The sequence below is a fragment of the Bos javanicus genome, chromosome 21 (genome assembly GCF_032452875.1).
Source record: "Bos javanicus breed banteng chromosome 21, ARS-OSU_banteng_1.0, whole genome shotgun sequence".
Classification (NCBI taxonomy): domain Eukaryota; kingdom Metazoa; phylum Chordata; class Mammalia; order Artiodactyla; family Bovidae; genus Bos; species Bos javanicus.
Genome location: NC_083888.1, coordinates 23,303,869 through 23,448,047, shown reverse-complemented (window position 1 = coordinate 23,448,047; position 144,179 = coordinate 23,303,869). Strand labels below are relative to the sequence as shown.

Sequence of the window (144,179 nt, the reverse complement as noted above, 5' to 3'; positions counted from 1 at the left end):
CACAGAGTGTATTCACCTTCCTGGGGAGGACTCAGGGACTTGGAAGCATTCAGATCTCCAGACCAGTTTCTGAACTGACCATCTGAAAGCTTCATACTGCTTTCAGTGTGAAGGGGAGGATGTATGACAAGACTGTTGCCTAGGAAACAGGTTGGGGGGAGTCTTCATTTACCTGGGCACAGGCCTCATCAGCCATGGAAGTCCAGCAAAAATTTGACCTTCATCAAGTCTGTTATTTGACAAAAGAAACCTCAGTTGGCCTGATCAGGAGTGTATGAAACTCCTAGAAACTGAGTTGAGAGGCCAAACGGAGATTCTGTTGGCAAGATGCAAATGCTGAGGCCTTTGACAGGAGGGCTTCTCCTGTCTGTTTTGGTGTTTACAGACCTTTAGTGAGGGGCTCCAGGCTGAGCCTTCTCTGTGCCACGCCCCTACCCCTAGCCAGGACCCTTTGTTCTCAGCCCTCAGGAATCCTCAAGGACACTCCTTCCTGGTTCTCAAATTGGTACGGCTTGAGTACAAAAACTAGGTTAAAAAATAGAAGAATTCTCTACTGGGGGTCTAGGTGGTGGCTCTCTGGGAAGGCTCAGCACTCCCATCCCGATCCCCACCCCCTCACCAAGCTTCCCCTTTGAAGAAACACACACACCAGGAAGCTGATGTAAACATCCTGCGGAAATAACCACTGCAAGTGGCTTCCAAGTCTCATTTCCCTAAGGAAATAATCAGCACCTCTTCGCCAAGACAGCTCCAGGTGAGCGAGGTAGGAAAAACACCTTCGCGTTCTCAGAAGTCTAGGCGTGTGCCTGACTGCCTACTAGTCGCGCTCCCGCCTGTTGTCACATCTAATTTCCAGAACCCACAAGGTAGGGAGGACTGTCTGATTTCCCCTATTTTATGGATTAAAAAGATTCGAGGCCCACCCAGGGCGCTCCCTCACTCGTCCCTGGGTCACGCAGGGGGCACTTTGGGGAGCCTCTGCCTTCGAGCCCCGAGATCGCCCCGCGGCACCGCGAGGACTCCAGAGTAAACCCGTCTGTGGGTTCGGCCACATGGCCTCATTGTCTTCATCAGGAGCCCCGCTGCGCGGACGCTGGCCATCCTCGCGATTCGCGGCCCCCACCGCTCTGCGGAACGGCCGGGGTCAGGCGCAAGGGGCCGGACGAGCCAGGCGGAGCCCAGAACAAAAGAGGGGAGCGCGCGCGCCAAGATCCGGGGGCACCCGCTCCGGCCGGCGGCGGAGGGGAGACTTGGGCGGAGAGGGACCGAGCAGCGGGGCAGCCGGGCATCGCGCCCCGTTCCGGCCCGCCCCTCAAAGCCTCCTTTCTTCTCCCTTGCGCTCGGAGGCGGCCCCTGGGAGATCCGGGAGGGGGCGCAGCTCGCCGTCCCCGCCGGCCGGTCCCATCGCACCCTCCCTCCGCCGCCACCCCCACCAAGAGAAGCGCACAAAGAGCCGCCGGGCCGCAAGCACACACCTCCCGTTGGGGCGGGGCCGCGGGAGGGGCGGGGGAGCTCCGCCGCGCTCGCCTTAAAGGGCCCGCCCGCTCGTCGCGCGCACTGCGCATGCCCGACCGTGGGGCTGGGAGGGATCAGAGAGCGGTGGGCGCGCACGCCCGCGCCCGCGCCCGCTGGAGGTATGACTGGCGTCCCCGCTGTGGCGGCGCGGCTCTCGTGCGCGTGTCAGCGCCCGCGGGGTCTCTGCCCGCGCGCCGGGCACGGGCAGGACCTCTGCGCGGTGCATTCCAGAAGTCGCCGGAGGCCGGGAGGGCCAGGTCGGCACTGCAGCCTGTTTCTTGCTTTCTGATCCGCAGTTTCGGGGCCAGTTGGGCGAATTGCCGCCCAAGGGGACAGAATTGCGGGCGCGCGCGCGCACGAGTGGGATGCGAGCGGGCGTATGCCTTTGTGTCTCCTGCGCTCGCGTGCAGGTGGGCAGCCCCGGCCGGGGGCCACTTGACCAGTGCACACAAGGATCTCGAGACCTGTCTTTCGTGTCCGAGGGATCGGTCTGTCTTTTGGGGGGCAGACAATAGACCTTTCTCCCGGAGGCATCGTTGGCTCTAGGGGTGCTTTATTTGGGGACGCTAACGGGACTTTCTAAGGACCGCTCTCTTGGAGCTGGGGCCCTGGCATCAGAGTTGGGCGCGTTTCCTTTTCTCAGTCTGGCGAGGGAGGAGACCTGGGGATAGTGACTGTCCTCGGCTGAGAGGTGCAGGCAAGTGTCCCGGGCCGGTCGGTCCCGCATTAGACAACAAAGAGAGGCGTTAGCGGCGGCGGGGGAGGGGAGCGGGCGGGAGGAGGACGGGGCGGGCTGCGGCTAGCGCGGGGGTGGGGGGCGCTAGCTCTCAGCTCGCTCAGCCTGCGGCCTCCGCCCGCCCCCGGCCGGCGCGCGCCAATCGCCTCCCCCAGCGATAGTGTCAGTAGCATTGTAGTGTCAGCTCCCGCCGGTGACGTTGCGCCTCCCTCGTCCCCCTCCGGAGCCGTCTGGCTGCAGAGGCTCAGTCAAGAGGCGGGGAGGAGAGGAGGAAAAAGCGCTGAGTGAGGGCGGGCGGGCGGGCGGGAGGGAGGGAGTGGAGGAGCCGGGGAGGGGCTCCTTAAAGAAACGCTGCTGTCGCTCGCCTGCTCGCTTCTCGCTCGGCATTGTGGCCAGCCAGCCGGGCACTCGGGGGGCACGCGCGGCTGCCGCTCGAGCTCTGCCCCCACCCCACCCGCCAGCAGATCTGGGGTGGGGACCCAGGCGGCGGCTCCCGCAGCCACTGCCCGGCGCGGACCGCCAGGAACGATCCACTCCTCCCGGAGCCGAGGAAAGAGCCACGGAGCTGTCTGCAGCCGGCCGGCCTCCCCGCCCCTGACCACTCGCTTCCCGGCTGCCTTTGTGGCCGAAGCTTCTCGCCGCCGAGCCCAGGGCCGGCGGGGGCGCGGTGCGCACGGCCGAGAGATGCCCAGCTCGCTGTTTGCAGACCTGGAGCGCAACGGCAGCGGCGGCGGAGGGGGCGGCGGCGGCGGCGGCGGAGGAGGAGGCGGCGGCGGAGAGACCCTGGATGACCAAAGAGCCCTGCAGCTCGCACTCGACCAGCTCTCCCTGCTAGGGCTGGACAGTGACGAGGGCGCGTCTCTGTACGACAGCGAGCCGCGAAAGAAGAGCGTGAACATGACCGAGTGCGTGCCGGTGCCCAGTTCCGAGCATGTCGCCGAGATCGTGGGGCGGCAAGGTGGGTCCGGCCGGGGATGGGCGGATGCAGGAGAGAGGGTCTCGGGCCACCGCCCCTCGGGGAGGGCGGGAGAGGGAGGTGGGAGACCCGCGGTGCCGGGGAGCCTTGAGGAGGAAGGCAGAGCCGCGCGATGGGCCGGCGCCCCAGACAAAGAAAGTGCAGGCAGGCTGTCTCCCAGAGCTGCGCCGCGGCCACGGCGGGAGACACTCTCTCATGAGAAAATCACCGCCTTCTCCCCTGGCGCCCCCCACCCAACCCACTCCGGGGAAACAAAATTTAAATAGATGCTTGGGGGAGGGGGCCTCCGAGCGGTCCTTGGGGAGGGGGGAGGAGGAGGAGTGAGCATCGGATGGGAGGAGGGTTCTGGATTTCTGCAAAGCGGAATGGAGCCCCGAGGAGGAACAATGGGTCCCGGGACTGCTCCCCACCCCCCCCCCCGACTTCCCACCAAGGCCCCCGCGCCGGAGGATCCCGGCTTTTGGTCGTCTTCCCCGAACCCCTCTGCCTTGTCTTCGGGGCGGACGGCGCGTCCCGCTGGGTCCCAGCGGCATCTCCCCAGCTGACTTTTTTCTGGGATTCTCGGATTTGACTGCAGTCACTGGGGGAGGGCTAGGCAGCCAGTGGGCTGGTCCTCTAGCGCCTCGCGGGTGGAACCGGCTTCCCAGCCCGGTGGCGCGGCCCGGGGGTCTCTGAGGGAGCCGCCCCCTTTCCGCCCGTCGCGCGTTCTGTCTTCCAGCTACCCGGTGCGGGCAGTCCCTGGTCTCCGCGGTTAATGGGCGTGTCTGTCTCTCTCTCCCACTCCCTCCCCTGCACCCGGACTCCCAGGTTGTAAAATCAAAGCTCTGCGGGCAAAGACCAACACTTATATCAAGACCCCGGTTCGCGGGGAGGAGCCTGTCTTTGTTGTGACGGGCAGGAAGGAGGATGTGGCCATGGCCCGGAGGGAGATCATCTCTGCCGCCGAGCACTTCTCCATGATCCGCGCCTCGCGCAATAAGAACACGGCGCTAAACGGCGCAGTGCCTGGGCCGCCTAACCTGCCAGGGCAGACCACCATCCAGGTGCGCGTGCCCTATCGCGTGGTGGGGCTCGTGGTGGGGCCCAAAGGCGCCACGATCAAGCGCATCCAGCAGCAGACGCACACATACATCGTGACGCCCAGCCGCGACAAGGAGCCGGTGTTCGAGGTGACGGGCATGCCGGAGAACGTGGACCGCGCCCGCGAGGAGATTGAGGCCCACATCGCCCTGCGCACCGGTGGCATCATTGAGCTCACCGACGAGAACGATTTCCACGCCAACGGCACGGATGTGGGCTTCGATCTGCATCATGGGTCCGGCGGGTCCGGCCCAGGCAGCCTCTGGAGCAAGCCCACCCCCAGCATCACGCCCACTCCGGGCCGCAAGCCCTTCTCCAGCTACCGCAACGACAGCTCCAGCTCGCTCGGCAGCGCCTCCACAGACTCTTACTTCGGCGCGGGCACCAGCGGCAGCGCAGCCGCCACCCCGCGCCTGGCGGACTACAGCCCCCCAAGCCCAGCGCTCAGCTTTGCTCACAACGGAAACAACAACAACAACGGCAATGGATACACCTACGCGGCGGCGGCGGCGGCGGCGGGGGAGGCTTCGGTGCCTTCCCCTGACGGCTGCCCAGAGCTTCCGCCCGCCTTTGACCCGGCTCCCGCTCCGCCGCCCGGGGCGCCCCTTCTCTGGGCCCAGTTCGAGCGGTCCCCGGGAGGCGGACCTGCAGCTCCCGCGTCCTCTTCCTGCTCCTCCTCCGCATCTTCGTCCGCTGCTTCGTCCTCCTCGGTGGTCTTTCCCGGGGGCGGAGCCAGCGCGCCCTCCAGCGCCAACCTGGGGCTGCCGGTGCACCGCCGGCTGCACCCAGGCGCCAGCTGCCCGCGCCTGTCCCCGCCCTTGCACATGGCCCCGGGGGCGGGCGAGCACCACCTGGCTCGTCGTGTGCGCAGCGACCCAGGCGGAGGGGGCCTGGCCTACGCCGCCTATGCCAATGGGCTGGGGGCGCAGCTGCCGGCGGGCCTTCAGCCTTCGTCGTCGGACGCGTCCGGCTCCTCGTCCTCGTCCAGCTCGTCCTCCAGCTCGTCCTCTTCCTCCTCCTCCTCCTCCGGGTTGCGGCGTAAGGGCAGCCGCGATTGCTCCGTGTGCTTTGAGAGCGAAGTCATCGCCGCACTGGTGCCCTGCGGCCACAACCTCTTCTGCATGGAGTGCGCTAACCGCATCTGCGAGAAGAGCGAGCCCGAGTGCCCGGTCTGCCACACCGCGGTCACTCAGGCCATCCGCATCTTTTCCTGAAGGCAGCGCGCGCTTGCGCGCACCACAGGGCGAAGGAGGACCCCCCCCCCGCCCCCTTTCCTTCTGTCCTCACTCCCTGGCGACGCCTCTCTGCCTAACTCGAGGTGTCCCACCTTCTCCTCTCCGCCCTCCTGCTCACACTCTGAGATCCGAAGAGGAACTTGGAAAGCTGTAGTATCCGCTCATTTTTTTTTAATTTTAATTTTTAAACAAAGGAACTTGCCAGGATATCAGCATCCGAGTACTGTAGCCTGGGAAACCTCCGAACCACCTGAAATGCATGCTCTATAAATAATAGGAACGGCGACATTCTAGTAATGATAGTTTTTACACTGTACTTAATAGGAAGCTTCCAAAAGAAGAAAACCCCACAAGTTTTCCATTTTCTTAAAAGTAGGGAAAAAAATGAACAATAATTATTATGATGAAGAGGATAATAATAGTGCTATGGGATGTGTGTGGACTGTTTCTGTGTGTTCCCCTTTGTGGCTGGGTTCCTACCATTATAGAACACAGTGGATCCTTTTTGAATGTTCGTAGAAGGGCCAGGAGTTCCTGTAATACCAGGATACTGCAGCTTTATTAAAGTTAAAGAAACTGTAACATATCTCTTATATATTAAAAAAAAAACGTTTAAAAGTTTTAAAGAGAAATTGAATTAATACAGATTGAAGTATTTTATTCTTTTTTGACTTGAAAAATTATATTTCATATTGCAAAGATGTTTACAAGTATTTTAATTTAAGTTCAGTGAACTTTTTTGTAGCTGGGTTAAATCTTTTTATTTTAGTATGGCCTTATGGCAAAGAACACTGTATTATTTTTTAATAATCACACAATTGTGACAGAATTACAAACCATAAAATGTGTAATGTTTTGAACAGTATTCTGTTGGGATGGAGATTTTATAGGTTCAGACAAATCTTCTAGAACTGCTTCACCCAGCATATTTTCTATTCAGTGATATAAAGCATATTTTATTCTATATTATTACAAAAAACGGAAATGTATAAACATGTCAAAAGGAACTGTTGATGCTTTCTAACATTTGTATAAATAGAATTCAGTGCAAGTTACAAAAATTCTGTTGCACCACTATAGTTTTAGTATTTCTATTTTAATACATTTGTTTACCACTTGTTTATGTATATGTAGGTGACGTTACTTGAGCTTAAATGTACTTTACTGAGCAAAGTTTAAAAAAACAAAGTATATTTTATTTTATGATAAAGGGCCTTTAACCTCATGGTCAAATACTAATATTATATTTGCTGAGACAAGATTTGAAATTGTATCAAGAGTTTTATTTTTCTGACATTTAAAGTTCTACATAATAAAGGTAAAACTTAAGTAATGGTGCTACTTCATTTTTTAAGTATTTCTATATAAATAAAATATTGAAGAAAAGCTGTCTTGTGTGGTGAGTTGATTTTTTTTTTAAGCTTCTCGGCATTTCCCTTTGTAAGGAATCATTCTTAAGTGATGAATTGAAACAACTTCCAGGTGTATTATGTTGGTATTTTATCAATAGAATGGACTTTAGAAAGGCTAAGGTTGTACCTAGTTAGATGGTTAGGCTGTGGGTAACGGTATTTTTTAATTGCAAGTTATCTACTGAATCAGAGCTGACTTCATTAGACACTGTGGGCACAGTGCCAAGGATCTGAGAAACTTTTAGGGGCGCAGGAAAATGTTTAATTTCTCTTCAAAGGAAAAAAAACTGAAATGAAAATATCGAAAAGTATCTTCAGGCCCTCGAAAATCTATTCAATTTTGCCTGAAACATTAAAAAAACAGGTATCAAAGTATTCAAAGTTGTATCACAAATTTTAATATTATTATGGAGGAAGGAATCAAAGTGCCTAGAGCCCAGGAAAGTCATAATTGCACCCAGCAAGACCCCCTAAAAGTACAGGGGACCTGAGGGCTGTGCGGGCTGTGGTGGGTTTCCACTGAAGGTCACTTCCTTGAGGGAAGCTGGGAGATGACAGTTTCTGCTTGCAGGGAACCTTGGCTGGGTTGGAGTACTGGTCTTAATAGGCTTCTTGTCGGGCAGGCTAATTGGTGTTGACAGGCTGCGGGTGTTAACTGTGTGTTGTTGTTTGGGAGAAGTTTTTGTTTGTTTTTGGCAGGCTACACCTGCTCCCTGGCTGTGGGGCTTTGTCAAGGGCTGGAGCCAGCATGCTTTCACTTGACCCACAACTCTGCCTTCTAGAGAGTACTTAGGAATGACCAGACCATGCCGCTGAATTGCCAGCAAACTTCCAGGCTGAGCTGCTCCGGGAGAACCGTGTCTGCCTGGAATGTGGCAGGCTTTTATTTTAATCTTTGCTGATGGGTAACATTTAGCAGGTGAGTCTAAAGAGCAGACTATAACCTCTGTTGACAGTTCCTCTTTTCCCCTTTGTATTCATCTGTATTTGTCCAAAAGTGTAGTCACTGCCTACTTCATAGCTCCTGATATGTTTGGTTTGAATGATTCTGTACAAAGGCAAGAGACAGCCTTTGGGGTGGGAGGAGAAAAAGGAGAGGCCCTGCTTGGGAATTTTCTGGCATCATCTTCAGCTCTGGAAAGTTCCCAGGCAGTGTTTACCCCCGTTTTTCACTCCCTCAAGGACTGGAGGTTAGCTGAGGCCTGGCAAGGAGCAACATGACGGTCCAATTTCCCCTTTCTTTGAGCTGTTCCGAAGTGCCTAGAACAGAACCAAGAGTCTTTTTTGCACTTACATCTTTAATAATGCAGCTTTGCTTTGCTGTTTTAGCAGAGTGATTCCACAGAAGGCGAGGAAAAATCAAAGCCTCCATTGGTTGAATTTCTCATGGGCTCTTGCTCACTGAGATTTTGTGTGGTCCATAAAAATGAAAAAAAAAATCAGATTTTGAAAAGCTTTAGCAAATGAGAAAGAAAAAAAAATATCAGATTTGGAGGCTACTGACACACCCTTGGATGGCTTATATTTCTTTGAGGTGTGAGGTCCCCTTGGCTGACATAAAGTTTGGGGATGTATTAGTAAAACCAGGATTCTTGAGAAAGAGAGGGAGCTTTCCATCATTGGTTTCCTCTGTGGGGCAGGTCCTTGTCACTGGCGGAGGATGTGGACACATGAATCCCAACCCTGGGATTGAACCCAGGTCTCCTGCACTGCAGGTGGATTCTTTATCGTCAGAGCCACCAGGGAAGTCCTGCTAGTGCGGCTAGATAATATTGACTTCTGATCCAAGGGAGGCCTTTTGTTCCATTCCCCAGGTCCCCCCAGATGACAACTGGAGGTGGTCAGTGGCTACGGAGGTGACAGTTCACCTGGGAGCATGAGAGGAGCCATCAGATATCCTCTGTTCTTCCTGCTCTCATGCTCATGCTCAGTGGCTCAGGCAAGTCTGACTCTTTGCAACCCTGTGAACTGTAGCACGCCAGACTCCTCTGTCTGTGGAATCCTCCAGGCAAGAATACTGGAGTGGGTTGCCATTTCCTTCTCCAGGGGATCTACCCACCTGACATCTTACTGCAGCAACAAAATATCAGCCAGCGGACATCTCTGCCCCAAATTACCAGTGCACGTGTCCTGTGTTTATGTGATCTACTGGTTCTCAACTGGGGGTGATGTTGTAACCCCCACCTCACCCCTCCTCCCAATTTGGCATTCTCTGGAGACTCTTTGGGTTATGACCACGTGGGGTAGTGCTGCCGGTGTCTAGTGGGTAGCAGCTGGGGATGCTGCTGAACAGCCTACAAAGCCCAACAAAGAATTATCCAGCCCAGGTTGAGAAACCCTGATGTAGACAAAGAAAATGGGTCTTCCCTCTTGTCTTTTCACTGCCTTGAAATTGGTGACATTGTCCTGACATTTAAAGGCATAAAGGTTGGGGCTTCCCTGGAGGTCCAGTGGTTAAGACTCTGTGCTCCCAACACAGGGGAGCCTGGGTTGCACCCCTAGTCAGGGAACTAAATCCAGCTTGCCACAACTAAGACTCAGTACAGCCAGATGAAAATAAATAATTTAAAAGTTTAGAAAATGCATAAAGGTTGACCCTCAGTAGTGTTTTGGGATTGCCCATGACCCAGGGTGGAGAAGGCAATGGCACCCCACTCCAGTACTCTTGCCTAGAAAATCCCATGGACGGAGGAGTCTAGTAGGCTACAGTCCATGGAGTCGCTAAGAGTCGGACACGACTGAAGTGACTTAGCAGCAGCAGCATGACCCAGGGTATCTGTAGTGATATGAGGAATACTTTGTGGTTTATGTTGTTTAGTGGCTCAGTTGTGTCCAATTCTTTGTGACACCATGGACTGTAGGCCGCCAGGCTCCTCTGCCCATGGAATTTCCCAGACAAGAAGACTGGAGTGGATGGCCATTTCCTCCTACAGGGAATCTTCCTGACCCAGGGATCGGACCCGGGTCTCCTGTGTTGCAAGTGAATTCTTTACTAACTGAGCCACCAGGGATATTATCAGGGAATATTATAGTGAAGTGAAGTTGCTCAGTCGTGTCCGACTCTTTGCGACCCCATGGCCTGTAGCTTACCAGGCTTCTTGGTCCATGGGATTTTCCAGGCAAGAATACTGGAGTGGGTTACCATTTCCTTCTCCAAGGGAATATTACAGGGAAATTCAAAAGCAGATGTGTGAGCACAGGGGCTCCAAAGGAAGGAAATCACTTTTAATCACCAAACAGAGGTAGCTTGCACTCAGTGAATAATGATTTTTTTATTTTTTAATAAAAATTAAAATGTTTGCATGGCGTATTCAAAATGTTTTCATTCCCATTCTCTCCGGTGGTCCTTCCTACATCCTAAGGGAAAAACCATTGATTCTCTGGTGCTTGTTTGTAGTAAAACATGAATACTCAAACTATAGCCCTTGCAGACTCAAACCTGGGTTTTCTAGCCTCTGTTTGCACTCTTTCTGTCATATCAGGCTGCCTGTAGCTATGAGGCAGATTTATGGGTAAACTCTAGAAGTGGGTCTGGGCCAGCCACTCTTCTTCCTTCTTCCCTTATTGCATGGGGCCCCCTTATCCTACCAACATTGGCTCTGTTATTGTCAGTGAATAACAGGCACAAAGTGATGCACAACTTTTGTCTCTTAAGCCTTATCTTTCCAAGAAATATGAACAAATTTGCTCCATGTCAAGGGGGTTTTGAGCCTGCTGGCCAGTGCAATGCTCGTAGTAACTATCCTTAAAGCTTTATAGAGCCAAGGCAGCTTGGGAGGAGATGTGTTTGTACAGGAGATGCAGGTTCGATCCCCGGGTCGGTAAGATCCCCTGGAGAAGAAAGTGGCACCCCACTCCAGTATTCTTGCCTGGGAAATCCCATGGACAGAGGAGCCTGGTGGGTTACAGTCCATGGACCAAGAAGCCTGGTAAGCTACAGGCCATGGGGTCGCAAAGAGTCGGACACGACTGAGCAACTTCACTTCACTATAATATTCCCTGATAATATCCCTGGTGGCTCAGTTGGTAAAGAATTCACTTGCAACACAGGAAATCCCATGGACAGAGGAGCCTGGTGGGTTACAGTCCATGGGGTCACAAAATAGTCAGGCACAACTTATGCAACAAAACAACAACAAGCAAATGAGTTCTCTCACTCCTTCTCACCTGAAGAGAATCCCTCCCTCCCTGGCTTAGGCAGCAAGGGCCCTTCTAGGGCTGAATCCTGCCCTCTTTTGCCTTCCTTTCCCCTGACCCAGTCAAAACATGACCAGTGATACTTAAAGAGCTAATGTCTCTTTCCTGCCTCTGTTAAGAACCATCTGTTTTCCAGGGAGCGGAATGTGAGAGAGAATTGCTTACACATCTCTTACACTGGTCTAGTGGACATCAGTGGTGATTGCTATAGTTCAATAAGCCCTCACTCTGAATCAGGCACTTTGCTAAGGGTTTTACAGTAATCCAACCCAGTGGGGTAGGTGTGACTAAGCACATTTCAAACATAAGGAAACTAAGTTGGAGGGAAGTTAAATGACTTAACCTCGGATCAAACAATCCTAAGCAATAGACCTAGGATTCCTACTTGGGTACCTAAATCCAAAGCCCCTATTATTACCACTTGAGAAAAAAAAATTTTATATATTTATTTCTTTATTTGGCTGCTCCAGGTTTTATTTGCAGTACGTGGAATCTAGTTCTCTGACCAGGAATGGAACCAGACCCCCTGCATTGCGAGCACGAAGTCTTAACCATTGGACCACCAGGGAATTCCTGAGAAAAGTGTTTTTTTAATGAGATATTTTCAGAAAAAGCCAGCACTCATTTGTTACAAAATGGTCAACCATGGGAATGATGTTCCCTTCTTACTGATAAGTGTTGTTGTTCAGTCGCTAAGTCAGATGTCTGACTCTTTGCGACCCCATGGACTATAGTACGCCAGGCTCCCCTGTCCTTCACTGTCTCCCAGAGTTTGCTCAAACCCATGTCCATTGAGTCCGTGATGCCGTCCAACTCATTTCATCCTCAGTCATCCCCTTTTCCTCCTGCCTTCAATCTTTCCCTGCATCAATGTCTTTTCCAATGAGTCAGCTCTTTGTATCAGGTGGTCAAAGTACTGGAGCTTCAGCATCAGTCCTTCTGATGAATATTCAGGATTGATTTCCTTTAGGATGGACTGGTTTGATCTCCTTGCTGTCCTAGGGACTCTCAAGAGTCTTCTCCAGTACTACAGTTGGAAAGCATCAATTCCTCGGTGCTCAGTCTTCTTTATGGTCCAATTCTCACATCCATACATGACTACTGGAAAAATCATTGATTTGACTCTATGGACCTTTAACTGATCTGAAAGATGGAGCAGGACCCAGTTTCTATAATGACTTCAGGACACACAGCAATGCTGCTGAGAACGCAAAGCATGATTAATACCTTACACACACAGGAGTATTTCTTCAACATGTATTCTAAAGTGACTGTTTTGTGACCAACTGAACAATGAACAATAAGCTAATTCTGTACTATAGTCTTTCCAGGTAGACAAAATAAATTAGCATTTAATGAGGGTAAAGTGAATACGGAATTCTCTTTCTCTAAAAAAAAATAATCCATAAAAATGTCACATGAACTAATTTAGACAGTGACTAAAAGATGCCAAAACCGTCCTGACTAAAAAGTGAAATATAGTCACTTGTTTGATTTCCAGAATGCCAAGCTCTGTGTTTTGTTTTGTTTTTTCTCTTTCACACTGACATCATTTTTTCAGAGCGTTTCTTAGACCTTATAGGATCTGGACATGGTCTAGACATGGCATTATGGAGGCCAATGCAGGAGACATAAGAGACACAGTTTTGATCCCTGGGTCAGGAAGATCCCCTGGAGGAGGGCATGGGAACCCACTCCAGTATTCTTGCCTGGAGAATCCTGTGAACAGAGGAGCCTGGCGGCTACAGTCCATGGGGTCAGACACGACTGAAGTGACTTAGCACACACGCATGCATGCTGCTCACCCCAGGAGTCTGTTATACTGTTTCCAACAAGAGCATGTATTTTCAGGGAAGGTGTGGGTGAGAAAAATGGCAGGTTTGTGATTTAGTTTGCTTATCTGTGGGAAGGGAAAGGGTTTACTTCCTCCTGGAATTATCAGACGTGCTTAGTCCCTCTTTGGGGCTTACAGGACACCTTGAACCTCCTGCCACAGTCATGTCTGCTGGGGCCTTCACAATTGTCCATCTCTTTGTCTTTTCTCCCTACTAGGCTGAGGATGCCTTGAGGTCAGGGGTCTTATCTTTCCATCTCTGTGTTCCCCACATCCAGCATAGAGCCTTGCCCACAGGGGTGCTTAATACACACCAGGAAAACTAGTAAAAAGGGTATTTTACCTGAAAAAGCCTGCATGCCCATCAATCGCGGACTTAAGTTATGCAACTGCCACTCGGTGGAATTCTTTGTGTTATAATAAATGGGAGGATCCTCTTGATGTTTGTAAAGGCATATGCCAAGGATATTATTTTGGGAAAGAAGTTTTGTATGCATTGGGCTTCCCTGGTGGCTCAAATAGAGAATCTGCCTGCAATGCAGGAGACCCGGGTTCAATCCCTGGGTCAGGAAGATCACCTGGAGAAGGAAATGGCAACCCACTCCAGTATTCTTGCCTGGAGAATCCCATGGACAGAGGAGCCTGGTGGGCTACAGTACATGGGGTCGAAAAGACTCAGACACAGCTGAAGGACTAACACTTTCACTCTGCACGCACAAACAATTTTTAGAAAGCTATCTAAAAGATATCTAAAGCTATCTATAGCTAGCTAGCTAGCTAGCTATCATGATAGGCAGTCTTGTTAAAATTTTTTTAAAAATTTCTTTAGTTGGCTGTGTTGGGTCTTTGTTGTAGCATGAAGTATCTTCATTGGGTCATATGAGATCCTTCATTGCTGTGCACAGGCTGTCTAGTTGTGACTGGACCGAGTGCTCAGGCTTCAGTGGTTGTAGTGCACAGGCTTAGTTGCTCTGCAGCATGTGGGATCTGACCAGGGCCTGAACTCATAGCCCCTGCATTGCAAGATGGACTCTTAACCACTGGACCACCAGGCAAGTCCCACGATAGACAGTCTTTAAGATGGCCATTAAAGATACCCTACCCTCCTGGTGTTCATACTCTTGTGTAACCTCCACCCCTCGAGAGCAGGTTGGCCTTTGTGACTTGCTTCTAGTGAACGGAATACGGCACAAGTGATGGGATATCACTTATGAAATTAGCTTATAAAGTGACGGGCTTCTTGGGTGTGATCTCAGCTCTCTCACACTGGATGGAGCTAGCTGCCATGTCCTGAGGCAATCCAGCGAGGAAGTCCATATGCTGAGAAATTGAGGGGGGCCCTTGGCCATGAGAAACTGAGATGCTCAGTCCAATAGTCTGTGAGGCACTGAGACCCACCAATCACCATGTGAATAAACTTGGAGACACACCCTCTCCAAGTCCAGTGTTCAGTTGAGACTGCAGCTCTGGGCAACATCTTGACTGCCTCCTAAGAACCCCTGAGTCAGAGAGACACCCAGCTAAGCCAAACCCTGATTCTAGATCCACAGAAACAGTGAGATAATAAATGTCTGTTCTTTTAAGCCACTGGGTTTTAGGGCTATTTGTTATGTAGAAACAGAAAATGAATACAGTGGTCACCCTTGGAGAAGAAGGCTGACATTTGGGGGTGAAGACAGAAAAGTAGCACTGCCACTTCCTAGCTGTGTATCTTGGGAAAGTTACTCAACTTCTCTGTGCCTCACTTTTTTAAAATTAATTTTTATTGGAGTGTAGTTGCTTCATAATGTTGTGTTATGTGCCACACTTATGAAATGAAGATAATAATGGTAACGTACCTCAAAGGGTTACTCTGAAAAGCGTAGAGGATAATGCATGGCTTGTGATATGTACCCTCTATCTATCTATCAGTCCTTATGCTATCATTATTTTTTCATTTAATATCCTCATGACCTTTGAATTTTTTTTACTGTGTGATTATGTCACTTTCATAGGTTGAAAATAATTTGAAGAATTTAGACTTGGATGCATTGAGTGATGTTAGTCAATTTTGTCTGGGCCTGATCTTCTACATCTGAACATTTTAGTGAAAGAAAGCGTTAGTTGTACAGTTACGTCCGACTCTTTTCGACCCCATGGACTGTAGCCTGCCAGACTCCTCTGGCCATGGGATTTCCCAGGCAAGTATTCTGGAGTGGGTAGCCACTCCCTTCTCTAGGGGATCTTCCCAACCCAGGAACTGAATCTGGGTATCCTGCATTGCAGGCAGATTCTCCACCATCTGAGCCACCAGGGAAGCCCCTGAACATTTTGATGCACAACATATCTTTAAAGTGATACAATGCTATTATTTTATTTCATAGAGGAGACATTACACTTTTCAAAATGCTTTCATATGAATCAACTCATAGCCACCCCGTGAAGTAGTGAATAATATGGCTTTCATTATTATCCTCATTTTACACCCTGAGAAACTGAGCTTAAATGCGTTGCCCAACAGGGTGTCTTTGGTGAAGTGGAGACTAGAGATTTCTGGAAAGCTAGTTCTCTCTAAACATGCCCTGTGCAGATACACAGAAGACTCTTGATTTTACAGAACAGTCCAGAGTGACTCCAATGAGTTATGAGTAAATTTAATAGACTGCTTGCTGAAAATATCCAAACCTACCACCCATGGATTTAGAGGCCAGTAAAACATACTTCTCATTAAAAGTCATGATGATATTGCCTTAATATTCCTTCGATGACTCAGAAAGCACTTCAACACCAGTGAATTGTACAGCAAGAAAATAATCACTTAAAATCTCTTGATAAAATGGACCATGATATTTGGGGTTACTTATCACAGTCACACTTTTATGGTGTGCCTCCTAGATCCGATCAGTCATCCACACTTCCTATTCAGGAAATCCCGTGGTTCTCTTACCTCTCCCTTTGTTCTGAGCCTTCGGGAAAATCACTATACACCCTCCATATCCAGTTTTCTCAGCATATTAATCCCTGTATGAAAGGAACCTAGAAAACATATATGAGATAGATATTTCAGGGTCTATCCCTTTGGAATTCTTATTCAGTACAATTGGGATGAGGTCTGGAAAACTGCAATTTAAAAAGTTCCTTCTATAAAAAAAAAAAAAAAAAAGTTCCTTCTATTCTTTCTCTTCTCTGGTGGCTCAGTGGTAAAGAATATGTTTATCGATGCAGGAGACTTAGGTTCGATCCCTGGGTCAGGTAGATCCCCTGGAGAAGGGAATGGCAACCCACTCCAGTATTCTTGCCTGGGAAATCCCACGGACAGAGGAGCCTGGCAGGCTATAGCCTGTGGGGATCACAAAAGAGTCGGACATGACTTAGCGACTAAACAACAATTCCTTCAATAGGGTGTGGTTAGTTAAAGATAAAAATACTAGACCTTAGACAACCCTGCAGAGTGCTATTATAAAGAATTAAGCAGATTGATTTGTGTTGATATTGACAATATGTATTCTTCAGAGGAAATCATTAAGGTACATTAGAGTGTATATAGTATGCCATGCTATTCATTTGTATTAAAATTGTATATGGAGACTTAGTACAAGTATAATTGTATATTCATAAAATTGACCTCTGGGGAGGGAGACTGGCAGTCAGGAGTCTGGGGCTGGAGAGAGACTTTTATCTTTTTGTAGCATTTGGATCTTTTAGAAAAAAAGTGTGTGTTACCTATTCAAACACATTTTCTGTAGTTGTTAATGATGTGTCCCTGTTGGTTCATTGAGTGTAACATATGTATTGTGTTGATGGTGGAGGAGGCTGTGTGTGTGTGCCATGTGTGGCGGGGTGGGCGGGGGGTGTGGGGAGAGATGGGAACTCAACTTTCTTCCCAATGTTGGTGTGAACATAACAATTCTCTAAAAATAAGGTCTATTAATGAAAACAAATTTTTTAAAAGTGCTAGGCATGGTAGACCCATGTATGAATGAATGTAAGGCTAGCTTGATTGACGGATTGATGGGCTGACAGAGTAAAAGCTCCCTTTGACATTCTGATGTGTAGCTAGGTTTGGGAATCACTGGACCGGTTGAGTATAAGGCCCCTTCCACCAATGGTTCCAGGTGAACCGGAAAGTAGAAGGTAAGTTTGCAAAAGCAGGTTGGATACGGGCTGTGGAGAGCCTGGAAAGCACGAATGGGGTTTTGGTGTGTCTTGCAGGTATCAGGGGACGTGGTTTCCATAGTGTCCTCTTCCTTTTTTTAAAGTATGCATTTATTTACCTATCTATTTATTTTGGCTGTGACACAGCGACTTTCTTAAACTGCAGGGAGCAGGAGCTGCTCTCGAGTTGTGGTGCACAGGCTTCTCAGTGTGGTGGCTTCTGTTGTTGCAGAGCACGAGCTCTAGAATCTGTGGGCTTCAGTAGCTGTGGCTCATGGGCTTTAGTTGCTCCATGGCATATGGAATCTTTCCAGCCCAGGAATTGAACCTGTGTGCCCTGCATTGGCAGGCAGATTTTTTAACCACTGGACGAGCAGGGAAATCCTATAGTGTTTTCTGAGAACCGTGAGCCATACGGGCTGGGAAAACTCCAGGACAGGCTGGAGTGGGGAGTCCAGTGGGAAGCCAGGAGGTGGATGGTGAGGTGCTAAGTAGCAGAGCATCCGGGATGATGAGAGAAGAGGAGAGAGCCGTGATAAAGTATTAGGCTGAGTCATGTGAAATTGCTGATATTGGACCATTATTTCATGCATTCAACCCAATAGAATCAACAGTGCGACAGGGCAGAGGACATTTCTGGTGAGGTTGGGCAGGGTGATTTGGGGACTTAAGCCTCAGTGGCTAGAAAACTGTTATTAAAAATAGAGGAATGAGGATGTTTGAGGTGATGACTAAATGGAGTGTCATGGAATTTTAGTGCAAGCTTAGAGTAAGCTTTTGCTTACTATTTCCTGACTATATCTTGTGCTTTTACATATTTATGCCTTTGTCTGAACCATTCCTTCTGCCTAGGAAAGGTGCTGAGATATATATATATATATTCCAAGCAGCAGCCTGCTAAAAAAAGAAACATGAAAGATCTAAGATCTAAGATCTACCTGGAGCATAGTTTATGAACTCATTGGGGTGGAGGAAGATTATGGAAAATTTGGAAGGCAGAGAGAAGCATGTACATTTGACAGGGGTGGGAAGGAAACTTGGAATGGAGCAGCACCTGAAGGAACATGATATTTTAAGAAGATGAGGTTGCTGGTGGTAGACAGGGTTGAGTACCCACAAAAAAAATCAGTGACCCAAGATGAGGTGTGAGCTCCCCACCCCAGGGAGATAGCAGCTGGACTCAGAGGGAGAGAGGGAATGAAATGAGGTGATTAGAGAATCTTGGCACAAGAAGGGAGTTTAAATCATGTATATACACTATTAATGGGCTTCCCAGGTGGCTCAGTGGTAAGGAGTCCACCTGCCAATGCAGGAGACACAGGAGACCTGGGTTCGATCCCTGGGTTGGGAAGATCTCTGGAGTAGGAAATGGCAACCCACTCCAGTATTCTTGCCTGGGAAATCCCAAGGACAGGGAAGCCTGGCGGGCTGCAGTCCACAGGGCTGCAAAGAGTTTGGCACGACTGAGTGACTAAACAATAGGATAGCTAGCTAGTGAGAACCTCCTGTATCGCACGGGTAGCTCTACTCAATGTTAGGTGGTGACCAGAATGGGAAGGGGGTTCAGAAAGAGAGGGTGTATGTGTATGTATAGCTGATCCACTTCGGTGTTCGGCAGAAACTAGCACAACATTGTAAAGCAATTATACTCCAATAAGAAAATTTTTTTAGTTGAAAAAAGGAATTAAATAAGTTAATCAATTCCACAGTTTTATGCTACATGATAGTGATATAATTTTTTTTTTTTTTTGCTAAAAATAAATAATTGTAATCTAATTCAAACAGCACCTCCACCAATGCTGGAGCCACCATTTTCTTGAAGAGTTTTGAGAAGTCATCATTTTTTCCCCTTCCAATTGTACTAAGATATAATTGGTCTACAGCTCTGTATAAATTTAAGGTGTATGGCACAGTGATTTGACATATATATCATGAAATGATTATCACGATAGGTTTATGAACATGTATCATCTCACAGAGATACAGCCTTAAAGAAATAGACCTATTTTCCTTGTTATGCAAACTCATGATTTAGTCTCTTAACAACTTCTATATATAGCATAGAGCAGTGTTAATTATCTTTATCATGTTGTATTTATCTCCTTAGTACTTACTTATTTTATAACTTCTTTATCCAATTTCCACTCCCCCAACCTGCCTTGTCTGGTAATCATAGGTATGATCTCTTTTTCTAGGAGTTTGTTTTTGGAGTTAATTGACCTATAAAACCATGTTAGCTCCTGGTATACAGCATAGTGTTGCAGTATTTCTATGTGTTTCAAAATAATAAGTCTAGTTTCATCTGTCACCATACAAAGATGTTACACAATTATTGACTGTATTCCCCACACTGTACATTTCATACTGTAACTCATTTATTTTGTAACTGAAAGTTGATACCTTTTTATTTTAATAATTTCATTTATTTTTTTATTTGGCCGTGCTGGGTCTTCATGGCTGTGTGGGCTTTTTCTCTACTTGCAGTGAGCAGGGGCTACTCTCTAATTGTGGTGTGCAGGCTTCTCAATGTGGGGCTTCTCTCTTGTTGCTGACCATGGGCTCTAGAGCTCGTGAGCTTCAGTAATTGTTGCCTACAGGGTTAGGTGCTCTGTGGCATGTGGGATCTTCCTGGGCCAGGGATTGAACCCATGTCTCCTACATTGGCATATGGATTCTATATCACTGAGCCACCAGGAAGCCCTGAAAGTTTATACCTCTTAATCCGCCTCCCCTATTTCTCTGCTCCCCCCACCCTGTCCCCTCTGGCAACTACCTGTTTGTTCTCTGAATCTATGACTCTGTTTTGTTATCTTCACTCTTTTTTTTTTTTTTAGAGACCACACATAAGTAAAATCACACGGTATTTGTCATTCTCTGTCTGGAATCTCATCACCCTTTTGCCTTTGGGCCAGTCTAACTGTGAGAAAGCTGGTCTTTGTCCAGAATCTAAAGCTGAAACTCCACCCAGCAACCTTCATACGTTAACCTTTTTCCTGACGGATCACCAGTGACTTGAAAGACACTATGAGACTTGAATCTTCTCTCTTCCATTCCGTGTAGCTACAAGGCTTTCACTTTTCTGTAAATGATGTGCTTTTGTTCACCCTGAGGCCCGGTAGCGCCTGACTAGACGCTCGTACTCAGGCGTGCTCACACAGCAGCAGAGCTGGGGCACCTGTCTCCATTCATGTTGGTGTGGGAAGCATTCACCTTCTTGGTGGTTTAGTCACACTGGCCCATGCCGAGTGGTCTTGACACAAACCATGGAGGGTGCACCACACTTGCTGCCAGGTGTATGACAAGATTTGGTGAGTGACTGGACGTGGAGGTTAGTGAGGACCGGACCTGCTCTCCAAGCAGGGACTCTGCCATGAGCGCTGGCTGTGGGCCAGCTGAAGAAGTCATCTGTAGGGTCCACATCTTTTTCCAAATTCCTAAGGGGACTCATTGGAGAGAAGTAGTAAAGGGTTTCCCAGGTGGCGTTAGTGGTAAAGAACCCGCCTCCCAATGCAGGAGACATAAGAGATGCAGGTTCAATCCCTGGGTCAGGAAGATCCCCTCGAAGAGGGCATGGCAACCCACTCCAGTATTCTTGCCTGGAGAATCCCATGGACAGAGGAGCCTGGTGGGCTACAGCCCATGGTGTGTCAAAGAGTCAGACATGACAAGTCTAGATGTTGTTTGACCAACATGCCCTTCTTTGTTTATGTTTAACTTTAAAACGATGGAGCAGGAAATGGCAACCCACTCCAGTATTCTTGCCTAGAGAATTCCATGGACAGAGGAACCTGATGGGCTACAGTCCAGGGAGTCACAGAGTCGGACACGACTGAGTGACTAACACACTTTAAAAAGAAACAGTGGTGAAAATATACTTAACACAAACTTAGCATTTTAACCACTTTTTTTTTTTTTAATAGCAGCATAGCCCCAAATTTGACAACCCAAAATATGTCTGAACATTGCCCAGTACCACTGGGGGAAATATCATCTGTGCTGGAGAAGCCCTGTCTTCACCTTATCCTTTAGATCATACTCTAAAGGTAGAGAAAATTAACTCCATCTGGGAGTTTAAGCTGACTGCCTTGGGCTTCTATTGGCCTGATAGGGTCTTTCTCAAAGTTTACTGTGTATAAGAATCACCTGGGGGAATGTCTAAAATACAGATGCTTGATGTTTTCTCCAACAAATACATGGTGCAATAGGTCTGGGGTAGAAGAAGCTAAGAATCTGACTTTTAAAATGACAACATATTTTTGTATCGATAGCTTATTTATGTTATCTATAGGACATTGTATCTCAATCCCCTCCTCCATCTTGCCTCTCCCTACTCCTCTCTCCACTGGTAACCATGAGTTTGTTCTTAGTATCTGTGAGTCTGTCTCTGCTTTGTCATATGTATTTATCTGTTTTTATTTTTATTTTTTTAATTCCAAGTTTAAGTGATAACATCCTTGTCATTCTCTGTCTGACTTACTTCACTAAACATAATACCCTCTTGGTCCATATGTTGTTGCAAATGGCAAAATTTCAGTCTTTTTTATGGAGGAATAATATTCCATTGTGTATGTATATAAACATACACACACATATCGTATCTTCTTTTGAAGTGCACAATTCAGTGGCATTAAGTACATTTACCTCATTGTGCTAGCCTCTCAGGCTCCTCTGTCCTTGGGATTCTCCAGGCAAGAATACTGGAGTGGGGAGCCAATTCCTTCTCCAGGCGATCTTCCTGACCCAGAGATTGAACGCAGGTCTCCTGCTCAGCAGGCAGATTATTTACTGGTGAGCCACTAGGGAAGCCCCCAGAACCTTTCCATCATCTCAAACTGAAACTCTGTACTCAAGAAACAATAAATGACTCCTCATTACTTCCCCCTCCCCAGGTCCTGGCAACCACCATTCTACCTTCTGCCTCTGTGAATTTGACTGTGTATTCTAAGTCACAGCCCTCTTTTTATATTCCTGTTTATCACAGACTTCCTTCCCACCAGGGAAGATGGATAGGAAAAAAGCTGGTCCAGGGAAAAGGAGGCTGTATACATGAGTCTAGTAATATTCTGACTGTGTTAAGAAGTCAGACCTTCCTCCCCTCTACCCACAGGCTCACCTGAGAGTCAGGTAAGGACTTGGTGTGGTCTCCACCTGTTGAGGATGATTTCAAATATGAAAAAAACTGCTCTTCAATAGGAAGATTGGGGACCAGGGTTTGTATACAACTTGGAACAATTTGTGCTAGATTTATCTTGATTATGTATATTAAAGAGTCTGTTTCCATATCCTTAGGCAAATGATGCATTTGGAAGCAAAGACATGACAGGCATATAAAGGAGAAGTGAGTATCTAGAGAGAGCTCAGTGTACTTGTTTATTTCAAAATGATGGGTGGGTGTGTGTGTGTGTGTGTGTGTAGCTTAAGAAAGTTTTCCAGCCTTCTCATGGGTGTGTTTTTTTAAAAATATTTAATTTATTTTAAAAATATTTATTTTAGTTTCAAGAAGGAGGGGACATATGTCTACCTATGGCTGATTCATGTTGTTGTAAGGCAGAAACTAACACAACAATATAAAGCAATTATCCTCCAATTAAAAATAAATTTAAAAAATATTTATTTTCATGAGATCATACTACACGTGATAAAATTGAAATCTACCTTTTTCCTTAAAAATATGCCATAGACATTATTCTATACCAATTAATGCTGATATGCATCATCATTTTATCATCATTCATAATTCTTTTTATGAATCGTCATCATTCATAATACTTTTTAAAGTTAAACTTTTTATTTTATGTTGAGGTATAGCTGATTAACAATGTTGTGATAGTTTTAGGTACATAGCAAAGGGACCCAGCCATACATGCACCCATTCTCTCATGGCTGTGGTTTTTATGTAATTGTTTTAACCAATGAATATACCATTTTCAGAGATTATCTGAAAATCCCCATTGCTGCTTTATATACACATTGATACTAATAGGTGACAGGGATATGATTTCTGTTTATAGGGTTGATTACATTTCTGAGAGCTTATTTATTTAATCTTTTTTGAAATTGTTTAGAAATTCTACAACAATTAAAGTTAAATATCTGTCATTGGTTTTGAATTTACTGCAGTAACTAAAAGGGTTTTTAGAAGAATCTTGTGTTTCCAAGGCTTCATGACACAAAAGTTGAAGATTTTTAAAAAGTAGAGAAATATAGCTTTCAAAACTTACGCTCTGTCTGAGGCACTTTATTGTAAGAATCACAGTGTAATCTGTAAGCAGGTTTACAAACAATACTACATATATGATAGCAAAGTAAGCAGTAAGGCACATAAAGGGAATATATTTGACCCCCAGACTCACTAAATGTTCAATCTGAGAAGAAGAAACAAAATGCTAACTGTATTTAAAATGACATGTCGAAATAAAGAATCACAATAGTTTAGCGGCAATGGCACCCCACTCCAGTACTCTTGCCTGGAGAATCCCACGGATGGAGGAGCCTGGTGGGCTGCAGTCCATGGGGTCGCTGAGAGTCGGACACGACTGAGCGACTTCACTTTCACTTTTCACTTTCATGCATTGGAGAAGGAAATGGCAACCCACTCCAGTGTTCTTGCCTGGAGAATCCCAGGGACGGGGGAGCCTGGTGGGCTGCCATCTATGGGGTTGAACAGAGTCAGACACGCCTGAAGCAACTTAGTAGCAGCAGCAGCAACAGCAACAGCAGTCACCATTAGAATTTGCTGAACAGTGTATCTTACACAGGATTCAGCTGATGTGTAATTAAATATCTAAGACCAACATTTGTTCCTAGGAAGCTTTTAAGAACCATTTGTCATTAGTAGCAGTTTTTCAAATCTTTTGTTTGTATGAGCGTGTACATCAATGTGTTATTGTCATTAAAGTTTAATTTCAAGAGCTCAGTCTTCATTCATACACATTTAGAACTAAGTGCCAGCTAGATTCCAGCACTTTCACTCCAAAGAAGAGATCAAAATGAATGAAAGCCTCCAATCTATATTTTCCATTTGGGGGAGAAAGAACACCTCAAATTTCACTCAAGCATTTATGAAAAGTTTGGGACTGAGTACCTCATGGACGGGGTGGGAATTTGAATTTACTGTCTAAGTATCTTGCCCCTTGCTTCATAAAGTTGGGGCTGCCAGGTAACTCACTATAATAGAGTGAAGAATAATCCAGGCTGCCACATTCTTGGTGGAACCAGGCTATATATTAAATTTGGAAACCTGAATGAAGTTCTTTCTGGGGCAAACCATTTGCGGCTGCTGCTGCTAAGTTGCTTCAGTCGTGTCCTACTCTGTGCAACTCCATAGACGGCAGCCCACCAGGCTCCCCCATCCCTGGGATTCTCCAGGCAAGAACACTGGAGTGGGTTGCCATTTCCTTCTCCAATGCATGAAAGTGAAAAGCGAAAGTGAAGTCGCTCAGTCGTGTCCGACTCTCAGCGACCCCATGGACTGCAGCCTACCAGGCTCCTCCGTCCATGGGATTTTCCAGGCAAGAGTACTGGAGTGCGGTGCCATTGCCTTCTCCGGCAAACCATTTAATCCTCCCTTAATGGTTAGATGGAGAAGACGATGGCACCCCACTCCAGTACTCTTGACTGGAAAATCCCATGGACGGAGGAGCCTGGTAGGCTGCAGTCCATAGGGTCACTGAGAGTCCGACACAACTGAGCGACTTCACTTTCGCTTTCCACTTTCATGCATTGGAGGAGGAAATGGCAACCCACTCCAGGGTTCTTGTCTGGAGAATCCCAGGGATGGGGAGCCTGGTGGCTGCCGTCTATGGGGTTGCACAGAGTCGGACATGACTGAAGTGACTTAGCAGTAGCAGTAATGGTTAGAAGGACTGATGCTGAAGCTGAAGCTCTAAAACTTTGGCCACCTGATGCAAAGAGCTCACTTGTTAGAAAAGACCCTGATGCTAATGTTGGGAAAAATTGAGGACAGGAGGAGAAGGGGATGACAGAGGATGAAATGGTTGGATGGTATCACCGACTCAATGGACATGAGTTTGGGTGAACTCCGGGAGTTGGTGATGGACAGGGAGGCCTGGCATGCTGTGGTTCATGGGGTCGCAAGGAGTTGGACACAACTGAGCGAGTGAACTGAACTGAACTGAAGAGGAAAAGTGGGCGACATAGAATGAGATGGTTGGATGGCATCATCGACTCAATGGACATGAGTTTGAGCAAACTCAGGGAGGTGGTGAAGGACAGGGAAGCCTGGCGTGTTGCAGTTCATAGGGTCACAAAGAGTCGGGCATGACTTAGTAACTGAGCAGCAACAAATGGTTAGAATATTGAAACTCCTGCTTCCAAATGAATCTCCAAAATGAATCCATCAATCTTAGAAAGCTTCTCAAGATAGAGACAGACACAGGCAGGATTTAGAGCCCAGGACAGTCAGAATGCGAAACCATGTTATTGTCTGGCTCTATCTTATTGACACAAGACTGTGATAGGACTGTGGCCACAGGCAGTCTGTACACAAGTTGATGCTTTTCCAAAAGCAATGGGCTCCCCCATGAGTGGGAGGAACTCAACTCTTGGCTTTTGTTAAGAGCTCTGAAAAATCTCTCTGGTGGTTCAGTTCTTAATGGCTCATTAAGTTTAAATACAATTTACTGATATCCCCACAGCTCACTGAACAGTCATCTTATGTCAGAGAGGTTTTTTTTTTTCCCCAAATGTTGGATTAGATCAGATGATGGTTGAGGTCATAGGTAGGGTGAGTGTGGGGGAGGCAGCGGAGATGGGGGGTTGTGTGGCCGTATCATACAGGCAGGCATCCTGTTTCAAATAACAGAAAACCCTCCTGTAGTTGTTTGTTGGGGCTGACTAAACACCACATTGAGGGGCTGAAGCAACAGGAGTTTATTGTCTTACAGTTCTGGGAGGTGTGAAGTCAGAGAGCAAGGTGTCAGAGGAGTCGGTTTCTTCTGAGGACTCTGAGCAAAGCCTCTCCTGTTGGTCCCTTTGATTTGTAGCCAGCAGGGAGAAATATCAACCACTTTAGAGATGCAGATGATGCCACCTAATGACAGATAGTGAAGAGGAACTAAAGAGCCTCTTGATGGAGGTGAAAGAGGAGAGTGAAAAGGCTAGCTTAAAACTCAACATTCAAAAAATTAACATCATGGCATCCAGCCCCATCACTTCATGGCAAATTGTTGTTCAGTCGCTCAGTTGTGTCGAACTCTTTTCAACCCCATGGACTGCAACACGCCAGGCTTCCCTCTCCTTTACCATCTCCTGGACTTTGCTCAAACTCATGTCTATTAAGTCAGTAATGCCGTCCAACCATCTAATCCTCTTTTGCCCCCTTCTACTCCTGCCCTTGATCCTTCCCAGCATCAGGGTCTTTCCCAATGAATCAGTTATTTGCATCAGATGGCCAAAGTACTGGAGTTTCAGCTTCAGCATCAGTCCTTCCAATGAATAGTCAGGGTTAATTTCCTTTAGGATTGACTGGTTTGATGAAACCAGTATCTGTATACACTCTATGTATCTGTATCTATTTCCAAATCTCATTTGAAAATGAGGACCTCAGTCATGCTGGATTCAGGTCCACCTTCATGACCTCATTTTTACTTGATTTCTTCTGTAAGGACCCTATCTCCACATTAGGTCACATTCTGAGCTCCTGGAGACCAGGACCACAAAATACTGTTTTCCAGGGGATATAAATCAATCCATAACACTTTCTATAGTGGCTTAAGCAGGATTTGAGTGGGTTTACATATAGGCAGTCTCAGAGTAAGCAGTTCAGCACTCATTTGGTGGCTCAGAGCCACAACCAGAATCGCAGCTCTTTCTATCTTTCTGCTTTGTCATCTGTTTTGCGCTTAACGCCTCAGGGTCAAAAAATGGCTGCTCCAGCCCCAGGTCTCTTATCTGTGGTTCCAACATGAAAAAGCTGGGTGAAAGAGCAAAGGAGACCATAACGAGGCATGTTCCTGCTACACCTTGGCCTTTTCATTCAGGGTCTACCTCTCACTGGCCAGAACTGTTCATGTGGTTGGGAAATCAAATATTTCAACTGGACATAACGTTACCTTGAATGGAATCTACATTTTGCTGGTAAAGATAAAGGATAAAATTGAGGGCATGCATGCTCAGTTGTGTTCAACTCTTTGTGACCACGTGGACTCCTCTGTCCTCTTCCACCAGGCTCTGTCCGTGGGACTCTCCAGGCAAGAATACTGGAATGGTTTACCATTTCTTCCTCCAGGAGATCTTCCCGACTCAGGGATCAAACCTGAGTCTCCTGCTTGGTATGCAGATTCTTTACCACTGAGCCACCTGTGAAGCCCACATCTCAGGTTACCAGCTGTGAAATCTATAGCAATCAGGTAGCCATGTTGTGCCAGGGGATGTGCCCACACTCCAGTGGAGATGAGTTCCTCCTTGCTGATCTCACAGTGAGTCATCCAGTTCCAAGAGGAATTCCAGGATGAAGGAAGTCATCAGGGATGACAGAACTGCCTGGGGTTTACTGGGGTTTAGGATTCTCTTCTTGGGCTTCACAGGTGGCATTAGTTGTTAAAAAAAATCTGCCAATGCAGGAGACATAAGAGACCCACATTCGATTCCTGGGTCAGGAAGATCCCCTGGAGGAGTGCATGGCAACCCATGCCAGTATTCTTGCCTGGAGAATTCCATGGACAGAGGAGCCTGGCAGGCCATGGTCCATGGGGTCACAAAGAGTCAGACGCAACTGAAACAACGTAGGAACCTCTTTGGAGGGGTTTACTCTGACATGAGTCCTGTGGCTCACAAGGAATCCTCAAAAGGTGATGCGACAAGAAGAATCAGAAATTTATCAGTGAGTAAAGGCCTTGTGGACCTTATTTCTCACCATTCTAAGAGGGAAAGGGAGCTCTTGATGGGCAGTGTTTAGGGAAGCAGAGATGGAGCATCTCAGAGAAAGTGATTGGACTAAGCAAAAGAAGTGTTGAGAGTCAGTGTATACATTGAGGGGTGGGCAAGATGGCAGCATCGGATCCCTGTATTAAGAAATGCTCAGGGACTGAATGGTCTTCCCAGGTGGCGCAGTGGTAAAGAATCCTTCTGCCCATGCAGGAGACACAGGAAACATTTGATTTGATCCCTGGGTCAGGATGATCACCTGGAGGAGGGCATGGCAACCCACTCCAGTATTCTTGCCTGGGAAATCCCATGGACAGAGGAGCCTGGTGGGCTACAGTCTATGGGGTCACAAAGAGTCAGACATGGCTAAAGCAACTTCACATGTATGCATGTCAATCCCAATCTCCCAATTCATCCCACCCCTCCTTCCCTTCTTGGTATCCATACATTTGTTCTCTATGTCTGTGTTTCTATTCCTGTTTTGCAAAGATCATTTGTACCATTTTTCTAGATTCCACCTATGTGCTAATACACAACATTTTTTTTCTGACTTATTTGACTCTGTATGACAATCTCTAGGTCCATCCTTGTCTCTGCAAATGACACAATTTCATTCCTTTTCTATGGTTGAGTAATATAGTATGTATGTACCACATCTTCTTTATCCAGTCACATTTTTCTTATTGAAAAAAGTTTGCCTAATTTGAGAACATGGAGTTTCTTGTTCCACGCTGGAGTCCTGCCATGGTTCACTCTTTGTACATCTTTCCTGGCCCCACATCCCTGTTGCCCTGTGTTGTCCCCCTTCCCTTTCTCCATCCTCTCCTTTTTCTGTGGCTTCTCCCAACGCTCCTCTTTGACCCTTGTTTCTCTCTTTTCCTTTCAGTCTTCTGGTTGCTTCCCTTCCCTCTTCCTTTGCCCTTCCTGACAGACACCCCGCACTTTCTGCAGCAGCCCTGCCACCTAACATACCACAGTCACACACACAAACTTTCACAAACTCGTCTTCCCTTTGAGTTCCCTGAGCCCTGCTTTGGACTGAGGAATTGGCTTCTGACTTCAAAGATTTCAGACCCAGCAGATGTCAATTATTTGACTCCCTTCTAGGGGTTAATCTGGATGCAAGAACTTTGACTTGAGAGGCAAATATGTGGAGAAAGGCAATTTCATTACTTTCAAGTCTATAGATAACCTACTGGAACATGATCAAGAGGGAAAAGCGAAATCTCTGTATCAGGAAATCTTGTGAAAGCCTTAACAGAAAGAAAAGATCCACCCTCCTTCCTTAAATATATTTGCTGATGTAAAATGTCTTACCTTCAAAGAGGTCAATATTTCTTCTACTTAAACTAGAACGTGACTAAGGAAAATCACATTCTCCTCTATTGAGATAAAACTGCATTTTGAAAGTTTAGTTAAAAAAAAAAAAAATTCCAGGTCCCAGTGGATAGCTTTATCCAACAGTCAATAAACAAATATTGGGGTTGGGATGAACTAGGAGATTGGGATTGACATATATATACTATCTGATGTGTGTGTGTGTGAAGTCACTGAGTCGAGTCCGACTCTTTGTAACCCTATTGACTGTAGCCAGCCAGGCTCTTCTGTCCATGGGATTCTCCAAGCAAGAATACTGAAGTGGGTTGCCATGCCCTCCTCCAAGAGATCTTCCTAACCTAGGGATCAAACCCACGTCTCTTACATCTCCTGCATTGGCAGGCAGGTTCTTTACCACTAGTGCCCCCTAAGTGTGTTAGTCACTCAGTCGTGCTGGACTCTTTGCGACCCCATGGACTGTAGCCCACCAGGCTCCTCTGTTCATGGGATTTTCCAGACAAGGACACTGGAGTGGGTTGCCATTTCCTTCTCCTTGCCCCCTGGGAAACCCGTATACTCTTAATACTATGTATAAAACAGGTAACTAGTGAGAACCTAATGTATAGTACAGAGAACTCTACCCCAAACTGTGTGTGACCTAAATGGGAAGGAAACCCAGAAAAGAGGGGATATGTGTAAATGTATAGCTGGTTCACTTTACTGTACAACAGAAACTAACAGAACATTGTAACGCAGCTATATGCCAATAGAAACTACTTTTAAAAAAGAAGGGAATGACAAATATTTGCACTTCTGCTTGATTAAAAAAGCCAAATGTTGGAATTAAAAACAAACTGATAAGTACTCTACAAACACAAAATGCACAAAATGGGCCACAACATCTACAAACAAGGTATGTTTTAAGTTGAATACAATTTTGTCATTAGGTATTACTATTATTAGTCTGTTTGAAATCACACACTAACTGAATATTCCCCAAGTAATATGCTCTCAGAACTTGAAATGAAGAAAGAGTTAGCCCCTGGGGTGGGAGTGGGACAAAGTTGTTGGGATTTCATAGACTGCCAGGCTGGAGAGAACCTCACAGATCCCTTGAGACCAAAACCCGTAGGGCAAAGTTTCTCAACCTCCCCACACTGACATTTTAGTGCAGGTAACCTTTGTTGAGGGAGCAGCCCTGTGCTTCTTAGCTGTTTACTGGAGTGCTTGACCTGTGCCCTTCACCACCTCTACCAGCAGCATCCCTCCACCGTCAAGTGACAATCTTTTTTGGATATTAGTTCTAAAAGATCTCTCCACCATGACCCGCCCATCTTGGGTTGCCCTATGGGCATGGCTTAGTTTCATTGAGTTAGACAAGGCTGTGGTCCTAGTGTGATTAGATTGACTAGTTTCCTGTGAGTATGGTTTCAGTGTGTCTGCCCTCTGATGCCCTCTTGCAACACCTACCATCTTACTTGGGTTTCTCTTACCTTGGGCATGGGGTATCTCTTCACGGCTGCTCCAGCAAAGTGCAGCCGCTGCTCCTTACCTTGGACAAGGGTTATCTCCTCACTGCCACCCTTCCTGACCTTCAACGTGGGATAGCTCTTCTAGGCCCTCCTGTGCCCGCGCAGCCACTGCTTCTTGAATGTGGGGTTGGTCCTCCCGGCTGCCGCCCCTGACCTCGGACTTGGGTAGCTCTTCTCAGCCGTTCCTGTGCTGTCGCAGCCTGGCACTCTTGGCCACTGCCCCTGACCTCGGACGTGGGGTAACTCCTCTTGGCTGCCGCATCTATATCTGCTTTATTGACTATGCCAAAGCCTTTGACTGTGTGGATCACAATCAACTGTGGAAAATTCTGAAGAAGATGGGAATACCAGACCACCTGACCTGCCTCTTGAGAAATCTGTATGCAGGTCAGGAAGCAACAGTTAGAACTGGACATGGAACAATAGACTGGTTCCAAATAGGAAAAGGAGTACGTCAAGGCTGTATATTGTCACCCTGCTTATTTAACTTCTATGCAAAGTACATCATGAGAAACGCTGGACTGGAAGAAACACAAGGTGGAATCAAGATTGCTGGGAGAAATATCAGTAACCTCAGATATGCAGATGACACCACCCTTATGGCAGAAAGTGAAGAGGAACTAAAAAGCCTCTTGATGAAGGTGAAAGTGGAGAGTGAAAAAGTTGGCTTAAAGCTCAACATTCAGAAAATGAAGATCATGGCATCCGGTCCCATCACTTCATGGGGAAACAGTGGAAACAGTGTCAGACTTTATTTTTGGGGGCTCCAAAATCACTGCAGATGGTGACTGCAGCCATGAAATTAAAAGACACTTACTCCTTGGAAGGAAAATTATGACCAACCCAGATAGCATATTCAAAAGCAGAGACATTACTTTGCCAACAAAGTCCGTCTAGTCAAGGCTATGGTTTTTCCTGTGGTCATGTATGGATGTGAGAGTTGGACTGTGAAGAAGGCTGAGCGCCAAAGAATTGGTGCTTTTGAACCGTGGTGTTGGAGAAGACTCTTGAGAGTCCCTTGGACTGCAAGGAGATCCAACCAGTCCATTCTGAAGGAGATCAGCCCTGGGATTTCGTTGGAAGGAATGATGCTAAAGCTGAAACTCCAGAACTTTGGCCACCTCATTTGAAGAGTTGACTCATTGGAAAAGACTCTGATGCTGGGAGGGATTGGGGGCAGGAGGAGAAGGGGACGACAGAGGATGAGATGGCTGGATGGCATCACTGACTCAATGGACGTGAGTCTGAGTGAACTCCAGGAGTTGGTGATGGACAGGGAGGCCTGGCGTGCTGCGATTCATGGGGTCGCAAAGAGTCGGACACGACTGAGTGACTGAACTGAACTGATAGACAAGCAAGGGGGTCCAGAGACCTCACGGGGATTTCCACTATGGAAGAGAAAGAATATTCTTGGCTGGATCCTCCAAATGAAGAATCTACCCAGGAAAAGAGCAGTGGGCAGCAAAGGAGAAGTCTTTCCCGAGGTTAACACACTGGACTGTGGGGCATCAGAGAATCAGTGGAGGACCCTAAAGAAGGGGGCATTGAATGGGAGGCAGGGACCATGTCTTTAACCCCTTGAGGGTCCCCTTCCTCCATGCCGAGTCTTTGAGCTTACAGGAGAAGGCAGTGTCCTCCAATAGGCAAAACTAACTCCGGACCCCTGGACAGTTCCATGGGGATCCTTGGAGACAAGATAGAATCTGAACTAGCAGAGCTTGTTCCTGAGATGGAGGAGAAAGAAAGGCCCCAGGCGGTGGGTGACCTCAGCTGGAGTAGCTGGTTACTATTAGTGGCTTCTGCTGCTTGGCTTACTGCCAAGAGATAAGAGAAGGCAAAGAAAGAAACATGTCCAGTCCTGTAAGAGCAGTTGGGTGAGCACAGACAGCAGCTGCACAGGCTGGAAAAACAGCTGGACAGGCTGCAAAAAAACAGGAGCCTTGGCAGAAGGACAAGGAACCCCCTGCTCCTAGATGAGACTGAGGATAAAAAGACCTTCAACTTAGGAAGAGAAATCAACCAAGTGGGATGTTTTGGCCTCTTTTTCCAAGGCTCCACAGCAGGGACCTTTGAAATGGCCACACATCCCCCCTCCCACTCTGGTGGCCCAGCAGGACCAGCCCCGGGAGCAGGTGTTCTGGGAAGAGTCTCAGAATAGCTGACCTTAGAGAGACACCCAAGCCCAAGAGAAGAGGGTGGAAGCAGGCCCTAATCAGGAAAGGGGAGTTCAGCACCCAAGCAGGAGCCTCACTATTAACGTGAGAGAAATTTCTGTGGGTAATGGGTGGATGGAAGAGGTTCTAGGAATGTCAGCTGTTGAGTGTAGGGGGCTGACCTTTGACCCAGGGAAACAGTTCTTCGAAATGTGAAGAAACCAGAGCAGCTGCCAGGCTGTGAGGAAATTTCATGGGCAGGAGATATGAGTTTACTTCTCTTCTAAGGAACACCATTATCCCCCACCAAAGCAGAGAGAAAACGTGTATCCCGAGATCCTCGGAAAGAACTGAGGAGAGCCCGTGATTCAGGAAGACACGCATATTCAGAATCCAAGGCTATTTGGCCTGAAGGGGACTGTTTTGTTTTTTTTAAATTAAAATCCCTCACCCATACCTCCAGGGGGAGAAAATCCATTACCTTTCTAATCTCTGACTGTTGCCCAATGTGCTGAGAAGGGGCCCTCCCTGACTCTGTTTTCGAAAGGGATTGTGCTAGAAGGGACCAAGACGCTCCTGGGAGGAAAATTCCCCGGGATGAAGTCTGGGCAGAGAGGCTGTGTGAGTCATCGTGTCCTCACGGCCCAGCAGCAGGCCTGGCAGAGAGAAAGCATCAGCATATGTCTGTAGATTGATCAGATGAATTAGATAATGAATGGGAGGAGGTGAATGCCTCTTGGCTGGGCTGTGTCTGTGTACTCTCTGCTGGCCTCCAGCGGCTGTGGGCTCCTCCCTCACAGGGAAACCAAAGGCCAGGAGGTAGGCTGACGGCCACAATGCTTTGCTACTAGCTCCAATTCTGATCCTTCTCTGGACACCGAGGCAAAGATAGACCCAGGGTGTGCTGTGCGCTTAGTCGCTCAGTCGTGTCCGACTCTGGGGAGGAGCGTAAAGACGAATGCCAGGACCAGAGGTGTGTGGGTGTTGGGTTCAGTCTGTCTTTGGAAAAATCAGGGGAAAGGGTGTTGAGCAGGAGCAGAGCGGGAGTCTCTTCACGTGGATGTTGGCTATATGACATCATCCCTTCTGGGTTCTGCTCTCAGGGGTCTTCCCTGGATTGCCCCACTGGGAATCCCCAGGAGCCCTATGGACTGAGAGCACTTCTATTGGCTTGGGGCCTTGAATCAGTCATATTCAGGCTTCTGTTTTCATTTGGGATGGCTTGATCAGTTTTGAGATGTGATGTCTAGAACAAAACAAGCAGACTTGTTTCCAAGGTCGGGGGAAAGTCGCTCAGCTGAGTCCTACTCTTAGTGACCATCGCAGATTATAGCCCACCAGGCTCCTCGTTTCATGGAATTCTCCAGGTAAGAATACTGGAGTGGGTTGCCATTCCCTTCTCTAGAGAATCTTCCCAGAGATCAAACTTGGGTCTTCCGCATTGCAGGCAGATTCTTTACCATCTGAGCCACCAGGAAAGCCCAAGGTGGGGGTGAGGGAGGAACGTACATTAGGAATTTGGGAGTAACTATATAGATAAATACACCACCCTTATGGCAGAAAGTGAAGAGGAACTAAAAAGCCTCTTGATGAAAGTGAAAGTGGAGAGTGAAAAAGTTGGCTTAAAGCTCAACATTCAGAAAATGAAGATCATGGCATCTGGTCCCATCACTTCATGGGAAATAGATGGGGAAACAGTGGAAACAGTGTCAGACTTTATTTTTCTGGACTCCAAAATCACTGCAGATGGTGGCTGCAGCCATGAAATTAAAAGACGCTTACTCCTTGGAAGGAAAGTTATGACCAACCTAGATAGCATATTCAAAAGCAGAGACGTTACTTTGCCAACAAAGGTCTGTCTAGTCAAGGCTATGGTTTTTCCTGTGGTCATGTATGGATGTGAGAGTTGGACTGTGAAGAAGGCTGAGCACCGAAGAATTGGTGCTTTTGAACTGTGGTGTTGGAGAAGACTCTTGAGAGTCCCTTGGACTGCAAGGAGATCCAACCAGTTCATTCTGAAGGAGATCAGCCCTGGGATTTCATTGGAAGGAATGATGCTAAAGCTGAAACTCCAGAACTTTGGCCACCTCATGCAAAGAGTTGACTCATTGGAAAAGACTCTGATGCTGGGAGGGATTGGGGGCAAGAGGAGAAGGGGACGACAGAGGATGAGATGGCTGGATGGCATCACTGACTCGATGGACGTGAGTCTGAGTGAACTCCGGGAGTTGGAGATGGACAGGGAGGCCTGGCGTGCTGTGATTCATGCGGTCGCAGAGTTGGACACGACTGAGCAACTGATCTGATCTCATCTGATCTGATATAGATAAACAAAGACTTGCTGTATAGTACAGGGAACAATACTCAATATTTTGGAATAATCTATATGGGAAAAGAATCTGAAAAAGAATATAAATATATATGACATGTGTGCTAAGTCACTTCAGTCATGTCTGACTCTTTGCAACCCTATGGACTGTAGCCCACCAGGCTCCTCTGTCCAGATGTAGGCAACTGAATCAGTTATACTTTTCTGTATACCTGAAACTAACACACACTGTAAATAAACTATACTTCAATTAAAAAATATTTTTAAAAAGAGAGATTATGTGTTTGCAAAAAAAAAAAAAAAGCAAAAACCCCACCTCTCCCCTCACATACACCCCCCAAACAAGCTGTCTGTGAAGGACCAGGGGAGAGGGGAGGTTGGTGGGTCCTGGGGCATGGGGACCTTCAGAAAACCTAGAGGAAGGAAGAAGGACATGTGTCCCTTTCAGGAAGCTCCAGCCTAGGGGCGTGGGCAAAGGATGCCCAGGTTACAGTTGGCAGATGTGCTAGGATGCTCCGGAGCTTGCAGTATCCATTGTCCGTGACACAGGCCCGGGGAATTGAATCTGTAGAAGCTCAGGAAAACCATGTTGGGTGATACAGGGTTTCTAGTGAGGTTGGAAGGGGTGGGAGGAGGGAAACTGTAGTTCAGGCATCTGCCTGTAGCCGAGTCTGAACCTGTCATGACAGTGCTGCCTGGGTGAGAGAAGAGAGCTGGGAGACACCTGGGTATCCCTGAGGATCAGGCAGGAGCATCCTGATACCCAGAAGTACAGGGAGGGTCCCTGGTGTTTCTAGGATGGGCAGAGGTTGGAAACCAGAACCCTCTGGTGAGCATTTAGCCAGAGCATTATTTTCTCCCAGTGAAAACTGGCCCCCATCAAAACGATTGCTTCCATCTTCCCTCCTGGTAAAAGGCCTAGGACATAGCACGATTTTCCTTCCTTCTTTTGGAAAGAAGGCAGTTAGCAAATAACACAATGGATATTACGGAGAAGCTTTCACTGACATCCATGGTTCCAAGCAGATTTCATATCCTGTCTAGTCCACTCATTTCCATACAGTATATGCTCAGTATATATTTGAGGCATCATTATTTTGGCTCTTTCTATATCTGGAAACCAGAAAAGTGAAAGTGAAAGTGAAGTAGCTCAGTTGTGTCCGACTCTTTGCAACCCCGTGGACTGTATAGCCAACCAGGCTCCTCCGTCCATGGGATTCTCCAAGCAAGAATACTGGAGTGGGTTGCCATTTCCTTCTCCAGGGGATCTTCCCCACCCAGGGATTGAACCCAGGTCTCCCACATTGCAGGCAGACGTTTTAACCTCTGACCCACCAGGGAACCAGAAGAGAATGCTAAATTAAAATTTGAGAACTGGGTGTATGTGGCAGGGGTAGCCGATAACCATATATTAATAGATTTTCTCTTCTTTCTGGATTTCTCTTCTTTCTAGATTATAATTCCCAGCCTCCTTCACAATTAATGTGGTCATGTGTTTGAGTTCTAGCCAATGAAATGTGAGCTCAGGAGACTTGCCCAACACTCAGGCCTCCCACACATTCTTCTTGACCTTCTGCATCAACCTTGGAGATGGTAGCTGTTGATACAAGATGGGAGGATCCTGGGTTCCTGAATTTTCGCTGAGAGAGCAGAGCTTGCTAATCAGAAATGCCTATTTTGGATTAATATGAGTCAGAAATATGCTAATATTCTCTTATGCCCTGAGATTTTGTGGTTTATCTGCTGTGTTGCAGCTGGGTGGCTTATTTAGTTCAGAAATTGGTATCCAGTATCTTGGAGTGAGGTGATGCTGTAACAAAAACCTAAAATATATGTCCTTGGCTTACTTTTTTTTAGTAAAATATTTCTTTCTTTCTTTTTTTTTTTAATTGGAGTATATTTCTAGTTCCTTTACACTGCAGTGTCAGTTTCTGCTCCACAGCAAACTGAATCAGTTACACATATATCCCATCTTTTTTGGATTTCCTTCCCATTTAGATTGCCACAGAGCACCAAGTAGAATTCCCTGTGCTATACAGTAGGTTCTCATTAGTTATGTTTTTTACACATAGTACCATATCAATAGTGTGTATATGTCAATCCTAGTCCCCGAATTCATCCCACCCCTTCTTTCCCCCTTGGTGTTCATATGTTTGTTCTCAATGTCTGTGTCTCGTTTCTGCTTTGCAAATAAGATCATCTATATCACTTTTCTTAGGTCTTAATCACATAGCAAGAAAATGGCTATCAGATGATGGAAAGACAGAGGCCCACATGATGCAGTGACAAACATTCAGTAAAGCTGTTTAACACTGTTAATTTTTGTGTGATTTATTTTATTTCTTTTAATTTTAAAAATTTTATTTACTTATTTTTGGCTACACATGTGGAATCTTAGTTCCTCCACCAGGGATCAAACCTGTGCCCCCTGCATTGGAAGCTCAGACATGCAGCCTCTGCACCACCAGGGAAGTTCCACCACTGATCATTTTAAAAGCAAGGTCTCTGTCTGATGAAACTGTGGCTTTAAGGACAATGTGTTTCTCTGACTTTTTGCTTTGAAAGCATGTTAGGTCTTCTTGTTCAGGATAAGGATTTTTTAAACACACACAAACATCACTCAAGGTCCAACCATGAGGAGAATTATTTAACTCCCTTCAGATTAATTTCCCCTACCCTTAACAAGAGGATAAACACTCTATCACAGGCTACTTATGAGGATTAAATGAAATAACAATATGCAATGTGCCTGGGTGGAGGGCAAGACCCATAACAGCTGCTCAATAAATACTAGTTTCAGAATCATCTGTCCTAGATAAGACATGCACGGTGCTTGCTACATGAATGAAAATGGACACAATCCCATCAAGAACACTCTGGAACCAGATATAGAAAGTTGAGAGTTCGTTCACTTCCCCCATACATCCTCCTCCGTCTGTCCCTTTGTTCTGACCCAGGCATGGAGGGGAACTCCCACTGCAGTGTCCCTTTGGCCAGATCCATTCCCCATACACTTCTCACTCATGTTTTCTGCTGCTTTTCCCTCTTGCTCTTACTTTCCTTTCTCTTTCTCTGAGGTGCCACCTCTCCTTTCCCCTACGTGGTTCCCATCCTCTTTTGACACACTGTCATCCTGCATGTGTCCCCTTCTGTACTTCCTGCCTGTGCTTCCCTGCCACCCTCCCATCTCCCAAGTGCTCTGTATGCTACATGGACCCCCCTGTTGGCTTTTGTGACACAGCATTGCTTTGCCTAGATAGAACAAGTCAGTCTGAAACAGGGGCAGCCGACTATGTTTACACACATGCAGTTTTCTTTTTCACACACATATAAAAAGTGCTATAAAGCAGCTATAAAGCATCACTGGCTCTATGGACTTGAGTTTAAGCAAACTCTGGGAGATAGTGAAGGACAGGGAAGCCTGGCATGCTGTAGTCCATGGGATTTAGCGACTTAACAACAACAATAAGGTGCTGACTGTGCAGTTGATAAAAAAGGAGAAATTGGTTTTTAATGATTAACTCTTCTAAGAGCTTAACAAAAATCTGATTTGCAGCATTTAGTTATCATCCATCCTGCTGTAGGAAGCCACCTTTTACAAAGAGGTCTGTGGTCTTTTAGTTCACCCATAGTGGAGCTTAGAAAAATCTTATAATCATCAATAAAAGTAAAATCTCATTTTGATCATTCTCCAAAGCGACTATTTCTAAATTCTGTTACACATGATAATTAAATAGCAGCTAGACAATAGTAATTATAGCCAGCATGGACAGAAGAGGAAGGTGAATGACACAGAGTCCTTGTCCTCCACAGCTCATGGCCATTTTATATATCTGGTTCCAATTAAGTTTAATTAGCAGAGCATCTTAATGTCACACTTTATAGTCTATCTAGATAAAATACTGTTTTATCCTGTTTATTTTGTAATTCAAGGAGGACAAATAATAAGTAAAGCAGGCCATTCTCAGTTCCTTATTCTGCTATTAAGTAGCAATTCGTTTCCAATCTTCTTCTTTCTCTCTTTCATCTCTCAGCTCATTCCAATTCTGGATAAAATGGTAGCTTTATCATGAATGTATCTTCATCTTGTTGTTCAGTGGCTCAGTTGTGTCTGACTCCTTGTGACCCCACTGTCTGCAGCATGCCAGGCTTCCCTGTCCTTCACTATCTCCCAGAGTTTCCTCAAACTCACGTCCATTGAGTTGATGATGCCATTCAACCATCTCATCTGTTGCTCTCTTCTCCTGACCTCAATCTTTCCCAGCATCAGGGTCTTTTCCAATGAGTTGGCTCTTCTCATCAGGTGGCCAGAGTACATACATATCACAAAACTGGCTTAAAGCAGCACAACATAAGTATATATACTGCAGAGATTAAAATGTAATAAGATACTATTATGTGCAACTCTGTGTCCCATTTTTGATTGGTTTTTTTTTTCAATTTATTTTTTTATAGAAGGATAATTGCTTTACAGAATTTTGTTGTTTTCTGTCAAACCTCAACAGAAATCAGCCATAGGTACACATATATCCCCTCCCTTTTGAACCTTCCTCCCATCTCCCACCATATCCCACCCCTCTAGATTGATACAGAACCCCTGTTTGAGTTTCCTGAGCCATACAGCAAATTCCTGTTGGCTACCTATTTTACATATGGTAATATAAGTTTCCATGTTACTCTTTCCATACATCTCACCTTCTCCTCCCCTTTCCCCATGTCCTTAGGTCTATTCTTTATGTCTGCTGCCCTGTAAATAAATTCCTTCAGTACCACTTTTCTAGATTCTCTATATATGCATTAGAATATGATATTTATCTTTCTCTTTCTGACTCACTTCATTCTGTATAATAGGTTCTAGTTTCATCCATCTCATCAGACCTGACTAAAATGTATCCCTTTTTATGGCTGAGTAATATTTCGTTGTTTATATGTATCACAACTTCTTTATCATTCAGCTGTCGATGGACACCTAGGTTGCTTCCACATTCTAGCTATTGTAAATAATGCTGCAAAAACAATGGGATACATGTGTCTTTTTCAACCCTAATTTCCTCAAGGTACATATATATATATATATATATATATATATATATATATATATATTTCTATTGAGCTGCATGAGCTATTTGTATTGTTGTTTGGTCTCTAAGTCATGTCAGACTTTATTGAGACCCTATGGACTGTAACCCATCAGGCTCTTCTGTCCGTGGCATTTTCCAGGCAACAATACTGGAGTGGGTTGCCATTTCCTTCTTGAGGATACCTTCCCAACCAAGGGATCAAACCCATGTCTCCTGCATCTTCTACACTGACAGGTGGATTCTTTACCACTGCACCACCTGGAACACTGAGATGTTTGTATATCTTAGAGGTTAATCCCTTATTGGTGGCTCACTTGCAAATATTTTCTCCCATTCTGAGGGTTGTCTTTTTGTCTTGTTTATGGTTTCCTTGGCTATATAAAAACATTTAAGTTTAATTAGGTCCCACTTATTAATTTTTATTTTTATTTTCATTTCATTGACTCTAGGTGAGTCAAAAAAGGATCTTGCTGTAATTTATGTCAAAGAATGTTCTGCCTATATTTTCCTCTAAGAGTTTTATAGTGTCTGGTCTTATATTTAGGTCTTTAATCTATTTTGAATTTATTTTTATGTATGGTGTGAGGAAGTATTCTAATTTCATTCTGTGCCCCATTTTAAAACATGGATAAAATGCACAATTTTCTAGAAAAATATAACTTATCAAATTGACCCAAAAAATACGGAAAATGTAAATTGTCCTACAAACCATTAAAGAAAGAAATCAATAGTTAAAAACTTTTCCCAAACTGAGTCCTTAAAGTCTAAAGACTTTAAAGCTGGGATCTAACAAACAGTTAAGTGTAAGTTAAGGAATGCACTTTTATAGTCTCACAAAAATATTTCATAAAATAGGGAAACAAGGGAATTTTCTATTACTTGCTTAATAAAGCAAGCATAACATTGATATCAAAGTCAGACAAAGACAGTAAGAAAAAGGGAAACTTATGGCCAGTTTCAAATATGGACTTGTGAACAAAAAATTAGCAAGTTGAATCCAGCCATGTGCAGAGGTAACAGTACATCATAGCCAACTGGATTTGTCTGAGGAATATAAGGAGAGTTTAATTTAGAAAATCTATTCATGCATTCTTTTATATTCATTGATTAAAGCAGAAAACCATATGATCATTACAATAGATGCAGGGCAAACATGTAAAAAAAATTAAGCATTCATTCAGGATATATGCTTTTTTTTAAGCTTTAAAAAAGTTTTAAAGTCTTTTATTGAGTTTGTTACAATATTGCTTCTGTTTTATATTTCATTTTTTTTTTTGGCTCCAAGTCATGTGGGATCTTAGCTCCCAGACCAGGGTTTGAACCCATACCCTCTGCACTGGAAGGGGAGTCTTAACCACTGGACAACCAAGGAAGTTCCATTCATGGTAAATTTGTAATGAACTAGGAATAGAAGGGAACTCTCTTAACTTGTTAAAGTTTACCTACAAAAAATCTACCGCAAAGATGAATAAGACATAACCTCTGCCCTCAAGGGGTTCAAAATGAGAAGGAGATGAACACAGAAACAGTGTATGAATCATATAATCATATAATCATCCTTGTAAGTCATCTTAACAGAGAAGAAAATAAGAGTCACATCAATTAAATCAGTCATTACATTCTAATTTCTTTTTATATAACAATATTGCTCAAACATTCCCTTTTCTAATACCTAACCATATGATCTTCCTGTTTCATTGCACCATTTTATCTGTAAATAGATCCTACAAGAGAGTTTTAAATGCTCTGTTAAAAATCAAGCAACAGTGTGAGTAGGTCACTTACCTAGTGTACATGAAATTTTAACTCAGAGTAAAAGAAATTCTGGAGACATTTTGATATAATTTTAAAATAATATTTTAATTGGTAATCACTTTATTTTTATTGTTTAGACTTTTAATTTTATAGTGGAGTATAGCTGATTAACAATGTTATGATAGTTTTAGGTGGACAGCAAAGGAACTCAGCCATACACATACAGGTGTCCATTCTCCCCCAAACTCCCCTCTCATCCAGGCTGCCACATAACATTGAGCAGAGTTCCCTGTGCTGTACAGTAGGTCCTTGTTGGTTATCCTTTTTCAAAAAATTATTTTTAATTAATTAATTTTATTTTTTGGTTGTACTGGATCTTCGCTGCTGCAAGGGCTTTTCTCTAGTTGTGATGAGGAGGGGCTATCTCAGGATGCAGCACTCAGGCTTCTGGTTGCGGTGGCTTCTCTTGCTGTGGAGCAAGAGCTCTGGGTACACAGGCTTCCATAGTTGCAGTTCCCAGGCTATAGAGCACAGGCTCAATAGCTGTGGTGCACAGGCTCTGTTGCTCCAAGGCTTGTGGGATCTTCCTGGACCAGGGATTGAACCCATGTTTTCTGCAGGTGGAGTCTTTACCACTGAGTCTCCAGGGGAGAATAGAGCAGTGTGTACATGTCCATCCCAAACGCCCTAACTATCCCATCCCCCTGTTCTTCCCTCCCAGCAGCCATAAGTTTGTTCTCTATCTGTGAGTCTGTTTCTGTTTGGCAAATAAGTTCATTTGTATCATTTCTTTTTAGATTCCATACATAAGGGATGTCATATGATACTTCTCCTTCTCTGTCTGAATTACTTCGTTCAGTATGACTATCTCTAGGTCCATCCATGTTGCTGCAAACGGCATTATTTCATTCTTTTTAATGGCTGAGTAATATTTGATTATATATGTGTGTGTGTACACCACAACTTCTTTATCCATTCCCCTGTAGATGATATTTATATTGCTTCCTTGTCCTGGCTGTTGTAAACAGTGCTGCAAAGTGCTGCAATGAATACCGGGGTGCATGTATCCTTTCAGACCATGTTTTTCTCCAGGTATATGCCCAGGAATGGGACTGCAGGGTCACGTGGTTTTGTTGCTAAGTATCATGTGTACACATCCATGACTTTAACCATCCCTGTGCTTCAGGGTGATTGGAGGTCATCAATGGGGAGAGAAATGGAGTGAAAGTAAAGAACAAGGTGAAAAGAAACCCAGGGGAATAAGGGCAGAGTATATTTTGTGACATTTATTCAGCAATAAAAAAAACTTGGCAGTTGAATGTTCCTTTGTTTAAGGGTTAATTGATAAGTATTAAGTTCAAAATTTCTACTCTCTCTTGAATTTCACTTCATTCTGAGTACAATAGTTTCAGAAAATCGGTTGAGACTTAGGGAGAAGGAGAGGGGTCTCCTGAATATACTGCTTGATAATAAAATGCTTAAAGTTTTTTGAATGCCTTTAAAAATTTTTCATGTTTGTATTCGGTCACTTTACTGTAGTGGGTAGCCTTTTCCTTCTCCAGCGGATCTTCCCAACCCAGGGATCAAACCCAGGTCTCCCACATTGCAGGTGGATTCTTTACCAGCTGAGCCACAGAGAAGCCCAAGAATACTGGAGTGGGTAGCCTATCCCTTCTCCAGTGGATCTTCCCAACCCAGGAATTGAACCAGAGTCTCCTGCATTGCAGGGGAATTATTTACCAAGTGAGCTATCAGGAAAGCCCTTTTAAAAATTTCACGTTTATATTCAGTGATTTTACTGTATTTTCAAAAATTTCAGTTCCCATTTGATTTGGGTGGGGGGGAATAGTGCTTCGCCAAGATAGTCTGAGAAACAATGAAATAGACTCCGTGAAAATCAAGAAATGCTATTCACAAGAAGGTCCTGCAAAGATGAAATGACATCCTGCAAATGGAAGAAAATGTTTGCCACACATAGAACTGACAAAGACCTAGTCTCTAAAATGTATAAAGAACTCATTGAGATCAATTAGAAAAATGGGAAAAAACTTGAAAAGGCACTTAATATGAAAGGAAATCCTAATGCCCAATAAACATATTAAAAGGCCTCCACCTCATTAGTCATCAGGGAAATGAAAATTAAAACCACAATGAGAAATCACCCATCATCAACAGATTGGCAGACACTTAAAAACTCCACAAGCCTAAATGTTGGTAGAGATCCTGTGAGTTACAGGAAGTCTCAAATACTTTTTGCTCCTGAGGGTATAAGTTAGTTCAACTACTTTGGGAAACTTGTTGGCAGGATCTACTTACTTTGAACATATATACACTCTATAACCCAATAATTCCCAGGGACCCAACAGAAATGTGTTACATATGTGAACAAATTATGTGTACAAGGAAATTCACAGAGCTGTTATTTATAATAGCTCCTAAATGATTACAGTCGAGATGTCCATCAACAGTAAAAAGTATAGACACGTGGCAGTATCCTCACATAATGGAAAACTCTTCAGTAGTGACTCTCAAGAGCGTGGACCATGGACCAGCTGCCTCAGCATCACCTGGGAACTTGTCAGGGATGCAAATCCTCGGTCCCCTCTTCAGACCTAGTGAATTAGAAATTCCGGAGGTGAGGCTCAATGCTGTTTTAACAAGCCCTTCGTATGATTCTGACACGTTGAATTTTGGAAAACATTGGTTGACTGTGTTCAATATGAATAAATTATAGTTTGGGGCAACAACATGAAAGAGTTACATAAACATAAGTCAGTTTTTCTTAAGTGGAGCCTAGAATGCTTTCTAGATTTCCTCTGGTGGTTCAGTAAAGAACAGGTGATTCTTTACTGAAGGCGGTAAAGAGGCAGTAAAGAACCCACCTGCCAATTCAGGAGACACAGGTTCAGGCCCTGGGTTGGGAAGATCCCCTGGAGAAAGAAATGGCAACCCATTCTAGTATTCTTGCTTGGAAAAGCCCATGAACAGAGGAGCCTAGAGGGCTACAGTCCATGGGGTTGCAAAAAAGTCAGACACAACTTAGTGACCAAACAGCAGCCACAGCAGCAGAATGCTTTTTTGGGCAGAAGAGACACACATAGATATTACAAGATCTGGGTTTGAGTTAGTTAAAAGAGTTCAGGCATTATTGCTTTTCTCCATTATTGCTTTTCTCTGGGGCTTTGAGGTACAGGCCAGGGGTACCAGACAGAGGAGACTGAAGAAAAGTTTCAGATGTGAGTTTCAGAGTTTCAAAGTTTCAGAGTGGCCAGTCAGAACTAGGTGGAGAAAACAGAGCCCCACAGTTAGAGCCAGAGGATGGGGGAAACAAGTGATCCCCACACACTTCCCTCTCCTCTGGCACAGTGCATCTGACACCAGCCTCAAAGTTTACCCTTCTTGCTTTTAGTTCTTGATTGCTCGACAGTGAGAAAAGCAGAAAAAGAGAAAATGAAGACTTCCCTAGTGATCCAGTGGATAAGAATCCACCTGCCAATGCAGGAGACATAGGTTCGATCCCTGATCTGGGAATATCCCACATACCTCAGAGCAACTAAGCCCGTGCTCCACAACTACTGAGCCCAGACTTCCAGAGCCCATGCTCTGCAACAAGAGAAGCCACCGCAATGAGAATCCCACATTTCACAACTAGTGAAAAACCCTCACAGCAAGGGAGACCCAGCACAGCCAAAAATAAATTAAAAAAAGAGAGAAAATGATGTCATGCTAGGGATTGCTATGTGCAGTTTTATGATTCTTTGTTCTTTCCTACCAAACATCCCAAAAATTAGAAATAAGAGAGACTGAATTTATACATCAGGTAAGATATTTTTATTAAAATCAAATTACATTTACATTAGCAATCCTGCTTCTGAGAATACATTTCAAGGGGACAAATCTAACTATGAAAAAAATATGCAATGAGATGTTTCTCTAATACAGAAAAGTCCATCAGGTCAGTATACCATGATTATTTAATTATTCCTCTATCATTAAAACTGTAGATATCTGATACTTCTCACCTGATGTATAAATTCAGCAATCCCTAGAGCATAGCCCCCGCTTCCCACAACTACAGGAAGGACTGCATGCTAACAAAGACCTAGAACAGGCAAAAATCATTAATTAGTTAACTGGTTTAAAAGTCTTTAAAAAATACATAATTCAGTTTCATTTTAGAGAATTTGAAAAGTAGACAAACGTTATCTTTTGCCCACCATCCAAATAACAGCTGCATGTTGATATAGTTAATCTTTTTTCTTTATATAGATTTCTTGGTTGCTTTATATAGTTTAAATTATATTTTATGTGTAAATTTGTGTCACTTAATGTGAGTATTTTCAAGTTATCTGTTAAAATCATTATGAAAATTTTATAACTTGAAAATACTCACATTAAGTGACACAAATTTGTGGGAAGCGGGGGCTATGCTCTAGTTGTGTTGCTTGGGCTTCTCATCGCCGTGACTCCTCTAGTTGCAGAGGATGGGCTCTAGGGCGCTCAGGCTTCCGTAGCTGCAGCGCGTGGGCTCCGTGTTTGTGGCTCCCAGGCTCTAGAGCAGAGGCTTCAGGAGTGGTGGCGCACAGGCTTAGTTGCTCTGAGGCATGTGGGATCTTCCTGGACCAGGGATCAAACCTGTGTCTCCTGAGTTGGAGATTCTTTACCACTGAGCCACCAGCAAAGCCCAAGTTTAGACAGTTTAAACGATTACTCAGACAACTTTGGTTTAATCAGGTCTCCCAAATGCAATTGAATTATTTGATATGATTACTTACATAATACTATACATTTTCTTTTAATTTGTATTTAGATTCAGGTATAATTTTTAGAATGTACATGTATATTTTATAGCAGATTAATATTCTAAGAGCTAATTTTGCAGCTATAGCTAGAATCTGAATTTTGAATAATTTACCTAATTTCTTGAGCCACATGTCATTTTGGTCAGATGAACAAATCCATTTCAACAATGATCATGGATCTCAGGGCAACTATTTCTGTTATAATGATTAGAACTGCTTCTAGACATTGCTACCTGGACCTTTACATTTAATATAAAAAATAATAAATTAAATGAAAAATCTCTCCCTTCTTTGCCATTCTCAGGACAATACCCAACCAAACCATGGTTGATGATATATGTCACCCTTTTGAAGCTGTGATCCAAATGCTTCAATTCTGGCGTGTGGCCTGCAGATTTAAACAGGGAAAAATTAGGGAAATTAGGAAAAAATAATTTTAATTGAATCAGATTCTTTGCTCTATTATGCATTAAGGGGTCAACGTTGGACCCCCACTTTTGCATTCACTTTCTGTCCTCAGTTTTCTTGTTACATCCCCTGCTTTCTCTCTCTTCTAGATTTCCTGACAGCTTTTCCTCTAGCCCAGTGAAGTCTATTTCTCCTCTTTCTTTCCTCCCAAGTCTGATCACATAGACATGTGAACACATGCACAGGGGCACAAACCCATGCACACTCTTCCTTGGAAGGAAGCCAGTGGGTAAAAGCTCAATAGACAAAGCCTGAACCTTTTAGCGAGCACAGGGTGTCGGAGTGTTGTTTGTCTTCATGTAATATCTAATGCTTTGGCCACCTGATGCGAGGAGCTGATTCATTGGAAAAGACCCTGGTGTTGGGAAAGATGAAAGCGGGAGAAGAAGGGGACAGCATAGGATAAGATGGTTGGATGGCTTCACCACCTCAAAGGATGTGAGTTTGAGCAAACTCTGGGAGACAGTGAAGGACAGGGAAGCCTGGTGTGCTGCACTCTATGGGGTAGCAAAGAGTTGGACATGATTTAGCAACCGAACAACAATAACGAATACCCATCTGTGTTGTTGTGATGTACTTCCTTGCGCTCACACTGGTGCAGCTGGATACCACGTGCTGCTGATTATCCCTCATTCCTCTTCAGGGTATTTGCTTGCTCATCCTCATCCAGTTTGCATCTCCATTGCTTCTCATGGGTGGTTTCCACCAGCTCTAGATGTGACTCCTACTCCTCCCGGTTAGCCTTCCTACAGTGGACAGTCCCCCAATTAAGCTTTTTATTATACTTGTTGCTCTTCTGCCCAAAGTCTTCAGTCCTTTCCTTTTATTCTTGGAGTCAAGTCCAAGTGCCTCAGGATGGTATTCAGCATCTTCTGGGACCTGATCCCAGTCTTGTGTTACTGAGTCCAAACTCATTCTCCTGTGGAACAACAGGCCAAGGAATCAGAGACGAGGTGTTGAGGTAAGGATTACGACTTTATTCGGAGAGCCAGCTGACCATCTTCTCTGGGTCTGGATGCCATATTCTTTTACAGATCAGAGACTGTGGAGGTGAGGAAACAAAGAAAAAAAGGTCATTAATCTTGCAAATATCTCCTAGAAGGGCAAGCCTCAGGCAGGGGTGTGTTAATTTCTTCCTTCCTGCCATCTACAGGTGGACAGGGTTCTGAACAAAGGCACTTCAGTTTACCAGTCAGGCAGAGGGGCAGGGTCCTCTGAGGCAGGTCATTATGCCTGATTATAGTAACAAAAACCAGTCAAAGAAACAGTTCCAACATGGAGTCAGAGTTGACTTCTCCCTATTATATTTGTGTTACCCTTCCATTCCCATCGAACAACTTCCAGAGTACATTTTGCCTCTGCTCTTGGCACCCAAGCTCTCCCCTTGGCTTCTTAACCTCGGCTCACACTGTGCCTCCTCCTTGGCGTACTCTTCCCCATTCAACTTGTTACAGTCTTTCTCATCCTTCATTTCAGTCCCAAATATCTTTTCTTCCCCATGAAACCTCACCTGGTCCTTCTAGGTGAGGACCTTTGCTTTTCCTGTGCTCCCATGGCTCTACTGCTTTTAGGGATTTTTGTTTTGTTTTGAAAAAATATTTTAACTATTTTCTTATGATACACAGGGTCATCATTGCATCACAAGTTGCGAGCGGACTTAGTGGCATGTGGGCTTGGTTGCCCCGAGGCACATGGGATCTTAATTCCCCAACCTGGGATTGAACACATGTTCCCTGCATTGCAAGGTAAACTTAACCTCTGGACCACCAGGCAAGTTCCTGCTCTTAGTTGTAGTTATTTTAACCTTTGTTGGGCTATTTGTACATTTATTTTGTCTCCTTGGAGGAAAGGGTGACGTCTGGTTCATCTTGGTACCCTCATAGGACTCACTACATTGTCCTGCATGTAGTAGGTGCTCAGCTATTCATCTTTACACAATTAAATGTAAAGAGCTGAGAAGTCTTTCTGTTCTCAAGGAGTGTTTATACGGTGGTTATTTTCCTTCAACAAGAATCTTACTCATTTGTCAGCATAAGCATACATTTCGATGCAACTATTTTAATTTAAAAGTGAGTTTTGTGAGAATGAAAAAGAGGAAAGCCAGGGCACCAAGATATGATTAAAGTCTTACATTTGCTGTTAGTCTAGTTTTTACTTTTCATTCTAATTTATTTGTCCTCTAAGAGAAGATTAAAATACGCTTATTCCTTGGAAGGAAAGTTATGACCAACCTAGAGAGCATATTCAAAAGCAGAGACATTACTTTGCCAACAAAGGTCCGTCTAGTCAAGGCTATGGTTTTTCCTGTGGTCATGCATGGATGTGAGAGTTGGACTGTGAAGAAAGCTGAGCACCGAAGAATTGATGCTTCTGAACTGTGGTGTTGGAGAAGACTCTTGAGAGTCCCTTGGACTGCAAGGAGATCCAACCAGTCCATTCTAAAGGAGATCAGTCCTGGGTGTTCTTTGGAAGGAATGATGCTAAAGCTGAAACTCCAGTACTTTGGCCACCTCATGCGAAGAGTTGACTCATTGGAAAAGACTCTCATGCTGGGAGGGATTGGGGGCAAGAGAAGAAGGGGATGACAGAGAATGAGACGGCTGGATGGCATCACCGACTCGATGGACATGAGTTTGGGTGAACTCCGGGAGTTGGTGATGGACAGGGAGGCCTGGCGTGCTGCAGTTCATGGGGTCGCAAAGAGTCGGACATGACTGAGAGACTCAACTGACTGACTGACTGAAGAGAAGATAACATGAGGTTAAGACCAGTGTCCGAGCTTCTAAATGCCTGGCAAATGATTTAGTCTCTTCAATGTGTCCATGTGTGCAATTCATTCTCTCTGAGAGATCCTAAAATTTAAACTTTTACTACAGTCCTTGGACTACAGTTAATTATCATAAAAATGTCAAAACAATGACTATATATGTTCCCCATTACTATATAATTATATATTATAATAGAAACAGAGAAGGCAATGGCAACCGACTCCAGTACTCTTACTTGGAAAATCCCATGGATGGAGGAACCTGTTAGGCTGCAATCCATGGGGTCGCTAAGAGTCGGACACGACTGAGTGACTTCCCTTTCACTTTTCACTTTCATGCATTGGAGAAGGAAATGGCAACCCACTCCAGTGTTCTTGCCTGGAGAATCCCAGGGATGGGGGAGCCTGGTGGGCTGCTGTCTATGGGGTTGCACAGAGTTGGACACGACTGAAGTGACTTAGCATAGCATAATAGAAAAATATAATTCTTTTTTTAACAAAGTATTCATTTATTTTTTGGCTGTATCAGGTCTTAGCCGTGGCACGTGGGAACTTGGTCACCCTGGCTTCTCTGTAGTCATGGTGCACCGGCTTAGTAGTTGATGCACTCCAGCTTAGTTGCCCTGCAGCATGTGGGATCCTAGTTCCCTGACCAGGAATTGAACCCTTGTTCCCTGCATTGGAAGGTGGATTCTTCACCACTGGACCATCAGGGAAGTCCCTATATCATTCTTTTTTTCTTCATCTCTAATAGATCTTGAACAATTTGAGATATAATTTGAGTTCAATACAAATAAATTTGAATTTTTCAACTCCATTTCACAGAAACTAAAAATTATTTTTATTCATCACGGTGTTGGAAAAACTTTAATTGAAAACAGATTAGCAAGTATGTCCTGCGTGCCCAGCATGTGTTGATCTTGAGTATTTTAGTATGTGATTTGAGGCTGTGGTACCAGACTTTTGAGAAGAATACATAATTCATTACCACCACCATTTTCACAGAACTGTATTAATGAAGCTTTTCTTTAGGCTTGAGGCCGTCTTGGCTGTTTCAGAATTTTGGTGAGCAGATTGAGTGATAATTTTAGGCTTCTAAAATCAGCCTGTGTCCCCTCAGTCACATGATGTCATAAGCAGCTGGTGTTGCCTTGGCAACTTTACAGAATAAAAGTGCTGCTTTTGGTAAAACTTTGGGTCATGTGACCTAGCTCTGTAGCTGGGGAAGACAACACGAAATTATTACTTACTTCTTCACCAAAACAAACCCAGATTTGCATAAGAGAAAAACAAAACCAGAACTCAAAGTCCCAAGTGAATTAATTACCCGCCTTGCCATCATCTGAAAGCCAAGTTTGTTTGACTTTGTAATTTCAACATGCTCCACTCCCTGTAATAACTCTCATATTTGTGTGTTGCTTTCCCTCATCCTCCCCATGACCCAGGAGGGTATGTCTGTTTCTAAGGCATTAGCAAGGCCAGGAGAAGAGTGATAAAGCCAATCAACCCAGAGGAATTTTGATGGCCTAATCCTTAGTCCAGGGCTCTTTCTAGCATCTAATGCTTTGTTGAATTCAGTCATTGCTATCAACTTGCCATGTGATTTTGAGATCTATCCCCAAAATCTGTCTCCTGGTTAAGGCCTCCTGTATTGCAGATACAAGCCCTTATGGTCAAGAAATCATGGTGTCAGGCTTCCCTGGTGGGCCAGTGGTTAAGAATCCACCTGCCATTGCAGGGGACACGGGTTTGATCCCTGGTCCAGGAACATTCACTTGCTACAGAGCAACTAAGGCAGTGAACAGCAACTGCTAAGCCCATGCGCCCCAGACCCATGCTCTGCAACAGGAGAAACCACTGCAATGAGAAGCCTGCACACCACAACTAGAGAGAAGCCACCACTTGCCACAAATACAGAAACCCTGAGAACATCAACAAAGACCCACTGCAGCCATAAATAAATAATAAGTTCTTAATAACAAAGAAATCATGTTAAATTAGTCATCCATAAAATACAAGTAGCCCAATAGTAATTGGGTTGCAAAAGAGTTGGAAACGACTGAGCGATTAAATAACAACAATAAAATTATTCAGATGGCCACTTTGTGCCACTTAATGACAAATTTATAAACACAGGACAGTCATGAGTGTAATACCCTTTTGCAGATTTTATTAAAATTTTTATTTTCATTTTTCAGATATCTAAATAAATATATCTTCAGCCTCAGAACTTAATATATCATTTTCAAGCAACTGAATTGTTTTTTTGAATCTAGATGATTGATGCATGCTATAAGATTTCCTATCATATCAATTATGTAAGAGCTACATTATATACTATTATTTTCATTATTATATAATTTATATTTAAGACAAAATAAACTATATATAAACAAAATAAAAAAATTTCTTTGTATTTAGTGTTGGATGTTTATAAGTACCAGCCTTTAAAAGAATGTTTGAAAAACAGAAAAAATAGAGTAAAAATTACATAGTTTTCTATATTATATATAATATATATATTATATGTACTAATTTACAATTAATATAAGAGTAAAATTATACAATATAATTATTAAAATTACATAATCCAGAGGCCATCATTATTAATATTTTAGAAAATTTCCTCCTATTTTAAAAGATATTTCCCTATAAACAAGTTATAGCATATATTTCAGTACAGACACACAGTGTTATTATGCCTCAACCCATAAAAACCATTGCGCTATAGTATCCATAAATTTATGTATCTATATATTTCCCCAGCCATCTTATACAAGAAATAATTTAAGATGGCTTAAACTTTCTTTTTAATGATTTTTACTCTTTTATTTAACCATTTCCATGTTGTTTGACTTTTCTAATATTGTGCTATTGTAAATAATACAGCAAAATGTTTTGCATTTAAAAATGTGAAAATACAACATAAAAGTCTGCATAAAAAGTTCTAAGGCTGTATACATATTGAAAATTTGTTTTTCCAGAAAAATTTAATTGTATCAGTCACTTCATCCATAATGGATGAAAATATCAATTTTAATATATCCTTGACAGCACTGAATCACATAAGATTTGTTTGAAAAGAGTTTAACACCTAGTACCTAGTTCTTAGGAGAAGGCAATGGCACCCCACCCCAGTACTCTCGCCTGGAAAATCCCATGGACGGAGGAGCCTGGTGGGCTGCAGTCCATGGGGTTGCTAAGAGTTGGACACGACTGAGAGACTTCACTTTCACTTTTCCTGTCATGCATTGGAGAAGGAAATGGCAACCCACTCCAGTGTTCTTGCCTGGAGAATCCCAGGGATGGGGGAGCCTGGTGGGCTGCTGTCTGTAGGGTCGCACAGAGTCGGACACGACTGAAGCAACTTAGCAGCAGCAGCAGCCAGCAGCACCTAGTTCTTGGTTTCTAATACCATTTTCCAACTAAGGCAACCAGGAATTCTTGGAAAAGAAACTGCTTCTAGGTGTGGGATAGAAAATATACAAAATGAAACTGGGGTGTTCTGTGTTGCAAGAAAATAAGGAAGTGCTCATAAAAGAAAGTGATGAAGGCTGTACATCAAAATGTCAGAAGTTCCTTGGTGATCCAGTGGTTAAGACTGCCTTCCAATGCAGGGGTTCAATCCCTGGTTGGAGAGCTAAGATTCCACATGCCTTATGGACAAAAAAACCAAGGCATAAAACAGAAGCAATATTGTAATAAATTCAATGAAGACCTAAAAAACAACAAAATTGCACAGGAACCAACTAAAGAGCTCCCAATTGCTGAAGCTAGGACAGTTTGAACAATGAAATAAAGTAGTATTTAGATTAAAAGCCAAGCATAAAATAAATATCCATGACTCCAAACTGATATAATGATTGAAGGATGAGATGGTTGGATGGCATCAGTGACTAAATGGACATGAGTTTGAACAAACTCTGGGGGATAGTGAAGGACAGGGAAGCCTGAAATGCTGTGTAGTTCATGAACTACATACTGTAGTTCATGTTCAGCTCATGCAAAGAGCTGAACATGACTGAGAGACTGAACAATAAATAAATACAGGGAGGAAAGTGGACAAAGCTCTCAAGGAGAAGAATTTCAAATAAGTGGTATGGTAACTCTGTCCTCAAGTAGGTGGAGCAGAACTCTCTCTTCTTAACCATGGCTGTGCACAGAGGCATCCTTCTGAAGGGTGCAGTATGGAAGCAGGAAAGAGAGGTACTCAGAGTCATCATGGTAGGTCGTGTGAATGGCATGCTGTCACTCAATATGATGTAATGCCATGGCACTTTACTTCTATGGTCCTCTACAAAGGAAGTTATCCCAGTCTGTTCCTGAGAGGGGCACTGGACAAATCTAAATTGAGGGGTGTTCTCCAAAACATTTAACCAGCATCCCTTAAAACTATCTTTGTTATTGTTCAGTTGCTAAGTCGGCCCGCTTTGTGACCCTATGGACTGTAGCTCACCAGACTCCTCTGTCCATGGGGTTCTCCAGGCAAGAATTCCGGAGTGGGTTGTCATGCCTACCTCCAGGGGATCTTCTTGACCCAAGGGATTGAACCCCAAGGTCTTACGTCTTTTGCACTGGCAGATGGGTTCTTTGCCGCTAGCAGCACCTGGGAAGCCACATCCTTGTCTTACATTACTTCAAAACCCTAACTATTCTCTGTGCTTCCTCTATGTTCTCCCTACAATCCATTCTTCACACAATGATTAGCCTAATATTTTAAAAGTATAAATTTGATCATGCAGTCTCAAGGATAACATTTATCATCCTTATCAAAATAAAATATAATTCTTACCAAGATAAAGTATTCAGTTCAGTTCAGTCGCTCAGTCGTGTCCGACTCTTTTCGACCCTGTGAATTGCAGCACGCCAGGCCTCCCTGTCCATCACCAACTCCCGGAGTTCACCCAAACTCATGTCCATCACGTCAGTGATGTCATCCAGCCATCTCATCCTCTGTTGTCCCCTTCTCCTCCTGCCCCCAATCCGTCCCAGCATCAGAGTCTTTTCCAATGAGTCAACTCTCTGCATGAGGTGGCCAAAGTACTGGAGTTTCAGCTTTAGCATCATTCCTTCCAAAGAATACCCAGGACTGATCTCCTTTAGAATGGACTGGTTAGATCTCCTTGCAGTCCAAGGGACTCTCAAGAGTCTTCTCCAACACCACAGTTCAAAAGCATCTTCTTACCAAAATAAAATCCAAAATCTTTACTGTGGCCTACAGTTTCTTCATGATCTAACTCTTGTGTCCAGCTCTCCCATCCCCACCTCTCTGGCCAGCTTGTGCTACTCCTGTGACACAACCTCCTACTGAATCCTCAAAACCCTTCCCTATTTTCCCCACAGTTGACTTCTCACTCTTTAGTTCTAACTTCTTCTATTGTCTCCCTTCCTTTTCCTTGATGATCTTATCTTAGTGGGCTCATCCCTCTTCTGTTAGTTCCTCTTATCCTCCATAGGGTTGATTGCAATTCTCTTTCCTTCCTAGGGAACGAAAATCTGCCACCCCAAGTATGCTCCAAGCATAAAGGTTATTTTGAGCTGAAGGCAAAAGAGAAGAAACAGACACAAGAAACTGCCCTCTTCTTATACCTCAAAGCAGGACATAGTTTGGAAAGGTGTCTCTTTCCTGTACCAGGAAGGAAAAAGCTCATCAGGACTCCCAACACTTACCAGCCCAGAGCACAAAAAGAGCACATAACAATCTTCACTAAAATAGTCCTTATCTTTCATTGCTTTCCCACATCTGTTAAACTTCTCATGGTCTGCTACCTTGAAAAGCCTAGACCCCTCTTCCTTTGTCTTGTCACTTCTCCACAAATTTATTGTCCTTTGTAAAAATGCTGTATAAAGCCCCAATTCTAACCATGGCTTTGAGTTATTCATCCCTGAATTCTCCCACATGTACACATGATGCATGTGTTAACTGATGCTGTTTTTCTCCTGTTCATTCATCTTTTAAAAATCTAATCTGCAGAGCTACAGCAAAAAAACAAAAACCTAAGACAGGTAAAGGAGAACAAGTTAAACTTTTCCTTGCCTATACACTCTCTTTCCTTCTTTTCCTCCAGACTCGCTGAATGCCCCGCCTCCCAGTGGTCCATGGGGGTAGGGACCTTGTTTGTCCATCACTGTATTTTTAGCACATCTCACATAGTATATGCTCAGTACTTTTTATTGTATCAATGTTAAATGAATCGAACAATTGGCATGTCTTGATACTGGAACATATTTTATTTATATATGTTTAAAAAAATTTTTCCTCTCTTTGCCCAGAACGTGTGGCATGTGAGATTTTAGTTCCCTAACTAGGGATAGAACCCAAACCCCTTGCATTGGGAGCTCAGAATCTTAACCACTGAACCACCAGGGAAGTCTCTAGGAGTATATTGTAGATCACTAGAACTAAAACATTAGAGCACATTTTTATTGAGTCATTTTAATACATGTACTCTTCCAAATGGATTTGTAAATTTGTTTTTTCAAGTTAAGAATATTGAATTCTGATAAGAAATACATTATAGCTGTCTTTCTAGATTACTTTGGGGATAATTGATATGTTTAGAATATCAAGCTCTTCCATTCAGGCACATGATATTTTTTTTTTCCTTGAATATTTTTGACCCAGGATTGGTTGATTCCATGGATTGGAACCTGTGGATGTGGAAGGCTGACTGTATATGGCATTTTGTTTACCCATTTATCTGTTAATGGCCACTTATTGGCCTTTTTGAAAAATTGATGTACAAGTACCAATTTGACTGCTCCTTTCGATTATTTTGGGTGTGTACGTAGGAGTGTAATTATCTGATCATATAATCATTATATTTACTTTTACATACATTTTTGGCTAGTTGAATTGCAATCCCTTTGCAGAGGAAATGCGTATACTTCTTTGAGGCCTCACTTTATAGTGTTTCACCATCAATAGTGATATTTTTTCTTGCATCAAAGTAGGCATTAAAAATGTTAATAAACCACATTCCTTTTATTAATTTACTAAGTGTATATATATATATATTTCTTGATATAGGAATGCATTTTTAATTTTATCAAGTTCCATTTCAGTGATATTTTAAAATAAAAGATTAATTTTCTTCATGAACTATTAACATTATCAATTATAATACTAGATTTTCTAATATATAAGCCATTCTTGACTTTTTATTTTAATGATACCTTGATATTAATTCTTTCTTTATGGCAGTAAATCAAATTTTCCCCTTTTTTGAAAATTAATTTTTAATTTCATGAATGCTTTATATGCAAATCTGGCTCATACAATTTCTAATATTTGAAATGTGTTAAACTTATTTTTCACTTCTAATCTTTTCTATGATCAATTTTATGTTTCATGAATTTTAGAGAAGATATAGCCTAAATTTCAAATTCTCTTGTTTTTGTTTTATTTATTCATTTAAAAATTGTATTCCTATTTTTATATCCTTACTAAGTTTTTACCTGCCTGATCTATCACAGCTTGACACTTGTTATTCAGTTACATCTATTTGTATTCATTTCTTTTAGTATATCTCTAAAGGAAAGTGGATACAAGGTTACTCAACACATAAAGATTCAGTATAGTTACTTTTTCATTGTAAATTATATTTATCAGGATAAAATTACCATCTTTGTGCTCTTTAATGCTTTTTTATTTGCTTGAACTTTGTGTAAAGTAAATTGATATCTTGGCTTTATTTGCTATTGCTTGATATACTTTGCCTCTTGTTTCACTCTTAATCTTTTCCACCATATTTTAAAAATGCTTTTTATAGACAGCCTGTTTACTACTCTACAGAGTCCCTCCTGTTTGAAAAAAGATTTTGATTTAGTTTCAATCATCATCATAATTGATAGTATCTGATCTTCCTTTTTTTGCTCTCTGTTCTTAAATTTTTCTTTTGTTTATTAAATAACTTTATTGTTTTTATCTTTTACATCATTTGAAATATACATGTATATTCATAGATCTATCTATCTAACTATATCTCAACCAATTCTAAATAACAGAGCCCTTCATTCTTTTTCCTCATGTACTGAAATGCCATGCTTGACACAGGGATCAAAGCCAAGTCTCTGAAGTCTCTTGCATTGAAGGTCAGGTTCTTCAGCACTGGCGCTACCTGGGAAGCCCTCATATAAAGCAGTTTTTATCAAGCATGTGGTCTTGGGCTCCCCTGGTGGCTCAGACTGTAAAGTCAGAATCTCCAGTAATGTAAGAGACAGGGGTTTGATCCCCTGGTTGGGAAGATCCCCTGGAGAAGGAAATGGCAACCCACTCTAGTATTCTTGCATGACTTTCGCTATGTGGTCTTGGCTTTACAGATTTTTGAAAACGTTCCCTGAAAACTTGTCTTTGTGTGAGATATATTTATCATTCTTTGCCATGTTAGAAATTAAAAGTGAGAATTTAAAATATGTATTAACTCATTTAAAATAGAATAATAAACTCATTAAATCTTACAAATAATGTATTTTCATGGAAACTACCTATATTTCCAAAAAATAAAATTCACTGAGGAGAGTGGCATTGCTTTATATAATTACAAATTTCTTTAGTAAATGTTAAATAAAAAGATAGCCAAATTCTCATACCTGCTTCTTTTAATTTACTTTGTGGCATTATGTTGTTTTGATTGAAGTGTGAAAAAAAATACAGCAACACAGTTATGTAATTGGAGAATAAAGGGATATTTTAAAAGTCTTTTTGGATAGTTTTGAAAAACTTTCTTTGATATTACAGCAAAACTTGGCAAATGTTAGTTTCTTAAAGATGAGTTGCAATGTAAATGCTGAAACCATATCAATGAACTCTTTGTCCTCTGTTACATTAAGACCCACTGACTTACTTTGCACTTCAAATGGATCTTTTATAGCATCATGCATTGGTTATTTGGGTTTCACAGGTGGCTCAGACTTGAAAGAATCCGCCCGCAATGCGGGAGACTTGGGTCTGATCCCTGAGTTGGGAAGATCTCCCCAAGAAGGGAATGGCAATCCACTCCAGTATCCTGCCCTGGAGAATCCCTGTGGACAGAGGAGCCTGGCAGGCCGCAGTCCAAAGGGTCGCAAAGAGTCAGACATGACTGAGCCACTTTTACTTCACTTTCTTTGGTCATTTTAGAAGATATATTAAGTCTCTCAGTTCTATAGATTTTCCAAATACCCACACACTTCATTAAACTATATTTAAAAAATCACATTAGTTAATATCACCTTGTCTCATCAGAAAAAGACTTTATGTATTAGAAAACTGTAAAGACCCATGTGTGGCAGATACATATGAAAAAAAAATCTAATTTCCTTTTGAAAGCCTCAGCTTTGTCATTGGCAACACTTGCTGTCAGTTGTCCTTGAAGTGACAGGTTCACTTTGTTCATTTTTGAGAAAAAGCATGTCACACATCCGCTTCTAAATAACTGTCATTTGCCAGTGTTCATTCAGTAAAGATGCAATCCCTTAAGAGAAGTGGCAGTTTCTGTTAAGAGCTCACCTGGAGCAACCGCTGGACTCTGCAGGTAGCGTAGGGCTTCATGTCTGTCTCCTGGGCTGTAATGAATTACCCCTAAATTTATCAGCTTAATGCAAAAATAAACATTTATTTTATCTCACAGAGTTTCTGTGGGGCGGGAATTTGGAAATCAGCTTAGCTGGGTGATTCTGGCTCAGAGTTTCTCGTGAAATCATAACCACCACGTCGGCTGTTGCCTGAAGGCATGACTGGGGCTAAGATCCACTTCCAAGAGGGCTCCTCACATGCTCAGCACATTCATATTTGTTGACATGACAGCAGATAGACCTTAGTTCCTCTCCACAGGGCCCTCGCCCCTGAACCACCTGGGAAGATGCAAGATAAGATCTGTTATCTTCTGCATATTGTTGTATTTTTAATCATTTTAGTCTATTCCTCCCATTCTTTTCAGTCTGAGGATGGTTCTCTAGCTTTTTTCTGCTTTGCTGTTTCCTTCTCCTGCACCATCAATTTTGTCATTTACTCTGTCCACTGAGGATTTGTACTCTTCTTATGGTTGTCGTTGTTTTTCTGCTTCAGTTACTCCTTCTCTCTCCTCTTTACTTATCTGTTTTAGCTCTCCTTTGTGGAAACACAATGATCTCTGTTCTCTGATATGCTGAACTAATAGGGTATGCACGGAACATGACATCCAATATGTACTGCTGGGCCCTTCTGTCTCTCCCCAGCAAGCTGTCCTTACAGGAAATCCCCTACACTGGAGCGTGTGGCAGGTGCGGTCATACTCTAAAGACACCGAGAAAATGTACCTGCAGCCTTGCCCACTTAGGAGTTTGGCAATGACCCATCTCTTTGAATAAGACAATGGGAGAAGTAAGACATCACATCCCCAAGTGGCTCAGTGGTAAAGAATCAGTCTGCGTAAGCAGGAGACACAGGAGATGTGGGTTTGATCCCTGGGCCAGGAAGATGCCCTGGAGGAGGGCATGCCAACCCACTCCAGTATTCTTGCCTGAGAATCCCATGGATGGAGGAGGCTGGCAGGCTGCAATCTGTGGGGTCACAAAGAGCTGGACATGACTGAAGCGACTTGTCACACATGCATAGAGGTGTTGTGAGATTTTATGTTTCTTTATAGAGGTTTCTTTGCATGAGTGCATGCCAAGTTACTTCAGTCATGTCCCACTCTTTGCAACCCCGTGGACTGTAACCTGCCAGGCTCCTCTGTCCATGAAATTTTCCAGGCACGAATACTGGAATGGGTTGCCATGCCGTCCTCCAGGAAGATTTCTTTATGTTTCTTTATCGAGAAAACCCTTGCACATGTCATGATAGAAATGTCCTGAGGATACTGGAAGAATGCATTCAAATATTAACTGTAGATAACACTGGGCAGTGGGATTTTAAGTAAATTTAACTCTTTTTTATGTGTTTTTGTATTTTTCACCATTTTCATAAAGTTAGTGGATTAATATTTTTATTATACAAGTAATACACATGAAAAATGTTGGTTGTATAAAAATCCAAACAATTTAGAAGAAATAGAATCCTTTGTTTTCAACTCCTTCCCTAATACTTTTGCCCTTGGCCACCATTATCCAGTTTGGTGTGAATCTTTTTTGTCCTTTTTCAGTATATTTATATTCTTATATGAATAGATGTATGTTTGGAATAAACATCTTCTCATATATGTGTTTCTGAACCTTGATTTTTTTCCCCTTTGTTGATATGTCTTGGAAAGCTGTCCGTGTGAGTATATGTACATCTCATTCTTTTTACAAGCTATGTTGTACATCATAATACAGGTACATCATAATTTGGTTAACCACTTCCATATTAATGAGTAGTTAGTTTTTTGCTTTATTACAAGCCAGTGCAATAGACATCTTTGTATATGAATTATTTTGCCAAGGTACCTATATTTTTCTAAGATAAATATCTAAAATAGAAATGGTGGATCAAAGAGCATTTTAACAGATGCAAATGGCACAGTCTTGAATTGGGTATGCAAGAACGAACCTCTAAGCTCCCATTTCAGTTCTTGGCAGAAAACCTGAATGTTCCTAAGAGTGATAGTACGCACAATGGAAACAAAATCTGGAGGAATGCGTAGCAATTCCTATAATGGTTATGTCTTCTACACCTGCTGAAGGATGGAGGCAGCTGCTATGGATGAATTTGCTGTTTTCTCTCAGCACCTGGTGTCTGCAAAGACCCCGACCAGCACTTATACCCTGAAGGAGGGGGTGTGGTGCTTAACTACGGGGTCTTCCCAACCACTGTGGCGTTAGACGTTTTGTTATTATTGGGCAATTGCCCCAGGTAGATGAAGAGTGTGGAAGTCAGAAAGATGGAGAAGAAGGAAGGGAGGGATCAGCAGAGAACCAGAGGGGTTCACATTTATAGTGTTTTTCCAAAATGGAACATAGGATAGAAAACACCAAACAACAATAATCATTACTTTGGATATTCAGCATAGTAGGCTTATCCATTAGAGACAAGACAATGCTTGGCAAAGAGTTTTGCTTCTTTTCCTTCTTTAAGCGAGTGATAGAGCAGTTGATAAAAGTCACTGGATGTTTTTAGTAGTGAAGACTGTTAGGCTTAATAGTTTGCCTTCTTCACCTATCCTCCAGCCTGCCAGAAATACAGCCCAGGGTCTCTTCACCCCTTGTGCTTTTAGTTCTTTCTGTCTTTTCAGAGTGTCCTTGACTCTATAATCAGATGAGGTCAGCAAATGTTCTAGGCTTACACTGAATTTCCCCATCACCTTGAATCCACCCACGTTCATCCTTCTGTGGATGGCATTTTGTCTGTCTCTTTCCTATGCTGTGATTACACTCTTTCTTAAAGTCAGTTATTGAATTCTTATTTTTTTTAAATCTTTATTGGATTTGTTATAATATTACTTCTGTTTTGTGAGACATGAGAGCTCAGTTCCCCGACCAGGGATCCAGCCCACACCCTCTGCACTGGAAGGCGAAATCTTAACCACTGAACAACCAGGGAAGTCCCTGAATTCTTATTTTTAATAGATATAATACCCACATGTCGTCCAAAACCCAAAAAGCACAAAAAAGTGTCGAATGAAAAGTTTATTGTCTTCTCACCACTTATCAAAAGTCTCTCTCTCTCTAGTTTTTACTCACATTGCACTGTGTATACTATTCTTCACTTTAATTATTTCCTTTATTTTTATGTATTTATTTTATAGTATCCTAGTGTATTGATTTTTGGAGCCCCAAAAAATAGTCTGGCACTGTTTCCACTGTTTCCCCATCTATTTCCCATGAAGTGATGGGACCAGATGCCATGATCTTCGTTTTCTGAAGGCTGAGTTTTAAGTCAACTTTTTCACTCTCCTCTTTCACTTTCATCAAGAGGCTTTTTAGTTCCTCTTCACTTTCAGCCAGAAGGGTGGTGTCATCTGCATATCTGAGGTTATTGCTGTTTCTCCCGGCAATCTTGATTCCAGCTTGTGCTTCTTCCAGCCCAGCATTTCTCATGATGTACTCCGCATATAAGTTAAATAAGCAGGGTGACAATATACAGCCTTGACGAACTCCTTTTCCTATTTGGAACCAGTCTGTTGTTCCATGATCAGTTCTAACTGTTGCTTCCTGACCTGCATACAAATTTCTCAAAAGGCAGGTCAGGTGGTCTGGTATTCCCATCTATTCCAGAATTTTCCACAGTTTGTTGTGATCCACACAGTCAAAGGCTTTGGCATAGTCAATAAAGCAGAAATAGATGTTTTTCTGGAACTCTCTTGCTTTTTCAATGATCCAGCGGATGTTGGCAATTTGATCTCTGGTTCCTCTGCCTTTTCTAAAACCAGCTTGAACATCTGAAAGTCCAAAATCACTGCAGATGGTGACTGCAGCCATGAAATTAAAAGACGCTTACTCCTTGGAAGAAAAGCTATGACCAACCTAGATAGCATATTGAAAAGCAGAGACATTACTTTGCCAACAAAGGTCCATCTAGTCAAGGCTATGGTTTTTCCAGTGGTCATGTATGGATGTGAGAGTTGGACTGTGAAGAAGGCTGAGCGCCGAAGAATCAATTCTTCTTTTGAACTGTGGTACTGGAGAAGACCCTTGGACTGCAAGGAGGTCCAACCAGTCCATTCTGAAGGAGATCAGCCCTGGGATTTCTTTGGAAGGAATGATGCTAAAGCTGAAACTCCAGTACTTTGGCCACCTCGTGCGAAGATTTGACTCATTGGAAAAGACTCTGATGCTGGGAGGGATTGGAGGCAGGAGGAGAAGGGGACGATAGAGGATGAGATGGCTGGATGGCATCACTGACTTGATGGACTTGAGTCTCAGTGAACTCCGGGAGTTGGTGATGGACAGGGAGGCGTGCTGCGATTCATGGGGTCGCAAAGAGTCAGACACGACTGAGCAACTGAACTGAACTGAACTGAGTGTATTGATTTCTTAATGGGCAGATTCCAGGACATCCTGTTGAACCTCAAGTTTAGCTGGCTTGAGGGAAGACCACCTCTCTAAGAGACATACTTGTAGGCCACTCAAAGTAGATTTTATTTTTTTTAACTTTCTACTTTATATTGGAATATAGCTGATTAACAATGTTGTGATAGTTTCGGGTGCACAGCAGAGACACTCAGTCACACATACACATGTATCCATTCCCCACACTCCCCTCCCATCCAGGCTGCCGCATAACATTGAACACAGTCCCATGTGTATACAGCAGGACATTGTTGGTTATCCACTTTAAATATAGCAGTGTGTTCCTGTCTATCCCAAACTCCCTAGCTACACCATCCTTCCCTCTGGCAACCATAAGTTAATTCTCTAAGTCTGTGAGTCTGTTTCTATTTTGTAAATAAGTTAATTTGTATCATTTCTTTTTAGAATCCACATAGAAGGGATGTCATGCAATTTTAGATGGGCCATGGACTCTATACTGTGCAGTTGTCTGTTCCCAGCATTCTTACTACATTTGTTGAAGTTCTGTTCAGTCTGGTATTAAAAAGAAGGCATAGACAGATGTAAATTTTATTTTAGTTCTATAGATTAAATTAGAAACACCAATGGCATTAGAAAACAATGAAATAAAATAGTAGCTACAGGGAGCATCTGCTACACAGGGAGAGTTTCCCTGGGGACCGATTTCAAGTGAAGGCATTCATTTCAGGGTTTGGTTTTTAGCCTGGTGGCTCCCTGACACTTTCTAAAAACAAGTTACAGGGCATTCAGCAAGTCTGCTGAGTTAATGATTGAAAGCCATAAAATAGATCAAGTTGTCTGGAAGGACTCTCAACAACCAAACTTGAGGTGTTCACGTGCAAATTGGGCTTCCCAGGCGGTTCTAGAGGTAAAGAATCTGCTTACCAATGCAGGAAATGCAAGAGACACGGGTTGGATCCCTGGGTCAGGAAGATCCTTTGGAGGAGGAAATGGCAACCCACTCTAGTATTCTTGCCTGGGAAATCCCGTGGACAGAGGAGACTGGGAGGCTACAGTCCATGGGGTCACAAAGAGTCAGGAACGACTGAGCAACTGAAAGTGAAAGTAAAAGTTGCTCAGTTGTCTCCAACTCTTTGGGACCCCATGGACTATACAGTCCGTGAAATTCTCCAGGCCAGAATACTGAGGTGGGTAGCCTTTTCCTTCTCCAGGGGATCTTCCCAACCCAGGGATCGAACCCTGGTTTTCCACATTGCAGGTGAATTCTTTACCAGCTGAGCCACAAGGGAAGCCCAAGAATACTGGAGTGGGTAGCCTATCCCTTCTCCAGCAGATCTCCCTGACCCAGGAATCAAACTGGCATCTCCTGCACTGCAGGCAGATTCTTTACCAACTGAGCTATCAGGGACTGAGCGACTAAGCACATATGCAAATCAGGAGGGAAATGTTCACTTAAGAAAATTTGGAAGCAGGAAAAGTTCAACCTATGCTTCGATGAGATTTTGAATATAATCCTGGAATATACCAGCTTAAAAGACTTTGTGTTTTGTTGTTGTTGTTTTGTTTTTTAAAGTGAAATTTTCTTATTTAATCCATTTGAATTAGATACCTTCCCTTTATTATTCCAAATTCTTTAAAAAAAAATTTTATGTATTTAGCTGTGTCAGGTCTTAGTTGCAGCATGCAGGATCACGTTTGGTCACGTGGGTTCTTTCCTTGTGGCAGGCAGAGTCCCATGGCATGTGGGATCTTAGTTCACTAGGAATTGAACCCGCATCCCATGCATTGCAAAGCAGATTCTTAACCCCTAGACCACCAGGGAGGTCCCAAGCTAATGAGACTTTGGAGGACTTCCATCTTAAAGTGTGTAGCCAGGAAAACTGAGTCCAGAATAGGAAAGGGACGTGCCCAGGGTCGCCTGCTGACGTATGTAAATCTGGTCTCCAATCTGCATGGCTGCCTGAGCACTAAACAAAATGTGGTTACCACCTGCATCTTTTTATTTTCTCTCCTTTAGATAAAATCTCTTGTTTGACTTTTTGGAATATAAACACGTTCAAACAGATTTTTAAAATTGTACTTTTAGAGTTAACCCTTACAGGAAAGAAGATTTTTGTTGTTGTTCAGTTGATAAGTCGTGTCTGACCCTTAGTGACCCCGTGGACTGCAGCATGCCAGGCTTCCTTCCTTGTCCTTCACTATCTCCTGGAGTTTACTCAGATTCATGTCCATTGAGTCAGTGATGCTACCTAACCATCTCATTCTCTGTCACCTCCTTCTCCTGTTGTCTTCAATCTTTACCAGCATCAGGTTCTTTTCCAATGAGTCGGCTACTCACATCAGGTGGCCAAAGTATTGGAGCTTCAGCATCAGTCCTTCCAATGAACATTCAAGGTTGATCTCCTTTAGGATTGACTGGTTTGATCTCCTTTCAGTACAACAGATTCTTAAGAGTCTTCTCCAGCACCACAATTCGAAAGCATCAGTTCTTCGGTGCTTGGCTTTCTTTATGGTCCAACTTTCACATCTGTACATGACTTCTGGAAAAACCATAGTTTTGACTATAACGATTACATTTCTTTAAATCTATAACTTGGCTTCTGTTCAACTACATTCACCCACCCCCTGACAAAGGAACACTGCATCTACCATTTATGAGCATTGCTTCTTTCCCACATTTAAAATACCAAATCTAAAATAAACCCCAAAGTCTTGGTTGAGGTTGAGTTTATGCAACTCACACATCTGAAGCTCAGCATCACTGTGAAACTTACACATTCTTTCCTTACTGGTGGAAATTCACATGCATTTGGACTAACAGATTCCAGGTCTATGTCTCTTAACTGGGGCATTTTGTCATTAAATATTCATAACTTCATCTTTATTCATGTCAGCTAAGGTTTTTATTGCCCTGCCATTGCTTTTATTAACAGCAAAGTGGATGTGTTTATTTACACTTAGACAGGAAATGAACCGAAGTTGCCTGGTGGTATGGGCCTCACTCAAGTCATCCACTGTACTTATCTTAATTAGACTTAATGCAGATCTGAAGCTTGGTTTTCTTCCTTTGCAGAAATAATTTCTGGAAAGGGCACAAATAGAATTCAGTGATTATAGAAAGATGAAGCTCAATTTGTGGTACTTATAGTTTATTAACTTTTTTTAAAGAAAATGTGTTTTGATGACTGACACATATATGATATGCTGCAGTCATGAACTGCAGTTCATAAAATGACTTCACTCAGTAGCATTTATGATGAAGAGAAAGTAATCATTCTAATAATGAAATGACCATGACTTCCTCTATGTTAATTTAAAGTGCAGTTTCAGTTCAGTTCAGTTCAGTTGCTCAGTTGTGCCTGAGTCTTTGCAACCCCATGGACTGCAGAATGCCAGGCCTCCCTGTCCATCACCAACTCCTGGAACTTGCTCAAACTCATGTCCATTGAGTCAATGATGCCATCCAATCATCTCATCCTCTGTGGTCCCCTTCTCCTCCCGCCTTCAATCTTTCCCAGCAACCGAGTCTTTTCAAATGAGTCAGTTCTTCCCATCAGGTGGCCAAAGTATTGGAGTTTCAGCTTCAACATCAGTCTTTACAATTAACACTCAGGACTGATCTCATTTAGGATGGACTGGTTGGATCTCCTTGCAGTCCAAGGGACTCTCAAAAGTCTTCTCCAACATCACAGTTCAAAAGCATCAGTTCTTCGGCACTCAGCTTTCCTTATAGTCCAATAAATATAGTCTATAAATGACTACTGGAAAAACCATAGTCTTGACTAGACGGAACTTGTTGGCAAAGTAATGTCTCTGCTTTTTAATATGCTGTCTAGGTTGGTCATAACTTTCCTTCCAAGGAGTTTATAAAACTGCAAATAAATGATGCCAGGCTCCTCTGTCCATGGAATTCTCCAGGCAAGAAAACTGGAGTGGGTAGCCATTCACTTCTCTAGGCGATGTTCCCGACCCAGGGATCAAATCCGGATCTCCCACATGGCAGGCAGATTCTTAACCATCTGAGCCACCAGGGAGGCCCCAAATAAATGACTACAGTGAATAAAAGGAGAACATTAAAACTGATATTTTTAAATGCAGCAAAACACTAGTCCCTGGTCTGGAAACAACACCAGATAGAAATTAAAGGTGATACTTATTTCTTAAATGAATTTTCTGATTTTAAGCCTTCCTTTTGTACCCCACGAGAAGTCATCTAAGAATTCAAATGCTGTAATCAAAATAAACTGAAGCTCGTTAATAAGCCCAATAAGGATTCCAAATCAAGATTGGCAGGAGAAATATCAATAACCTCAAAGATGCAGATGACCCCACCCTTATGGCAGAAAGTGAAGAGGAAGTAAAGAGCTTCTTGATGAAAGTGAAAGAGGACAGTGAAAAAGCTGGCTTAAAACTCAACATTCAAAAAATAAAGATCAAGACATCCAGTCCCATCACTTCACGGCAAATAGATGGGGAAACAATGGAAACAGTGACAGACTTTCTTTTCTTGGGCTCCAAAATCATTGCAGATAGTGACTGAAGCCATGAAATTAAAAGATGCTTGCTCCTTGGAAGAAAAGTTATGACCAACCTAGACAGCATATTAAAAACCAGAGACATTACTATGCCAACAAAGGTCCATCTAGTTAAAGCTATGGTTTTTTCAGTAGTCATGTATGGATGTGAGAGCTGGACCACAAGAAGGCTGAATGCTGAAGAATTGATACTTTTGAACTGTGGTGTTGGAGAAGACTTTTGAGAGTCCCTTGGACTGCAAGGAGATCAAACCAGTCAATCTTAAAGGAAATCAGTCCTGAATATTCATTGGAAGGACTGATGCTGAAACTGAAGCTTCAATACTTTGGCCATCTGATGCAAAGAACTGACTTATTGGAAAAGACCCTGATGCTGGGAAAGATTGAAGGTGGGAGGAGAAGGGGACCACAGAGGATGAGATGATTGGATGGCATCATTGACTCAATGGACATGAGTTTGAGCAAGCTCCAGGAGTTGGTGATGGACAAGGAAGTCTGGTGTGCTGCAGTCCATGGGGTCACAAAGAGTCAGACACGATTGAGTTACTGAACTGAACTGAAGGATTCTGAGCTATGAAGACAGCATTGTGGCTAACTTTAAAAAAAAAATAGCATTGGAGAAACTAAGAAAGCAGGGAAATTTCCCCGAAGTCACGAATGACGTGCCAGAAAGCTGTGACTGGAAGCATGTTTCTAGACATCGGTTTAGTGCTCTTTACACTGTCACCTGTGCTGTGATTAGAACTCTGTTTTCCTCTCCTCTCAGTTTTATTCATTGCTAGCATGTGTCTGGCAGCTGGTCTCTTTTTAGGTTTATAAGAATCACTTGACTTCTGGTGTTTAACACCCACGCAGTATACTGAAGACATGGTTGAGTGTGGAAAGGACAAAAAATATTATCTTTCAGGTAAATGTGGAGGACAAAAACAGGGGCACATAGGTTCGGCTTCTGATTGTCCCTCTTAGTTAATCAGCCACCCATCCATTCATTCATCCATCCCTCCATCATCCATCCATCCATCAGACATTGGCATCAGTGACGTCTTCCTGGCTTCTGGTTTGACAACCATGTAGAAAGTGGGGCCACCATTTATGTATTTAATTTATCTGCTTGTTTTTGATTGTGGTAAATGCCACAGAAGATTACATTTACATAACATAATGGCTTTAAGTGCACAATTCACTAGTGTTGACTATATCTATGCTTCCCTGGTGGCCCAGAGGTTAAAGTGTCCGCCTGGAATGCAGGAGACCCAGGTTTGATCCCTGGGTCGGGAAGATTCCCCTGGAGAAGGAAATGGCAACCCACTCCAGTACTCTTGCCTGGAGAATCCCATGGAGGGAGGAGCCTGGTAGGCTACACTCCATGGGGTTGCAAAGAGTCAGACACGACTGAGAAACTTCACTTTCACTAGATCTCTAGAATGTTTTTATCTTGCAAAACCTAAACTTTGTCCCCACAAAACAACCACTCCCTTACATGCCTCTCCCAGCCCCTAGCACCCACAGTCCTACTCTGGGTCTCTATGAATTTGACTGCATTATATATAAGCAGAATCATATGATATTTATCTCTTTGTTGTTGTTGTTCAGTTGATCAATTATGTCCAACTCTGCTTCCCCACGGACTGCAGCACACTAGGGTTCCCTGTCCTTCACCATGTCCCGGAGCTTGCTCAAACTCATGTCCATTGAGTCGGTGATGCCATCCAGTCATCTCATCCTCTGTCACCCCCTTCTCCTCCTGCCCACAATCTTTCCCAGCATCAGGGTCTTTTCTAATGAATCGGCTTTTCGTATCAGGTGGCCAAAGTATTGGAGCTTCAGCTTCAGCATCCGTCCTTCCAATGAATATTCAGGATTAATTTCCTTTAGGATGTTCTAGTTTGATCTCCTTGCAGTCCAAGGGACTCTCAAAAGTCTTCCCCAGCACCACAGTTCCATAGTATCAATTCTTCAATGCTCAGCCTTCTTTATGGTCCAACTTTCACATCTGTGCATGACTATGGAAAAACCATAGTTTTGACTATACGGAATTTTGCTGGCAAAGTGATTTATCTTTTGGACTAGTTTATTTCACTTAGCGTGATGTCTACAAGGTTCATCCATGCAGTGGCCTATGTCAGAATTTCTTTCTTTTTTAGACTGAATAACGTTTCATTGTGTGCATAGACCACATTTTCTTCTGCCGTTCATCCATTAGTGAATGTTTGTATTGCTTCCACCTCTTGGAGCCGCCACTTAAAATTTTTTTCTAAATTACTTTATTTATTTAGGATATTCTGGGTCTTTGTTGCTGCCTGGACTTTTCTCTAGTTGCAGGAAGCATGAGCTACTCTCTAATTGCAGTGTGTGGGCTTCTCATTGCAGTGGCTTCTCTTGCTGTGAAGCATGGGTTCTAGGGCACGTGGGCTTTGATAGCTGCAGTGCATGGGCTCAGAAGCTGCCGTTCCCCAGTTCTAGAGCACAGGCTCAGTAGTCATGAGCCACCACCTATTAAAGGAGAGGAGTAATCTAACTTCTCTTTTCCTTTGTTTATTTGTAAAAGAAGTGATAATAAAGGACCACACTTTAGGATTCCGGTGCAAAGTGAGAGATTTATAGAAGTCACTCTTAATATGTGTAGCATGGTGTTGCAGATCTGGGAAGCAGAGAGTGTCTGCTTGCTCTCACTCTTATTATTTTTGATATTTACCGAGAGGTGGAATCTTGGAAGAGAACCAAGTCTGAAGGGAAGATAACACGTTCCGTTTGGGACACACTGAATAGGAATGATCTTTGAGATATCCAAGTGGAGATGTAAAGTGCACAATCAGACAGGGCTCTTTGGAGTTCTGAAGAGCACTCTTACATTCTGGATGGTACTGAAGCTGTGTGTGTTGATGAGGCTACTCAGGGAAGGGATGCACGGTGATACACCGAGACCCTAGCGTGGAGACCTTAGGAAAAATAAAATAGGGTGTAGGGGAATGCAAGTCTACAGAGAAGTAGAGAAGGCACAATCGGAGGATGAGGATGACTATTGAAGGCAGTGTGACGTCATGGAAGGTGAAGGGGGAAGGGGCAAAGGTTTCCACCAGAGAGAGTCCCCACCAGCACAGAAGCCTGTGTGAAGCCTTGTTAGAAGGGGGCTCAGGAATCACCATGGGGCTTTTTGACATCATTGCTGGGGTGATGGCCTCGATAAGAAATCTAGAGTGTTTGTGTGTGAAGGGGAGAAGAGGAGATGCTACGAAGGGTAGAAGAGACAACTTACTCAGTCCCTCCCTGCGCCATGGAAGGCTGCATGCTCTGGCTCAGCTCCTCTCACTTATTTATTTACAAAATGTTTATTTTGTTTTTGGCTGCACGGGTGTGATACCTTAGTTCCCTGACCAGGAATTGAACCCATGCCCCCTGCATTGGTAACATGGAGTCTTAAATACTGGACCACTAGGGAAGTCCCTTTAGCAACATTTCTTAAAATTTTTCTCTTTCAGTGTCTTCTCTGAGTGTCCCCCACATGGACTGCAGCTACTCCCATGAAACAATGGTCAGCCCCAGATTCTCTTTGACATTCTATCTGTTCTCTCGCTCTCTTCCCTCTGATTCACCTGAACCTGATTCTCCTGAACCTGTTCAATGCAGACCCACTTTCTACTCATGACCTCCAGCTGCCATAAGCCCCTCATCTTCCATATGAACAGCTTTTCTCTCCCTGATGCATACTTCTCACTTTACTCCCTAAGTTCTGATGAATGAAAAGATACATGAGGTGCGTTCCTGGGTACAAAGACCTTCAACCTGTGATCTCAAAGAGGAGAACTCCTATGATACCCACAGTAGCCTTGGGATATATGTACAGCAGCCTCTCATTTGTAAGAGAAGAATATTTAGGCTGAAGAAGGAATGAAAGAGCTAATACTTTGTTCCTGCAAGGCTGCTGTCCATATGTGGGCCAGGGTGGACCAAGAACAAACATTGGATTTAAGCTCTTGGGTTCTGATAGATTATTGGCAAGGTTGCTGTAGGGCTGGCAGAGAAGGAGGAAAGGAGTGTCATAATTGTGCCTGACTGGGACTGGCAGCTTGGAATTCTGCATGCAGCGTGGTGACTTCTGCCCCTCGCTGAATGTGGCTCTTGTTGCTGTGTGTTTGGTTGAGCTTTGCTACCATTTGTGAAGATGTCTCCAAATACAGACAGAGACCACAGGGCAGCTCTGCATCTTCCAGCCTGACTCGTTGGGGGCAGCCCTAAGGCTCTTTGCCTCAGGTTGGCGGTTCTAAAGGCCCATCTGGACAGAGGCCATTCACAAAGGCACGTCTTTTTCTCTGCCCTGACTCATCAAGGATCCAATTCCCTGACCTAATTCTTCTGTCTAGAAGAGACCCAACCCAAGATCATCCAGATTTGTTATTTTTTCACCAAACTTATTATATACCAAACACTGTTCTATACAGTGTAGAACAAGCAAGTTCTTTGTTATATACAAACAAGCACTTTGTGCATATTAACTATTTAATTCTTATTAATAAGCCTATAAGGTAGATCCTATTATTACCCACATTTTGATGCAGGGAAAATAGAAGGCTCAGAGAGGTTAAGTAGTTAGCCCGAGATCACACAGCTGGTCAATGACAGAAACTAGGCACTCTTTGTCTGAGTGTGTGTTGTTTACCATGACCCTCCATCACCTCTTAGAGAAAAGCTTTCTTTGCCATCATACAAAGCATAAACAAGCAAAAGGAAGGAGGCTTATAAAATGAGCATAATAATAGGTCTTGTCTCATTGGGATGTAGTTAGGATCAGGTTTCATCATCAACGTAAAGCAGTTTGTATATTTCTTGGCATGTTGTTCCTTCTTAATAGCTATTGCTGTTATTATAGATAAAAAATGAAAACTGTAAGAGTTCACTGATTTGTTCAAGATCACAGAAATAGTTGGCACCAAACTGGAAGATTCCCAGGTGGCACTAGTGGTAAATAACCTGACTACCAGTGCAGGAGACATAAGAGATCTGGGTTTGATCCCTGGGTTGGGAAGATCTCCTGCAGAAGGGCATGGCAACCCACTCCAGTATTCTTGACTGGAGAATCCCATGGACAGAGGAGCCTGGTGGGCTACAGTCCATGGCATCTCAGAGTCAGACACGACTGAAGCAACCTAGCATGCACAGTAGAAAAAAAAAGTTCTCTGAGTTGGGGCAGTGGTCCCAACCTTTTTGTCACTAGGCACCAGTTTCATGGAAGACAATTTTATCATGGACAGGAGTGTGGTGGGGGAATAATTTGGGGATGATATAAGTACATCACATTTATTGTGTACTTTTTTTCTATTATTATTACATCAACTCCACCTCAGATCATCAGGCATCAGAAATCCTGGAGGTTGGGGACCTCTGCTCTAATGGACACTTAGGCTGTTACCTCTCCTTACAGGATGTTTACAGTCATTCAGCAATATGCCACAAAATCTCTCAGCTTGTTTCTCAAGTTGTAAAAACAAATTGCCACAGGCCCGGCAGTGCTTCTAATCATTGTGGTCACTGGCTTGTAAACATACCGTTTGGTTTTGTTGGTGCAAACAGCCAGCAGTGTGCAAGCACACTTGGATACTTTTTCATATGTAAAGAATTTTCCAGGACCTAATGCTGCCAGAATGTCAGAAGAGTTAATGGCAGATGTGGTTGTGAAAACGTTCTGTATTTTTAGACAACCTTTAATTAAAACACTTTGTATGTCTCAGGGACCAAATCATATGCTGCCGCTTGAAGGCTGTCAGAAGGGGGAAAAGTATACAAAGCTTCTAAAAGCAGCTTTGCTTATTTTTATCGGAGATGGAATGAGGGAGCCTTTGCAGGGACAAAGCTTGATCTCTTGCTACAAAATTATATGAATTTAATCTGCAGCACAAATATGCAAAGGGTTCAACGTACTGTGCTTAGTTTGCTACATTCAGGGCAGCCTTGGGGTCAGTCTGGGGGCAGTGAGCTAAGCTTGGGTCCCCCAAAAGGCCCATGACCTGCAAGACCTTCCTAATAAGTCGATACAATTGCTTCTTGGTGTTGAGCACCCAAGCAGAAGGGCTGTGCTAACGCAGAGTCAAAGTTTCCTAGAGATACAAGTGATGCTACATTCGTGTCAAGGAGCCGCCGTGCTGAAATGGCCATCTGGAAGCAACTATGTGAGAAAGTAAACTTCTACCAACAGCAGCTCTACCTAAAGGGCTGTTTTAACTGATTGAATTTTCCATGTTGAATTGCATTTTCCAACAAGTCCTTAAAGGGCCAGGTAATGCAGTGCTAAATCTTAATTCTCTTTGTATATCTGAACATCTGTAACAGGTCCTTGTATCCATTAGGTGGTCAACAAAATAGATGACTGGATCATTCAAGTCTGTATTTATTTATATATTTTAAAATATAATTTGATTAATTTATTTATGTTTTTGGCCATGCTGTGCAGTATGTAGGATCTTAGGTCCCCAACCAGGTATCAAACCCACACCCCCTGCATTGGAAGCCTGGAATCTTAACCACTGGACCACCGGGGAAGTTCCTGTATTTATTTTTAATATTAACAATAACATGAAAGTCACTCAGTCATGTCTGACTCTTTGTGACCCCATGGACTGTAGCCCACCTGCCACCTCTGTCCATGGGATTCTCCAGACAAGAATCTGGAGTGGGTAGCCATTTCCTACTCCATGGGATTTTCCTGAACCAGAAATTAAACCCAAATCTCCTGATTGCAGGCAGATTCTATACTGTCTGAGTCACAACACATGCAAGTTATTTACATTCAGAATGTATAAACTGCTCATCTTCAAACATCTTGGTTCTTGCTAATAATGACAATGTCATTCTTATTTTTGGCAGCTCACTACTTTCAGCTGCCATTTACTTTTCACTACATTTTCTTAGGCACTTGCATTCTTAAATTTTTAGGAATGTGAGTAATGTATGGTGTCTATTTTGTTCAGAAGTTAAAAATGATAACCCATGAAAGACTTTCCTTCTTCCCTTTAATTCACATTTGAAGGATATCAGAAACTGATACAATATTGAAATACTAACTGGTACTAAGAAACTACAAGAATAATATTAATCGTAAGCCACTGTCTATATATCTCTGTTGTTTAGCAGTTAATATAGCAAAACCATAAATAAATTGTGCACACACCAAAAATAAAAAATAAAAACAACAATAAAAATAGTGTTTTTATTGCCAAGTAATGTGCACAACAGAATTTGCCGCCATCACTCCCTTCCTGAATCACCACCCAGTCTATGGTGGTTGTAAAATATGAACAAATGCTTTGGGGTCTTATTCCTCTCCTGGGAGTGTGGGCTGGACTCAGTGACTCATTTTTTTGTGAAAAGAGTAAAGTGGAAATGATGGTGTCCATTTCCAAGACTCTGTCATGAAAGACTCAAAGGCTTCCTCCTTGCTTTCTCTTTCGGCTCTCTCCTTCTGAAAGCAGTGAGCTACCAGGTCCTAGAGACACTCCAAGAGCCCCATAGAGAGGCTAGGGGTCACCTGCTGACAGCACGTGAGTGAGTGTCAGAACCAGCGGCTGACATCTCGGCTGCAGTCTCATCGGAAGCCCCGACCCAGAACCACCTGGCTACACCACTTCCAGATTCCCGACCAACAGAACTTGCTAGACAAAAGCTGTTAGCTGTTTGAAGTGTCTAAATTTGGGGTGATCTTTTAGGCAGTTGTAGGAAGCTAAATTGCACCCCCATCCTCCATTCTCTTTGAATTGCTCTATGCCCTTTGTGTGGTTCAGCCATTAAGTCATGTCTGACTTTGTGTGACCCCATGGACTGTAGCCTGCCAGGCTCCTCTGTCCATGGGATTTCCCAGGTAGGAATACTGGAGTGGGTTGCCATTTCCTTCTCCAAGAGATCTTCCCAACCCAGGGATTAAACCCAAGTCTCTTGCATTGCGGGCAGATCCTTTACCATCTGAGCCACCAGTAGTGTCCTTTAGAAGCTGGAAAAGGCACAGAAGCAGATTGTGCTCTGAAGCATCTGCAGGAAACATAACACTGCTGGCAAATGAATTTGAGCCCAGTGAGACCCATTTCAGACTTCTGTCCTCACAACTGCAAAGCTGTGCTTAAGTGCCATTATGTTTGTGGTGATTTGTTGGGCTGCTGTAAGGGACGGCACAGATGATGTTGTCCAACCCCTTCATTATATGAAGAACTCTGAAGCCCAGAGAGACAAAAGCGCCTTGGAAAGATGCTCAGGAAGAAATAAATCTCATGGGGCAAGGGTGTGCTATACAGGTCTGTCCACTCTGGTGAAGACCTGGCTGTGTCTGCCAATTGGATCCAACTGGTCCAGAGAGTGTTGTTCTAACAGTCCCTTAGCACCTCCTTAAATGACAAGAGCATGAGTGAATTCATCCTATGGAAAAACACTGCACAGTTCATTAACAGTATAATTCTTTTAGCAGGCTTCCTTTCTTGTACTGGTGGGTCTGGTGTTAACAGTTAAGAACTTCATTAGGGGACCTTGGACCAGTTTAGCTAGGCGTGGCCAGGGGAAATGACTCTCTCCCACTTTTGAATCATCGTGGCTTCAGTTCATTCACATGCTTCCTGTTACATCTCACCTACCCCTCCACGCTGCCACGACCTGTTTCAGAACCTGCACTTGTACCTATGGATAGGACACAGCAGTCCTACTCCTGGGTATATAGCCTGAGAAAACCATAATTCAAAAAGACATATGCACCCCAATGTTCATTACAGCAGTATTTGCAAGAGCCAGGACATGGAAGCAGCCTAAATGCCATTGAGAGATGAATGGATAAAGAAGATATAGTACATATATATAATGGAATATTACTCAGCCATAAAAAGAAAATTTTGGGGGGGGGTCATTTGTAGAGATGTGGATGAGCCTAGAGTCTGTCATACAGAGCGAAGTAAGTCAGAAAAAGAAAAACAAATATATTAACACATATATGCAGAATCTAGAAAAATGGTACTAAAAATCTAGAAAAATAGGACAAACCTATTTGCTGGGCAGGAATAGAGGCACAGATGTAGAGAACAGACTTATGAACACAGGAGGGGAAAAGGGAGGGTGGAATGAATTGAGAGAGCAGCTTTGACATATATACACTATCATGTATAAAACAGATAGCTAGTGGGAAGCGGCTGTATAGCACAGGGAGCTCAGTTCAGTGCTCTGTGGGGACCTGGAGGGATGGGATGCGGGTGGGAGGGAGGCTCAAGAGGGAGGGGATATATGTACATGTATAGTTGATTCACTGTATTGTACACTGGAAGCTAACACAACATTGTAAACCAATTATAGTCCAATAAAAAATCAATTTTCAGTCTTTTTATCTGTGACAACCCGAATTTCATTCCTTTGACAAAGTCTTTACTAGCTGTATTTTTATAACCACAGCTATTTAGTTTCTAATATGCTACCTCTAGGTCAGACTAGGTGTGACATTTGGAGGAGGTAGAGATGCCTTTTTTCTCTTTCAACCAGTTTTCTGCAAAATACTTGCCCTGCCTGTCCTTCCTAGAAGATGTTTACACCCCGGGCCTTTGTACCTCTTGGCTAGAGGTAAAGCCCTCTGTGATCAGGGGACCCTGGAACCTAAGCACCATCTGAAGGCCTGATCAAACAGTGGACTGACATCTTTAGGCAGTGCTACAGCTTCCTAAGTTGTCCTCCGTACTGTTCACCCTGATTTCCTTTACCTGGCCTTCTTTTGTGTGACAAACAGCTCAGTATGACTATGTCCTACAAAAGGATCCACTTAAGCTGTCACACACATTGATTTCTAAGGCTCCTTCAAGTCCTGAAATGCCTCATTTTATTTGACAGCCATCCTGTTATCTCACTTACCACCTGCCTTCTTACAAAGAGGATGACATTTTACTGCAGTATTGAGGTGAAGAAGAGGGTTTCAAACTTTCGGAGGCCACAGATGCCGCGCCTGGCTTCTTGGTGGTAGAACTTCTGACCTGAGAATTGTTTTGACTGTGACATTATGAAAACATTGCTGCTTCTTAATGTTTTCAAAACCCGTGAATTCCAAGCAATGCAATTTTCTCCAACAATGTCATAATACCCTCCTGTCCAAAAAGCCCAGATAGTTTTTTTTTTAAACAAAAGACAAAAAGCAAAAGAAGTGAAGAAATTTAATCAGATGTCAGAACAATGCAGAATTTTCGTTATATATAGTTTCAATAGCAAAAATGATACACTGTTAGACTATATTTAAAAATTTTTAAAGTGTCAAGCCAAAAAATCTGAAGTTTTTCACTCACTTTTTTTTTTAGAAAAAAAAATACTGTACTTGTATCAATATTACATGGTTTTGATTTAAATTGTGTTTTGTTCTAAAGATGCTGTATATTTCTTTCATCAATCATTTCAGTTTTGTCCCTTCGTCCATCTTTTTGGACAAACAGATACTTTCTCATTTTTCAGTAGCTTGATATAAGCAAAAGACAAAGAAAGAGGAATTTAGAGTACATGGTGATGCGAATTTGGGCTCTAGTTCTGTATAAGGGCTAATGTCGGTTACCACCTCTCTCCCTTTTTTGTTTAGCACCAAAGCAACTTTCCCTGCATTGCTGAGTTGGTGGCAGGGAGTCCAATGTACTTTTGGCTCACTCTTACCCCCAAGGGAGTGGCTTTTCACCATTGTGGCAGAATGTGGGATATGGAAGGGCCGTGCCAGACCTGACACTACGGGTGAGCCTTAGCTTTAACATCAGTGCTTTGTCTCTTGGCCTGGAAGGCAATGAAAAGACTAGTTTCATTCCTCTGAGGGAACAAATGGCAGGGAAGAGTTAGGTGACCTCACTGGGTCCTGGTCTTTTGCTTAGTTTTGACCTGTGAATTTCTGGGTGAAGAAGTGTCTAAAGTCTAGTGGGGAAGTGCTTATATGTGGATCTGGAACATTATTATAAGCAATAATTGAATTGCCTTCCCCCTAAGAGATGTTGAGGGCTTCCCAAGTGGTGCTAGTGGTAAAGAATCCACCTGCCAATGCAGGAAACCCAGGAGATGCGAGTTCGATCCCTGGGTCAGGAAGAACACCTGGAACAGGAAAGGGCAACCCACTCCAGTATTCTTGCCGGAGAATCCCACGGACAGAGGAGCCTGGAAGGCTGCAGTCTATGGGGCTGCAAAAGTCAGACACGAGAGAAGCATCTTAGCATGCACACTATTCTGAAAACAATGGAAGCAACTTAAGAGTTTAAGTGGGAGGGGTGGTTAATGCGATCACAATTATGTCGTATTTTAGAAAAGAGCACACTTGTAGGAGTTTTGTGGGGGTTTTCTCCATTTTATTCATTTTATTAAAATTTTAATTTTATATTAAAGTATAGCCGGTTAACAATGCTATGACAGTTTCAGGTGGACAGCAAAGGAACTCAGACATACATATACATGTCCCCATTCTCCCCCAAACTCCTGTCCCATCCAGGCTGTCACATAACATTGAGCAGAGTTCCCTGTGCTATACAGTAGGTCCTTCTTGGTCATCCATTTTAAATATAGCAGTGTGTACATGTCCATCCCGGACTCCCTAACTATCCCATCTCTCCATACTCCAGCCCCCCCAGTCTCCTGGCAACCGTAAGTTCCTTCTCTAAGTCTGTGAGTCTGTTCTGTTTTGTAAATAAGTTCATTTGCATTGTGTCTTTTTAGATTCTGTAAATATAGGATGTCATATGATGTTTCTGCTTCTCTGTCTGACTTACTTCACTCAGATGGGGTTTTGAGATTGGACTAGAAGGAGATAGGAAGGAGAGACTGAAGACAGGTACCACTAGGGAGGCTGTCTTTGCAGTTGTCCAGGTAGGAAATGACAAAGTTATAAACTAAGGCAGTGGCAGTGATTTTGAGGGGAGAAGAATCTAGTCTTGAGATGAAGAAGACCTGGGGTTAATTAAACTGGGAACAGAGAATGTTTATCAGATGTCTTGTCCCTGGTGGCTCAGGGGTAAAGAATCCACCTGCCAATGCAGGAGGCTTGGGTTCAATCCCCGGAGAAGGAAATAGTAACCCACTCCAGCATTCTTGCCTAGGAAATCCCATGGACAGAGGAGCCATGGGCTACAGTCCATGGGGTTGCAAATAGTTGAACACGACTGAGCATGTATGCATGCCTGTAGGGTCATGAAATGTCTAGCTTGGGATCCCAAGGGGAGAATGGTGCCATACAGATAAGAAAGGAAATGACGTCCATGGAATGGGTGCTGAGTGTAGTTTGGACATGTTGAGTTCAGGCGCCTTTGGACATTGGGAAGGAGATAGTCAATTATCAGGTAGAAGATTGGAATTCAAGAGAAAGATCTGGGTTGGAGATAGAAAGACATTACTTAGGGGTGTCAATTAAAGCCCAGAATGTGGATACGTCACATTCAAAGAAAATAAACAGTGTGAAAAGAAAGAGAGAGCTCAGTATGGAACCTTGGGGAATAACACAATTTAAGAGATGGGGAGAGAAAGAGGACCCAGTAAAGGACCCCAAGAAGGGTCAGCCAGGCGGACAGGAAGAGCCCAGGAGAGAATGTGGCAAGAGATGCAAGATGGAGAGTGAGCCAAAGAAGCAAATGCAACAGAAGAGCAGTTTTAAAATAGAGTGGGTGAGGACAGAAACGAGTCTAGGATGGTTTGGGGAGGAAGGGTGAAAGGAGAACATGGAGCTATCTCTGGTCAGCTCCCGTTTCATGAAATCCGACCACAAAGGGAAAATAAATCAGATGATAACTGTGGGAGGCACCAGGAGGAAGGCTATGTGTAGGAAGAGAAAAGGAGGTTGGTGACCAGAGAGAAGCAGAATCTAGGAACCTGGAGAGCAGGTACTCGAACTCCACACTGTCCTTCCCAGTTGTTCCAATGAAAAAATCCCCTCCCCTACCCTTTATCGTTGCTCTGATGATGGTGATGCTTAAACACATTTAGATTTCTGTCACAGAAAGTTTGTAAAAAGGGCTGGTGAGAGGCACTAGGATGAATGAGTTCCCCTCAATTCAGGACCCTCAAAGCTGAATTGAGAGTGTAGCATTGACATATGTACACTCTTTGTGGCCCCATGGACTGTAGCCCGCCAGGCTCCTCTGTCCATAGAATTTCCCAGGCAAGAATACTGGAGTGGGCTGCCATTTCCTTCTCTAGGGGATCTTCCTGGCCTAGGGGTCAAACCTGAGTATTCTGCATTGCAGCTAGATTCTTTACCATCTGAGCCACCATGGAAGCTCTATATATACATTATCATGTGTAAAATAGGTAGCTAGTGAGAACATGCTGTATAACACAGGGAGCTCAGCTCGGCGCTCTGTGATTACTTAGAGGGATGGGATTGAGGGTGGGAGGGAGGCTCAAGAAGGAGGGGATATATGTATACATGTAGCTGACTCACTTTGTTGTATGGCAGAAACCAACCCAACTTTGTAAAGCAATTATCCTCCAATTAAAGAAAAAATTTTAAAACAGTTCAGTGCATTGTCTTGTCTGACTTCTCTCGTCTGCTCAAGCGAAGACCCCAAATGGCAGGGAAACGCTGCCACTGACATGGGGAAGAAAGAAGGGCCATTATGATCTGCAGGCATTTTATAGATAATTACAGAGCTATAATGTAGCTGTCAGGGATCTTGGGCTTGTAAGAGAATTGCATTGTTTTGATAAAGCTTTGACTCTGTGGGGTTGTGGCACATTTATGTTGCTTGCACAGAACACCATCCTGTTCTCTCCCCTCTGGATTACAGGGTTTTATAGACTGAGGGCTGACCCTGCAACACAGAGGTTTCAAATTTAAAGCTTGACTTTTTCAAAGTCATCTGCTAACAAATTATTTAAATACCAGACTCTTAGTTTCAGAGTTTGATAGTATTAACCCTTCGATGAGGGGGGGATTTTGTCTTAACCACATCCTCTGCATTTTAGAGTTTGCAATAGAAGTGGGAACCAAGATTTATTGAAGAATTAGAGTTTGCTGTGTGGCCATACTGGGCTTCCCTGGTGGCTCAGTGGTAAAGAATCCACCTGCCAGAGGAAATGGCAACCCACTCCAGTATTTTTGCCTGGAAAATCCCATGGACAAAAGAGTCCGGCAGGCTGCAATCCATGGGATTCCAAGAGTCAGACATGATTTAGCGACTAAGCCATGGCCTGCACACTGATTAATTCTTGTTTAATGACTGAAAAATACCAGGAGTACCTCTGAAGAGGTAGAACAGGTGAGGCAGGTCAAAAGAGCATATCTCTGGGGCATCTTTCTCATTGGAACACCATGTCTCTGTTATTTTATTCATTTAAGATTAGCTATTGAAATAATGGAAAGAACCATACTCCCCAGTCCCTAACAGCCTGTCACAGATATAAATTCTGAAGTCGACATCACAGGATTGGAATTTGCCAGGATGCATGTGTCAAACATAGGATAGGTGTGTGACACCTTAAAAACACTTCAAGAAATTATATGACCCAGAGTGTTACATGTTGCATTTGCAAGAGCCAATATGCTTTTCTTTTTTTTAAAATAAGCATGTTGAGCTGGAGGGTGCAAGCTTCCCTGTTTGAATGCCAGACCAGTTTCATGCATTATTCTTAAACATTGTTAATCCTGTAGATTTCACATCAGCAGATTTACCTAAATGTGATTCTGCTGAATGAATATACTAGCTCATGTTATGTTTAAAGCCCCTTTATCTAACAATTGCACCTGTCAAGAAGTGTCCTTAATTTGTTTAATTGAAGATATTTTTCTGAAGTCATTTGTTTTTCTTTCTAGGGTTAAACGTCCTACACAATTTTCCTTTTTTACTCACATCTGCAGAGGTTCTCAGAATGCTTGAGAATGAACACTACATGCTCTGTTTTAAAGTCTTAGGTGATTTCCCCCATGGGGCATATACATTTACTTCTTAAGGTCTTGTAATTCACTTGAAAATGTACATTTACTCACACTAATAAAATTTTCTTCCAGCTATATATTTTCCTGCCTTACATCATCTCATTAAGCACTAGAATCCCTCATGCCTGGATTTCCCCCAAAGATTGTGGGAAATCTGTGACTGGCTCCATGAAATGAGCTCTTATTCTGTGATGGTCTAAAAATAGTTGTACTGAACAGCAAAAACATATTGCAAGTGACTTAGATTAATACCTTTTTTCTCTGTTTGGGAGTTATTAGATGATGGGGTGGAAAGGAGCCTTTGAGATCATCTAGGCTGAGCCTTTTAGTTTACAGATAAGAAAACTGAGTCCCTGAGATGAAAAGTGACTTGTTCATGGTCCAGAGTGAGCCCTTGGCATTTCTATCACTGAACTTACATCTCTGGATTCCCTACTGTGAGGGGAAAAGGTTCAACTTTTATAAGTGCTTGGAAACAGGAGAGCAGGACATCTGTAATACTGTTGACCTAGATTAAAATCTTAACTTGATTGCTTAGTATCTGTGTGAGCCATGGGAAATCTCTATGTGTCTGTCTTGCTGTTTGGTTGCTCAGTTGTGTCTGACTCTTGCAAACCCGTGGACTGTAGCCTGCCAGGCTTCACTGTCCATGGGATTTTCCAGGCAAGAATACTGGAGTGGGTAGTGATGCCATTCTCCAGGGGATCTTCCCGACCCAGGGATCAAACCTGGGTCTCCTGCATTGTATGAGGATGCTTTACTATCTGAGCCACCAGGGAAGCCCCAGTGGGTCACATGCTATGCATAAGCTATAGCTAAACTTATAGATTATTCTTCAGTACATATTGACAGTTTTCTGAAATGATTGTATTTTGTTTACACTTCTCCTAGTTGCCTATGAGAGTTCCAACTGTCCTATGTCTTTGCCTATAACTAGCATTATTACTAGCAGGTTTCCCTGGTAGCTCAGACAGTAAAGCATCTGCCTGCAATGCGGGAGACCTGGGTTCAATCCCCAGGTTGGGAAGATCCCCTGGAGAAGGAAATGGCAATCCATTTCCAGTACTCTCGCCTGGAAAATTCCATGGATGGAGGAGCCTGGTAGGCTACAGTTCATGGGATCGCAAAGAGTTGGACACGACTGAGCAACTTCACTGAACTTCACTGAGAATTATTTCATCAAAAAATTTTTTTTTAATGTTCTAGCAGGTGCATAGTGATGTATCTTTGTGTTTTAATATGTATTCTCCTGGTGATTGATAATGTTGAGAACATTTTTTTTTTTTCAAAATGTGTTAGCTATTTGGAGATTCTCTTCTGTGAATCTCCTGTTTAAGAGTGTTACCTAGGGTTGAACTGTTAATTCTTTGAAATTGATACAAGGACATCCCTGGTGGTCCAGTGGTTAAGCATCTACCTTCCCCAATGCAGGGGAGGCAGGTTCAATTCCTAGTTGGGGAGCTAAGATGCCACATGCCCGTGGAACAACTAAGCTCGTACATGGCACCTACTGAGCCCCTGGGCTCTAGAGCCCAAGCACCACAGCAAGAGAAGCTCACACACCGCTACTAGAAAAGCCAGCACAACTAGGGAGAAGCCAGTGTGCCACAACGAAGATGGAGCGCATCCAAACTAAAAAGTAAGAAAGTTTAAGAAATTGAAAAATCCTTATGCATGCTTTATACATGCTAGGTAAATGTTCTCTTCTCCCACTCACTGGCTTGTCTTTCATGTTTTCACTCATGTCTTTGAATAAATAGGAATTCTTACCTAGGGTTGAACTGTTTTGGGGAAGAGGGCAGATGGCATCTTTATAAGGAAATACCAGCCTACCCCAAGATCATGGAGAGTTTGTGTTCCCCCATGCTACTACCTATAAACTTTATTATTCTACCTATTATATATTTGGGTCTATGGCCCATGTGGAATTGATTTTTGTTTATTTTAAGAGTAAGGGATTCAGATATTCTAATTTTTCTGAATAGCGAATTGACCCAGCAACATTTCCGAAAAAGATCGTCCTTTCCACATGCACTGCAATTTTCTCTTTGTTGAAATTTATGTGAACATATATATGGATTTCTGGACTCTCAGTTCAGCTCCATTAATTCTTTTGTCTAGTCTTGTGCCAGCACCACCAAGTCTTACTTACTGGAACTTGATAATAAGTTGTCATATCTGGAAGCATAAATCATTCAAACGTGTTCTTTGTCTTGAAGTTTGTTTTCCAATGTAGTTGCCCCTTTTGCATTTCCATATAAATTTTGCCATCAGCTTGTCAATTTCTACAGAAAGGTCTTCTAGAATCTGATTAAGATGACACTGAATCTATTGATAAATTTGGGTGAACTGACATCCTTACAATATTGAATTTTCAAATCCTTAGTCATGGTGTATTCTTTTAGTAATTTAGGTCTCAAAAAAATCCTTCTCAGTAAGTTTTTATCACTTTCTGTATAGATGTCTTTTACTTCTTATCTCTAGATTCTTTGGATGTTACATCATGTGTGCAGAAGGGTACTTACTTCCAAAACTCTCCCTAACACTTTTTTTTCTTGCTTTATTTATTTAATTAACATTTCTGTGCTCAGTCGTGTCTGACTCTTTGTGGCCTCATGGACTGTAGCCCACCAGGCCCCTCTATCCATGGAATTTTCCAAGCAAGAATACTGGAGTGAAGTGCCATTTCCTCCTCCAGGGAATCTTTCAGACTCAGGGACTGAACCTGTCTCTTGGTCTCCTGCACTGGCAAGCAGATTCTTTACCACTAGCACCACCTGGGAAGCTTATATAGAAATGGTGGTAATGGCATATGTCTCATTTCCAAACTTAGGTGAATCAGTTTCACATTTCACCATTAATTAAGTTTACTGTATATTTATATTTTGCAGATTCCTTTTGTCAGATTTAAAAAGTTTCCTTTTATATCCCAATTTGCTAAAATTAAAAAAAAAAATCATGAGTGAGTGGTTAATTTCCCAAATGTGTTTCTTTCTCACTTATTCGAGAAAAGTCTTCTCCACTTTTATGTTAATTTGGTGATTAAGTTTTAAATGTTAAACCAAGTTGCATTCTTAGAATAAACCCAACTTTTTTGATCCTTATTCATTTTCTTTTTCTTGTTTCACCGGATCATCTGATCTTCTAACTTTTTTTTTGGTTTTTACATCAATGTTCATTGGATTATAGGTTTTAAAATAAAAAAAATGCTGGATGAAGAATAAAAGAACTGGAAGGTGTTTCAACTTTTCCCTATTCTCTGGAAAAGTTTGTGTAAGATAGGAGTTCTTTTTTAAATGTGAAGAATTTACTCTAGAAGCCATTTGAGCTTGGAGCTTTCTTTATGGGAAGGTTTAAAATTAGGCATTCAACTTTTTTCATAGATAAAGGAGTGTTTTCATTTTTTATTTCTCCTTAGTGTCAGTTTTGACAAGTTGCTTTTTTTTTCAAAGAACCTAAAACTTTTTATTGGTATCTATGTTTTCTATACAATATTATCCTTTGTACTATCAAGACCAATTTGGTGATAAGTAGTTTAAAAAACATACTTGTTGGCTATTTTAATGACTTTCTTCCAAGCTGTTATTCACTCCCCCTACCTTGCCAAAACTGTAAGTTTTTATGTTGTCACTTCTCTATTTGAGTTAATTCATGACTTAGTATTTTCTTTAATTGAACCACATGTCACTAAAGTTAAGTAGATTCTATTCAAAGTCTGCAGGAAGTTTCCAGTGCTCAACACCTTAAGTACAGGCCTGCTTGATGTGTTAATTGGTAGTGCCAGTCTCTTGATGCTTTGAAAATTTGGCAACTTTTATTTTTTTATTTTCAGTTATGTTACTTGGCCACATAGTACAAATAATGAACAGACTCAGTTGAAGCAAAGACAACACAAATCGTGATAACCAGGCTTGGACACATGCAAGTAATGACAACTACTTCAAAACAACTGTGTGTCTGAATATAATTTAACAATGTCACCGATCCCACTTTTAGAGCTGCTTGAAAATATCATAAAACAGATGAAATATGACAATTCTGTTAAATACAGTGACACTTCTCAGTCTTTTTTTCTCTTCTGAAATCTTTATTTTCTTTTGTGTTTAAGGAAGAAGCTATCTATTATAAGACTGGAAAAATAGGATAAGCAACAAGGTCCTATATACAGCACAGGTAACTATATTCAATATCCTATAATAAACCATCATGGAAAAGAATATGAAAACATATATATGTATATATATGTGTGTGTATGTACATAACTGAGTATAATGTATATGTATATAACTGAATAACTTTGAAGTATCACAGAAATTAACACAACATTGTAAATCAACTATACTTCAATAAAATAAATTTAAAAAACAGTCAAATAAAAAAATATGACTGGAAAAATAAATGAGTAAATTGTCTCCTAGTTGTTTGATTTCATTTATTATAACATACTTAATATAATATAATGAAATTTGTAATTTATTTTGAAGAATCATTTGTGGTAAGGATCTTATTTTATGTTTTCCCACATAGTTATACTAGAATATATCATGAAATACTGAACTGTGGATGTCAGTGTTCCATATGTTTAAGATATTCGTCTCTTTTAATATATTTTCCATTTGTTATTTTAATAGGAATCTAGGTGGGCAAGGTGAATGGAAATGGAAAGAGCTGTCCATTCAAATTTCCAATGTCACAAGGAAGTTTCTGAGTGGTCAGTTCTTTGGACTGAAAATTAATTCCCTGTAAACCTTATTCACCTTGCCTGATCCCAGAACCTAGAATGTGTTCTAATTTGTGTTGTCATTGAAACTTCCTCTTGTTTCCACAACCCTGTATGGCTTCTTTGAAAATTCTTGTGTAATGGGAGAATGAGATATGTCACCATCCACAATCACACGGTCCATCAACAGAAAGATATCTGTGAGCCAGGCCTCTTGACCATGTGTCCTTGCTGTGATCTCTCCAGAGGCCATCCTGGTTGCCTCTTCACCTGTTTTGGTTACTTCTAACTGGACTGGCTATTTCTTGTTCCTTTGTTCTTACAACATCTCTGCAGTGAATCCTACCATTTGGAGACAATTAGCTTTGATTAGGTAACAGTGAGCATTGTAAGAAGGGATATTTATATCGCTAGAGCAAATTCAGGGAGATAGTGAGGAACAGGGAGGCCTGGTGGGCTACAGTCCATGGGGTCACCAAGAGTCAGACACAACGTAGCAACTGAGCAACAACAATATGTCAGAGATCAGGCATTTTCCAGAGGCTGTGTTTCCTGTGTCATCATTGACAAGACGCTTGGGATGCAATCTGTGAATCAGGCCTTGGGTTTAGCGCTGGGGACATAGAAATGGGTCCTATAGACAGTGATCTGAGTCCAATCAGAGAAAATCTTCCTTTACAGAGTCAGTCATCTCCTTTTCTATGAGAGAGCCTGCCAAGAACACCCTGGAGGGAAATGTCAAAGATATAGCAAGTACTCTTGCTGTGGGAAGGATTATGGTCTCAACTGATAATGGTGCGTGTGCCATAAAATAGAAACCAAGGTGACTGAATTGATCAGGAGGCTGTCCTCTGAGCAGGGCAGTGGGCATGGTTCCATCCTGCAGAGATGAACAGTACTCTGGTGCTGACATTGTGGGCTTCTCTGGATCATTGTGCTGTTCCTTCCTTGAAAGTGAACCTTTTGGAAACAGATGGAGTGAAACAGCTGATGTCATGCTTAAGGGAAGGAATACAGAGGTGAACATGACCACTCATCCCTGAGTTAGCTGGGACTTTCTGTTTGGAGATAAGGAAAAAACAACTCAAAATGGCTTAAACAACAAAAGTCAAGGTCGATGGTTCATGAAACTGGAAATTTCAAAGATGGAGAGACTTCAGGATGGGATTGATTTAGTTACTTGACAGTTTCTCAAGGACCCAGCCACCTTTCCCATATCTGCTCAACTCTTTGCAGCATCAACTTCAACTTAAAGGTGACTTCCCTTCATATTTGCAAAACTGTCTTCGCTGTTGTAGGTTTCATATAGATATACCATATACCTAAAGAAAAAGCATCTCTTTCAGTATGTTCTCTTTTTCCCTTTCCCAGAATTTCCCAGAAAACCCTCCGGATATCTCATCAGGTTACCTGCTTGCTTATTTACTTGTTTTTGGCTGCACTGGGTCTTCATTGCTGCACGCAGACTTTCTCTAGTTGCGACAAGCAGGGGGCTACTTTCTAATTAAGGTGTTTGGGCTTCTCATTGAGGTAGCTTCTCTTGTTGCAGAGCAGGCTCTAGGCACATGGGCTTCAGTAGTTGTGACTCTCAGGCTCTAGAGCACAGGCTCAGTAGTTGTGGCGCATGGGCTTAGTTTCTCTGAGACATGTGGGGTCTTCCCAGACCAGGTGTGGAACCCATGTCCTCTGCATTGACAGGAGGATTCTTAACCACTTGACCTCCAGGGAAGTCCTCACCTGCTAATTTTAGATTAGTCCCTAAGGATGGGGACAGCTAGACACTGATTGGCTTAGGTGAGTTACCTGAATAAACCCTGTGATAGGGGAGAGGGTCAGACCCCCCAGTGGATTAGATCCATCAGGATACACCGAGGGCACTGAGGGTTGGGTCAACTTTCCCCAAACTGTAAGGGAACCGTTAATATAAAGGCATTGAAGAGCTGAAATAAAATTGGGTAGTGTGAGCCATTTCCACTGTATTGACTATGCCAAAGCCTTTGACTGTGTGGATCACAATAAACTGTGGAAAATTCTTCAAGAGATGGGAATACCAGACCACCTGACCTGCCTCTTGAGAAACCTATATGCAGGTCAGGAAGCAACAGTTAGACATGGAAGAGCAGACTGGTTCCAAATAGGAAAAGGAGTATGTCAAGGCTGTATATTGTCACCCTGCTTATTTAACTTATATACAGAGTACATCATGAGAAATGCTGGACTGGAAGACGCACAAGCTGGAATCAAGATTGCTGGGAGAAATATCAATAACCTCAGATATGCAGATGACACCACCCTTATGGCAGAAAGTGAAGAGGAACTCAAAAGTCTCTTGATGAAAGTAAAAGAGGAGAGTGAAAAAGTTGGCTTAAAGCTCAACATTCAGAAAATGAAGATCGTGGCATCCGGTCCCACCACTTCATGGGAAATAGATGGGGAAACAGCGGAAACAGTGTCAGACTTTATTTTTTTAGGCTCCAAAATCACTGCAGATGGTGACTGCAGCCATGAAATTAAAAGACGCTTACTCCTTGGAAGGAAAGCTATGACCAACCTAGATAGCATATTCAAAAGCAGAGACATTACTTTGCCAACAAAGGTCTATCTAGTCAAGGCTATGGTTTTTCCAGTGGTCATGTATGGATGTGAGAGTTGGACTGTGAAGAAAGCTGAGTGCTGAAGAATTGATGCTTTTGAACTGTGGTGTTGGAGAAGACTCTTGCGAGTCCATTGGACTGCAAGGAGATCCAACCAGTCCATCCTAAAGGAGATCAGTCTTGGGTGTTCATTGGAAGGAATGATGCTAAAGCTGAAACTCCAATACTTTGGCTACCTCATGAGAAGGGTTGACTCATTGGAAAAAACCCTGATGCTGGGAGGGATTGGGAGCAGGAGGAGAAGGGGACGACAGAGGATGAGATGGTTAGATGGCATCATCGATTCGATGGACATGAATTTGGGTGAACTCCGGGAGTTGGTGATGGACAGGGAGGCCTGATGTGCTGTGATTCATGGGGTCGCAAAGAGTCGGACACGACTGAGCGACTGAACTGAACTGAACTGAGAATAGAAGAAGAGGTGAGTAGATGCTGAGTAACCACCAACAACCACCATACAATGCCAGGCACCAAGTAGAATCGAGTCCAAAGGAGAGAGAAAATAACTGATCATTAGCTATCACTGTATGGAACACCCCAGAGATTAGTGAACAGACTCCAATTTTAAATTCAATGACCTTTCTTGTTTGTCCCTCCCTTGATGATTTTACCACCTCTATATCATGTGTACATATGTCCATGTCCATGTTCCACGAATAGGCACACACATATGCATATGTCAACCCAAAAGATTTCCACTGACTCCCTAGCATTCGAGGGACAAATTCACTCTCAGTGCTACCAGTCATTTCAGGGACATCTTCCATGGTCTAGTGGTTACGAATATGCCTCCCAATACAGGGGACTCAGTTTGATCCCAGCTGGGGGAACTAAGATCCCACCTGCCATGGGCCTACTAAGCCCACATGGCATGACTACAGAACACGTGCACTGCAACGAAAGATCCCACATGCTGCAACTAAGATCCAATGCAGCTAAATAAATAAATAAGTTTAAAAAACCAACACTACCAGTCATTCCATATAATTTCAAGGACGATTGCAGTTTTGATCAGTGGCCTAATGCATTTGAATAACTGTGCTAATATGTGTGTTCTGATGGCTGAAAACCAATGACTCTCAATCTACCCCTCTCCCACTTTCCCACTGACATAATTATACAAATACAGAAGGAGATTCAAATTTTCAACAACGCTGGGAACCAGAAATATGATTAAAAAACTTATGAGAAGCCAGGAGGAATTTCTGCTTTACTGAACTCAGGAGACGCGCTAAGTAACAGAGTAACACTATACAGGGAAAAGGCGGTCATAGGAAATTCTTTCCCCATTATAGAGGCTTTCAGTCTCTCCAGCTAACTCCTGGGCTATAACTCCTAATATGCTAAAGGAGAAATGAGAATCTAGTGACTGGAAAAACTGTGGTATTAGCACAAACAGGAGACTCTGTTTTTCATTTAGTGTTTCAACATGGAAATAAATATACACTGTTTCAGATTTAGAAAGTTGACCATGCAGCTCCTTCTTCAGGTTAAGTAAATTGCGAATCCCAGGCAAGTAGGCTTGGACTAGGTAGAGATGTGCAGTCCCATGGAAGACATATACATGGGGGAGGAAGGGGGCGGGGCGGGGGGACAGAGCAGAACCGCACACACGTTTTATGAGCAAATATCAAGACTGAGATCTCGCTCTGATCAAAGGACTGAACATGTAAGAGAGAGAATGGGGGACTCAAGAGGCCTGGGAACAGTATACTTTAGGGGAAAAAAAATTATGATAAGAAAGAGCAGAAAATGCTTAGAAAATATCTAACTTGAGCTCCATAAACTTCAGGAAGCCGAGAATGAGATAAAAACACAATAGACTTTGATGAAAAGAGAGATTGTTGTGATAAGTAAAGCTTTTAAAGAAACTCAAATTTAATGACTTTTTAAAATGGTTGAAACAGATCTGGATGCAAAAAAAGGTACAAATATGCACAGAATATTGCATTCCTTTCCAATTTATGTGGTCGTCAGAGTTGATTCCACATCCTGCACTCCTCCTGCCTTTGGACAGATGTTTTCAGTAGTTCAAAATTTATTTTTAAAGTGTATATTTAGCTTTTTTTTTAAGAGAAAAAAAATATAAATTAAGTTCCTCCTTTACTATTTTGGCTTTTCAATGTCAAATGTCAATGTCAATGAATGCCAAATGTGCCATTAAAACTGCTCCAAGTGTTAATAAATCTGACTTTTAAACCTCTTGGCCTGTGCTGCCAATTAAATGTAGAGTTTAAGCTTTGGAAAGTTACAGGTGTATAGAGGAATTAGATATACAACTTCACGAAGTTTAGAATGAGTCTAATAAACTAAATATAGTATTGGGCATTAAAAATCAAATCATCAAATAAAAATCGATAATAGAAATAGTAAAGCCACAAATTGGGCTTCCCTAGTAGCTCAGCAGTAAAGAATCTGCCTGCCAATGCAGGAGACGTGGGTTTGACCCCTGGTCCTGGGAGATTTCACACGCCACAGAGCAGCTAAAGTCCATGCACCACTGCTACTGAGCCTGTGCTCTAGAGCCCGTGCTCTACAGTAAGAGGAGCCACTGCAGTGAGAAGCCTGAGTACCACAGCTAGAGAGCAGGCCCTGTTCGCTGCAACGAGAGAAAAGCCTGCACACCAATGAAGACACAGCACAGCAAAATATAAAAAAAGATTAAAAAATTAATCTATTTGTTTAATTCAGACTTCTCCAAATCACTCTTGAAAGAAAAGATAAGAAAAATATTCTCTCTTTTTGATGTGGGAGAAGGAGGCTAAAAGTTTCCAGAAAGTAAAATATCCATGAACTCTCTTTAAAAAATATTATTCCACAAAACCATGGAAGTTGGCCCAGAGATGAATCAAAATAAGTAGAAATGTGGTTGTTATAGTCTGGAAGTATTCACTTGCAGAATTAAACGAGTTAAATAGAATTGTTTTATATATACTCTGTAAACTAAATGCAAAAATAGAACAAATAAAATGGATAAATTAACATTTCATTGTAATAGTGTTTCAAAAAATTCTAAGCATTATTAACAAAACTGTGAAGAGAGTAGGCAAGAGTCACAGATAGGCTGGGACTTTCCTGGTCGTCCAGTGGTTAAGAATCCACCCCCAGTTCAGGGAGTGCCAGATTGATCCTGGGTCAGGAAGCTAAGATCCCACATACCACAGCCAAAAAGTCAAAACACAAAATAGAATCAATACTGTAACAAATTCAATAAAGACTTAAAAAAAGAAACAGTCATAGACAGGTGATTGTGAACCAAAAGTGCCATCTTATAGAGGAGTAGTAAAAGAGATTTTATTATTTATTTGGTATTATTTATTTGTCTAATTGATAGTGAATTAATTTCCCAACATTTTATTTCTGAACATTTTGAGATATACACTGAAGTTGAAAGAATTTTATAATGAACATCAATATCCTCACTACCTAGATTCTACCATTAAGATTTTACTATACTTGTTTTATCACCTATCCATCCATCTATCTATGCAAGAGATTTTATTTTTGATTTTGATCATTAAAGAAGTTTATTTTCAAGTACAGTTTTACAAAATTTAGAAGTAATTACTGGTATGAATTTTTACTATTACCAATTTTAATAACATCATGGAAGACAAAATAAATAAGACATGATATAAAACTATGAAAAACAATAAAACAGTAAATAAAATTGCACGTATTACTTGTAAAGTAAGGCGTACCTCCTTTTACTGTGCTTCACAGATACTGCATTTTTGGCAGATTGAAGATTTACGGCAACTGTGTCTAACAAGCACCGTTTTTCCAATAGCATTTGCTGACTTTGTGTCTCTGTGTCACATTTTGGTAATTCTCACATTATTTCAAACTTTTAAAATGATTAGTTCTGGTTGTTATGGGGATCTCTCATTAGGGATCTTTGGTGTCACTAATATAACTTGCCAAAGGCTCAGATGATAGGATTTTTAGCAATAAAATATTTTGAAATTAAGGTATGTGCATTGCTTTTTTAGACATAATACTAGTGCACACTTAATACAGAACAGTGTAGTGTAAACACAACTTTTATATACCCTGGGAAGCTCCAAAATATATGTAACTTGCTTATTGCTATGGTCTGGATTCAAACCCACAACATCCCTGAAGTATGTCTGTATCTATCCAAGAAAGGAAAGAAAACCACAAGAGTAAAACCAAAATGTTTGGCTAATTGATGTTGTTACTGTTCAGTCACTAAGTCGTGTCCGACTCTTTGCAACCCCATGGACTACAGTATGCCAGGCTCCTCTGTCCTTCTCTATCTCCCAGAGTTGTGGGCTAATACACACAGGTAAATAAACAAAAAAAAGCAAACATCTCAAATAAAAGACTGCTATAAAAGTAGTATGTAATTAAGAATTAAACATACAAAAGCACTTAAACTGATGGAGGTTATTTTATTTTGAGAAAAAGTACAAGGCTCCCTACAGACATAAAGATATATACATGCATGTCACTGACATAGTGCAAAATATTTTGCATAAGGTACACAAGAAGAAAAATTTTGTAAGGTAGGAGAAAAGAAAGACTTGAGCACAGTTTTCTACATTTCTGAAAGATCAAGTAGCCAAAGTAAGTGAGAATATAGAGAATCTGGATAATAACATTACTGAGCTTAATTAAGTAGATCAAATTGGAATTTGTACCTTACAAGCAGTTGAATACCCTTTGGTAAGAGTTCATTGAACAATTATAAAATGTAATTAGATCGCAATGAAAACCTTAACCCCTTTCAAATGGGAGAAATTTTATAGTCCATTTTCTGTGATCACAAATGTCAATCACACAAACCAAAAATTGAAATCACCTAAAAAAATAGTCAGCTTGAATCTGTGATTTCAAACATCTTAGAAAAGAATGAAAATTAGAATTCTCCATATCAGACATAAAGGTGTTGTGGAAGCAGTGATAAAAGGAAGGTTTTTGGCTCAAAAGTGAAAATAAATGATAGGAATGAGAAATGAATTCAGTTCATCAAAGATTAAATCCAAGTTTGAAAAGGAAAGATAAGCTAAATCTGATGAAAACAGGAGGAAAAAATAATACAGAAATATGTACTGTACTTCCTAGATATTGCATTTTTATAAACGGCGGGTTTGTGGCAACTCTATGTAGAACAAGTCTGTTGGCACCATTTGCTCACTTCTTGTCTGTGTGTCACATTTTGGAAAACCTCACAGTATTTCAAGCTTTTTAATTACTATTATATTTTTATAATAATCTGTCATCAGTAATCAGTGGTTACTATGGTGAGTATTTTGGGGGTACCATGAACTGTGCCCATAGAAGGTGGCAAGCTTGGTGAACATGTGTGTTCTGACTGCTCCTTCATCCGCTGTTCCACATCACGCTCCCTCTCCTCAGCCTCCCCATTCCCTGAGACACAACAATATTGAAATTATGTGGATTACTAACCCTACAGTTGCTTCTGAGTGTTCAAGCAAAAGGAAAATTGCATGTCTCTCGCTTTAAATCAAAAGCTAGAAATGCTTAAGCTGAATGAGGAAGGCATGTTAAAAGCCAGGAGAGCTGAAAAGCTAGGTCTCTGGCATCAAATAGTAACCAAGTTGTGGATGCAAGGGAAAGGTTCTTAAAGGAAATTAAAAGTGCTGCCTCAGTGAACACATGGCTAATAAGAAAGCAAAACAGCCTTATTGTCGATACGGAGAATGCTGTAGTGATATGGATGGATCAAACCAGTCGCAATGTTCCCTTAAGCCAGAGCCTGATCCAGAGCAAGGCCCTAATGCTCTTCGATTCCATGAAGGCTGAGAGAGGTGAGGAAGCTGCAGAAGAAAAGTTTGAAGCTAGCAGAGGTTAGTTCATGAGGCTTAAGGAAAGAAGCCACTTCCATGACCTAAAAGTGCAAGGTGAGGCAGCAAGTTCTGATGTAGAAGTTGTGGCAAGTCATCCAGTAGACCTGACTAAGATAATTAATGAAGGTGGGTATACCAAACAGGTTACCAGTGTGGCTCTGCCACCAAAAGATTATGACTCACTGAAGGTTCAGATGATGGTTAGCAATTTGTTTTATCAAAAAGTATTTTTAAATTAAGGTATGTAAATTGGTTTTAGACATAATGGTATTGTACACTGAATAGAATATAGTATAGTATAAGCGTAACTTTTTTATGAACTGAGAAACCAAAAAGCTGTGACTTGCTTTATATCTAATGTTTGCTTTACTGTGGTGGTCTGGAACTGAACCTATAATATTTCCAAGGTCTGTCTGTATTAAGCCAAAAATCAACAATTAAAAGACAGTAAACTACCGAATGGAGAAGGCAATGGCACCCAACTCCAGTACTCTTGCCTGGAAAATCCCATGGATGGAGGAGCCTGGTAGGCTGTAGTCCATGGGGTCGCTAAGAGTCGGACACGACTGAAGCGACTTAGTAGCAGCAGCAGCAAACTATGGAAATTATAAAGAAATTAATCTAATCTCTAATTCTTTTTAGGTAAAGAAAGAAAGAAAAGAATATAGAAAACTTTCCGTGTAATTAGAAAAATAAGTCTGAGCAACTCAAAACAGCCTAATTTTAAGGAAAGTATACCCGTAAAAATTTACGTTAGAAGTGAAGTTCTGAAAGATAAAATAACTAAAGACTGATTTCCAGTGATGCCAACATTTACACTTAAATCAAGAACTCGTGGGCCTGGATGGATGGTTTTGTTGGTTGGTTTCATTAAATGTACAAGAAACAGAGCAAGGAAATATATGGAAAGTTTTCTTATTCGTGTGTTAATAACCTTAGTAACAGAGTTGAGATGATGCCTAGATCAATACAAAAAAATATATAGTTCAGTTTGGATTATGAAAATAAGCAAAAACTCCTGATTATAACACTAGCAAATTGAGACTAGCATTCTATTAAGTGAAGATGAATTCATGACCAAATTAACAACATTCCAGAAATACAATAATGATTGGATGTCAGAAATATTTTACTATAATATGTATTCATAAGTCAAAAAAAATACACCTCTCAATGGTAGCAAAAATGACATTTGTTAACATTTAAACTCAATTACAGTTGAATAATAATGAACTAGAAACAGAAAATTCTTCTTCAGTATTATCAAGTTTCTATCTTAATTGCTCTCTCAAGCCAGGAGTCTTAACTTCTAGTCCCACACAGAGCCACATAGTGACAATGGCAATGAATTCTGCTGGCAGAGAATATTAAGCCCTGTGTGAATACAGGGTAGGGGCTTCTGAATTTCAGAGGAAGTTAATACTGGAACTAGCCAGAATCACACAGAGCATTTTACCAATACACACTGATCTATTCTTGATGGGCTCCTTTGCCCCTGTGACTGTTGATCAGGAAGGCAGTAGAAATGAATGCAATAGCCGTGATACCTACTTCCACAGTGATGAGAAGAGCAGAAAGATGGAGAGGCTGCTCTTTAAGGTCCCATTGAAAAGTAATGATTTGATTCCACTGAGTGACTTCCTTTCAGTGAAAACAGATGTGCCCTTTCCTAGAACTTGAAGAAATGCAGACTAGAACCAACGACTTCTACAGGAAGGAAAAGAGGGAAAGAGCTATTATGTATTGATCTTCAGCAAAGTGACTACACAAAGAAGGCTGACTGCCAAAGAATTGATGCTTTTGAATTGCAGTGCTGGAGAAGACTCTTGAGAGCCCCTTGGACAGCAATGAGATCAAACCACTCTATCCTAAAGGAAATCAGCCCAGTGAATATTCACTGGAAGGACTAATGCTGAAGCTGAAGCTACAATATGTTAGGCCACCTGCCTTGCAGTTGGAACAGAGCTTGCTTGTTGTTGTCCTCTATCATGTTTGACTCTTTGCAGCTTTATGGACTGTAGCCCACCAGGCTCCTCTGTTCTTGGGATTTTCCAGGCAAGAATACTGGAGTGGGTAGCCATTTCCTTCTCCAGGGGATCTTCCCCACCAAGGGACTGAACCTGGGTCTCCTGAATTGCAGGCAGATTCTTTACCATCTGAGTCCCCAGGGAAGCCCGTTTGAATGTTTGTAAAATCTCCCCAGATGGTGTCCTCATTTTGAACGTGAGGCTCTATCTGCACCCTTAATGAGACATTTACCTGCACATTGACTGCATTCTCTAAGCTTAATATAATTCCAAATTCTTTGAGAGCAGACATCACGACTCACGTCTCCTTGTCTGCTGGTGCACGTAGGTCCATTTACCCCATATTGTCTATCTTGAGCCAGAACCCTGGTGGGAACTGGAAATGAGAGGTGGAATAAACATCAGTCCCATCAGATGGATACAACTGAGGTCACTCAAATGTTAGAACCGCTGGGATCAGATGCCAAGGTGACCAGGAAACACCTCACGGAACAGAGGTTGCAAAACTGTGCCTCAAATATGACTGATGCTTGCCAGGTGGACCAACCATGAAAGGACTTTCCAGGAGGGGGACCTGTGTGGACAAAGCACTGAGATGGAAAATTAAAAACTGCAGATTCAAGGAATTGCAAGCAGGTCAGTGCAATTGGAGTGTGGGTGAAATTCTGGAGACTAGTAAAAGACAGGAACCATACCATGGCCATGGTGGTTGAATGATTTTCGACAGGAGAGGGGCTTGGCTGGATTTGTGTTTTAGAAAGATCTCCTTAGCTTGGAGGGGGATAATGGATTTTGGAAAGGGACAAAACTGAAGGAAAGGAGACCACTTAAAGACTGCAAAGCTAAGGTGGGTGCTCTGGGAAATAGATGAAAGTGGACTGTATGATTTTCTTTTTTTAAATTGAAGTTTAGTTGCTTTACAATGTTGTGTTAGCTTCTGTTGTACAACAAAGTGAATGTACATGTACATATACATATAGGCAGTCTTTATCACCACAGATCACTGAGTGGAATTCCCTGTGCTATACAGTGGATTCTCATTATAGTCAATCACATAGTTATCTATCTGATTGACTTTTTTTTTTCAGTGCTTGTTTTAGTGGAATGTTGGTAACATGAATCATTGAGCACCCAGTATGGACTGGAAATTATGATCAGCCTTATACATGCGATTTAACAGTTAATTCTGAGAATTACTCTGATAGAAAAGGACCATGATCATCTCCACTTTACAAATAGGAAAACTGAGGGTATAGAGAGAATAAATAAATTGTCCAATGTCATCCAGCTACTCAGTTTCACAGCTGGGATTCAAACCCAGGTGGTCGAGCTCCAAGAGCCGGTCCTCTTAGCCTCTGAACAACATAGTCCATGGAGAATGAAACTTGGGGGAATCGGAGTTGGGGTGGTGTCCTTCAGCTGTAATATTTCCAGGTAATGAAAACCAGATTAAGGGCTTCCCGGGTAGCTCAGCTGGTAAAGAATCCGGCTACAATGCAGGAGACCCCAGTTCAATTCCTGGGTCAGGAAGTTCCCCTGGAGGAGGGCATGGCAGCCCACTCTAATAGTCTTGCCTGGTGAATCCCCATGGACAGAGGAGCCTGGTAGACTGCAGTCCATAGGGTCACAAAGAGTCTGACAGGACCGAGTGACAAAGCGCAGCACAGCAATGAAAACCAGACTGAGATGAAACCAAGAGAATGGGGAAATGACATTGTGGGAGGATGTGGAACTGGGTTCATAAACTGTGAGCTTAGCCCAACCAACACCAGGAAATCTGTTTTCTATTTATATTTTAATTTTTATTGTGGTAAGATATATGTAACCCAAAGTTTACAGTTCAGTGGAATTAAGTGCATTCATATTGTTGCCCAACCATCACCACCATTCATCTCCAGAACTCTTTTCATGTGGCAAAACTGGGACTCTGTACCCATGAGACAGTAACTTCCCCTTCTCCCTTTGCCCCAGCTTTCAGCGACCAACATCTTACTTTCTGTCTCTATGAATTTTACTGTTCTAGGTACCTCATGTAATTGGAGGGCTTTCCAGGTGTCACTAGTGGTAAAGAACCTGCCTGCCAATGCAGGAGACATAAGAAATGGGGGTTCAATCCCTGGGTTGGGATGACCTGCTGGAGGTAATCCTCTCCAATACTCTTGCCTGGAGAATCCCATGGACAGAGGAGCCTGATGGGCTACAGTCCATGGGGTCACAAAGACTCGGACATGACTGAAATGACTTAGTACAAGTATAAATGGTATCATACAATATCTGTCTCTTTGTGGCTGATTTATGTCTTTTAGTAAGATGTCCCTAAGTTTCACCCATGTCATAACAAGTGTGGGAATTTCCTTTCTCTTTAAGGTGGAAGATATTCCATTGCATGGAATAACCTTTTCCATGTTCACTTTCAACTTATTTGTGTCTTTGGACCTAAAATGAATATTTTCTAGACAGCGTATAGTTGAATCATATTTTTTTAATCCATTCTGCCAATTTCTGATTTTCAATTTCTCTGAGAGTGTATTCCATTTATATTTAAAGTAATTACTGAGAAGGAGAGAGTTCTGTCATTTTACAATTTGTTTCCTATATGTATAGCATTTTTGTCCTCTTTTTCTTGCATTTCTGTTTTATTTTGTGCTTAGTTGATTTTTGTAGTAAATCATTCTAATTCTCTGGTTTCCTTTGTATATATTTTACAACTATTTCCTTGTGGTTATAATGGGAGTTACATTTAACATCCTAAAGTTATACAACTCTAATTTGAATTTATACCAGCTGAAGTTCAAGAAAATATAAAACCTCCTTCAGAGCTCTGTTCCCATCTCTTTCAGTCATTTTTGTCATAAAGTTACATTTTTATACATTGTATTCCAAAAGGGTAAACTAATAAGTGACTTCCATGGGGTCGAATGGAGAAGGCAATGGCACCCCACTCCAGTACTCTTGTCTGGAAAATCCCATGGACGGAGGAGCCTGGTGGGCTGCAGTCCATGAGGTTGCTGAAAGTCAGACATGACTGAGCGACTTCACTTTCACTTTTCACTTTCATGCATTGGAGAAGGCAATGGCAACCCACTCCAGTGTTCTTGCCTGGAGAATCCCGGAGATGGGGGAGCCTGGTGGGCTTCCGTCTATGGGGTCGCACAGAGTCAGACACGACTGAAGCGACTTAGCAGCAGCAGCAGCAGCATGGGGTCGAAAAGAGTCGGATACAACTGCCCAACAGAATTGACTGAATGACTGAATAAGTGATTTTTAGAAATACATTAGTCTTTTAAATAATGTAGAAAATAAAAAGCAGAGTTACAATTCATTGTTACAACAATTCTACCTTTTAAAATTGTTCATGTATTTACCTTTATAGAAATTTTTATTTTTTCATATGGCTTTGAGTTCCTTTCTAGTGTCCTTTCATTTCAACCTGCAAGACTTCTTTTAGTACTTCTTACACAACGGATCTAGTGGTAACAAACTCCTTCATCTTAGGGAATTGTCTGATTTTTTGTTGAAAACTGGACACTTGAAGCTAGCAATGTGGTAAGAAAGTCAGAATTCTTTCCTTTCTCTAGGAAAAATTATTGTAGGCTCTCTTAATGTTGAGGTGTAAACTTAAAGTCTTCTCAGTTCTCTTCTGAGCCTAAACCTTTCCCTGGGCATACATAGTGACTGTAATTTCCACTGTATACAGCTGTTGCCTTTGAATGATCTAGTCTTTAATGTTTGGTTCCCTAAAGGAGAAAAAGAGAGAAATGGACTGGGGAGGGGAAAGCCAGCCTTTTAAATCCTCTGGAAGTTACTTCAGTAGGATGGAAAGGAGCTTACAACAATGATGGGGGTGAGACAATGGCTGCATGCTTCTGTTTGCACCTCTGTGATCAGAATGGTCAATTGATCAGAACATGGACACCTAATTTGGGGAGAACAGGGTTCTTATTGTCCACTCTGACTTCTGAAAACTTTATGCCAGCTACTCTAGGAATAGGTGTACAGTGGCCTGCCATGGGACTGAAGCAGAGATGGTGGCTATTAAAGACTTACAAGCTGAAATTGACAAGACCTAAGTGTAATTTGCTTCCTAGGTGGCTTAGCTGCTCACCCTGCTTATTTAACTTATATGCAGAGTACATCATGAGAAACGCTGGACTGGAAGAAACACAAGCTGGAATCAAGATTGCCGGGAGAAATATCAATAACCTCAGATAGGCAGATGACACCACCCTTATGGCAGAAAGTGAAGAGGAACTCAAAAGCCTCTTGATGAAAGTGAAAGAGGAGAATGAAAAAGTTGGCTTAAAGCTCAACATTCAGAAAATGAAGATCATGGCACCTGGTCCCATCACTTCATGGGAAATAGATGGGGAAACAGCGGAAACAGTGTCAAACTTTATTTTTTTGGGCTCCAAAATCACTGCAGATGGTGACTGCAGCCATGAAATTAAAAGGCGCTTACTCCTTGGAAGGAAAGTTATGACCAACCTAGATAGCATATTGAAAAGCAGAGACATTACTTTGCCAAAAAAGGTCCATCTAGTCAAGGCTATGGTTTTTTCTGTGGTCGTGTATGGATGTGAAAGTGGGACTGTGAAGAAGGCTGAGTGCCGAAGAATTGATGCTTTTGAACTGTGGTGTTGGAGAAAACTCTTGAGAGTCCCTTGGACTGCAAGGAGATCCAACCAGTCCATTCTGAAGGAGATCAGCCCTGGGATTTCTTTGGAAGGAATGATGCTAAAGCTGAAACTCCAGTACTTTGGCCACCTCATGTGAAGAGTTGACTCATTGGAAAAGACTCTGATGCTGGGAGGGATTGGGGGCAGGAGGAGAAGGGGACGACAGAGGACGAGATGGCTGGATGGCATCACTGACTCGATGGACGTGAGTCTGGGTGAACTCCGGGTGTTGGTGATGGACAGGGAGGCCTGGCGTGCTGCAATTCATGGGGTCACGAAGAGTTGGACACTCTTGAGCGACTGAACTGAGGTGGCTCAGCAGTCAACAATCTGCCTGCCAATGCAAGAGACTCAGTTTTGATCCCTGGTTTGGGAAGATCCCTTGGAGAAGGAAATGGTAACCCACTCCAGTATTCTTGTCTGGAAAATCCCATCGACAGAGGAACATGGTGGGCTATAGTCCATGGGGTTGCAAAGAGTTACAACTTGGTAACTAAACAACACCATGAAGTATAACATACCTTGTAAGCCTTCTCCCATAGAAGTTGCAAGCTCTCAGTAAACTCTAGAATTTCAAAATAGTTACAGCAGACAAATTCTTCCAGTGCAATTGTTGCCTAGATGGGAAGACAGATTCTTTGTGCTTCCTACTCTATCATCTTCCGGATCCAGCAAATATGTCTGGATGCACATCAGCTCTTGAATACCCTGTGGAGGAAAGTGATGGAGCTACTAGCAGATGCCTGGGCTATAATAAAGGCAGGTTCACATCTGAAGGTTTAGTTTTGTAAACTTATCCAGTTGACACAATGGATGTTTTGCTGTTGCTTTTATTTGAATTTTGCACAGATAATTGTTTGAGATGTAGAAATTCTGATTTGTTATGAAAGCAGAGATGGGACACATCATGATTAATTTCAGTGGATATTGTACAAGTCCTCTTCCCCCCACCAATGGATATATTTTTCCTAACAGAATATATTTCTGCATATTTCTCCTCCTTCTTTTACAGTTGTCCTGTTTAAAACCTAATTCTGAATTCTTAAAAAATTCAATGGGCCAATTCCTTCAAATTACTTATTTTTTTAAGGAAATTGCTCTGTTAGATGCCCAAATCAGCCCAAATCTCTGTGCACAGAGGCATGATGTGGGTTCTATGGTGCCCAGGAAGCTCCTGAGAGCTCTGTATCTCGAGTTCAGTCAACTTGGCTCATGAGCAGCAGAAAGAAGGTTTTTGAGCCTCAAGGTAGCTTTAAAAGCTTCATATCTTAAAAAATCCAATTACTACTTTGGGTGAATGGTAGTGTTAAATATAGTTGCTCCCCAATAAAAGGTATAAAAGCATCCCTTAATTGGAATTGAAAGCAGACTCCAAAAAATTCATCTTGATTAGAGCTGGGGATGTGGGTGGGAATTAAATGAGACTAGTCTCCTTAGTTTCTTTAGTCTGATAAATGTTTATATCTATAACTGTGCAACATATTTATACACATAAAGATATTTATATCTATTGTTTAGGTAGATCAGAGAAGGGATGTTGCTGATGTTGTTGCAATCAGCTGCTTTCTGGCAATTTCTAATCAAGGGCAAGGTGCTAATGCAGCAGGCTTTGTATTTTGTGCTGCTGTGAACATTAGGGACTCCGACCCTAAATTTTAAAAAGACTTGAGCCCTCTGGAAAAGCCCCTGATGATGGGAAAAATTGAAGGCAGGAGGAGAGGGGGGCAGCAGAGGATGAGATGGTTAGATAGCATCACTGACTCAATGGATATGAATTTGAGCAAACTCTGGGAGATGGTGAAGGACAGGGGAGCCTGGTGTGCTACAGTCCATGGGGTCACAAAGAGTTGGACATGACTTAGCGACTGAACAACAACAACAACAAAGAGCTCTCTGGAACTGAGAGCTACTGCACCATGTAACGAAAGTCCCAAATTCCCTTTTGGGGAAGGGTGGCACACTGATCCACTGATGTGGTTGATTTTCCAAGCTGATCTTTCCCTCTTTTTTGTCTGAGTCTTCTGTCTCCAAGAATGGTGGCTTGAGAGTTGGGGGCTGGGTTGCTGGACAGATGGCTTTTCTTCCTGGTGATGCATTGAATTTAAGGCTGCTGGAGATCAAAATGAAGCTCCAAACTAAAACTCAGGCCTCAGAGAACCTGCTTGTTTACACTGTGAGACATAGCTCAGAGTAACACTGAAAGGGCAAACAGCCAGTCAGAGGGGATGTGGCACTCAGCAGAACTGACCTGGGGAAACCCTTACCAGCCCAAGTAATCCTGGATGCACTGAAGGAAGGGTCAGGACTGCTGCTGCTGCTGCTAAGTCGCTTCAGTTGTGTCCGACTCTGTGTGACCCCATAGACCTCAGCCCACCAGGCTCTCCCGTCCCTGGGATTCTCCAGGCAAGAACACTGGAGTGGGTTGCCATTTCCTTCTCCAATGCATGAAACTGAAAAGTGAAAGTGAAGTCGCTCAGTCCTGTCAGACTCTAGTGACCCCATGGACTGCAGCCTACCAGGCTCCTCCGTCCATGGGATTTTCCAGGCAAGAGTACTGGAGTGGGGTGCCATTGCCTTCTCCGAGGGTCAGGACATTCCTGCCTTAATCTCACAGAGCCAGGGAATCAGTCAGTCAATAGCAAATACTTTTGTGAGCATCCATATTACTGGGTAGACAAGAAGGAGGGCTTCCCAGGTGGCACTAGTGGTAAAGAACCCCCCTGCCAGTGCAGGAGACATAAAAGACCAGGTTCGATCCCTTTGTTGGGAAGATCTCCTGAAGGAGGGCATGACAACCCACTCCAGTATTCTTGCCTGGAGAATCCCATGGACAGAGGAGCCTTGCAGGCTACAGTCCAGGAGGTCCCAAAGAGTCAGATGTGACTGAAGCGGCTTAGCATGCATGCACAATGAATGGCTGGACTTGGTAGCCATCAGTGTAGACATGGAAGGAGCCAAATGATGCCAGAGCTCAGAAGCTGATGCAGTGGGGACAATGGCTCTGAGAGGGAGCGGAGGAATGTGAGGCTCCAGTTCTGAGAACGTGAACTCCAGGAGAGCGGTGTTAGTGTTATTCAGTTGTGTCTGACACCTTGTGACCCCATGCACTGTAGCACGTCAGGCTCCTCTGTCCACAGAATTCTCCAGGCAAACATACTGGAGTGAGTTGCCATTTCCTCCTCCAGGGGTTCTTCTTGACCCAGCACTTGAGCCTGGGTCTCCTGAATTGTGGGCAGTGGTGCCAGGATAAAAATTCAAGTGTTGGGAGGAGAACTTCATTCAAATGTTGGGGGTGGGGTGGAGAGTAGCAATTCAGCTTCAGATAAGCTGAGTTGATGGCCCCAGGGGACATTCAAGTGGAGAGTCCAGCAGACATCTGAGTAATTGCAGATTAGGACAAATCCTTACTCTAGATGAACAGCTGCACCCTCTGAAACCACTTGTATTGTCAGCCTTCTTAGTAGCATGTCTGGGTTGGTACTGAACAGGGCCTCTGATGAGGTGGTGCAGGGAAGCTGAGCAGGCAGCGCTTTACTGTCAGAAAACAGGGAGGTCTGGGCTCCTTTTGGGGCTGGGGTCATGAGCATATGCCTGGTGTGCCTATCAGCCAGGTCCCAGCCATGGCAACCCATGGGGTAACTCCAGGATGTACAGTCAGCCTGTGAGCTGGTCAGCGAGGGTGATGACAAAGTTTGCAGCCTATGAATTTGTATTTTTGACTTCTAAACATCCACAAGGTTATAAAACCACATTTTAAGAAAGCTAGATTATTTTTTGATGGGTGGTGATGGTGGAGCAGGGAGGGGAAGGAAGGAGGGGTGAACTGAGCCAGCTGAGCCTTTGGAAATGGGATGGACTTGAATTTTGTAGAAAACTGGTCCCGTCTCCTCTGACACCAGCTAATGATTTGTCTCTGTGGCTATGTTCAGACCTCAGGCTGTCATCACTCTGATGTGGCTCCTGCAGATCAGAGAGGGAGGCAGTGTCACCGCCTGGGCTCGCCTGCACAGAGGCCCTCGGTGCCAGCTTCTAGGGTACCCGGCTGGGGCTGTGCACATCATTACCCAGATTAATGAGGACAGATGGGGGTTTGTATAATCAGCCTTACTCCGCTGCCAGTCTGATTTGGTCGCCAGGTGGAATATCCCTGTAATGAATTCTTACAAATATAGCATCCAATTCTGACTTGGGGGGAAAAAATAACAACTTTGGGTGCTAACACGGGAAAGAAGAAGATCCTGTATTATTGCACTTGAGGTTTGCCCTGAGGGTGCAGGGGCCGTCAGGATGAGGAGGCTAGTTTCAGTTACCTTAATAACAAGTAACAAAGGGGAAAATGGGGAGCCTAAGTTTTCCCTTTTCTTCCTTTCTCCCTATCTTCTGCTGTTCTCAGCATGCCCGGCTGTACCTATGGTTAAAATGCAGACGTTCCAGGGAACTTCTGGGCTCAGTCATAAAGAAAATGGGAGAGGGTCCCATTAAAAAGAATGAAATAATGCCATTTTCAGCAACATGGATGAACCTAGAGACTGTCATATACTGAGTGAAGTAAGTCAAACAGAGAAAGAAAAATATCATATGATAACGCTATAAGTGGAAACTAAAAAGAAATGGTACAAATGAAATTACTTGCAAAGCAGAAACAGACCCACAGACTTGGAGAATGAACTTATGGTTGCCGGGGGAAGGCTGTGGGGCAGGGGTGGACTGAGAGTTAGGGACTGACAGGTACACACTGCTATATTTAAAACAGATAAACGACAAGGACCTACTGTATAGCACATGGCTGCTGCTGCTGCTAAGTCACTTCAGTCGTGTCCGACTCTGTGCGACCCTAGACGGCAGCCCACCAGGCTCCCCATCCCTGGGATTCTCCAGGCAAGAACACTGGAGTGGGTTGCCATTGCCTTCTCCAATGCATGAAAGTGAAAAGAGAAAGTGAAGTCGCTCAGTCGTGTCCGACCCTCAGCGACCCCATGGACTGCAGCCTTCCAGGCTCCTCCATCCATGGGATTTTCCAGGCAAGAGTACTGGAGTAGGGTGCCTTTGCCTTCTCCGAGTAAATGTACATTGCCTCCCAAAATAAGTTTCCTTGAGGCAAAGATTTTATTAAAAATGAAAGAAGATTCTATAGGAAACTATCGGGGTTTCCATCATTGCCCAGAGCTTAGATTTACTGATTACAAAGTATGTCCCAGGCATTGTATAAAAACATGCTTCACATGTATCATCTGATATGATAGTACATCTGATGTATAGTAAATACAGTAAGTGCTCACCAGTGCGGCCTCTTATGAACAAGAATCTGGAAGTTGATGGACCTAAGGCTGGCCCAGCAACTCAAATGCCCACTCAAGGACCCAAGCCCTTTCTGTCTTTCCATTGTGCCATCTTCAGTGATTCATTGGTGGATGGCCTCATGATTGCAAAGTGGCTGCTGCAGCTCCAGCATTATATCTTCACAGGACATCAGCACAAGCCAGGAAAGCAGTGAAAAAAAGTACAGGGAAAAAAGACTTTCCTTTGAGAAGTTCTTGTCATTAATGAGGAGTGAATGTCTTTTCTAGAAGGCCCCAACAGACTTTCCCTTTGTAGAATTATCATGTGATCATCCCCTCAACAGTTTCTGGCAAAAGGGAACGTAACTGGCTTTGACTAATTATGATCCATACCTTGAGGTTTGGTATGAAACAAGTATTCTGTCCTGGGGGTTCAGAGGAAGTACCATCAGTCTGCACCTCAAATTATATAACGTAAGATATTGTTATCACACCCATTTCCCAAATGAGAAGGATGTAGTAAAAGAGTAATTTTTTTCAAGGTCACACGCACACATCTTTACAAGCAGCCAGGTTTCCCAAGGCTGACTAACAAACTCCAGCTGTCAGCTCTTTATACCACATTGCAGTGTCTTCCTGGAGAAACCTATCCAGTCCAAACCCCATATAGTCTTAGACTATAAAATCCTAAAAGCATAAAATATAAATATTTAAAATATAATTATGTAGAATATAGATAAAATATAAAACATTTGAACTGGAAAAGACATTTAAGATCCAGTAGTTCTCAGAGTATGGCCCAGACCAGCACTATCGGTGTTGCTGAGGAACTAGAAATACAGTTTCTCAAGAGAAACTCTGTGGGTAAGGCCCCGACATCCATGTTTTACAGCTGACACATGCTAAAGTGTGAGAACCACTGACTAATCCAAGTCCTTCGTTTTAGAAACCTGTTCCAGGTCATTCAGCTAATTCATGGCACAGATGGAATTGAAGGTGGATGGGGCAGTGAGGTCACCTGGAGTCTGTGATCAACATTTAAATGATAGATTCTTCCCCAGCGTGCACCCAGAAAGAGATTTTGCATTTTTGAATAGCCTCAGATGCACACAGCTCGTTAAAAATTTAATAATAATATAAAACCCATTCTAAGGTGCAGGCATTGTGTTATGCTCTTCTAATAGTTCATCAGATCCTCTCGACATATACACACAGCTATATTTAAACTGGATAACCAACAAGGACCTACCGTACAGCACAGGGAACTCTATTCCAATGTTATGTGACAGCCTGGATGGGAGGGGAGTTTGGGGGAAATGGATACATGTGTATGTATGGCTGAGTCCCTTTGCTCTCTACCTGAAACTATCACACCATTGTTAATCTGCTATACCCCAGTATTAAAAAAAAAGTTGAAAACAACGACAACAAAAACAGTTCATCAGATACTTGGCAACCCAGTCAGGTAGGTGTTAATACCTCCATTTTAGGGAATGGATGCACAGAGAGGATAAAGAAATCCTCACAGTCTTCTAATTGGTAAGGTGGAGACCCAGGATTCAAACGCATCTTTGTCCAAATGCAGGTCTGCATGAGACCAGGCAGATAAGGAGGCTAAATGTGATTCTGAGCCTTGGCTTCGCCCCTGTATGGGAGAGGGGTCATGGGCTGGTGTTCCCGTCCTCAGTTGGGCTTCTCACCTGAAACTGGTTGAGAAGGGGATGATGCTGGTCATGGTAAAGGCTTCCTGAGGTTGTGTAAACTCACCTCACCCTCCCTGGGGCTCACTGGCTACTCTGGCAACCCCCAGAAAGCCTCCGACTGAGTCTGTCTTTTCTAACTTTGCCGAGGCGCTATTGGCCAAGAGGAAGCTGGCCTCAGTTTGGTGGCCTGGGTCACTGAAAGCAGGAGGGGAGAAGCTGAGCCGGCAGCTCCATGAGATTGCTGCCACATCTGGCCAGCTGTTGCCCATCAGCTGGAAAGCTAGCCAGAGTGTCTCCTACAGCTGGTCCCTGGAGTGTTGGGGTGCAGTGACGGTGCCAGATCCTGGCTGGGGGCCAGAGAGAAATCAATCCAGGCTGGTCTGTGCCTGCAGGGCCCCCACACCTGGTGCCTGCAATTTTAGGCTCAAGAGACTTGTCACAGAATGATGGGTGAACACAGCAGGAAGGGACTTGACTGGCCATATGCCCAGGGCTTTTCAAAGTTTTTAACAAGGTGGAGACATTTCTTCAAGTGACGTTGCAGGTTGTAAAGACCAGTGCAGAGAACTTAAAGGTGGGTCTCAGAGCCTAAGGAGACCTGGGAGTCCCCAGTGCTCTGTGGAGCAGTGCAAGCTCCTTACAGCCGCCTTCCTGAAAGAGGACAAAATCTAACTTCTTTTGATATGGGTTAAAGATCCATGGGGCCGCAAAAGATTCAGACACGACTGAGCGATTAACACTTAACAAAGAATCATGTACGAATGTGAGAGTTGTTTCACAAACAAGGCTGAGCACTGAAGAATTGATGCTTTTGAACTGTGGTGCTGGAGAAGATTCTTGAGAGTCCCTGGGACAGCAAGGAGATCAAACCAGCCAATCACCCTGAATATTCACTGGAAAGACTGATGCTGAAGCTGAAGTTCCAATACTTAGGCCACCTGATGTGAAGAGCCAACACATTGGAAAAGACCCTGATGCTGGGAAAGATTGAAGGCAGGTGGGATAAGGGGGCAACAGAGAATGAGATGGTTGGATGGCATCACCAACTTGATGGACATGAATTTGAGCAAACTCTGGGAGAGAGTGGAGGACAGAGAAGTCTGTTGTGCTTCAGCCGATGGGGTCACATAGAGTTCACACAACTTAGCAACTGAACAAAAAAGAGTCCTGGGAGAAAGTTGACAGATGAGTGGCACCACATAGACACTGGGTCCACTCGTCATCTTCTGAGGAAGGTATCAGAGGGATTAGTTTGTTTCTGCCCCTGGGGTGGGGGGATAGAACTTAGCTTAAGGCGATGCCACTGGCCAGGCAGTGAAGGGGAACAGTAGAGAACAGCTGTGCCGCACAGAGACGAGCCCGGTGATTCTCAAGTCTAAACTTCACCTAACACCATCAGTCATTAGGACTTATCCGGCTTCACGGGTCCCTGGCCTCCAGCCAGATTCTGGGCTTTCTGTGGACCCCAGGCTTAGGGCAGACACAGCCTGTCTCTCACTGCAGACGTCGTGACCGTGCCTGCTCTGTTTATTGGATTATTTCTATCCTCAAAGTTTATCCACATCTGGGTTTTGCCCAGCCCACTGACCTCTATTCCATGCCCTGGACTTTATATAGCTGAGGATCTGTTTGTTTATTTACAGAGTCAAGACTTTATCCTGCTCCTTCTCGATCAGCCAGAGCTCAGAGAACGGAAACTGTCTACCTCTGTTCACTTGCACCAGGCATCTGCTTAGCATGCTGCTTTGGCTGGGTTCTCTGAGGCTGTACTGCACTCAGTCCTGTGAGTAAGTCAGACTTAGCACAATACATCCTCATTTAACTATTTAAAGTACCCTATCCCTGGTGGCTCAGATGATAAAGAACCTGTCTGCAATGCAGGAGACCCAGGTTCCATCCCTGGATTGGGAAGATCCCCTGGAGAAGGAAATGGCTACCCACTCCAATATTCTTGCCTGGGAAATCCCATGAACAGAGGAGCCCAGCAAGCTGCAGTCCACGGGGTTGCAAAGAGTCACACACGACTGAGCATGCACTCATGTATGGCATGCACGTCCCAGGCCCCCAGCTCACTTCGTGTATTAGACACTCAGATGGAGGGCCAGTTACTTTACAAAACCCCAGGCTGGGATGACATGCAGCCGTGTCTCTTCCTTTTTGGCACCCGGGTCACATGTTTCTTTTATTTTTATAATGAGCCTCTGCCTCTTGTCTCCACTGTGCAGTTAATTGCCTGTTACACTAGAAAGAATGCCGACTGCACTTTGCTGAAACCCAGCAAAACCATTCAATAACGATCTGCTAATTTCTTCCAAGCGATTATTTATTTATTTGCTTGCTTTTCTCGTGATGAGGGTGAAGGGGTTGAGAGGGGAAGAGGAGGGGGAATTTGTTCTTTCCAGTGGATTTACCATTTCTGTGATGGTTTCCCCCAGAGAGGCCTTAATAATTCCTACAGAACATTATGCTTAACTTTCCATCTCCCAGATGTTTAAAACTAGATCCCTCTTTCAGGAATTTGCACCCAGCGTGGGGTCAGGGTAGGGACAAGCACATCCTAGAAGGAGCTGATCATGGACAAGGGGCAGAGGCTGGTGGGGCTCTGGGGCTATTTCCCCATCAGGCAAAAGCAGGATCAATGCCAGGGCTCAGGGTAACTTTAGAGGCCATGAAAATACCTTTGGGCTTCACAGGTGGCGCTGTTGGTAAAGAACCCCGCTGCTGATACAGGAAACACAAGTGACAGGAGTTTGATCCCTGGGCCAGGAAGATCCTCTGGAGGAGGATAAGGCAACCCACACCAGTATGCTTGCCTGGAGGATCCCCATGGACAGAGAAGCCTGGTGGGCTACAGTCCAGGGGTCGCGCATGACTGAAGTGACTTAGCAGGCATGCATGCAGAACACCTTCATTTGTTTTAAAATCAGAAGTCAGAGGAAAGACCATGGACATAATCAAAGCTAGATTAAATGTGTCTTCATATCAGTGAAGCTGTAAAATAGAACTTTTAATATCATTTTATGGGCTTCCAAGGTGGCTCAGTGGGAAAGAACCCGCCTGCCAATGCAGGAGATGCACAGACGCAGGTTCCATTTCTGGGTCGGGAAGATCCCCTGGAGAAGGAAATGGCAACCCACTCCAATATTCTTGCCTGGAGAATTCCATAGACAGAAGAGCCTGGCGGGCTCTAGTCCATTGGGTCGCAAAGAGTCAGATAAGACTTAGTGACTAAACAACAACAACATCATTTTATGGAGGAAGGAGCCCAAGAAGTCAAAAGCACTGAGAGCCCCTGGAGGTGATAACACAATCTGTGTTCTATCACGACCTAAGGCCGCAGGCTCTCTCCCTACTCCCTCCCACTTTCCCTCTTCCCTGGGCCTCTCTATCTCCCACTTTCTATATTTCTCTCCTTTGTTCTTACAAGTCCTTGTTCAACACCCACACAGGAAGTGCTAACCTTTCTAAGGAGACGGAGAGAGACTGTCAGCGGAGTAGCCCAGGGCTGACCGTGGCAGAGACCCCTCTGCCGCTCCTGCATTGTGTTAGGTGTGTTTCCCACACTGGTATTGAATTACCCTGCTGTTGCTGCTGCACTGATTTTTAAAACAATCACCAAATGATAGAAGAGAAAAGGAATGCAAAAATCAAGGGTCATAGTTCTGGACCATTTTCCAGCTGTAGAACATAAAAAAAAATGACACGAAAGCATTTACAAAGTATGAGAGAGAGATGCAAACACACACACACAGACACATGCACACATACAGGGGAGAGATACACACATAATATATACACACATACAAAAACACAGATACACACACAGGGAGAGATACATACACATAGACATACATGTACTGAGCCAACCCATCAGGAGCTGCGCAAGTGGAGAGGTGATGCCCCCACCCCATTTCCCCCTTTCAGGGGTCTCTGCACTGACCCTGATGAGCCTAATTCAGCCCAGCCAGCGTCTATTTTTCTGGGGAACACAGGTCTGCAGGAGGTGGCATCTTGTTAGTAGCAGAGCCCATCTTGCTCCCATGGGTGCCCTGCCCACGGTCATTTTCCTGGAGCACAGTTCAGAAGACTTTTGTTTGGTTTGGCCCTAAAGGATCCACTAAATGAGGCTTAAGGAACCACAGGCTAATGCACAGTAAGCTGAATCTGGGAGCAGTGTAAATAGTAGATGTCCAGACTTAACGCTCTTGTAAGATCTTCAACACCTCACATGAATCAAGTCTTATTTAAGGAAGACTCACAAGGATCCAAACCTGGCTCATCCACATACTTTGCTTCTTCTTTAAAGAAGATGCTCCAAGGGCTTCTCTGGTGGATCAGATGGTAAAGAATCTGCCTGCAAGGCAGGAGACCCAGGTTTGATTCCTGGGTTGGGAAAATCCCCTGGAGAGGGTAATGGCAACCCACTTCAGTATTCGTATCTGGAGAATCCCATGGACAGAGAAGCCTGGTGAGCTACAGTCCATGGGGCTGCAAAGAGTTGGACACAACTGAGCAACTAACACTTTCACACTTTCGCACATTGCTCCAGGGAAGCACCTGGCCCTGCCCTCTGCCTCCCCACCCCCACCTGCCTCGCCTTCCCCCCCACCCCGCCCCCACCCCCGTCTCCTCCCCCCACTTCCCTCCAGATCTGACAGGAAACCAGCTCTCTGTCTGCCCTTCGGTTCCCATGAAGTCTAGGCTGGCTCATCCTCAGCACAAACTCCGGAGCCAATAATGCTTTTAAAGCCCTTGAAGAATGTTTTCAATTATAATTCACAGAGCTCAGGCTCTGTTCGAAGTCTGAGCGAGCAGGCTGATGGCAGCTGCCAGATCTGAAAGCCAGGCAGGAACGAAGCGAGAGAGGGTGGCCGCGGGGGGAGGATGTAGGTTCTCCATGAACATGTGATCCTGAAAATACGTGTCATTATAAAAGCTATGTTATATACCTGTAAGCAAATAGACAAAAGACGTAACGTCGTACCACACACTGTAGCGTGTGCCATGCGTCTTGGAATAGCGTCTTTATTCATGTGTTTAGGCTCAGTTACGTACACACATCCTTACATTATGATTTTGGGTTTTTAGAAGTGGGATATATTTAAATACTTTTTTGTGATCCCATTTTCACCTTTCCTGCCCCCCACTTACTGTTTTTTAAAACATTTTTCTGTTATTAAATCTTATGGCTTCCTGGGCAGGGGGGAAGGATGGGGGGCAGGAAAAGTGAAATGGGGGGAGGGATTAGTTAGGGAGACTGGGATGGACATCTATACCCTGCTATATTTAAAATGAGTAAGCAACAAGGACCTATGGTAGAGCACAGGGAACTCTGTTCAGTGTTTTGTGGCAGCCTGCATGGGAGGGGAGTTTGGGGGAGAATGGATTCATGTATATGCGTGGCTGAGTCCCTTCTCTGTCCACCTGAAGCTATCACAACATTGTCAGTTGGCTATACTCCAATATAAAATTAAAAGTTTAAAAAAACCTTCTATATCTTTTTGTTTTACTTCTTTTGTACTATTTCTTGCACTAAATAAATGGTAATGAATTTAACATCCTCACTTTGTAAATCATAGAGTTTATTTCCAGTAGCTTTGCTATCGTAAAGGTGTACACTCATTTACAAAGACCACTGGCGTTTTCTTTTCCCCTTGGTAGGGGATATGAAAGGACACGGGTTCTTTGTGTCCTGACTCCCCAGTTTTCACTCTTCCTTCTTTTAAGAAGGGAGCCCAAAGCCTCTGAGAGCCTTTGTGGCCCCACGTGAAGACAGTTCTCTCTCCTTGGCTTTTGTTGGGCAAGTTTCAGTTTATTGAGGGGATTATGCAAAGAGCAAGGGCAAAATGGCTTTGTGTGGGAGAGGAGTGCTGGAGTCATAAAAAGGAGAGGAGAGAGTGGAAGGATTGAGTCTGGGTCTGGCAGTACCCCAGGGGTGGGGAGGGGATGTAGGACATCCCTAGGAATAGCTGCTCAGGGCGGACATAGGGCTGGGGCATGGGAGAGGCGGGAGGGAGGGGTTACTCCCAGTCTGGCAAGTATTCTTGTCTCCAAGCAAGGCACAGAATCAAGGGGGTGCCGCCTACATGAGGCTCTGCAGCTTAGAAAAGGTCACCCGCATCCACCAAGATTGGACTCAATGCAAACTTCCTGATTCCTTAGACTTGAGACCCCAAGAAGAGAGAAGAGTCTTCAAAAAAAGACAGGACAGGTTTTCCACCTTTCTGGTATGATCGGTGGGGGTACCATGTTTATTTCTATTTATTTACTTATTTTTTTATTTTTTAACTTTTTGTTTTATATTGGAGTACAGTTGGTTAACAATGTAGTGTTAGTTTCAGGTATGCGGCAAAGTGATTCAGTTATACATGTACGTATATCTACTCTTTTTTAAATTCTTTTCCCATTTAGGTTGTTAAATAGCATTGAGCAGAGTTCCCTGTGCTATGTAGGTTGGTTAACTATTTTATGATCAATTTTTATTTTTTATTGATGTGTAGCTTAGTTGTGGCAGTTTTTTTCCTCTTTTTTAAAATTCTTTTGACCTTTTAATTTTGTACTGGGGTATATAGCCAATTAACAATGTTGTGTCAGTTTGAGGTGAAGAGCAAAGGCACTCAGCCCTTCCATGGATATACATGTATCCATTCTCGCCCAAACTCCTCTCCCATCCAGGTTGCCATATAACATTGAGCAGAGTTCCCTGTGGTATACAGTAGGTCCTTTTTGCTTACTCATTTTAAATATAGCAGTGTGTACCTGTCCATCCCAGATTCCCTAACTATCCCTTCCCCACATCCTGATGTCTATTTTTAAATGACAAAAATGTATCCAAATTTCTCACATGTTCAAATCTGCACAGTTAAGAAACTTGCTCCAGCACTAACATTTCAGTGAATAACTTTGCACGTATCTATAATTATTTTCTTGAGATGCAACCCTAAAAATGTTTAAAAGCTGTATCTTTTTAAAGGCCTTTGCATTACACTCAAATAATATTGACTTAGTTTTCACACCCGTCAGTGTGATTTAGGAGTGTTCCTTTTCCACACAGCAATTTCTGGTCCCTGTCAATGTCAAAATCCTGAACTCTCCTGCCTTACTGGTGGAGATCTCCTTATTAAACCCTGGTTTGACTTTCTGGAAGGAACTCCCTGAAATTCTTTCTCAACTGGGGTTCCGTGAGAGAATAAAGCCGTACAGAAAACGACCTGAGTGACCATTTCCAATTGTCCCATGGTTGGTGCATGACTGGAACCATTGTGGGTAAACTGGAAAGAAGTTAATTCATCCCTTGTTGTTATTTAGTTATTTAGTTGCTAAGTCGTGTTCAAGAGGAGTCGCTAGACTCCTCTGTCCCTGGGATTCTCCAGGCAAGAATACTGGAGTGGGTTGTCATTTCCTTCTCCAGGGGATCTTCCCCACCCAGGGATCAAACCTGTGTCTTTTGCATTGGCAGCCGGGTTCTTAATCATTGAGCCTCCTGGGAAGCCCCTTACAAGGTAAGCAATGCATTGGGGCTTTAGGGCTTAATTCTGTCCTGGAAGGGAACCTGGCTGGGAAAGGAGAGAGAGACAGAGACAGATATACAGAGAGCACGGTGTGCAAGTGTGCTATCTGGGGCCCCTGACTGCACACTTTGGAAAACCTTGCCTTTTCTGTTGTCTTCCTTGGCCATATAGGAAGTGATGTAGAAGTGGTGACCTTTTGTGGGAGCTATGCAGCTTTACTACCTTCTTCATATTGCCTGAAACTTGAAAAACCAAGTTTTGTATCCTGACCAAATCTCTCTTTAAAAAAAACAACATTACTTTCTTCAGCAATTCATAACTCCCTTTAAAACTTAGAAGACTTTGCTTTCATTCAACACTAGGTGCTCGCCACATACGAACCTCGCCACACCCCAATCTCGCCACACCACTCTCCCAATTTCTTTCTTGGTTTCTTTGCTTCCCTACCCATATACAGTCTTGATTCAGGCAGCCCCGTTGAATCTATCTGGGCTTTCCTGGTGGCTCAGCTGTAAAGAATTTGCCTGCCAATGCAGGAGACTCTGGCTTGATCCCTGGGTCAGGAGGATTCCCTGGAGGAGAAGGAAATGGCAACCCACTCCAGTATTCTTACCTGGGAAATCCATGACCAGAGGAACCTGTCAGACTACAGTCCGTGGGGTCGCAAAGATTCGGACACGACTGAGCACTTGCGTGTACACACACACACACACACACACACACACACTCCAGTCTATCTAAAACAGCATTCGAGAAGAAGGATACACCCTTACTGCAATCACTACCTGGGGTCATTTGATTCCCCCACAACATTTTACTGGCTTTTTGCCACTAAGAGCTTTTTTCAATCCCATCTTGTTCTTGTTTGGAATCTAGAAGCAGTTGGCTTTATCGCCCCTCATTGTTGCAAATATTAATATTTGAAATCTTTCTATTCTCTTTTGTTTTTCCCTATAAACCAACTACTTCTTTCCTGGGTCAGCCCTTTCCTATCAGGCCTTCCCAGATTCAGCAGGTAACAACCAACACACACAGCTGATGTGTCTTCTGTCTTCTCTGCTAGTATCAACAGGCTCCAGATCTACCTTTTGGATGAGGAAATGACAACCCACTCCAGTATCCTTGCCTGGAGAATCCATGGACAGAGGAGCCTGGCGGGCTACAGTCCATGGGGTCAAATAGAGTCAGACATAACTAAGCAACTGAGCATGCATGCATGATCTACCTTTTGAGTCACTCCAGACGACAGTCTTTTCTGAATATTTTACCTCTGTATAGCATGAATATCCAACCCTCTAGCCTGCCATGGGCTTCCTCACTGCCTCTGCCTGCTCAGCCAATCCCAATTTCAGTAATAATTGTTCTATTAGTCAGTTAAGACAAAGTGCTATAACAAACAGCTTCAAGTCTCAGTGGCTTAATATAAGAATGATTTCTTCTTTACTCATGCCAAGTTCCAAGGGGATATTTATGGATTGGCAGCTCCTTTTCCAGTGGTGACTGTGGGATCAAGTCTTTGTTTATCGTGTGAGAGCATGCTCACATGTAGCTTCCAAGACTGCTGCAAACAGAGGAGCGAGAGGAAGACTGAGAGGTTTGTTGTTGATTGTTCTTAAGTAGACCCAGGCAAAAATTGGTTCACATCTCTTCCAGCCACATATTATTGTCCAGACTAGTCATATGAGCTATCCAGATGTGAAGCAGGTAGTAGAGTCTAGGTACTTAGGGCAAACCTGGCAAAGCATTCAAGAGATGGCTGATAAATTATATATTCAATTTTACTTTATTTTATTGTTTATTTTCTTTGGCCACACTGCACAGTATGTGGGATTCGTAGTTTCCAGATTTTTGGAAGAAAAACTATGACTAACCTAGACATTGTATTAAATTGCAGAGACATCACTTTGCCAACAAAGGTCCATATAGTCAAAGCTATAGTTTTTCCATAGTTATGTATGGGTGTGAGAGTTGAACCACAAAGAAGGCTGAGCACTGAAGAAATGAGGCTTTTGAACTGGTGGTGTTGGAGGAGACTCTTGAGAGTCCCTTGGACTGCAAGGAGATCAAACTAGTCAATCCTAAAGGAAATCAACCCTGAATATTCATTGGAAGGACTGATGCTGAAGCTGAAGCTCCAATACTTTGGCCACCAGATGCAAAGAGCCAATTCATTGGAAAAGACCCTGATGCTGGGAAAAATTGAGGGCAGGGGGAGAAGGAGGCAACAGAGGATGAGATGGTTGGATGGCATCACTGACTCAATTGACATGAATTTGAACAGACTTTAGGAGAGAGTGAAGGACAGGGAAGGCTGGCATGCTGCAGTCCAAGGGGTCACAAAATGACTGAAGAGCAACAGTTCCCAGACCAGGGATCAAACCCATGCATTGGAAGCATGGAGTCTTAACTGCTGGACTGCCAGGGAAGTCCCTATATATTCAATTTCAAATCTGCATTTATTTGTTTTTTCCTTTATTATTTCTATTTTTGTTATCCTGCTTTGAAATCCATTTTACTTGAAGTATATATAAACATATTTTATTTTTTATATTTAAATCTTATTTTTGTTGAAAATTTATTTAAAAGGTATGAAAAGATGGCAGGATTTACATTCCCTGTTTTCTAAATTATTGGGCAATAGCCCCAAAGCTATATTTAATTCAATATATTTGTTTGGTTTCTTTGTTTACTTGAATGAAATCTTTTGGTTGTACTAAATTTGTAAACTATTGTCTGTATTTTTTTTTGTTCTGTTTTTAGTCTGTGTTCTCTGTCTAGTCCAACAGCAGTGTCACAGTATTTTAATTATTGCAGTTATTTTATTAAGATTTTAATATCTAGCAGGCTATCTCTTTTGTTTCAGTTCAGTTCAGTTCAGCCGCTCAGTCGTGTCCTACTCTTTGCGACATGATGGACTGCAGCACGCCAGGCCTCCCCATCCATCACCAACTCCCGGAATGTACTCAAACTCATGTCTATTGAGTCGGTGATGCCGTCCAACCATCTCATCCTCTGTTGTCCCCTTCTCCTCCCACCTTCAATCTTCCCCAGCATCAGGGTCTTTTCAAGTGAGTCAGTTCTTCACATCAGGTGGCCAAAGTATTGGAGTTTCAGCTTTAGCATCAGTCCTTCCAATGAGTATTCAGGACTGATTTCCTTTAAGATGGGGTTAGATCTTAGAGGTTAGATCTCCTTGCAGTACAAAGTCTTCTCCACAAGAGTCTTCTCCAACACCACAGTTCAAAAGCATCAGTTCTTCAGCGCTCAGCTTTCTTTACAGTCCAACTCTCACATCCATACATGACTATAGGAAAAACCATAGCTTTGACTAGATGGACTGCTTTTTAATACGCTGTCTAGGTTGGTTATAACTTTTCTTTCAAGGAGCAAGCATCTTTTAATTTCATGGCTGCAGTCACCATCTGCAGTGATTTTGGAGCCCCCCCCAAAATAAAGTCTGTCACTTTTTCCACTGTTTCCCCAACTATTTGCCATGAAGTATGGGACCAGATGCCATGATCTTCGTTTTCTGAAGGTTGAGTTTTAAGCCAATTTTTTCACTCTCCTCTTTCACTTTCATCAAGAGACTTTTTAGTTCTTCTTCACTTTTTACCATCAGGGTGGTGTCATCTGCATATCTGAGGTTATTGACATTTCTCCCAGCAATCTTAATTCCAGTTTGTGCTTCATCCAGCCTGGCATTTCGCATGATGTACTCTACATATAAGTTAAATAAGCAGGGTGACAATATACAGCCTTGATGTACTCCTTTCCCTATTTGGAACCAGTCTGTTGTTCCATGTCCAGTTCTAACTTGCTTCCTGACCTGCATACAGATTTCTTAAGAGGCACGTTAAGTGGTCTGGTATCTTTTGGTCTTATTTATTCTTCAAGGTGAATATTAGAATTTTTGGGTGGGACAAAATTTTTAAAAACCCCTTACAAATTTAGACCGGAGGTATTTTGAATGAATGAGTTAACATGGGGAGAACTGATATCTTTATATTTAGACTCTTCCCGCAGAGAAACCTGGTGCATTTTCTAATTGTTTTTCAGGTCTTCTGTGCTTTTTCAATAAAGGTCTGTAGCTTTTCTTTTTATTCATATGAATCTATTTTTGTGATAATTATTCTTATGTATATAACAAAAAATAGACTCATATGAATAAAAAGAAAAGCTACAGACCTTTACTGAAAAAGCAGAGAAGACCTGAAAAGCAATCAGAAGATGTACCAGATTCTTCCTGTGGACAGAGGAGCCTGGTGGACTATAGTCCATAGGGTTGCAAAGAGTTGGACACGACTGAAGTGACTTAGTATACACACGCATACATATATAGTTGCTGCTATTACAGTCTTTTAAAATTGTATGCCATTATGTGGGTCAGGAAGCAACAGTTAGAACTGGACATGGAACAACAGACTGGTTCCAAATAGGAAAAGGAGTACGTCAAGGCTGTATATTGTCACCCTACTTATTTAACTTTTATGCAGAGTACATCATGAGAAATGCTGGGCTGGAAGACGCACAAGCTGGAATCAAGATTTCCGGGAGAAATATCAATAACCTCAGACATACAGATGATACCACCCTTACAGCAGAAAGTGAAGAGGAACTCAAAAGCCTCTTGATGAAAGTGAAAGAGGAGAGTGGAAAAGTTGGCTTAAAGCTCAACATTCAGAAAACAAAGATCATGGCATCCGGTCCCATCACTTCATGGGAAATAGATGGGGAAACAGTGGAAACAGTGTCTGACTTAATTTTTGGGGGCTCTAAAATCACTGCAGATGGTGATTGCAGCCATAAAATTAAAAGATGCTTACTCCTTGGAAGGAAAGTTATGACCCACCTAGATAGCATATTCAGAAGCAGAGACATGACTTTGCCAACAAAGGTCCATCTAGCCAAGGCTATGGTTTTTCTAGTGGTCATGTATGGATGTGAGAGTTGGACTGTGAAGAAAGCTGAGCGCCAAAGAATTGATGCTTTTGAACTGTGGTGTTGGAGAAGACTCTTGAGAGTCCCTTGGACTGCAAGGAGATCCAACCAGTCCATCCTAAAGGAGATCAGTCCTGGTGTTCATTGGAAGGACTGATGCTGAGGCTGAAACTTCAATACTTTGACCACCTCATGCAAAGAGTTGGCTCATTGGAAAAGACCCTGATGCTGGGAGGGATTGGGGGCGGGAGGAGAAGGAGACGACAGAGGGTGAGATGGCTGGATGGTGTCACCGACTCAATGGATATGAATTTGGGTAAACTCCAGGAGTTGGTGATGGACAGGGAGGCCTGGCGTGCTGCGATTCATGGGGTCACAGAGTCGGACACGACTGAGCGACTGAACTGAACTGAGTGTGTATCTGTTAATCTCAATTTCCTAATTTCATCCCTTCCCCTGGCCCTTTCCCCTTTAATAGTCATAAGTTTGTTCTCTAAGTCTATAAGTCTGTTTCTGTTTTGTAAATAAGTTCATTGGTATCAATTTTTTTTTTAAGATTTCTCATATAAGTGATGATATTTGTCTTTGTCTGAATCAGCACTTTTGACTCCTTTCAGCTACTTACCAATAGGTCTGGTTTGCCTAGACTGTGCTCCAATATTCTTGCCTGGAAAATCCCATGCACAGAGGACCTGGCAGGCTACAGTCCACAGGGTCCCAAAGTGATGGACATAACTGAGCCACAAGCATACAACAGGAACCAGGACCAGAAAGAGAAGCAGATTTTCTGACTACTTCTCTGTGCTCATCAGTCCCTGGAAACCACGATGTCCAGACTGCACTTGTAATTTAATTTCAGCCTGTGTTATTCGGCTTTAGATTTGAAAAATGTTCTATTTCCTCAAGATGATGACAGAAGCCTGTAAAAGCCAGCTGGCCAAATTATAAAATTACATTTGTGTTTCATTACTAATAGTTAGATTTTAGGGGTTATTTATTCTATAGGAATTACGCATACAATGTTTTTCATCTGGCTGACCATCAGATGCTTCCAGAGTGGGCATTTTCAGAATTTGTATTTTTTTCACCCCTAAATTCCTTAGATCAGAGATAGAGAAACCTCCATATTTAGTTCAATCTCATTTAGTTATAAACAAGTTTAAAAAACAAATGTTCTACCACTCATGTTCCATCTCAATTATCGTCAACAAACATAATTATAGCTGCATCTGAAAGAAACTTCCCTGGCTCAGAAAAGGCACAAGCATTCAAGTTGTTGGAACTTGAGGGACTTGGGAGACTATCTGTCTCAGTGGGCTCTTTACAGTTGGGACATGGTGGTCCAGAGATGGGGCCTGACTTTTCCATGGATGCAAAGATAAAAGAATCCAGAATTTCTGACTCCCATTCTTTGCTGTTTCCATCACAAAATACTGTTGAGTCTGCTGAGATCTTAAGCAAGAGATAGGTAAGATGACCCTCCTGGTAAAGAACCCGCCTGCCAGTGCAGGAGACATAAGAGATGTGGGTTCCATCCCTGGGTCAGGAAGATCCCCTGGAGAAGGGCATGGCAAACCCCTCCAGTATTCTTGCCTGAGAAATCCCCTGGACAGAGGAACTTGACTTTCACTTATGAACTTAGCACATGCCATGCTGTTAACTGTGGAGGAGGCATGTGAATCCATGTTTTTAGCTCTGTCTCCTCTCTACCACACGAAATTATTGAATCCATCAAAAAGGAACATGCGTGTCATATTGTTTTGTCACCTGCAAAGGAAATATCATGCAAATGTGCTTCAATGTTGTTCTTCACCATGTAGTATCTCAACTTTATCTTAGTTCATCTTCATAACACACTGTCTTAAAAATAATTACAAAAATTATAGGTCTGCTAGAACAGAGCTCTAGAAAGAAAGAGACTGAGGCCCAAGGAGCTTAGCCATGGAGATGGTTTTCTAAAATATGAGTTTCCAACCCTCAATCATGTGTCCTCTACTGCATCACACGTTTAAAAATGATCACAGAGACTCCAGAAAGAAAATACAACAGTCACAGACCTTTTATCCCCATCCCCTTCCTTCTGAGGCTGTCTGTGTATGGGCCACTCTGTGTCACAGCTGGATGAAGATTTCCTTTGGTGAAATTAGGCTCAGAAATAGTAATTCTGAAAGCTGAATTGTTTGGTAAAGACAGGGAAGACATGGACAGGCATTTCAGCTTTTAGAGATCAATGCTATGATGAAGCCCACATAAAAGAATCACAGTTTGTGGAAATATTAACAAAAGCTTTGGGGGCACAAATTATACCCTCTGCAATAATACAGTGGAGTTTTAAAATTGAATACTGTCATTGTTATGAGAGTAGAGTTCCGGCACACAAGTTCGGATATAGTGGGGTATTTCCAATTAATAGGAGGACTAAAGAATATAGTTTGGGTGCAATGAGTTCAAAAAAGGTGCCAAATAAATAACATTTCACAGCAATAATTGATATAAGAACTAAAACATTAAATATATAGTTTAAAGCATCAAGGTGACATGTAATAATTTTCAGCCTTTTTATTTAAAAAATGGTTTTAATTTTGACTCTGTCTTTAAAAGCTTCAACTTTAAACTATATAATACATTACCGTGCTTGGGATTGAAATCTAAAATATGCTCAGTGACTCGTGTTGTAGCCGTGGCCAAATTGTAAGGAATTAACATGAGAGTTTAACCAATTACAGATTTTTTTCCCCTGCCACTGTGGCATTAAATACTTGCTGAAACCAATTTCTGTGATTATGTGTTCAGTAGTGTCTGACTTTTGCGACCCCATGGACTATAGCCTGCCAGGCTTCTCTGTCCATGGGATTCTCCAGGCAAGAACACTGAAATAGGTTGCCATGCCCTTCTCCAGGGGATCTTCCCAACCCAGGGATGGAACCCATGTCTCCTGCATTGACAGGAGGATTCTTTACCACTGAGCTACCTGGGAAGCCCATAGAATCTTTACCCAATACCTATTATCTCTTCATGGGCTGGAATCTAGAAATCTCTGTACTTTTACCTGCATCAGAGGTTTTAAAAACATTGTTGTGTTTACTGTGTATTGAGCAAGAAAAAATCTTACACAGAACACAATGGCTCAGGGCCAAACCTGTGGGCTCAACAGGGAAGGCTATGATGGAATTACCCTTGGGCTTATGATTTTCTCTGTGACTTGTTAATTCTGTGATCAGCTCTCTGATTCCAACTTCCTCATCTGTTTACTCTTTGTGTGATCCTAAGAAAATCTCTTTATTGCTTTGAAACTCATATTCTTCATCGGTTTAATAGGGATAAATGTTAGAACTTTTCTTACTGGGTTGTCTTCAGGACAGAAGAGGTGGTGCCTACAAAGTTCAAGGCACGGTGCCTGGTGTGTGAGCTCAGAGGAAGACCACCAACCACCTCTTTCCTCCTTTTTCCCAGAGTCAATCATCCCCCTTTGATGGATTTTCATTTCTAATCCCATTGACTGAAAAAGTTGTGGTTTTGCCTTTCTCAAGATTACTTCATGCCTTTGAGATTTCTGGCTAATGTACTGGACCTCTGTGGTTTTCGCCTGTTTGGCATGTTGCTTTCATTCAGTCACTCTGTTGTGTCTGACCCTTTGTGACCCCATGGACTACAGCACGCCAGGCCTCCCTGTCCATCACCAACTCCCGGAGCTTGCTCAACTCATGTCCACTGAGTTGGTGATGCCGTCCAACCATCTCATCCTCTGTCGGTCCCTTCTCTTCCTGCTTTCAATCTTTACCAGCATCAGGGTCTTTTCCAAGGAGTCAGTTCTTTGTATCAGGTGGCCAAAATATTGGAGTTTCAACTTTAGCATCAGTCCTTCCAATGAATATTCAGGACTGATTTCCTTTAGGATGGACTGGTTGGATCTCCTTGCAGTCCAAGGGACTCTCAAGAGTCTTCTCCAACACCACAGTTCAAAAGCATCAATTCTTTGGTGCTCAGCTTTCTTTATAGCCCAACTCTCACATCCATACATGACTACTGGAAAAACTATAGCTTTGACTAGACAGACCTTTGTTGGCAAAGTAATATCTCTGCTTTTTAATATGCTGTCTAGTTTGGTCATAGTTTTTCTTCCAAGGAGTAAGCATCTTTTAATTTCATGGCTGCAGTCACCATCTGCAGTGATTTTAGAGCCCCCCCACCCAAATAAAGTCTCTCACTGTTTGCTTTGTTTCCCCATCTATTTGCCATAAAGTGATGGGACCAGATGCCATGATCTTCATTTTTTGAATGTTGAGTTTCAAGCCAGCCTTTTCACTCTCCTCTTTCACTTTCATCAAGAGGCTCTTTAGTTCTTCACTTTCTGCCATAAGGGTGGTGTCATCTGCATATCTGAGGTTATTGATATTTCTCCCAGCAATCTTGATTCCAGCTTGTGCTTCATCTAGCCTGGCTTTTTGCATGATGTACTCTACATATGAGTTAAATAAGCAGGGTGACAATTTACAGCCTTGACGTATTCCTTTCCCGATTTGGAACCAGTCTGCTGTTCCATGTCCAGTTCTAACTGTTGCTTCTTGACCTGCATACAGATTTCTCAGGAGGCAGAAAAGGTGGTTTGCTATTCCCATCTCTTGAAGAATTTTCCACAATTTGTTGTGATCTATGCAGTCAAAGGCTTTGGCATAATCAATAAAGCAGAAGTAGATGTTTTCCTGGAATTCTCTTGCTTTTTCAATGATCCAATGGATGTTGGCAATTTGACCTCTGGTTCCTCTGTCTTTTCTAAATCCAGTTTGAACATCTGGAAGTTCACAGTTCATGTACTGTTGAAGCCTGGCTTGGAGAATTTTGAGTATTACTTTGCTAGTGTGTGAGATGAGTGCATTCTTTGGCATTGCCTTTCTTTGGGATTGAAATGAAAAAACTGACCTTTTCCAGTCCTGTGGCCACTGCTGAGTTTTCCAAATTTGCTGGTATATTGAGCGCAGCACTTTCACAGCATCATCTTTTAGGGTTTAAAATAGCTCAACTGGAATTCCATCACTTCTACTAGCTTTGTTTGTAGTGATGCTTCCTAAACCCACTTGATTTCATATTCCAGAATGTCTGGCCCTAAGTGAGTGATCACATCGTTTTGGTTATCTGGGTCATTAAGATCTTTTTTGTACAGTTCCTCTATATATTCTTCACCTCTTCTTAATATCTTCTGCTTCTGTTAGGTCCATACCATTTCTGTCCTTTATTAAGCCCATATTTGCATGAAATATTCCCTTGGTATCTCTAATTTTCTTGAAGAGATCTCTGGTATTTCCCATTCTGTTGTTTTCCTCTATTTCTTTGCATTGATCACTGAGGAAGGCTTTCTTATCTCTCCTTCTGGAACTCTGCATTCAAATAGGTATATCTTTCCTTTCCTCCTTTGCCTTTAGCTTCTCTTCTTTTCTCAGCAAGAAGAAGGTTTGTAAGGCCTCATCAGACAACGATTTTGCCTTTTTGCCTTTCTTTTTCTTGGGGGAGGTCTTGATCACTGCCTCCTGTACAATGTCACAAACCTCAGTCCATAGTTCTTCAGGCACTCTGTCTATCAGATCTAATTCCTTGAATCTATTTGTCACTTTTACTGTATAATCATAAGGGATTTGATTTAGGTCATACCTGAATGGTCAAGTGGCTTTCCCTACTTTCTTCAGTTTAAGTCTGAATTTGGCAATAAGGAGTTCATGATCTGAGCCACAGTCAGCTCCCAGTCTTGTTTTTGCTGACTGTATAGAACTTCTCCAGCTTTGGCTGCAAAGAATATAATCATTCTGATTTCAGTATTGACCATCTGATGATGTGCATGTGTAGAGTCTTCTCTTGTGTTGTTGGAAGAGGGTGTTTGCTATGACCAGTGTGTTCCCTTGACAAAACTATTAGCCTTTGCCTTGCTTCATTTTGTAATCCAAGACCAAATTTGCCTGTTATTCCAGATATCTCGTGACTTCCTACTTTTGCATTCCAGTTCTCTATGATGAAAAGAACATCTCTTTTGGGTGTTAGTTCTGGAAGGTCTTGTAGATCTTCATAGAACTGTTCAACTTCAGCTTCTTCAGCATTAATGGTTGGGGGACTTGGATTACCGTGATATTGAATGGTTTGCCTTGGAAACGAACAGAGATCATTCTCCCTACCTGGGGAGTTTATCTTTCACTGTCATATCTTTTTGCCTTTTCATACTGTTCATGGGGTTCTCAAGGCAAGAATACTGGTTTGCCATTCCCTTCTCCAGTGAATGAATATTCAGGGTTGATTTCTTTTAGGGATTGACTGGTTTAATCTCTTTGCAGTCCAAAGGACTCTCAAGAGTCTTCTCCATCACCACAGTTCAAAAACATCCAGTTCTTTGGCACTCAGCCTTCATTATGCCTTATAATGACCCCATTTCTGGCTGTCACTGTTACAAAAAATTTTTTTTCAGTCTTAATGGGACTGCCAAAGCTGGAGTTCTTGGTAAGCAGGTGAGCATGGGACCCACAGGAGGCTAACTAGATGCTCCCCTGGGGCATTTGCATCTTCAAGGAAGACAATTGAAGTTAAATTCAGATGAGGTTCCCTTCCACTAAATTCCAGTAGTGTTCCCATAGCTGGAAGTTGTTTATATAATATGCACTCCAAGTGACATGACCAGACTCAGACCTCCAGGTCTCCTTAAAACTAAAGATGAGTCTCTATGCATGTGTGATAAGTCGCTTCAGTCATATCCAACTCTTTGAGACCCCATGGACTGTAGCCGCCAGGATCCTCTGTCCATGAGATTCTCCAGGCCAGAATACTGGAGTGGGTTGCCATGCCCTTCTCCAGGTGATCTTCCTGACCTAGGGATTGAACAGGGGTCTCCTGTGCCTCCTGCACAACAGGCATATTCTTTACCACTAGTGCCACCTAGGAAGCCCAAGCCTCTAAGAGGAGGTCAGATTGTCGGTCCTGGCCTTTCTCACCCACCTGGCAAAGCCAAACTCTCACATCCATATATATAGATGGAAGATCCATATATATAGATCCCTCTGGAAGACCAGAGGGAGGTGGGAATGCCTCTGAATGCAGACCCCAATCACCGTCACCTAGGAGCTATTTCCCCTTCTAGAAGTCTCTCTGCACCTACTCATCCTTCTAGTTTTATTTTATTTTCCACAGAAATTTCTTCTTCCAATTCCCTTCTTTACTATCCTCTCCCTCTGCAGCCCCTCCCTGCTTCCACTTGTACCTCAAGCATCATACATGAGAAATACATGTTTCTGAAAAGAATATGTTGAAGGCATATGAACAGAGATGTAGATGATAAGAAATGTAATCGCTGAACTCTTTTACTGCATCCTTTGTTATTTTTAATTTTTCCTTAATGAGCAGCCGTCTTGTTCTGAGCTCACCTCACTCTGCTCCTGGAACAGCATGTCTCTCCATGAAACCAGGGATTCAATCTGGAATCATTGGGCTCCTTCTGTTCTTGGAAATATTCTGCAATGTTCTCACTTACCACCCAGCCCCGGCTCTTTTGGTTAAATATTAGTTATGCAGAACACTTCTCTCTCTTTTTTTTAATAAAATGTCATTGCACATATCTTCTATCGTGGTAAAGGGTGCCACCCCCTTCTTGTATATCCAAATTGGCTTGTGATGTTATTCCTAGCACATCTTCCTTCGTGGCTCAGATGGTAAAGAATCTGCCTGCAATGCAGGAGATGCAGGTTCGATCCCTGGGTCAGGAAGATCCCCTAGAAAAGGGAATGGCAACCCACTCCATTATTATTGCTTGAAGAATCCCATGGACAGAGAAGTCTGGTGGGCTACAGTCCATGGAGTCACAGTCAGACAGGACTGAGAATGTACATACATTTTGAGAAGCAAGGGGGAATCTAAAATGCAAAAACAGAGTCAGAGCCTTGAAAATATGCTTAATAAATCAGTCTTGAGAAATCATCTACTGGGGGGTTGGCAAACTTTTTTGGTAAAGAGTCAGATAGCAAATACTTTAGTCTTTGTGGGCCATAACGTCTCTCACATTTTCTGGGTTTCCCCCCCCCGCCCCAGTCTTTACAGAAACTGAAGTCATAAACCTGATTTAAGACGTAATGTAAAAATTGTCTTAGCTCACAGACCCCATGAAAACAGGCTGCTGGATGCATTTGGTTGCTGGCCTGCTAGCTGTTGTTGTTGTTCAGCTGATAAATGGTGTCTGAGTCTTTGCAACCCCATGGACTGAAGCTTACCAGGCTCCTCTGTCCATGGGATTTCCCAGGCAAGAATACTGGAGTGGGTTGCCATTACCTTCTCCAGGGGATCTTCCCAACCCAGGGATCGAACCTGAGTCTGCCACTTTGCAGGCAGATTCTTTACCATCTGAGCCACCAGGGAAGCCTATGGACGCTTGTGAATTACTTTCAAACATTAGTTCAAGTTAGGGTGAGTTCATCACTTGTCATACAGAGGGAAGAAGTTCAGAAAGAGAAAACAGCAAATTGTATATTAACACATGTACATGAAATCTAGAAAAATGGTACAGATGAACCTATCTGCAAAGCAGAAATAGAGACACAAACAGAATAAACATACAGACACCAAGGTGAGAGCAAAAAAGGGTGGGATGAATTGAGAGATTGGGATTGATGCATAAATGCTATTAATATTATTTATAAATAGATGGGGCTTCCCAGGTGGCGCTAGTGGTAAAGAACCTGCTTGCCAATGCAGGAGATACAGGAGATGTGGGTTCCATCTCTGGGTTGGGAAGATCCCCTGGAGGAGGTCATGGCAACCCACTCCAGTATTCTTGCCTGGAGAATCCTATGGGCGGAGGAGCCTGGTGGGCTACAGTCCATAGGGTCACATGGAGTCGAACATGACTGAAGCGTCTTAGCACGAATACACATAAAATAGATAACTAATGAGAACCTACTGTACAGCACAGGGAACTCTACTCACTGCTCTGTGATGACCTAAATGGGAAGGAAACCAAAAAAAGAGGGGACATGTATACATATGGCTGATTCACTTTGCTGTACAGCAGAAAAAAACACAACATTGTAAAGCAACTATACTTCAATAAATTTTTTTTTTAAATCATGAAAATTAGTATTAGGAAAACCTAAGGAGGTGTGAGTGAACTCCTCCATGTTCAATGAGATGCCTTTGGTTCCAAGACTGGACCAATGGCTCAGGGATTGCTGGGCCCTCATGGCACAATCCCAATGCCCCCAACCCTCCAAATAGTTTCCTCTGGCTCTTCTCCAAAGAGCAACAGCATTCTGCTCCCAAGAAGAGATTGGGTGAGTGATGCCATGGCCACAGCAGGAACAAAGTGCTCTTCTTTGTAAAGCTCTTGGCCTTCAAGGATCATTTGGGAGAGGGGAGGTTCCAGCTTTAACACTTTAACCAAGCACCTCCCAGTCCTCCTTCATCTCTTTATTCTTCCCTTTCTCGTCTGCATGTGGATGTAATAAAAGTATGTTGGGTTGCAGTCGGGCTCTGGGAGGAGAGGAAGCGCCCTAGCAGTGTAATTGAACTGTTATTGCCTGCCTCTACTGCACACGTTAGTTGAATAAAACATGGAGTCAATAAAACACAACAGAACAATAAAACTAAGCCCTTTGGTGCTCTCTTATTGGGTGTTATGCAACCCAGAAACCTGTGGCCATAAAAAGTGGAATGAGGGAAACTTTACACTTGTAGGAACAAAGACACTCAGGCACTGGGTTGAAAATAGCGCTCGCTGAGTTCAAGTCATATTCTTCCGTGCACCTGGAGGCAGTTAGCTTTGAAGGCTGTGCAGGCTTTGGCTGCTGCATCCTTCACAGACCCTCCATGAGATCTTGTTAAGAACAGGTCTAGAAATGTGCTTTTCATTAGGGGAATCATAGATCCGACCAACAAAGATATATTTCCCTTGGATGATAAATTTATTAGCTACGGGCAGAGAGATCACTTACAGCCCTTCCCCTTTTGGGGGGCGGGGAGGGAAGCCACAGAGCCCAGGATCCCATAGGTGCCCATACCTCTAGGCTGTCATTTAAGAGAGTGATCTTTTTGACTAGCGGAAAATTGCAAACCAAGCCTCAATATTCCCCTAGTCTGGTGAAGAACAAAAGAAAATGGTAAGTTTTATTGTCGGTGACTTGTTAGGATTTGGTGAAAAGTAGGCCAGTGTAATTTGTCTATTTTAGGTTTTAAAAGTCTTCCCATAAGAGGTTTTTTTAAAATTTCATTGAAGTGTAGTTGTGCTAGTTTCAGATGCAGCAAAGTGTATCAGTTATACATATACACATATCCACTCTTTTAAGATTCTTTTCTCATACAGGCCATTACAGGGTATTGAGTAGTTTCCTGTGCTATACAATAGGTCCTTATTAGTTATCTATTTTATATATATAGTCGTGTGTACATATCAATCCCAATCTCCCAATTCATCTCTTCCCCCATCCCCTGGTAACCATAAGTTTGTTTTCTACATCTGTGACTCTATTTCTGTTTGTAAATAAGTTCATTTGTTATTTTATTTATTCTTTATCATTATTTTAGATTCCATATATAAGTGATATCATATGATATTTGTCTTTCTCTGACTTACTTCACTCAGTTTGACAATCTCTAGGTCCATCCATGTTGATGCAAATGGCATTATTTCACTCTTTTTTATGGCTGAGTAATATTCCATTGTCTATAATATGTAACACATCTTTATCCATTCTTCTGTCAATGGACATTTAGATTGTTTCCATATCCTGGCTACTATAAATAGATACTTTAAATACCTTCAGGACTAAGATTGTGACCCAAAACAAGTCATTAATAAAACTGAAGCAGGAGCTAGTTTTAAAACAAATGCCCATCCCTGGGTTTCAGCCCATGGGTTTCAGCCCCTGTCCACTTAGAGAACCGCAAGGTAGCCCTGCCAGGAACCAGTGTGCCTGAGAGATGTAGAAGCTCCTTGGCACAGAACACACCCTAGTGGATGAGCATCTGCTTTAAAGAAACAGAATAATCTCAGCCAGGTAAGAAAAACTTATCAGTGAGGAAGGGCCATTCTGAGTCAAGCCTGCTCTATTTTCACTTAGACCTGGCTCCCAGTTCATTCAGCTGAGTGCTAGTGAGGAAGGTAGAGGGCCAGTCTTAAAATCTGAGAGTGCTGGCTCAGACAAAGCTCTGCAAGACCTTTGGGGGCATAAGCACAACATAATTAGAGACAGGATTCTTCTTCGTAGGTACTGGGTTTGTCTGGACATACTCTAGAGGAAAGACAGATACAGGACAAGAGGGCTGAAACTGCAGCTGCCACGTGATAACACATGGAATTTGCAAATATGTTCGAGAAGCTTCCCGGGTTCTTCCAAAATGAATGGGCATGTTGGGTGTGTAAATGTGTTTATTTACTTATTTTTAAATATTTATTTACTTGCCTGTGTTGAGTCTTAGTTGTGGCACACCACCTCCACAGCACACGGACTCTGTAGTTGTGGTGCACGGGCTTAGCCGCTCAGTAGCATGTAGGATCTTAGTTCCCAGGCCAGGGATCAAACTCGCATTCCTTACATTTCGAGGCAGACTTTTAACCACTGGACCACCAGGGAAATCCCTGTGCAAACATGTTTATGATGTTTGTGGGGGTAGATGGGTAGACTTCACCATGGGCTATGATCCTACATGAGTTGGGGGTAGATGGGAAGATGAGAGACTCAAGAGCTACATTTTTTTTTTTCTTTAACACAAATCTGGTTAAGAATTGTAAGCATTTTGAAAAGAAACATGAATATTTCACAAACGTGTCCAAATAATTTGAGCTTGGACAGATAAAAGTCCGTGGTCATTGTTAAGCCTGTTCTGATAGATTTATCACAAAGCTAAACTTCATGTTTTATAATATTGCTTGCATGTGAGCACCTGTTGTGCTAAATGATTTTAGAGGAACAGGCTCTCCACGTTTCTGTGCTGTAGCGTGTGTGAAAATGTCTGCAGTGTTGACACAAGAAGGACCAGAGTATTCGTGTTGTTTCCTGGAAGAGAGGGGTGGCTGGTGCCACGTGTTGAATTCCATTTGTTCTCACAGAAGTCATGAATTATGCTTCCTACATGGTACCTGATCATGTAATTTCAGTTTTTACTTTGTAATACTTTCTGAAGTCATTTCTCCTTATTTCCCCCCTGCCCAGTTCATTCTGAATAAAAGAAAACACTGTTGTTCTTCTTGTACTTATCAATGAAGTGTTTCCAGAGGCTATTTTCAGTAGTGCTTGAAGAAACTATTATTAAACCAACAAACTGCTCAGTAAAAATGGTTCTGAGGTGCCGACAAGCAATGATGGTGTAACCTGTGGTCAACCCTTTAGTTCTCAAGATTCTAAACCCTTGGCTCCTCAGTCTACAGTACATGCTTTGCAAGCTTCCCTCTGTACAGTTCTCAGTGCATCATTTTATGAATGGAAAATTTTTAGTTTTATCTGTAACTGTTTTTTATCTATCCATCCATCCACCATCCATCCACCCATCCATCTACCCATTCATATGGGCTTCTCACCTTTTTATAACCTACAATGAGTTAGCAATTTCGAATTAGATTCCCATCTCTACTGCTTTATCCACCCCTAACTTTATTTAGATATAGTGGATAGAAAACACTGTGTAAACTCAAGGTTCAGTGACATGTGTATATTGTGAAATGATTACCACAATAAAGTTCATTAACACCCTCATCATCTCGCATAATTATTTTCATTTTTTTGTGGTAAGAACATTGAATATCTGCTCACTTAGCAACTTTCAAGTATACAACAGAGCGTTTTGAAGTAGAGTCTCCCTGTTGCCCTCTACCATTTTTTTCCCCTACACAAATGAGAATCCAAATCTGTGAAATGCAACTGATATTGCCTCTAAATCTTTGTCTCTTGACTGGACTATTCAATCAATTTATTATACTTTTTGTTGTTACTCTAGCATGCACAGCATGGAATCCTGACTTATTAAACTATAATAGAACTCAATGCTTTCTTTAACCACTTTCCTGACACCAATGGAGTGCAGTGACAAATTCACACAGCGCTTACTCTTAGCCTCTGCCTTGGGAGGTCTCTGATGCATTTAGATTTAAAAATAAATATTGTTCAGCAGACGAGTTAGTCAACCTGAAATACCATGGTTCATAATTGCTGAAAGCAGAATGCTTACAATTTAATAATTTTTGGTGGACTTTTTGATGGACACATAATGTGCATATAGTGTATTGGGCAAATCCTCTGTACACACAAATTAATTTTTATCAAGTGAGCATTCCTGTGTAACCACCACCCAGGAGGCTTCCCTGATGGCTCAGCAGATAAAGAATCTGCCAACAGTGCAGTTGACATAGAAGTGGGTTCGATCTCTGGGTTGGGAAGATCCCCTGGAGAAGGAAGTGGCAACCCGCACCAGTATTCTTGCCTGGAGGATCCCATGGACAGAGGAGCCTGGTGGGCTACAGTCCATGGGGTTGTAAAGAGCCAGACACGACTGAGCAACTAAGCACGACAGAACTTTAATAGCATTCAAGAAATCATTCTTATGCCTCCAACAGCCACTATCTTCTCCACTTCTCTCCAAGGTAACCATGATTCTAGGGCTTCCTAGGTAGCAGAGTGGTAAAGAATCTGCCTGCAATGAAGGAGATGTGGATTCAGTCCCTGGATCGGGAAGATCCCCTGGAGAAGGGAATGGCAACCCACTCCAGTATTCTTGCCTGGGGAATCCCATGGCAGAAGAGCCTGGAAAGCTACAGTCTATGGGGTCACAAAAGAGTTGGGCATGACTTAGCCACTAAACAATAGCAAACCATGATCCTGATTTTCACAGATAGGTCTTACCTGCTTTTGAACTTCATTTTATACTGGATTATTACCATTCATGTACTTTTGAGTCTGACTTCTTTCACATATCATCATATTTTTAAGACCCGTCCATGTTGATGCACATATTCATTCATTTCTAAAAAATATTTATTTGTTTGTTTGGCAGCACTGGGTCCTCACTGCTGCATGCCGGATCATAGTTATGGTGCACAGGCTGTCTAGTTGCAGAGTGTGGGCTATTGCCCCAAAGCTTGTAGGATCTTAGTTCCCTCACCAGGGATTGAACTCCCACCCCCTGCACTGGAAGGTGGATTCTTAACTGCTGGACCACCAGAGAAGTCCCATATATTCATTCATTTTTACTGCTATCGTCTCTTGGATCTGAAGCCCAATAGCTCCTCCACTTCATTTCTGTTCAGTATCTTAGGCTTCTGTTCCACTTTTAATCCATGGAGACTTTTGTTTCATTGTGAGCTGAGTAATGTCATTTGACATACCTACTTCTATACTTTATCACCAGTAAGTATTCTGATCCAAGCAAGTGTGTGGAAGTACTTCTCTAGCACTGATCACTATGTTACCCTGGTCTCAAGTCCTTATGGTTTCTATTCATACTTGACCTTTAATTGATTTTAAAAATGTATCTCCACTCCACACTTAAAGAGTAATTATTTCTGGGAAATGGGCCAACTATTTGGATGGTGACAGCTGAGCAGTTTGCATCATAGGATTGCCATGGATGTTTGAGTTGGGAAAGTGAGGTTAGCTTTTAAAGTCTCTGTTGAGGGCAAAGCTAGATGTGCACATGGGGGTCATGTGGTCTCAGTTATGGGAAGAAAAAACTAGGTATTCACATCTGACTTCTGTCCCCTGTTCTCTTGGAGAAGTTGGAGTACCTGTGGTTTGTCTGACAAAAGTAGCAATGGAATCAGACCTACCTTTGTTCTTGCCTTCTGGATCTTTCTTTTCATTCCTCATTGTTTCTGAACGTTTTAAAACCTGAGGGCAGGTGGATTGTTGTTCAGAAGTATATGTTCCTCTCATTGTTGTCCCTTCCTCCACCCTCCATGGATGAAGTATACTTTTCTACCCTCCAACACTGGGTGTGGCAGTCACTTTCCTTGGCCTTTGGGATGGTAGTGGGCCAGCTATACCGAAAGTTTAAAATGTCCAATGCACTTGGGATTCCACTTTGGCATTTGTCCTTTCACTCTGGAAAGAACATGCCTGGGCGGGCCTGTTGGTCCCAGGAGGAGGACAATAGACATGTGGGGCACTGTGACACCAGCCTGACACCCCCAGCCAAGCCCACATCAGTCAGTCCCCAGCTGATCCGCAGTTGTGTGTGGGAGTTTCCCTAGACTGGGAGATTCACCCATCTGAGATCAACCTTCAACAGCTGATTCCTGTTGATCCTCAGATGTGTGAGTTAAATAAATGCACTTTTTTCTGCTGCTGAGATTTTTGCGGTTGCTTGTTACACAAAAATAGCTCAAATATCCGAGGCAAATGAAAGGTAGCAGATATGTCACCAAAAGGGCTTCCCATGTGGTGCAGTGATAAAAGACCCTGCCTGCCAATGCAGGAGATTAAAGAGATGCGGGTTCGATCCCTGGGTCAGGAAGATCCCCTGGAGAAGAAAACAGCAATCTGCTCCAGAATTTTTGCCTGGAGAATTCCAAGGGGAGAGGGGTCTGGTGGGCTCCAGTCCAGTTCATGGGGTCGTAAAGAGTCGGACACTACTGAGCAACTAACCCTTTCATTTTTCTTTCTCAGCTTTTAGGTTGTGAATATTTATCAGTCCACAGAGTGAAAAATGAAAGCCTTTAACTCCTCACAGAGATGAAACAGAGAAGAAAAAAGGATGAGACTGGGCACTCTGGCTGCCTGGATGTGTACCAGGAATGGGATATATTACTTGGCTAGGGTTTCTGTAACTGGATTCTCATCCACTGGTTTACCAACCCAGAAGCTAGGACTGGTACTCCTGGACTCACTCACACCCTGATCTTTGGGTCCCCTTGTCTTAGTGCTCTCTAATCTCCTCTTTGTTTGCACAGTGTTCCTACAGGTGGGACACATCACCAGCCTCTCTTGCTATCAATCACTCCTCCAGCCCTGCATCTTTGGCATCACCCTCCATGATCACTGCTCGGACTTGGGTTTCCCTAGATCTCCTCCAAGCCACCTTCCAAATTGCCTCTTGCAGTGAATTGCTTCTGTTTGAGACTAAATATAAAGCACGATGAGTCAGTTCTTCTAACTTTGGCTATCAGGACTCACCTTCTTTCCAGGTTCTGCGGGCATCTCCTGTGACTCTCTGTGTGTTGTCTACAAACCCCCGAGACTTGATTTATGCATTCACTTCCTCTCAGGGTTGTCTAACATTCACCACCGGCCAGGTATTTGACTTGGCAAAACACTGAGAGGGAGCGTGGGGCTATTCTCAGAGCATGATAAATGCTGTCCTCTCAATGGAAAATATAAATTGGTGATGGATTACCTGATGCTTCTTGCTTACTTTTAATGGAAATATTCTATTGAACTTACCCTAATGGCAGAATTCTTATAAACAACGCTTCTTGGGTTTTATGACTGTGGGCTCCCTGCCAAGTACAAACATTCCTAGCGTGTGGCATGAAAAGCCAGTGAAATAGAACAGAAAAGGTAACTGAGAGAGAGAATGATGGCCAGAGAGGGTGGGAAGAGAGAGAGAGGCAATAGAACTTCTTCTTGAAAGCAAGCAAGACTGTGGTTGATTTTGCAAAGTCCTGGGTATTCAGGGGGGTCAGGGGAGTCCTCCATCAAGCCGGAAGCCAGTTTGCCAAGAGCTATGGAAACTCCTGAAGTTTCTGAGGGAGTGAGATCTGTGCCTCCGCACAGCTGTGGTTGCTGTCACTCACCCTTCTCCCTGCCACTCTGAAAGAATAGTGACTTTCTATTTTGAATATCAGTGTGTGAAGTCAACTGTCCCCTAATCCATACCCACTGCTGGGACAGTTCCAGTGTTTAGGATTAAATACTCCAGCGCAAATGTCTTCAAACCTTTCCTAAATAAGAAATTATGCGAGGCTCTCTCCTGAAAGGCTCCCAGGGAGTTAAAACCTTGGGCTCCATTTGCTGTGATGAGAATGAAGGCTGGAGATCCTTCTTCCTAATTGGCTGATGTCCTCCCGTCTGGCTGAGAAGCAGCAGTGTTTGGTCTCCCACCCTCTCTGCAGGGTCTGGTAGCCACAGCATCTGCCCTGGGCTCAGGGCTTATTTTTCTCTGCTTCCATTACTCAAGGGGTAGGGAGGGACTACACTGTACCCAAAGAAGCACAAATGAGACCTTCCCAGCATGCTCAGTCACTTCAGTCGTGTCCGACTCTTTGAGACCCCATGGACTGTAACCCGCCAGGCTCCTCCATCCATGGGATTCTCCAGGCAAGAATACTGGAGAGGGTTGCCATTTCCTCCTCCAGCGGGTCTACACAGGGATCCAACTCCCCATCTTCTGCTTTGGCGGTGGATTCTTTACCACTAGCACCATCTGGGAAGTCCCAATACAAAATAAAAAGTTAAAAAAACAAAAGCAAAAACAAAGCAGCTGCACCGTATTGCAGTCTCACTCGCCATGAATGAGGGTTCTGGTTGCCTCTCATCCTCACGAGCATGAGTGTTTTGTCCCTCTTTTTACACTTAGCAATTTCTACCTTTTATTATAATAACTTGGTACAAAGTCCTTGAACACAGAGTCCATGAAAGACTCATGTTTTTATCATCTAAAACACACAGAGGTCATCTGTAAATGGTTGAATGTAAGTAATAATGCGTGAATCAGAAGGAATCAGCCAACTAGTCACTCTGGTTGTGTGGAAGCTTAGTGTGTAAACCCTGGAGGGTGAGTCAAGAAAGTTGAATTTAGTAGTTAGGGTCTAGCTTTTCTGATTATGTGCAGGGACATGTCTGCTCCAAACCTCAGGTTTCCTATCATTTATTTTTGCTTACTTATTTTTTGACCGTGCAGCATGGCATGCCGGATCTTGGGATCTTCGTTCCCCAAACACGGATTGAACCCATGCAATACAAGTGCAAATTCTTAACCACTGGACCACCAGGGAAGTCCCAGGTTTCTTATATTTAAAATGAAAACATGAAGTTGCAAGATATCTCAGCTCCTGTCAACCTCCAGCAATCAATGGTTTGGGATTTTCTCTGCCTGGAACAGGCTTCCCAGGTGGCTCAGTGATAAAGAACCTGTTTATCAATGCAGGAGCTGCAGGAGATGCAGGTTCGATCCCTGGGTTGGGAAGATATTCTGGATGAGGGAATGGAAATCACTCCAGTATTCTTGCCTGGGAAATTCCATGGACAGAGTAGCTTGGTGGGCTTATAGTCCATGGGGTCAAAAAAGTCAGACGTGACTGAATACACAGGCTCTGCCTGGAACACTTTAACTTCTCCTGATCACTTAGCTGTGATAGTAGGAGTTACTCTCACTTGCAGTTTCAACCACAAGATCACTACCTCCATAGAATCTTCCTGCCGTTCCTACTTCCCCAGGACAAGATAAATACCTCTTTTTGTACACATTGCATACATTTTACACATCATAATAACCGTTCTATTCAGCACTGCTTCTTATTTCTCTATTTTTCCACCTTGGAGGTCCCGTCTAAATTGCTTCTATTATCTCACTTGTCCCAGTCTGGCCTAAAGTAGCAGCTTAATAAATATTTTTATAATGAATAATAAATAAATGGGTGTATAAGGGAATAAATGGGTCAAGGACTTATTTTTTCTATTGAATAGAAACACTCTTTCAATGACTACCTATTTATTTTCTTAGTTTCCTGGACCTCAGCTGCAGCTTCTTTATAATTTTGTGGGGTAATTTGCATAGCCATGGGAAAAAATACAGTATGTGTATACCAGGGTAAGCTGCTTTTCTTCTGACTGCATTTTCATCTCCAGTATCTAGTGGGCTAGTTTAGCTTATCAAGTTACAGTCATACGCCACGTGCCTCTAAGCAATTGATGAGAAAGATAACACAAACTAATAATCATTAAAATTATCCCAGGACTAGTTAGATTTATTCTTGAATCCATGCTTCAGGGATTTTCTTGTCTGAAAAGTTGAATTTGGTGGGTAGAACACAGAAGTGTTTTGTAGAAAGAATCTTGACTTTGGAGTCAGAGGTAATAACTGGCCTTGCATACCAGACTAACTGTGTGACCCTGAGTAAACCAGACACCCTCTCTGAGCCTCCTTCCTCTCCACTCATCCAGAAAATAAACACAGACTATACTATCATTTCCAAGACCTTTTTCTTTTTCACATTTCAACATTTCTGATGTTGGAATGTCTCTTAAAATTGAAGGCAAGTCATAGGTCAATTGGAAGTGATTTTTTTCCTTAAACTGATACACAAAATAATGATATTTATTTCACCTGCTAACACCTACATTCTATGAAATATAGTTATAATACTCACCTATGGGCAGCTGTCAATCAAAAGTTTGGCTAACTAAAGGCTTTCCAGCTTGGTGGAAACAGATGGAAAAACAACGTCTGTCCAGGTCTCTTTAAAATTGATTCACTTCTCCCATTCCAAGTTCAACCCTCATCCTGGGGAAAAAAATGGGGTCCTAGTTTTGTGTCTTAGATGATCTTTAAGATATTCCAGCCCCACTTCTTTGAAGTGTGTGTGTGTGTGTTTGTGTGTGTGTGTGTGTGTGTGTGTATGCACAGGTCCTCAGCAGGGTAACACTTGGAATGCCACATCCAAGGAGAGAGCAAATCTCCCAAACTCCCTACTGGGTTGTGCTGAAGCAGTGTAGTGGGTAGGTAGAATGTTTTTAACACCTGGAACAGAGCTAGGCAGCCGGTGGCAACAGTGACCAGCCAGGATAGAGCCCCAGCTGTGTATGTGCCCCCGACAGATGCTGCCCTGGAAGGCCGTTTTCTAGTTTAGTCTGAGAGAAGGTCAAGGATAGATCAAATGCTGGTTGATAATCATGGAAAATTAATATGGAAACGATTAAACCGCACGCTGCTGTTTTCCCTCTGCATTTTGCTTCCATTTCTGGACACAGCAATCGAAGTTAATAATAGCCACTGTCTGCTCTTAAAATAGAGTTGTTTACAGGGAATCTGAATGGAATCATGTGCTGCAGGAAACTGTACCGCGGGCTGCCGGCGGGCATTGCGCGGTTATCCCACAGTAGACCCAGTGCACCTGGCGGCCGCGCCCACGCTGCAGGCAGCAGCCGGCCCGGGAGCCAGGAAGAGCTCTTCATAGGATGCAATCGCTAAGTCAGGCCTTACCTTAATAAATTCACCTCTGCCTCAGGATACCGGAGTATCGTGTTTAACATGGGCACAACCTACTCAACACTGGATGGAAGCCATAAACATACAAGAGAATCTACCCAATGTTTTTGAGATTTGACACAGAAGGAAGTCCAGCCTCCTCTAATCCTAACTCTATCAGTCTCTATGCTACCCTGGGTGATTTCTTTACCTTCTCTGAGCCTCAGCGGGTGTACAGTGGGGCAACGACTGTATCTCGTGAGGATCAAATAAAATAAGACGGATAAAAGTGCTTCGCATAAATATAAGTATTTAATACAGTACAAAATTCGTCCCTCTAGTATGTGAAACATTAGGAATTCTAAAAACAGGGGAGAGAATAAGAGAGAGCATTCATAGTAAGTGCAATGAAATGAGAAAAAAGGCTTTTAAAAAAAATCTTCAAATTAGGAACTGATTTATTTTATTAGTTTCCATATAGGAACAGTTAGAAGATAACAAAAAATTTCAGTGATGATTTTATGAAGAATCAAGAAATCAGTATCCTCCAAATTGCTACTTCTTTTCTTGAGCCTCAATAAAACAGAACGTTAACAATTAAACCTCACTCATGGTTTTAATTCAGTGTAACAAGACTTGAGTATTAGGAATAAAATAAACTTTTTCAAAAATCTGTCTCCATTGATTACTATCTGAATGAGATTGTAGAAATTTCCTTAACTTTTCAGAGTCTGTTGCACCATTTGTAAAATAAGATATACTATCTACAATGTGAACATAATTCTGCATTTAATAATTAAATAAATCATGTAAAGTATCTAAAAAAAGAAAATCTTATTTGTTATTTATCTTTATAAATATAAATATAGGTTTATAAAGAAAATCCTATTTGTTATTTATCTTTATAAATATAAATATATATATAAATATAAATATAGGTTTATAAAGACCTAGATTTTTTCTGTGTCCCTTCTATTTTGGGCCCAAATCTCCACACGTAACCCTCCATGAATGAATGAGCATATGTAACTTCCCTGATGGTCCAGTGGTTAAGAATCAGCCTGCCAATGCTGAGGACTCGGGTTCCATCCCTGGTCCGGGAAGATCCCACATGCCACCGGACAACTAAGCCCGTGCACCATGGCTACTGAGCTCACACAC

General features: G+C 42.9%; 1 protein-coding gene across 1 annotated transcript; it reads left to right on the top strand.

The window, feature by feature from the left end:
• Nucleotides 1-2,590: 2,590 nt before the first annotated feature.
• Nucleotides 2,591-6,931, top strand: MEX3B (mex-3 RNA binding family member B). The gene is made up of 2 exons (XM_061394508.1): nt 2,591-3,209; nt 4,035-6,931. Exons 1-2 carry the CDS (start codon nt 2,936-2,938, stop codon nt 5,519-5,521), a joined length of 1,761 nt encoding a protein of 586 aa, XP_061250492.1. The 5' UTR covers nt 2,591-2,935; the 3' UTR covers nt 5,522-6,931.
• Nucleotides 6,932-144,179: the final 137,248 nt, after the last annotated feature.

What these genes read in the sequence shown, in the direction of transcription:
- MEX3B (XM_061394508.1), top strand. Translation starts at nt 2,936, where the DNA reads ATGCCCAGCTCGCTGTTTGCAGACCTGGAGCGCAACGGCAGCGGCGGC. An exon ending in CGAGATCGTGGGGCGGCAAG is followed by an intron (nt 3,210 to 4,034) that starts GTGGGTCCGGCC and finishes CCGGACTCCCAG; the next exon opens with GTTGTAAAATCAAAGCTCTG.